Here is a 144,179-nt window from a genome sequence, read left to right as displayed (position 1 = left end):
TTAAATTCTTAAGCATGAAGTTGAGAATATTATAGCCAGATGAACCAGGCAGAAACACACACACACACACACACACACACACACACACACACACACACAAACACACACACACTCTCTCTCTCTCTCTCTCTCACACACACACACACACACACACACACACGTACAGACAGACACACACACACTCACACACAAAGACACACACACACTTACACACACAGAGAGACACACACTCACACACACAGACACACACACTCTCACACTCACACACAGAGAGAGACACACACAGACACACACACACTCACACACACAGAGAGATACACACTCACACACACAGACACACACACACATCACACACAGACACACACTCACATATACCCAGACACAGACAAATACACACACACACACACACACACACACACACACACACACTCACACAGACACACACACAGAGACACACACATAGACACACACTCACATATACCCGGACACAGACAAATAGACACACACACACACACACACACACATAGACACACACAGAGACACACACACACACACACACACACACACACATACACACACATACACACAACAACTCTTCCAACCTCCAAAGCCAAGAGATGCCTAAGGAGCAGCAAGAGGTGGTTGTGCTGGGGTGTGTGTGTGTGGGGGGGGGAACAAACTCACATCTCAACTCTGCAACATCCACCACAATCAACATGCCTGCTGAGACCTTCATACCTGTGGTCTAATCACTGTTTAATACACTCTTCATGAACTTCTGCTGCCTGGGTTTCATAGTGTATGCCTACTCTGTAAAGTTGAGAAACAGGAAGATGGTGTGTGATGTAACTGGGTCCTAGGCCTGTGTCTCCACCACCTCCACTGCCTCCACCGCCTCCACCGCCTCCACCGCCTCTACCACCAAGTACCTGAACATCAGCTCCCTGATCTTCACTATCCTTATGGCCATCATTGTCATCATTGTCTATGGCACTAGAAAATAGCCATCTTGCAACATCTCACAGTAGATAACAAATTCTGGGACCTTCTAGGCTTGCTGTGTGTTCCACTGTCTATAGCTGCCCCAAACTCTAGTCTTGGTCCTGGCCATTACTCCATACATATGCAAATGTTACACTCACATATCTGTCCATAGTGGATTCAATAAAGTACATGTTCTGTGAAAAAAAGAGATAAGAAACACACACACACACACACACACACACACGCATGCACACACAGACACACTGTGAAATTTAGATCAGAGAGAGAGTTAGAGAGGGAGGGAGGTTCCAACCCAGTCTAGGAAATTCAGTGGCTTGAACTTGCCTGACTAGCTCCCTTGGGCTGGATAAATTAGAACTCTCCTCTCCTCCCCATCTCTGGAATAGTCTTCCTCCTTGCTTGGTATAATAGTTGATTTTTCTGGCACTCTAACAGAATATGTAAGATAATGGATAATCAATAAAATAAACTATTTTATTCATGGTTCTTGAAACCAGGGGTCCCAGAATGGCTTCATCTGGTGAGGGTTTCATACTGTGTTAGAACAGCAGAAAAGTAGAATAAATGGGAACGAAGAGGAGACAAGATATGAGGGATGGCCTTACACCACAATGACCTGATCTACATTAGCACATACAGTCCCATGAGAAAGGCATTCTGTGGGGAGCTGACTGAAGGTGGCTATCATCCTTGTAGCCATCTTGAGTCATATACCCTGACAAGAGACTTGTTTACAATAGTCTTCAACAGCTGAGCACACTCTGATAACATCTTGTTTTAGATACCCAGGATTTTCCCTTGGGTGTGTGAGACTTAAAGTTGTGATTTAGAGATAAGACCTAAGGGCATGACTTAAAGGTGTGACTTAAAGGCGTGGCTTAGAAGTGAGACATATAAAAGAAGAGAGGCAGACAGAAGAAATTATTAGACACTCAAGGCTTGGAAAGAGAATTAGGTATTAGACACTTGGAATTAGACACTTGTACTTGGATGAGACTGAGAACTTGGAAGAGGTACTTGAGACTTGAGACTTGAGGCAGATAACTTGGAACTGGAAACTTGGAACTTGGAGTCAGTAGGGACTAGGAACTAGGAACTAGGAACTCAAGACTTGGGACTTAGACTAGGAAGAGAGACTGAAGAATAAACGGGATTGAATCACACTCTGTCTGGTCTCCATTCCTCGTGTCTGTCCTCACTTTCTCTCTTGCTGAACCCCGACCCATGGACCGAACAGCTTGGGGCAGTGCGGGCTCTAACAATTTAGCCCCCTTTGGCAGTGTGGGTTCCAATATTGATAGCACAGTCTGAGACATTTTGGCCCCCAAACGTGGGGCAGTAAGGTTCTCAACATTTTTGGCCCCCAACAATCTCAGCTCACAACAGCATTCATCCCTGGCAACAACCCAATACTCTTAAAAGTTGTGCCAAGGACCAGCCTTGGCTTGGAGAGGGGTTCTGAGAAAGGGGTGTCTGGGAGTGGTGAAAAGAACAACTTGTGTTCACGAGTCTCCACCAGTCAAAGATAGTTGATATATCTAGGCTGGGTATTAGGTTACACTTCTGATTGAGCATTACCAAACTTATAAAGCCTTTGATTAACATTTTTAAAAAGCGTATAAAAGCAAAAAGGAAAAGGGGGCATGGGATAGGGGTTTTCTGGGTGGGGGGAATGGGAAAAAAGGATGGCATCTGAAATGTAAATAAAATATCCAATAAAAAAAGAATTAAATAATAAAAAAAGGAAAAAAACAACTTGAAGTCAATTCATGGGTCTAAGCTGACCACCTGTGTTCTGCTTGATACAGCTTTTCCAGTCTGCTTCTCTCTATGTTCTCCTTTCTCTCTGAATATTTCTCTGTCTATATTCTGCTTGCTTGCTATTCTAAGAGATCTCTGTCCACGTGTTGCTTGCTTGTGTCACATCTCCAAGCAGTTCTCTCTTTTTATTGAAGAAAATTCTTGGAATAGCTCGTCTCCTACAGAGCACAGGCCCAATCTTTTATTTTACATATCAATCCAGTCATTTACAGCCTTTAATTCTTAGGAGACAGCAAGCATACATTTTTCTTAACATTGCAAAAGAATTCAGAGAACTGCTTGCCTTTGTTAAGCACAAACAATAAACTAGTTGGGTGGGACCCTGCCCTGAAACTATTTCTACCCAGCCTGGGCCTAACCTTGCACTATCCTAGGCTGACCCTGAACTCAGGAATTTATCTGCCTTTGTAAACATAAATAAAAACCTTAGCTGGGTGGGATCTACAATCACCATGCCTTAAATTTCTTTGTCTCCGTCCTTAGTGTCTTTCTGACAAGTTGGCTCACAGCTCAGCTGCTTTTCTTCCTTTAGATTCATGAAGCCCTATATAATTCATATTGTATCCTTATTTTTGCATAGTTGAGAAATTCTATATTTTCAAACTCATGTATTTAGAACTCTTTTCCATAGCCTTAAGGGCTGTTCTGAACATCCCCGTGTTTACCATTTTGCTGAGATATAGACACACCCTCAACTCCTGGACTTGTGATGTTTCTAATTATCATGGAATGTGAGGAGCCACATTTGCCATTATAAGATGGCGCCGGCTTCTGCTTCCTGGTTCTTCACGGAAGCTTTACTTGAGAATGTGCCTGCGCATGGCGCGAAAACCGAATATGACAATTGGATGAAAGATTTGAGCCAATGAGGGATCTGCACGTCTCCCAAAGCTCTATTTAAGCAGCTGGCTTTCTGAGCTCGGCGTCCTTCCCCTTTTCTCCATCTTGAAGAGCTGTTCAATAAATGCTGTCAGAAGAATCCTGAGTGTGGCGTTCTCCTTATCGGTGAGGTAGCACCTCACAAGTGGAACTGAAACCCGGGATGAAGCCGAACGTCTCGGAGTTTTGACCAGTCACGAAGGACCCTGTTGGCTCGCAGAGGATTCAGAACCGACGGCGCGGAGAGTCTCACCGTTTGAACTCCAGTAAGCGGGATACAGTGGAAGACACCCTGCGCTGGAGAACCAGTCAACTGACAGAGTCTCAATGTTAGAGCTCCAGTAAGCGGGATACAGTGAAGGACACCACGGGAATTGGAAGTGGTCATCCTCACTCCTGCGCTGGAGAACTAGTCAACTGAAGGAGCTGGCTGAATTCGGAATTGAAACAAAGGTGATTGTATAGTAACAAAAATGGGGCAAGAAATAAGTGGGTAAAAATAGATGAAAAAGGCTTTAAAGACGCGAGGAATAAATAGAAGGCTGCTCTAGACAGAGAACTAAGCAGAATGATAATGTTAATTGATTTAACTTTCAAAATGGGTGTGATTCTGAGTTGTATAATATTTTTCTGGATAAAAACTCAATGTAAAGGTTTTTCTGGTTACTGGCTTAAGGAAAGGCTGATTTGGAAAAAGTTTTTCTCTGTGTTTTCTGATGAGGTCATTAAGGTAGTAGTTATGTCTTCCAGAATTATATGGATCAGACATGACAGAGGTAGGCCTCCAGAACACTAGATTCCAGAGAATCAAAATAATTATCTTGATACTAAACCTTGTTTTGAGATTTGTATATTGAAGAATACACAGCTTTGGAGAATGAATCTTATCACCTGCATGTTCACTGATGCCCTGGACTTCCAGCTGGATGCAGTTAAGACAGACATCAGAGACTTATCAATTTACCCTTCCCCTCATTCCTCTTCTAAAAGTCAATCTCTTCGGTCTTTTCTTACTTTAAGGAATGGGTGGGGGTAGGGTTATTTGGCTGCATGATCTTTGGGGGAGTGCTGCTTACCCTCTGGTTGCTCTGCAAATTCAAACAACAACATCAAAAGGATAAGGTGGTGATCACGAAAGCATTGCTTGCTGTGGAGCAGGGAACATCCCCTCAAGCCTGGTTGAATCTGCTTAAACAATGAGACACCATCACTTAACAGGATATCCTGAGGGCTCGTGTTCCCATTGCACCAGGTATCCTAGTGGTGGTCCTCCACACTTCCCAGGGCTCAGGTTCCCATTGCACGGGATAAAAGGTGTGGAGGGTCTCGTACTGTTTAACTGCCTTGAACGCCTATCGGTAGAACGGTGGGCTAGATCGGCAACCTAACAGTCCTCGATTGTTGTTGCAGTTTAATAAGGAAGGGGGAGATGTGAGGAGCCGCATTCGCCATTATAAGATGGCGCCGGCTTCTGCTTCCTGGTTCTTCACGGAAGCTTTACTTGAGAATGCGTCTGCGCATGGCGCGAAAACCGAGTATGACAATTGGATGAAAGATTTGAGCCAATGAGGGATCTGCACATCTCCCAAAGCTCTATTTAAGCAGGCTTTCTGAGCTCGGCGTCCTTCCCTCCACCTTACCATCATGAGAGCTGTTCAATAAATGCTGTCAGAAGAATCCTGAGTGTGGCGTTCTCCTTATCGGCGAGGCTGTGCGCTACAATGGAATCATTAACATTAACAGGGAGAACTCCTCCACTGCTGGTTCCAGAAAATATGTACATTATCACACAAACAAGCCTTATGAACACAGCAGCCATGAACACTGTGGAGGCTCACACTGGGGCCTTGTTCCAGGGACAGGAACCATGTCACTATGTTGCCACCAAGGCCACACCAGGCTCAGCAAAGTGGCTACTATCTCTTACTATGTTTATACTGGGGACTGAATTCTAGCATAGTCTCTGGAGAGGGTGTTTAATCCGACCATTTTCAGATTTCCCAGATATATGTCAATCTGTATGGTGGATATGATTTCTACCAACAGAATGGACTGGATTGCCAACTTTTGGTCTACAGCTCTTCTAATGTCTAGACCCACAGTAGCCTGTTGACTCCAGGGTAGGTATTTCTGCTGCCTGTGGGTCCATGTCCAGGGCCATTTGCTTGGTTTAGAACTTGTGATATGTTCACCATCCTGTCAATGGCATTAATTGTTAAACTTACAATTCATAATAGTTTCATTTAAAAACAAATTTGTAGGTTAGATTTTTTTCAGTTTCCCAAAAAAAAAGCAAATATCTTTCTAAAACAGACGCATGGTTGCTGAGAAGATATAAACTAAGGAATAGTAAAGGAATCATTCAATGATAAATTTCCAAGAACAAAATTATGAGACCGCATTTTGATATTTTTTCCCAACTCAAAATCTTATTTCATTTGGGGCCATATGAATATTCAGTGTGTTTGATATGATAACCTAGAATTCTAGTTCCTTGGCTTGCTATGTCTTCCCATACAGGTCAAGGAGCCTCTTATTTTGAAAGAATAAATGCAGTTTTGGGCACACAGAATGAGTTCGGGGACTCTACCTGTTAAAGACACAGAACTCTATATTTCTGAGCCCCTTTTTTCCTCAGAGATGCCTATGTTTGAGACAGCAAATAGGTCTGAAAATTGAGATTGGTGGGGACAGTGATGGATTAAAGACCAGAGGTAATATTAGATTGTGGGAACTTTAGACATTAGCCTTAAGCATGGGGATTTCCAGGCTAGCCAGACTTCTGTAAAACTGGGTAATATACAACTGGGGCTTACACCATCCTACCATGTCTTATAATTTTTTGAAGGACTCACAGAACTTAGAAATGTGTTAGCATATTGTGATTTTAGAGAATATAGTTGCAGTCAGTCTATTGATATACACAGGCATGTTCCAGGAGGGGCCTCTTTTAGTTTGGGTTTTTCTTGCTGTAATAAAAGCACCATCACTAAATGCAACTTGGGGAAGAAGAGGTTTATGAAGCTTACATAACTGATCAGAGTCTATCATTGAGAAAAGCCAAAGCAGGAACTCAACTGAGTCAGGAAACTGGAGGCAAGAACTGAAGGAGAGACGGTGGAGAGCCACCAATTACTGGCTTGCTCTTGATGACTCGCTCAGTCTACTTTGTTTTAGCATCCAGGGCCACCAGCCCAGGGATGGCACCACCCACATGATCTGGGCCCTCCCACATCAATCATAATCAAGACAATGTCCTACCAACTTGTTAATAGGCAATCTGATGGAGGTATTTTCTCAGTTGAGTCTGAGTTCCTCATTTCTCTTCTCAGATGACTAGCTTGTGCCAAGAGGACAAACAACTACGGAGGACATGAAATTTTGGTGTACCCAGTGGTCATCCTCCTGATCCACCAGGTGCACTGCCACCCAGGAAACTTACTGGGTCAGATAAGAGTTTCTATTAGGGTTCTGTCACGTAGATGCAGCTGGTCTTTGTGATGGGGCCAGGCCTACTTCTGAGTCATCTTATTGACAAAACCTCAAGTATGGCTGAGAGCCCAGGAGTATCAGACACTCCTACCACTCAAGAAAGTCTAAAGAGTTAGAGGTTACCTCCCAGGAACCAAGGACAATGGCCAGTCTAAGTACATATTACATATAACAAATAAAACTAACTTTGTATATTATGTACATTATGATTATTATATAATATGATGGTAAATGGGTTATATATCATATATAGTAAATAGATGTCCTGCTTTTTTATTTCTGTTATTGATACCAGAAATCATTAGAAGTACCAAAGAGTAAACATTTGTAAAAGATTTCTTACAGTCTTCTGTCTTGAGGAAGTTGAGCTAATTTATTTCAAGCCTGGGTCAAGGAACTTTGGAGAGATGCCATGTAATATCATCATAAAACTTCCTTTCTTTTTAAGGAAAAATTATTAGTGTACATCAGTCACAAAGTAATGTGCTTAATTATGATACTTCTATACAGGGACACAGTGTCCTTTGACTACAGTCATCCTCACACACCCTTCTCTTGTTCTGACCCCCACTATTTCCTGCCTCTTCTCTTACAGTCTCCCCCATACTTTTATCTAGTTTTAAAACAATTTGACTCATGCCATGAGAGAAGACAAGCAATATTTCTCCTTTTTAATTTAACATGATGGCTTCAGGTCCTCCTTTTCCCCCCTCTCAGACAACACGTGATTTCATTCTTCTTCATGCATGGCTTACTAGAACTCCCTTGTTCGGCTCACAGGGAGCTGCTCTCCATTTGAATGTCTGCTGTTTCTGTTAGACACATGTGTTAAAGGCCAAAGCTAAGTTTCTTCACTATTGGGGGGGGGGGGATTTTTTAAGTCTCAAAGAAGATTTCATAAGGAGTCTTCCCTAATTTGCTAGAGCTTCTGGTGCTTGTGGTGAGGTGACCCACCCACCCTAGGCATAACAATCAGGGGTTCACAGGGACCTGAGTCATTGGGCAGGTAAAATCTGGGACTGCCACATGAGCTTTAGAACACATCAAATTCTCACCAGTGTAAATAAGGCTGAAGTAGTCCTGTAGGTTGCTTGAGTAGTGTTGAAGCCAGCTCTGTCTTCAAGGAACGCCATCTTTTTCTTTCCCCCACTATTCACTCCTCTTCCCTTTGTTAATTTCCAAAGAGTATCAAGAACCGCAGAAAATACCAAGAATGAATCTTAGTATAATTTCAATCTTTTAAAAATAATACTCTTATTTAGGTCTTTGCTGAAAACTTCACTAGACAGCATGAGCAAATATAATGGAAGAAAAGTGGTAATGGAAGCTATGAACTAATATTAATTTTATAATCCTATTAATATGGAAGCCCAAGTAGACTAGAAATCAAAAGATTAGAGCAGTGGTTCTCAACCTTCCTGACGTTGTGACCCTTTAATCCCATTCCGCACGTTGTGGTGACCCCCAACCATAAAATTATTTCATTGCTACTTCATAACTACAATTTTGCTACTGTTCTGAACTGTAATGTAAACACCTGATATGTGGGATCTCTCATATGAGACCCCCAGGGGGTATAAATCCAGAGGTTGGAAACCACTGGATTAGAGGGTCATTGGTCATCACTGATCCAGTTGTAAGGTGGGTCATGGTCAAGTCTTTTAGTCCATGAAATTCACAACAGGCAAATGTGTTAAACAATTGGTAGAAAGACAATTTGAAGAGGGACTTTTGTCATTCACAGCATGGAAATGAAACAGTCCTTCTGCTGCTTCTGTGGACATGCCTCAGTTTTAGCTTGCTCATCCGTTGAACAGGAGCACAGAGGCTGGAGGGCATTAGACAGTGGAATTACAAGTCCTGTTTCACTACCATGTAACAGGACTGAGTAAGCTCTGCTGAAAATCTTCCTCCACATTATAAAGTATTGAAAATTGCATACACCTGAGCAAGAACAAAAACAAAAAACCTAGCCATGCTTGGGTTCTTGACTGGTCCAGAGCAAAAGGTACCTTGAGGGTGAACCTCGCTTGCAGTAATGAGCTTTTCCATCTGTGACTTCAGCGTTCAGAATTGAAATCCTGTGGAAAAAGGCAGGATTTTATGGGTCAAGTGAAACTGATTAAAAAGTGGAGGACCACAGACCACAGGTGATATATAGAAAACTCACAGCATGCTCTGCCTTGTAACTCTAAAAAATATTTTACCTCAATAGCCTTTTTTCAGACATCTCTGGGAGACCCTGCAGTGCTGGGCCCCGAATATGGAGCCTGGGCTCCTATACTATTTAATAAAGCCTTTCATGTGTCCTTTAGGAAACTGTTTCAGACTAGAACATTCAGGATAAATTTGAAATCCTACTATGTGTGGTTAAAAAAACAAAAAGAAAGAAAGGAAGGAAAGAAGGGAGGGAGGAAAGAAGGAAGGAAGGAAGGAAGGAAGCACAAACCAGTTAATAAGCAACAAAAATGAAAGAATTTTTTAATTTTGATTTGTTTTACCTCAACTGAGCAAGGTGGCTTTTCTTGGGGTTGAAGGGCATCATCACCACACACCTGGAGGTGCAGGCATCCTGGCCCACCCAGCAGCTGCCCCGCTCATGGGCTGACTGCAGAAAAGATGCTTCTGGTGGATAGGTATGACCGTCACCAATGTGCAGTGTAGCGCCCTGCATTCAGCTCTTGTACTTTGTTGTTTGTTATCTGTTTTGCTCCCAAGTGAGCTTCCATGTCTGCTCTGTGGTCAGTTCTTCATCCAATAGCTATGACCCCACAACCTTAAAACAATACCAACACCAACACCTCCCTCCCCCCAAACCATTACATTTATCATCTTAGACTTGCTGTGGTGATGTGTCCATTGAATCCCAGCAGTCACTCTGAAGGCATAAGCAGGTGGAGCTCTGAGAGTTAGAGCCCAGCCCAGTTTCATGGCAGTTTCCAGGATAGCCAAGGATACATAGTGAGACTGTCTCAAAAACCTTAATAGAGAAATAGATGATAGATAGATAGATAGATAGATAGATAGATAGACAGACAGATAGATGGATGATAGACAGACAGACAGACAGACAGACAGATAACCATCCTGCTGACAATTGTAAGTGTGAAGTTCAACACTACTGAACTGGGCTTTTCATCTTGCAATGGAAATGCCACGAAGCCTGAGTTCTTTCATGCCTGGTTCCATCCTCTTTAGCAGTTGCCTTTTGGTTCTGTTTCTGTGAGTTTGACCTGGTGCTTGCATGAGTGGATCATAAAGTGTTTGCCTTGTCATTGCTTTTTTTTTTTTTTTTTTTTTTTCCACTCAGCATCATTAGGGTTCATCCATGCTGTGACATGTGACACGATTACTTTCTTGGTCTTTATTTTCTTTTTCTGGAGACAAAGTCTTTTTGCATATTCCAGGACTTGAACCTCGCTATCCTCCTGCCTCTGTCTCCCTAATGTTGGAATTACAGGCAGACATTACCATGCCTGGCTAGGATCTCATACTTTTTCAGAGGGATATAATTTTTCAATATATGCATATGTAATCTTTCTTTAATATATAAATACATTATGATTTACATGCATTACATAATATACTTCAATGTATTAAAAATTAACATCTGTTTTTTAAAAATTACTTTGTAATAAAGATTATGTTGCTTTATCTCCTCATAAAAGAAATTAACCTAATGCATGTAAGTTGACAATTTGTCATGCCAGTGGTATCCTAAATTAAAAATTAAATTCTTATTCATTTTTATTTTTGGATATTATAATTACAACATTTCTCTCTTCCCCTTCCTCCCCCAAATCTCCCATATGCCATTCTATCTTCTCCTTCTAGTTTATGGCCTGTTTTTCTACTAATTATTATTAAATGCATAATTTATATGTATACACACATATATTCCTAAATACAACCTATTCAGTCTGTATAATGCCACTGTGTGCATGTTTTCAGGGATGACCATTTGCACTGAACAACCTATTAGTATGCCCTTTCCTGAGGAGAACTTCAGCTCTCACCCTTTCTTGTTTGCCTGTAGTTCTTTGTGGAGGATTGAGGCCTCACAGGCTTTTCTCTGTTTACTTTGGCATGTCCATCAGTGACCCGACCCGCGGGCCTAGTAATTCGTAGACACAAGAAGGACCACAACCTGAAAGAAGAACGGGCGAGACAGGGGAAAGGACTCAAGGAAGCAAATGCTTGTCAAGAGTCATATATTTGGGCACAAAGCGCTTATTTATAATACAGTTTGCAAAGGGAGGGGTAAGAGGGATCCAGGTGATGGGAAAGTACAGAATCTTCTTGGCCTGTGCCCTGAAACAATGACAGTCTAACTGCTATTCTCAAAAGATACGGTACACTGCTTTCAGTCTATAAGTCTATCTGTAACTATCAAGCAGGACCTTGTGGTTGCCAGGGGGATGAAGCTGCAGGGGACATTGTGCAGGTGGGGAAAAGTAGGGGGTGAGGGTAAGAGGCGAGGGTCCTGGCTTCTGACACATCGGTGTCGTCCTTGTTCAGCTCGTGTTTGGGAGACCATATTGGTAAGGTTTTATGGGTGTAGCTTGTGATATTACTAGGAGACACAATCTCACAGTCCCTAATGTTCTGACTCTTACCATCTTTTTGCCTGCCCTTTCATATTGAGCCTTAGGTGAGGGATTATTTTATTGATTTATCTATCGGGGCTGGTCTTCACAGCTCTGCATCTAATTGGTAAATCATGCTAGTCCTCATGGAGGGGTCATTAGGTCTGTTCCAACTTAGGGTTCTCTGAGCCTGTTTCTGAAGTACATGGTATCCACCATAGGGACTTCCCTTCCATCTAGGTGATGACTAAGGGCAGCAACAATAAGCTGTATGTTTTGGGATTCTCTTGGACAGTCGTGACCAACAACTCAAAAAAGGTTTCTTATTTTAAAAAAATTTCAGGATAAAATGTATTTTCATAGTCACTAATAAAAGATTTATTTTTATATTATTCATGTGTATTCAAATGCTTTTATGTAAGTATTTGCCATGTGTGTTCAGGTGTCCCAAAATGCAACAGTGTTCTTGTGGAGGGTAGAGAACAACTTTCAGGACTTGGTTCTCTCCTTCCACCACAGGGATTCCAGGCATCAACTCTGGTCATCAGTCTTGGTAGCAAGTCATTTGCCTAATGTCAAACTTCTTAAAACTTAAAAGTGAAACACTGACTTCTCTTCCAAATGTTGTGTTAAACTTCTTTTGCTAAGATAGCGATGATCTTCAGGTGGGGTGTAGAGTGACCAGGAAGACACATGGTCTCTAAAATTAGGAATTCTAGATGGACCACCCCAGACCCTTATCCTTGCCCGTTTCCAGACAAGTCACATAATGGCTATGAGAGTTTATAGGGCCAAAGCCTGGGCTTGGGAATCCTTAACACACAAGGTAGGTCTGGATACCGATCCCCTGTACTCAAACTAAAGAGACAAGCAGTAAGGAAAAGTGGAGGAAAGGTTTACGTAACGTGGGCATACTGGAAAGAGGAACAAATATAAAGGTCAAGTGCCCTGCCCATGTGTCCTTAGGGACTTGACATGAGCTTTAATGTTAAAAAGAAGGAAAGACATGGGCCTGACTAAGCAACCCTACACAAAGTATAGTGCCACTCACCTAAGCTCCCAATATCTGAGCTCTGGCCTATCCTGAAATATGGTCTATAAGTTGTCAGATCATCACAACTGTCTGTTTTTTTTATCGTATCTCTTCTCCTGCCAGGCAGTTGAAGATGAATACAGTCTCTGCCTAATTTCACTCATTAGGTCCTTTAGAATAAACAATCAAGTGAAGTCATGACATGAGGAGAAAAGTGGCTTCTTGATGATGACAGAGGCGTCTTCACTTCAGGTGACCAGTAGCTTGGGAGCTGGATGCCCTAAAAAATTAGTGGCCACCAAAGCCACCCTGGGCTGGTAGCTTCTGGGTTCTTTGTCACATGTGAACTAAAGAATGAATTTAGACATGTATGAAAAGAAGTTCAAGTCTCTGAAGAAAGAAATTAAAGAAGATACCAGAAGATAGAAAGATCTCCCATGCTCATGAATTCAAAGAATTGACATAGTAAAAATGGCCAGCTTACCAAAAGCAGTCTACAGAATAATGCAATTTCCATCAAAATTCCAACATAATTATTTACAGACCTTGAAAGAATAATACTCAATTTTGTATGGGAAAACAAAAAGCCCAAATATCTAAAACAATCCTGTACAATAAAAGAACTTCCAGAAGTGTCACCATCCCTGATTTCAAACTGTACTACAGAGCAATAGTAACAGAAATCACATGGCATTGGCATAAAAGCAGAGAGGTTGATCAATCAAATCAAATTAAAGACCCACATACCTATAGAAAGCTGACTTTTCATAAAGAGGCCAGAAATATACAATAGAAAAAAAAGAAAGAATCCTCAACATATGGTGCTGGTCTAACTGGATGTCTGCATATAGAAGGAAACAAATGTATCCATATCTATTGCCCTTCACGATATTCAAGTCCAAGTGAATCAAAGACCTCAACATAAAACCAGATACACTGAACCTCATATAAGAGAAAATGGGGAATAGTCTTTAATTCATTGGCACAGGAGACAACTTCCTAAATAGAACACCACTAGTGTAGGCACAAAGATAAACAATGAATAAATGGGACTCCATGAAACCGAAAAGCTTCTGAAACATAAAGGACATCATCAAAGGACAAAATAGCAGCCTACACAATGGGAAAAGATCTTCACCAATCCCATATCTGACAGAGGGGTGATATCCAAAATATATAAAGAACTCAAGAAACTAGACATCAACAAACCAAACAATCCAACTAAAAAAGAGGGTATAGTTCTAAACAGAGAGTTCTTGGCAGAGGAATCTCTAATAGCTGAGAAGCACTTAAAGAAATGTTCAATATCCTTAGTCATCAGGGGAATGCAAATCAAAATGACTCTGAGATTCTATCTTACACCTGCCAGAGTGGCTCAGATAAAAACCACAAGTGACAGCTTATTTGGGAAAGAATGTGGAGCAAGGGGAGCTCCTTCATTGCTGGTAGGAGTGCAAACTTGCACAGACATTTTGGAAATCAATATGGCGAATTCTCAAAAAATTAGAAATAAATTCTCAGAAAATTGGAAATCAAGACCAGCTATATAACTCTTGGGCATATAACAAAGGATGCTCCACCATACCACTGTAGAGTGAAAAATTATAAAGACCATTTTATGAAATATGTGTAGAGTTTTTGTCTTAGACCTGAGCAGGAAAAGTTCAGGTTCCAGAACAAGGAACTGAAAATAAGATTTCAGGCCTTCACTTTCTCCGGGGCACATTCCGGGTGGAGGACATTATTCCCTTAATCAAAGCTCAGGCAGTAGGCCCGCCTATGGGTGGGAGAGGCCCAAGGCAGGAAGACACATTCCTGACTACAGATAAAGATGCTGCCACCTAGGTGGGGCTATAGCCGGAAGAAGTAAAGTTAGTTAATCTGAAATAGTTGGTAAATGACAGGGTGGGACACAGTGACATGGTAAACCATTCAGGGTAGGTTTCTCTGGAATGTTTCACTATTCTTATGTTATGTATCCTTGACAACCCCTCACCCCCCTTCCCACTCCCCTGGTTTGTGGTTTTTCCCTTTAAAACCCTCCACGGACTGGATGTTGGGGTCGAACCCCACTCCTATGCGAGTGCGTGGTGAGACCGCTGGCTGCCAGGTTTCTTCCCTAATAAACCTCTGCTGATTGCATCCAGGTATGGTTTCTTGTGATCTTTGGGTGGCCATGATTTCCTGAGACTTGAGGAAGGGTCTCCCGAGTATGGGGGTCTTCACCATAAGACTATCTGCTGAACTATGTTCATAGCAGCTTTATTCATAATAGCCAGAAATGGGAAACAATCTAGATGCCTCTCAACTGAAGAGTGGATAAAGAGAATGTGGTTCATCTACACAATGGAATATCACACAGCTATTAAAAACAATGGCATCATGAAATCTGCAGGCAAATGGATGGAACTAGAAAAGATCATCCTGAGTGAGGTAACCCAGACCCAGGAAGACAAACATGGCGTATACTCACAAGTGGATATTAACTGTAAAGCAAAGAACAACACTACTAGAATCCACAGACCCAAAGAAGCTAAGTAACAAGAAAGACTCAAGGGTGGATACCTGAATCTCCCTGGAAAGGGGAAATAGAACAGATCTTTCAGGTGGAAGGGAAGAGGGGACTGGGGTGTGGGAGGGGGTAGGTAAAAGTGTAGAAGGGATCAGGTGTAGGGGGGATGGAGGGAAAGAGGACTAGGAGAGAAGACTGGAATCTAAGGGCATCTCTGGGATGAGCTAGAAACCTAGGGTAATAGAAACTCCCCGCAATCTGTGAGGGGACCCAGCTAAGTCTCCTAGTAATGTGAGATACAGTGCTTGAATCAGCCCATCTCCTGTAACCAGGCAAGACTTCCAGTGGAAGGACTGAGTCACCAACTCAGACACCAACCTTTGACCTACAATTTGTCCTGCCTACAAGATGTGTTGTGGTGAAGGTGGCACAGAAATTGTGTGAGTGACTAACTAATGACAAGTTCAGCTTGAGACACATGCCCTGAGAAGGAGCCCACCCCCTGACACTTCCTGGAGGTCCAGGAGCCAGAGGCTGGAGAGCCCAGAGATCTATGACAGAACTACACACAAATGTCAAAAAAAAAAAAAAAAAAAAAAAAAGGAATGAATGATATTTTGCTGTACTCTTAGATTGATGCCTATCCCACTTGTCATCAGAGAGGCTTCACCTAACAACTGATGGAAACAGATGCAGGGGCCTACAGCCAAACCTTAGGAGGAGCTTGGGGAATCTCATGGAGGAGGGGGAGAAAAAGTGTAGGAGCCAGAAATGTAAAGGACAACAGAAGAAAAGCCACAGAATCAAGTAACCTGGACCCACAGGGACTCACAGAGACTGAATGGCCAACCAGGGAGCCTGCATGGGACTGACCTAGGTCCTCTGCACATATGGTACATTTGTGTAGTTTGATCTTCTTATGGGAATCCTAATAGTGGGAGCAGAGGCTGTCTCTGACCCTGTTGCCTGCCTTTGGGACCTTCTCCCCAACCCCCACTGGGTTGTCTCATCTAGCTTTAAATAGAAGAGGAGGTGCCTAGTCTTACTGTAACTTGCTATGTCATAGCTGGTTGATATCCATCAAGGCTGGCCCTTTTCTGAACATAGAAGGAGGAATGGATGGGAGGAGGAGGATAGGTGGGGACTGGAACTAGATGGAGAGGAGGGAGGAGAAACTATGGTTTGGATGTAAGAAAAACAAAAAATAAATTTGATGAACAATACAAGGGTTCTTAGAAAGGAGGATTACAGACTTGTGGATGAGAACCTGAGAGCTGGGGAATAAAAAAAAACTGTTCCAGTGTAGTAAGAGGAGGTCCTGAGAGATGCACTACCGCAGAGTCATTGTCTAGGGGTTAATATGGATTTTCTGGGTTGAGACATGGGGGTGAGCTAGTCAGTCCAGTTGGCTTACTGTGAGGTATCTGTGGTAGTTTGAATAAGAATGCCTTCCTTAGGTGTGTGGATGCTTTGTCACATGGGAGTGGCACTATTTGAGAAGGATTAGGGGCATAACCTGTTTTGGAGGAAGGTGTCATTGGGGGTGGGGCTTTGAAGTTTAAAAAGCCCATGCTAGGCCCCATCTCTCTCAGATCAAGATGTAGCTCTCAACTACTTTGTCATTACCACGTCTGCCTGCCACCACGTTTCATCCCATAATGACAACGGACTAAAACTCTGAAACAGTAAGCCAGCCCCTAATTAACTGCTCTCATTTATAAGAGTTGTTGTGATCACGGTGTTTCTTCATAATAGAACGATGACAAGACAGTGTCCATGTGTTCCTCTATTGCAGCCTACGGACTGGAGTTTAGGTCACACTCTCAAACTTCCAGACAGTTGTGTAAAAACAAAGGAAACATAACAAGAAACCAGACCCGAATTCGAGGCCCCAATCACTTCCTGTTGTTTTTGGTCTACAGCCTGGACAGAAACAAGGACAAATTTTGGGCCAAGAGCAAATATTAAGGTCCCTCTCCCCAAAGTCGCCTTTCAAAGTTCTGTTCTCATCACTAGCCACTGAAGACATCTTGTCAACTGTAAATGTTTGATATCGAACCCCACCTGTGCCTAACAGCTCTCCCTTCACAGTCCTCATAACTGGGTTCCTGTCATCTTGGGCAGAAACCCACTCACCATAGAAAGCCTCTGTTGAAGCTACTGGTCTCCCACCTAGTTCGTGTCCTATCCTCCTTCAAACAGTAAAAAGTACAAATAGGGTACTTTATCAACGTGGGATTATCAACTTTCACGCTGGATAAAATGACATAGAGCAGGTTTTTACAGGAGACTTAAAGGAAACCAACAAGTGGTAGCAGGATGCCAGCTGAGAGACTCTGAGGAACCTCACAGCTCTGGGAGTCATTACAGCTCAGAAGCTCTCAGGGGGCTTTGGCTGCCAGCTGAGAACAGTTCCTCTCAGAGCTGTCTGAAGGTCATCAACAGGAGAAGCAGGAGGAGCAGCTCTGTCTCCAGCAGGTCCTCAAATTTAATTAAGGCTGTGTAATAAAAAAAAAAATGCCAAGCCCAGACATGAGAAGTCCCTTTTGCGTTCTTGGTCACGGTTGTCAGAGACTCTCCAAACATTACAGACTATTGCTGTTGCCCTTGCTTGCCTCTTAGAGCTGAAAGAAAAGTCCCTATTGTTGAAGACACCATGCACTTCAGATACGGGGACAGATGGCCTGAACTGGATCTGACCTGATAGCTGTGCCCCTGAGAACTAGCTTTTATGTTAGCAGGAAATGTCCAAGGGAGGGAAACCATGAATAATCCTACTGAGCTGAACCCCTGTGACCAGCATGGCATGATAACCAAGCATGCAGTAGTGGCATGCATACATTGGTAGTAACCAACAGCTCTCTAATCAGATTTAAGGCATCATCCTTTCAAGGGCAAAGCTCCTCAGTTAGTTACAGAGTGTCAAGTGACCATCCCTGAGACCTTACATGCACAGGAAACATTCAGACAGAGCACACTGTGTTAATATATTTAGGAATATGTATATACTTATATATGTAAATATGTCTACATGGAACAGCAACTACAGAAAAGAGGCCATGAATTTGAGAGCAAGAAGGTATTTGGGAGAGGCTGGGGGGACCAAAAGGAAGGGGAGAAATAATGTAGTTATACTTATAAAAATAAAAATAATTATAATAAAAATTGTTTTGGGGGTGTTTACAGAGCTTCTTACTCCAAAGACATGTATTTGAGATTACGGTGGCCCTCCCTCCCTCCAGTGTTGTCTGAAGCTTGAGTCACAGCTGACATTTGCTTATTTTTATATAGCCCTGCAAACACAAAAGGGCTTTTACCTTTGGAATGAAATTAGTCTTGCCTGTGATCCACAAAATCAGAACATATTTGGCATCCTTCACTAGTCTGAGAAAAATCCAGGGACTGATAAGCCAGGAAAGGATTTTAGACCAAGAAGACTTGTGAGGTTTTGTTATGCATCTGGGCCTTTTGTTTGTTTGCTTGTTTGCTTCTTTTTGTTTTGTTTCCAAGACAGGTAGAGACAGACTCTTCTCGGACTACTCAGCTGAAGTAAAATTACTTCGGGATGTTAAAGTTGTCTTTAGTGTGTGTCTAATTTCTCACCATAGAATCAGGTCTTTCAACCTTCTCTAAGTCTACACCGATTTCTGCCAACTTCTCTGTAGGCAGGAGATATGGTAGGCTAATCAATAATCTTTCTCAAGGATTTTTTTTTCCTTTGCTGTTGTTAACTGCCATTTTTGGTTTTCTGAAAGCCAATCAACTTTGGAAAGATAAAGAATAGTCCAGTCTCCCCAGAAAGACAGAGCTGCTGTTAGCTGCCTCTGTGTCTCAGGCTTCAGATCTCACAAGGAAATATTCGACAGGCTTTGTGTGGTCACTCTCCAAAGTGGCCAAGGCCCAAGAAGGTAGCAGTAGTTTTGCCTGGATTAGTGTTTGCAGCCACTCTTGTCCACAAGTATTGGTCTGAAACCATCTACTCTGGATAGTTTGATGAAACAATCTGGGGAGAAGTTTTCGGTTTTTTTAAGACAAAGGGTGAAGAAATGAATTTCTCCTAGAGAATGAGAAATTATATGCTGTTTACAGGCAACATTTGACAGCATATCACAAAGTGTGATCTTGAAGAGAAGCTTAGGGTGACGCTTTGGAAACTAGGCTTCTTGGTTTTTAGTAAGTCAAGGAAACTGTGGGTTAAATGTGTGTTTCCTGTAGCAAGACCCCGAGATTCTTTCACAAGCTAACATGAGTCCTGAAGTTCCAAGCAGGCTGTAGATCCTTCTGGTGTGAAATCCTTTTAGAACTCAATGCATCTTCTAAAACTGCTTCTGCTGATACTGGGGACCCTGTTGTGCAGTTAATTTGAGCAAGTACAGAGCTGTAGAGTGTGGTAGGTCTCCCTCTTTGTGTTGAATATGTCCTCCTTGGGTTTGATTGTCTTGGTTAGCTGGTGGCCTCTCCATCCTTTTCCTGACCAGTTCTCATACCATCTGCATTTCCTGATCCAAACTTTCAGTGGGAATTTCACAGACGCTTTAGACCAATGGTTCTCAACCTGTGGTTTTCGACCCTTTTGGGGTTCAAACAACCCTTTTACAGGGGTAATGTATCAGATATCCTGTATATCAGATATTTACCTTATGATTCACAATGGTAGCAAAATTATAAAGTAGCAATGGAAATACTTTTATGGTTGGGGGTCACCACAGCATGAGGAAGTGTCTTAGTCACAGCATGGTGACCTCTTTAGGGAAGTTGAGAGCCACTACTTTAGACTCTCAGTCTGCTGTGTTCCAAACCCAGATTTTCAAGTCCAGGGCTACTGCAATCATTTCTAAGGAGATTGTGTGGTTTTCTGCTCTACCCAGCAAATGCTCTATCAATATTCAGTTCTTTATGGCGGGCTCTCTCTGTGTTCCATTTGCTGTGAGTTGATAAAGTGACTTTCAGATGTCCCCCAACTATTGCTGAGTAAACCTCTCGCCTTCACGTAAGACAATAATTTTCTGCTTCAGATGTGAGGTATCAGTCCTAGGATTCTTAGGCACACTTGGCTGCCACTTGTTCCTCATTTGTTAAGGCTTGCATGTTTCTTTTGGCTCCCAGTATGCATTGCTCTTTGGTCAGCACCTCAACATTCTTCAGGCCTCAGGTTTGATCATGACATGGCCTCTCAGCCCTTGCCCAGATGCTCTTCCTAGATTTGTGGTACTGGGGAAGGGTTTATGCAAATTATGCCTTTGTTTTCTGACTGACTTCTGGCTTATAAAGGATGCTAAGAGCCTAGAGGCAAGAGGAGGAAAGGACTTTGTGTTTGCCCATCCCTTGATGTCTGGTCCCATCCTCACTGCTGTTTCCACAGCTGTTAAGCTCAGAGCCTGCACAGCCATGAAGGTGTTAAAATCTCGGTCTTAGTCATCCCTCACCTAGAAATTGTGATGTTTCATCTCAATGATCAACTTGATGAGATTTAGAATCAGCTTGAAGATAGGTCTCTTTGAGTACCTGTGGGAAATTGTCTTGATTAGACTGATCCAGGTTGGGAGTCCCCCTGATATGACTAGCATCATTCCTTGGGCTGGGATCCTGCACTGTATAGAAAGGAGAACATGAACTGAGGGCAAGCATTTTCTCCTTTTGCTGCTTTCTGACTGAATGAAGTGTGATTAGTTTCATATTCTGGCGACTGTGACTTCTCTACTGTTATGTAATGCTGAACTGTGTGAGCCAAAGTAAACCCCCTTTCCTGGAAGATGCTTTGACAGGATGTTTTAATCTTAGCAACAGGAAAAGTAATTAAGAGGTCGAGGGGAATGTGTGGCTAAGTAAGAAGTCATGGTCAAGGTGTGGTCCTGACCATTATCATTGTTTCGGTTTTACTTTTTACTGGGTGGCAGTCTAACAAGTCAGAAATACTCGGAACCTCAATCTCAGAGACCAGCTCCCCCTGTGGCTGGCACTGGATTCCCAGCCTTTTTCTTTTCTCTGAATTAGAGTCTTGAGAAAATTTCAATACCTTGGGATCTGTTGTCTCTATAGCCTGATAACCAAAGGGAGGAATACAAATGTCACTCCAGATTCTTCATTACCGCCGATACAGTTCCAAGAGGCCTGGCAACTGTCCCACTCCCCGGTAGCACAGAGTTAGCGGCCTCTGAAACTACTAGAAATTGCACTCAAAGACTGGACGTTAGGTGTGTAGGCAGCAACTGGCGGAGGCTCACCTCCTCAGCCGTTGTCCAGACTGAAAGGTGCTCCTTTGCTTTAAGCCGGCATCAGCTGGAGTCTGTTCTCTTTGTCCAAGATGATATTTTAGGGGGCAGTGTTCTCCTAGTTTCTAGAAGGTTCTGGCAGGTTTTAAGTAGCCAGTGTTCCATACAGTTATTTCCTGTATATTTCTTTAGTTTGGTATTTGATTTTCTTTCAGTCCCCTAGTGGTCTACAGTAACACTTTCTCTTGTAACTAAGTCTGGGTGCTGCAGGCAGAGGCAGAGCAAACTCCCTGCCCCACACAAGGTCTCCAGATCCACCGTGGCTCACAGTTGAGCCAGCTTAATCTAGCACTCAAACTGGAAGTTTGAATCTGAAGAAGACTGAGATTAGCAAATTAGCAAAGCTGGAACATGCCTGTCACAGCAGAGGTTGTGGAGCTGGTGGTGGTCGAGGTTGAGATGGTGGTGGCGGTGGTGACGGTGGTGGAAATTGTGGTAGAGGTTGTGGTGGTGGTGCTGCTGGAGATAGAGGGGCTGGTGGTGACAGAGGTGGTTGGTGGTAGAGGTGATGACAGTTGTTAGCATTTTGTGTAAGCTCCATCCCACAGTTGCCTGGCAATAGCCAGGCGTACCTAACTCACTATAAAAGGGGCTGCTCGCCCACCTCCTTTTCTCTCTTGCTCTTGCTTTTGCCTTCTTGCTCCCTTGCTCCCTCTGTGTCCTTTTTCCCCCTTCTCCCCTCTCTCCCCATTCCCTTCCCCTCTTCTCTCCACGTGCTTATGGCCAGCCTCTCTGTCTCTCTCTGTCTCTGTCTCTCTCTGTCTCTCTGTCTCCCTGTTTCTCTCTCTCTCTCTCTCTCTCTCTCTCTCTCTCTCTCTCTCTCTCTCTCTCTCTGCTTTTCTCTGCCTCTAAACTCTCCTCCCCATACCCTGAATAAACTGTATTCTATACTATACCATCATGTGGCTGGTCCCTCAGGGGGAAGAGATGCCTCAGCATGGGCCTGCCGAGGCACCTTCTTCTCCCATATTCCACCACAGATCCACTAAAATATATTCCTTCTCCATTTATCTTTTTATACACATCAATAGTATTGGTGGAGGTTGTGTTGGTAGTGGTGGTTGTGATGTATCACTGACTTTATATTCTTTGCGTTTCTTATTGCCCAGCCAGTTTCTCCAGATGGCATTCAAATCTGACTTCCCAAACAGTATCCTCAAAGTGTCTGGTATTATTTATATGCCTGCTGTCTAAGAACCTAAATTCCAAATACATTAAGCTGCAGTGAAAGCTCCAGGGCATGGCGTGACGGGTAAAGGGCTCTGCATAAAAGCCTGAGCAAGGGCTTGAATTTGGACCTGCAGAGTCTATGGAAGAGCCAGGCACAGTGCAGGATGCATCGACTGGCAGGACTGTCAAGCTGAAACAGCAAGTTCCAGATTTAGTGAGAGACCCGTGGTCAACATGTAAGGAGGCACTAGTTAGAGGAAGACATCTGACAACACACACACACACACACACACACACAGAGAGAGAGAAAGAGAGAGAGAGAGAGAGAGAGAGAGAGAGAGAGACCTCAGTTTACATGTAAACTCATGTAAAAGAAATATTTTGTATTTTGTGTTTCTGTCCTATAAATAAAAAGTCGAATGACAAAGAAAAAATAAACAACTTTGTAAAACACTCCCTGCTCCCTTGATTCACAAATCCAGGAATGACAAAGAGCATGTGAGCCTCCAGGAGACAATTGATCATCCCGTATCAGCCTCAAGTCAGCAAAAGTCCTGACAGGATCCTTTGGAGGAAGTTAAAACAAGGGTAAAAGAATGGCTGCTGGGAGCAGAAAGGAATGTGGAAACATGGATGGACCAGGGACATTAAAGAGTGGCTGCCAAGTCTGTGATGCTGCCTCTAACGCCCAGGCACCAAAAGTAACTCAAACTTCAAAAGAGTCCATTTCTTACAGTTCGCCATAATGAACACCGCTGCCCACATCCTTTTAGCACCCTGTATATTTCTCAGTACTTTGTAGATTCAATCAAGAAGCAAACTTGATTGAATACTTGCTCTTTAATTATCCAATTTCCCCATGAAGCATGTCTCAATTAGGGCACTCCCATGGACCTGAGGCACTAGCACTCTTTGGGAAATGCACTTTCTGGGGTGGTTTTGAGTCCCAATAAGCATAAGGATGCCCTGCTAGGGTATTCCTTGGTACTGACCATTCGTATATTTCTGTCTTATGTAGACTCTGAAAACTGTTTCATAGGGCTGAAGATGTGCACCAGTGTTATGGTCCGAAGAGACAAAGTCAGCCGTGTCCTGGAAGGGATGGAAGGCAATGTGGAGAACTTTGAGTTCATTTTTGGTTCAGTGCTTTTCAAATGTTGAAAAAAAAATTGCCTTAGGGTTTGGCTAAGTGCAGACCTATGGGCTTCACAGCAGAGGCCTTCCTTTGGAGAGAAGAGAAGGAAAGCCAGAAACTGACAAACTGGAGAGGCATTCATTGTATCTGGGCCTGGCAATTCACACCTGGAAATCCAGCACTTGGAAGATCAGAAGTTTAAGGCCAGCATCATGCTTTGCCTCAAAAACAAACAAACAAGCAAACAAACAAACAAACAAACAAACAATGTCAGCCACCACCTGCTCCCAGGCTAACCTACCCAACCAAATGATCAACAACAAAAATAATCCAAGCACCCTAGTGGTGTCCCATCCAGTCATTTTGAGCAACAGGTTAAGCCATCTCCAGAAATCAGTTGTGTGGCATGTGAGATGGCCATCAGTGTACACTGGTGGCCATGGGTACTACTATTCTGAACACAGTTGTTGGCCAAGCTTTTGCTTCACCGTTTACGATTATCCATTTTTACTATTTTGTGTGCACAGCTCCTAAAGGTTACTGAGTATGTACGACAATGAAGAGTACCAACGTATCAGGTGAGATCTGGGAGAACAGGTTACAGAATAGGCAGTCGTCAGAGTGAGAGAACAATTTTCTTCCATCCTTTTAAAGTTTTACCTCTGCGTTCATTGTGTAGAGATGCTGTTCAGGGAAGTCCTTTGTAGCTTGTTCCTGCTCATGCATAGGCGAGACACCTCGGGGCGTGGGTTTAAATTCACGGCACTGTGAGTCCTGTATGTCACCTTTAATTCAAAGTTTTTATCATGACCAAAGTGACTGATTTCAAAGTAAGGCTGATTTCATCTAGCCTTACTGTTGGGGTTTTGGACAGCAAACAATTTTTTAAAAAGTAATAGAATCATGAGCCTAGAAAAAAAGTACCATACCGTTATTCTGCCCAATAAATTAATAACTACAGAAGCAGAGATAAAGGACAGCCATGACTACAGGGCATCCTTTTGATCTGTTCTTCATGGTCAACTCCTCCCCCCCAAAAGCCCAAACAAACAAAAAAGGCACTTAATGTGCCGTACTGGACTTGTAGTCACTTTTTACAATGGCTTTGGTCACAGAAACACAAACCACAGAGTAACAAGAGTCAGGCATTCCTTGTCCTGTAGTAGCTGTTTTGTGTCATTTACAAATTCAGACCATTGAACCTGTCAAATTAATTTAGTGAAGTGTCGCCCGTTTCAAATTTCAACCTTTCTCCCTCTTAGGAAGTAGTACTGTAACCTGATAAAAATATGGTTTCAAAAAATGCCCGTGTCATTTGCTACACAACAACCAAACAAGCCTCACTGCGGAGGCTGGTGCTGCTAAGAAGCACTTCAGTTGCCTTCAGAGTATTCAATTATTTTTAATTAAAAATAAATACATGAAGAGAGCTTTAGGGATACACACCTTTAATGCCAGCACCTGGTAGGCAGAGGCAGGAAGATTGCTGTGATGTTAGGCCTAGCCTAGGTTAATATCATCCAAACAAAAAAGTAAGGACTTGTTCAAATGACCCAATCTCTGAGAGTGTTCCTACATAGGCACTTGTGTGTGGAAGCCAAATGACGACTTCAGCATCTATCCTAAGGAGCTTTCAGCTTTAATGATCCTCCCTCCCTCCCTCCCTCCCTCCCTCCCTCCCTCCCTCCCTCCCTCCTTCCCTCTTTCCCTCCCTCCCTCTTTCCTCCCTCCCTCTCTCCTGTACTTTCTTTCCTTCATTCCTCCCTCCCATCATTTCCATCTTTCCTTCCTTCCTTCCTATTCTTTCCTTTCTTCTCTCCTTCTTTTCTTTTATTCCTTCTTTCCCTCCTCCTCCCAATGCAGCTGGAGCATTTTCTCATTAGAATTTTGATGGCCTGCTCAACATGAAAGATCTAAGTGGGGAATGTCTCCTTTGGCACTGAGAGCTTGTATCTGTGTAAAGGTTGTGTAGCGTTTATCCAAAATTCATGGGGCCAGGCATGTTTCATATGTTGGATGTTGTTTTCAGATTTTGAAATAACTACATGCATCTAAATAATGAGATCTTATAGATGAGATCTTATTTATATTTCATGTATACCTTATATACATAAATCAAAGGTCATTTTATGCAATATTTTAAGGTGATTTTGTATACAAAATAAGATTTCACAGTATGTGTGAAATTTTCTTCCTAGATTTTTGAGAGTTTAATATCTCTAGAGTAGGAATATTCAACTTGTGTTATGCTCAGTGCTGTGTACTCAACACTTAACAGTTTTCAAGTTAGTGAACATATTATGTTCAAGTCCTTTATGATGCTTGGAAAGTGTTGCTACATCTTCAGGGAGAAAATTGGTCTTCAGAAACTCCATAAAACTCTTAATGCTTTGACGTTATTGGCAGGATATACTCTAGTAGAAGAGAAATATTCTCATACTGGAAAGCTTCAAAGTCAGAAGCTCATAAAGAGTGAGAAAAGAAGTGTCACACAATTGTGAACAGTTTCTCATCAAGCCCAGTTCTCATCTACATCTAGAGATGGAAAATCTAGGAAGCATCAGAGAAGCAAGAGACGATCCTTGCCTTCTAATTGAAAACAAACATCAAAGCATATGATGGACCTCTGACTAGGGAGAAAAATCAACATGAAAAGGGAAGCCTTATTCTATGAGAGCCAGAGCTTAGTGTCACCACCTGGGAGGGCCTTCCACGGAAGCATCATTCTGCCGTTACTTCTGTGATGTGTTTTCTCTTATAGATGTCAAGATGGCATTGTTATTTATGTCCAGGAAGACTGAATCTTTACCTATAGGAATTTATTCACCTCTCAAAAAAGAAATGCTATTATAACTTTCCAGAGCATTTAATGACTTGACCTAAAATGAGCAGTCTAGGGTAATCAAGAGTATGAAATGGCTATGTTTTTTTTTTTTTTTCTGAAAAAAAGAATCTTCAGATGTCAATAAAGTGACTAAAAAAGAATCTTAAGAAAGAGTTAATGGATGAGAATAGTTTACCCAAACTAGAGAGTTGGAATGTATGAGGAGATCCCAGGCACTCAGGTGTTCAGCAGGTATCTATGTTCAGAGAGATGTTAAGGTGGTGGTGACTGGTGACTGGTGACTGGTGACTGGTGACTGGTGACTATGGTGGTCAAACAGACAATTCTACCTAGACAAAGGAATGAATTTTTCTAGCGGGTTTCCACTTGGAATGTAGGTAATGTATAAAAGTGGAAGAAGTATGATCTTTGAATTCTTTTTAGAGGCCTGAAGGAAATCTTGTTTTATAGCAAGAAAATGTTGTTTAGTTCTCTGTAAACCAAGGACACCAGAGGGAAACTGAAATGTATGAGAAGTAGCTAGTCATTGTTGTGAGCTCTAAAACCTATGAAAAACATTTGCTCCATGTAAACTTTTCTCTGATTTATTGGTAAAGGGGATACCCAGACACTTGGAAGGTCTTTAGGAATCCTGTGTAGACGAATAGACTCACATCAGTGGTGATTGTTTTAGTGATCCAGGGATGCAGGATTCCAAAGTATGGGTAATGGGGTCTATAATGGTAGATTTTTCAATAGGAATGTTCGGTTCTCTCAGACGATGAGTTTTGTAGAACTCAGAGGTTTGCCTAGAGAATCCTTCCAGAATGGCACATCTTGCCTCCTTTTAGCTTCCCATTTCCTAGCAACCAATTCTTTTTATATGTCTGTGATTATAGTTTTCATACTTCTTGGGTCACATCACTCCTATTATATAGGATGGGAACATATACAGTGGAAGAAAGTCACACTGTCCCAGTGGCCCGCTGGCTGAATTTACTGAGATTCAGGGGAGAATTCAAACTATGGATTTTCATACTTACCCGAGATAAAACTTAGATGATTCAAGTAAGACCATTTTAAAAGCTGAAGCAATTTCAGGCAACGACAAGCTCTAGTCTAGTTCCCAAGTCGTACTTCTACTCCCATTCCTCATCTGAGATACAGCTGAGGGAATCTAATTCACTGTGGTAACAGGTCATCCCACGTCCGAGCTGTTTGTCCATAGCTGGTTTGAAGACACTGCATGTCTAGTGATCCCTTACATGAGTCTCTGATACTTGTCATTTGTGTTTCAAATATTTCATTCCCCTAAGCTTTCCTAGAGTTAGGAGGAAGATTTGCTAGGTGGGTCCCTCAAGTTCCCCCGGGAAAGTGGGATCGTTTGGGGTCTTGTCTCTTTCCCATGTCAGCATCCTGGTCAGAGCAGGTCCTTTCCTTTCTTACTGCCTCATGTCTGGGAGCTTTGGCAATGATAGCCAAAGTGAATAGGATTAAGTGACAAGCAGCTGGGAAGCAGTGTCATTGCAAGGCTAAGGGGACTACAAAGTTGGGGGGTGTTTTTAGTGTCTGTACTGTTCCAGGGAGATGGTGAGAAAAAGAAAAAATCAATCAGCGCCTGCCTTGGGCTCCATAATTTGCCTTTTACTTTCTGTATTTTCCTAGCTGAGTCTGAAAAGCGGGACCAAAACAATCAGCAACAGATGTCCTGGTGAATCTGCTCCATCCATGAATTCAGTCAGCATGCAAATTGCCATCCCAGGGTGGTTCCAGAAGGCTGCTGGAAAAACCAAACCAAACCAAACCAAACCAAACCAAACCAAACCAAACCAAACCAAACCCCATCAGGTCCACTCTGCAACAGAGATAGATGGATGATTAGAATGTCTGGACCCAATCATATATTTAATTACAACCCCCTTTTTAAAAATCGCAACGACAATGACTGGTAGCTATTATAACACGGTACTGCAAACTTGTTCTGAGGCATAGTGGCACTTTGGAGGGCTGATAGGTGGTCTGTGTTTGATCAGAATGATCAAAGCTCCTTGCCATAGAGAACCCCCTTTTCCTTCTCCCTTGTCTGATCTACTTAGAGGGGCAAAAATATGATTTATAGGAGACACTTTATATGGCTCTCATCCCCCCGAGGGCAAGGGCATAATTTTTGTACCACCATTTTCCCTGGGAAGCAGGAGTGCCTGACAGTGCTTACGCCCTGACTCCACAGCTGGGGTGACAGACCAGCTGGCTTCTGCCTTCATTTGCACTCATAAGTTCAAATACTTTCCAATCTTATTATTGGTATAACATAAAAAGATGAAACGCTGGTGCAAGCGAGAAAACTTATTCCACTCTGCTCTTCCATCTCATTTATGTTTTTGAGACTTCAAACAAAACCAAACCTGAGCATCTCACATGGTGGAGTGTTGTATTTAACCAGTCAGTTGATGGAGAAACAATGTTAGTGAGGGAAGCCATGAACCTGGGATCTACTAACATGGCCATTGTGTCCACTCTAAGAAAGAATTCATGATTTAGATCAAGTTTTCTTTTTCTTTTTTCCTTTATCTGAATCTCTGTGCATTTTTTCTTCTGACACTGCAGACTGAACCACACTCTTTTCCTATCCTTGGCTGAAACTAGAAAGCTGAGAAATAGGAATAAAATTCATGTTATCAGCCTGTTTCATATTGGGCTTTAAAAATACACAACTTGCAGTACAGACAAAATGTAAAGTTAGTAATGACTAGATCACATAATCAGTTAATGAAATATTTACTGAGTACACCAGATAAGAGTCTCAAAGCTAGGTAGCCACACACACAGACACAGACACAGACACAGACACAGACACACACACACACACACACACACACACACACATACACACACACACACACACACACACACACACACATTTTGAAGGTTTCTGGTAAGAACTTCACAGGAGACGTGGCTTGTGGGTGTACTGTTTGCAGGGAGAGATGTTACACTGCCACACACTCCTTTTGCATCTATTATCTGAAGGAAACACAAACACTCTTAACTAGCAAGCAGACATGGAAGCACTTGTATGAGACTTTCAGGAAAGTTCACATTCTTCAGAGAGTCAGTCACATCTGAGAAACAAAGATAAAAGGACGGATAAAAAAGCATGAGGCAGGCAGGGCTGGAGACAAATGGGGGAAGCATCGCCACAGGAAGGTGGGTAGAGAGAACACTGTGATCAGACATGTCTAGCTGGGATAGGTTGTCAGGAAGGATTGGAGGCGGTATGTGAGGTGAAATGGGGGTGTTCCAGGGAAAAGAACACTAAAGACACTGCTTCTGCCTTAAGAGCTTGGGTCTGAGATCTTGTTAATTCACGCCAGTACCAGCTGAGATAGACTGCAGTCACAAATACTGCACGTGTATGTGTGCTCTCAAGTTTACCATGATAAGAGCCAGAGACCCTCTCAGGCCTTTAGATCATATGCCCACAACTACCTTCCTGGCTCTTCTGTGGGCCAGGCTGTGAACTGAATACTTCCCTCCTTGAATACTGTATTCCCTCCGACTCCCCTTTGAGGTAAGTCCCACTTTCCCAAATTTGAAAAGATCAAAGTGAGGCTTACCGAGCCTATTGAGTGATATTGTCTCTCTTTATAGGGTCTAGAACCTTCTTTGAGATACTTTCCGGGATGTCTAGGAAGATTTTCTAGCTGGGGCTAACTGAAGTGGGTGCTACCATTTTGTGGCTGGAGTCAAGGCTGAGTAAAGGGGGAGAGAACAATCGAGCTCAGATCAGCATTCATCTCTCTCTGTTTCCCGATGACAGACTTAGTTTGACCAGTTGCCACCATGCTTTCTCCAGCCTGATGGGTTACAGCCTCAAACTGAGAACAAAAAGGGCATTGGACTGTTCTGTGTCACAGTAAGGAGAACAGTAACCACTATGCTTGGTTCGGCATCCAGTAGCTAACATGCGGAACCACTGCTTAGATGCATTCTGTTAACAAAAGGTAAACCTAAGGAAATGAGAGAAAAGGATGGTGCACACTCAGTTACTATGATCGTAAAACTGGAACCAGTTGCAAGCTCGGTTTATTCTAACTGTGCTTACTTCGAAGCTCACTCTCCTCTGTGTGCAGGGATGCAGAGCAGGATTGGGGAGGGCGCTCCCTTTCCTAGATGGTGCTAGGATAAGAAGATGAACAAGGGACGTCTGAGTCTTTTCCCATAGAACTTCTGCTGGTCTTTAAAAAAAGAGGAGAAAATGAAAGGACATGGAGGTCAACTGTGTGAAGGAGAAAGCGAGATGGAGGGCGAGGCACCACAGGTTCCTGCGACTCCTCAAAGAGTCAGCATTTCCCCAGCATTAGATCTAAAATGGCTCCTGGAAAATACGTGAGGCAGCCAAGAGGAACTGAGGCTGAGGTGGTGGCTGCTTCCTTCCCAGAAGTCCCAAGGAGTGATAATGCTCCTCCCTTCGAAGTTACCTCATTAGGCAGGGCTTTCATTGGGGTGTGGTGATGGTGTGGCTGGAATTCCTGGGATTTGTCACGTGTCTCTGTCTCTCTCTCTCTCCCCATCCTTGGTTCTGCTCCCACAGTAAGCAGGTTTTTTGTTTGTTTGTTTTGTTTTGTTTTTTAAGACAAGGCCTTGCTATGATGTACCTGGCTCTGTGTCCCGAGTTCGGAGACTACACGCAAGCATTATTATACTCGGTATAATAATGAGATGATCATTAGAGAGATGCTCTTTAGTGGTAATTAGGGACTAAGCCTTAGCCAGTCCTGGTCCTGTGTGCAATCAGACACAGACAGTCCAAACTCTTTCTCCTCTCTGGTACTGGCAGCTTTTCTTCTCAGGATGCCTGAAGAAATGCAGTGAGGAGATGAGAAAGTTGCTGAAGTAATGTTTCTCATCAGTACCTCTTATGTTTTCAACAGGATTTACGTTGAAAGTTGGGTAGACTCTTTCAGGTTGAACACCAGTAAAGAGCTGAAATGGATATTTACACCCCTCAGGAATTTTACCATGACTTCAGTGCACACAGGCATTGATGTGGCCAAAGGTGACCTTCTAGATCTCTTGAGAAAAATTGCCAAATCTGTTATTAAAGCACGTGTGGAGACAATACAGGCTGGTGCTGACAGTGTCTAGATTGAACTCAGTGACAGCTTGTATTCTGACACCCAGTGGCAGGGAGAGTGTTTGCTTCCTCTAGGCATTGTGATGATGATGAACAGATTTCCTATGATTCTTCTGCTGAAGTTCTTCTACTAAATACATTGAAGTCCCTAAGTGACCTTTGACCTTCATGCCGACCAAAGAAGCAGAGCAAAGTGTGAAGAGTTACCTGGAGTTCATCATTTATCCCATTACCATGGGTGGTGGTTTGAATAAGCAATGGACCTCAGGGTCTTAGATACCTGAACGTTGCTTCTCCAGTTAGTGGTGCTGTTTGGGGAGGTGCAGTATTGATGGAGAAAGGGTGTCATTGGGGGAGTAGGCTCTAAGATGAAAAAGCTTCCTTGATTTCCAGCGCTCTCTCTGTGACATGTTTGCAATTTAAGGTATGCGCTTTCAGTTTCCTGCTTCAACCATCAGGCCTGCTTGCTGCCATGTCACTTTGCCATGAACACGATCAACTTTTATAAGGGGTTGGAACCAGAAGCCCAAATAAACCTTTTATAAGGGGACCCTTTTATCACAGAAATATAGAAGTAACTAGTACACCCTGTATTTGGGGAAGGAAGAAATTAGTGGTGGTGACACAAAGGAGAAGGTGAAGGAGAGAAATAAGGAAAACATGACTGAGAAGAACAATTATGTCAACAGGTACGGAAGACAACAGCAATAAAGAGAAATCAAGACGTTTAAGGAGAAATAAATTGAATGGGAAGAAGTAAATTCTATCAATGAAACATGAACTAGAAATTCTGGTGACTTTACCAAGGAGGAATGCAGGGAATTCTTTTACCAAGGATGGCAAGGCCATCCGTGGCCAAACATTGAACTCTAAATGCTGTTTGGAATTAAAGAAATTACCACTCATCCTCAGTAGGACTTCTCTAACCTTTTGAGTTACAACAGAGAAAAGTAATATTACAGTCTATGTTTATGATATTATTTTGTCATGGGCAACAGTGATGAACAAACACCAGAATACCTCAGCAGAAGCTAAGCCTTGAAAGTCACCTGTAAGAACATTGACAAAAAGATAACAGAAGAAAAGAAAAAAAGCAAAACAAAACAAAAGCCAACAAACAAACAAAAGACACTACAGGAAATTCTTCGGAGCATTCTTTAAACATCTAAAGCTTGGCTTGTGTTTTGACTCTGCTAATTGGTTATGACTTGAAGCTGCTATGCTGTCAGACCTCTGGTCTGGAGATGGGATGACTCTTGTATCAGAGAGTGTGTCTCTCATGAAGAAACTTCAGAAGACCTTCTACGATATCATTAGTGAGAGGAAAGGGCAGGTAGCCAGCTCTGCCTTTGTGAAGCCAGAAAGTTGTTGATGAGCACTGTGTACCCAGCTTGAAGAATCTGGTAGAACTATCTGGTCTCAGCTGTTAAGGAAGAATGGAAGACAGATGACAACAAGGTACGTTTTGAAAACATCTACATAAATGGTCATCAGTTGACTTAGTCATGTCCTATCTCAGAGTTCTACTCACTCCACAACTTATAGTGTATCACTCCTCTACAGTAATACTGAGTGCCTTTTTTTCCACTTGTTCTCCTTTGCTGTTATCTATTGCCTTTGATTTGGTTTTGTCCCCCTACCTTCTCCTTATACTTGAGGCTAGAAACATAGGCACCCAAGTCTATCTGTTCTTCATTTGACAAGGTCAGATATTGTATATTGTGGGCTTTATTATTATTTATTTTGTTCTGAAATTAAAGTAATAAAGTAAAGAGATAATTAGGTCATCAGAGCTTCAGTGTTATGAATGAACCAATGCCACAGTGGGTTTGTTATAGAGTTGATTGCTTTGAGTCTTTCTCATTCTTCACTTTGATTTTTCCCTTCCACTGAGAATGATGCAGCAGCTGGCTCTCTCCAGGTGCTAGAAGTCATTTTCTTCTAGTTAATTCTATAGTGTCTTCATCTAATGATAACACTGTGTATCAGCAGAGAAATGAAACTATTAAGGTTAGGTTGACTCAACCTTTCCCTGATGCCCTAAAGCATGGAAAAGGCACATAACTCCTTCTCTAAAACCAGGAACAGGTTTGGTAGAACCAGCAATGACCAGGAGCCAGAACCTTGGGGGAGCCATAGCTTTGGATCCTGAGAACCCAATTCTTCCCACTGTTAGGGGGCTAAGGTTATCAGTCTCAAGACTGAAGTGTGCTTGGTCTGTGATGCTCTTGAGATACTGTGTGCCCTTTGTGCAATATTGCTTGATTAGTTTCTAGCTGACTTTGTATAATTGTACAGTAGCTTTCTACTAACTCTTTTCTCTCAACCCCAACAGTATATAAGCTGTATTTTTTTATTGGATATTTTATTTACATTTCAGATGTTAACCTCTTTCCCCATACCCCCCTGCCCAGGAACCCCTTATCCCATCCCCTCTCCTCCTGCTTCTATGAGGATGTGCCCCCACCTCCCCCCCACTCCCACTTCCCCACCCTCAAATTCCCTTGTGGGGAGCTGACAGAAGGTGGCTATCATCCTTGCAGCCATCTTGAGCCATATACCCTGACAAAAGACTTGATTACAATAGCCTGCAACAGCTGAGCACACTCTGATAACATCTTGTTTTAGATACCCAGGATCTTCCCTTGGGTGTGTGAGACTTAAAGCTGTGATTTAGAGCCAAGACTTAAGGGCGTGACTTAGACATCAGATTTAGAGATAAGACCTAAGGGTGTGACTTAAGGGCGTGACTTAAGAGGCATGGCTTAGAAGTGAGACTTATAAAAGGTGAGAGGCAGACAGAAGAGTTCAGAACAACTTGGAGTTAATTATTAGGCATTAGGTATTAGGTACTTGGAAGAGAGCTTGGAAAGAAGCTTGAAACTTGGAGGCACTAGGGACTAGGAACTAGGGACTAGGAACTCAAGACTTGGGACTTGGAGAGAAGAAGAGAGACTGAAGAATAAACAGGATTGAATCACGCTCTGTCTGGTCTCCATTCTTCAAGTCCATCCTCACTCTCTCTTGCTGAACCCTGACCCGCAGACTGGAGTAGCTCGGGGCAGTGCAGGCTCTAACAGTTTAGTCCCCAAGGCTTTTGGCAGTGCGGGTTCCAACACTGACAGAACGGTCCGAGACATTTTGGCTCCCAAACGTGGGGTAGTGCAGTTCTCAACATTTCTGGCCCCCAAGCGTGGAGCAGCTTGGGCCGCAACATTCCCCCACACTCGGTGTCTAGACTTCATGGGACCAAGAATCTCCTCTCCCACCTATGCCTGCTGAGGTCATCCTCCCTTGCATATACAGCTGGAGCCATGGGTCCCTCCCTATGTTTTCCCAGACTGGTGGTTTAGACTCTGGGAGCTCTGATTGGTTGATATTGTTGCTTTACCCATGGGGCCGCAACCCCCTTCAGCTCCTTCAGTCTTTTCTCTAACTCCTCCATTGGGAACCCCTTGATCAGTTCAATGGTTAGCTGTGAGCATCCACTTCTAAATATGTCAGACTCTGTCAGACATCTAAGGAGACAACTATTTCAGGCTTCTGTCAGCATGTACTTGCTGACAGCCACATCAGCATCTACCTTTGGTGACTGCACATAGGATGGATACTCAGATAGAATGGTCTCCAGACTGCCCCTCCTTCAGTTTCTGTCCTACACTTTGTCTCCATATTTGCTCCCATGAGTATTTCGTTATTCCTTCTAAGAAGGACCAAAGCACTCACACTTGGTTGTCTTTCTTCATGAACTTCATGTGGTCTGTGAGTTGAATCTTGGGTATTTCAAGCTTCTGTGCTAATATCCAGTTATTAGTGAGTGCATACCTTGTGTGTTCTTTTGTGATTGGGTTACCTCACTCAGGATGATATTTTCTAGTTCCATCCATTTACTTAAGAATTTCTCAAATTCATTGTTTTTAATAGCTGAATAATATTCCATTGTGTAAATGTACCACAATTTCTGTATCCATTCCTCTGTTGAAGGACATCTGGGTTCTTTCCAGCTTCTGGCTATTATAAATAAGGCTTCTATTAACACAGTGAAGCATATGTCCTTGTTATATGTTGGAGCATCTTCTGGGTATATGCCCAGGAGTGGTATAGCTGGGTCCTCAGGCAGGAAGATCAATGGAATAGAATTGAAGATCCAGAAATGAACCCACACACCTATGATCACTTGATCTTTGACAAAGGAGCTAAAAACCATCCAGTGGATAAAGGACAGCATTTTTAACAAATGGTGCTGGTTCAACTGGAGGTCAGCATGTAGAAGAATGCAAATTAATCCATTCTTATCCCCTTGTACAAAGCTCAAGTCCAAGTGGATAAAGGACCTCCACATAAAACCAGATACACTGAAACTAATAGAAGAGAAGGTGGGGAAGATCCTCAAATACCTAGGCACAGGGGAAAAGTTCCTGAACAGAACACCAATGGCTTATGCTCTAAGATCAAGAATTGACAAATGGGACCTCATCAAATTGCAAAGCTTCTGTAAGGCAAAGGACACTGTCAACAGGACAAAACAGCAACCAACAGATTGAGAAAAGATCTTTATCAATCCTACATCCGATAGAGGGCTAATATCCAATATATACAAAGAACTCAAGAAACTAGACTCTAGACAACCAAATAACCCTATTAAAAATGGGATACAGAGCTAAACAAAGAATTCTCAACTGAGGAAACTCAAATGGCTGAGAAGCACCTAAAGAAATGTTCAGCATCCTTAGTCATCAGTCAAATGCAAATCAGAACAACCCTGAGATTCCACCTCACACCAGTCAGAATGGCTAAGATCAAAAACTTAGGTGATAGTAGATGCTGGCGAGGATGTGGAGAAAGAGAAACACACTCTTCCATTGTTGGTGGGATTGCAAGCTGGTACAACCACTCTAGAAATTAGTCTGGCTGTTCCTCAGAAAATTGGTCATAAGCTGTACTTCTGAATAAACTTACTTGGCATAAGACATAGCTTGTGAAATATCTTCTGACCACAGCTTTTCTATCTTTATCTTCTCATCTCCAGTCATCCTGCCTAGGGCCCTATCACTGAAGAATGGCCTGGTGGCCTAAGTCAGAAAACAAGATGGAGATGGCCTCCATTTATATATAAAGAGCATGTAAAAGAATGGAGGAGACAGCATGAGTGAGGTTGTATCTTTGAATTTTAAGAAGATAATCCCCACAAGGAGACACCAAGACATTTTGTGGTGCCTAAATTAGGTTCCTTTAATACCCAGGTAACATGTCTCCATTTGTGAGCTGAGCATATTTGAAAGAGTCTAGATATAGAGACATTGTGACATGGGGTTCTCAGCTAATCCTGTAATATAGAAGATATTGAGATTTCCAGGAGACTGAAGGCAACCTTCTATGACCCTACAATTTTGTTTTATGCCTGTTAGTCTATAAAGAAGCTAAAAAGATTCCCGTTAGGTGAGAGTGGGTCATGGGACTGCCTTGTTTACATGAGTATGTTAAAAAAATATCAGCTTTTTTTTTTTTATTCTCTAAAAGCCTGTACTTTGCCATCTGTTGGTAAAACAATGAGAATTGTAACTCAAAATCAGTGCTTCAAGGATTTCAGAGTCCCTTGTACATTCTGAAAGCCATGCTCAAGACTCTTATCTAAGTCACTGTTCTATTGCTGTGAAGAGACACCGTGATCAAGAAGACTCTTATAAAAGAAAGCATGGAAATGGGGGCTTGCTTACAGCTTCAGGGGTTTAGTCCATTTATATTACTGTGGGGAGCATGGTAATATGCCCAGTGCTGGAGCAGCTGAATCCTGATTTGCACAGGCCAAGATGGAGAGCAATGCTGAGCGCGGCATGGACTTTTGAAACCTCAATTCCCATTCTAGTGATACACTTCCTTCAAAAAGCCCACATCTACTCCAACAAGGCCACACCTTCTAATCCGTGTAATCCTTTCAAACAGTTCCACTCCATGGTAACCAAGCATTCAAATATATGAACCTATGGGGATGTGTGGGAAGCCATGGCAAGGCCTTACTCTTGGCAAACACTCACCCTTGGCTCTCCTAGCTACTATTCTTCTTTCTGCTTACCTTCCATGATTCACTTGTCAGTTCTCAGAACTTCATCAAGGCCTTATAGAAACCCACCTTAGTAACCCTTCCTCCTGATCTCTAGATTTAGCCAACATCCTGTTAGATAGATGTTTTTAGAACTCCTGGTAACGGAAAGGCTTTGTGAGAATAACTCAGTTCGACCCCATAGCTGCAGCTACCTTCCTCCACCTGAAAAGCCCTCTTTCCTTTCCTACACCTCCCCATATCCTGTTTTCAGCGTATATAACCTGTGTGAACAATAAAAATTTTGCCAGCTTGATCAGACTTCTTGACTTGCTGTGCCTCCTTATTTTCTCATGCATCTCAGTCCTCTCCACAGGGTCTAAGGTCCCCAATTGATTGTCCAGCTGGCTTGGACAGGGATGATTCTCATTCAAACCACCACATTCCACTTTCTGGTACTTGTAGGCTTGTAGCCATATCATAAGACAAAAGGCATCTAGTCTAACTTCAAGAGTCCTCATAGACTTTCAGTCTCAATACTGACTAAAAGTCCAAAGCCCAATATTTTTTTCTGAGACTCAAGGCAATTGCTTAACTCTAACTAATGAAAAAAAAATCAAAATAAAAAAGCAAAGCACACAACACACACACACACACACACACACACACACACACACACACACACAAATAAAGCACATACTTCCAATATACAATGGTACAGAATATATATTACTATTCCAAAAGGGAAGAAAGGGAACACAGTAGAAAATACTGGACCAGAACAAAACAAAACACCAATGACTGGGCAAACTCCAAACTCTGAATCTCCATGCTGATGTCAAAATGCTCTTAAGATATTCAACTCCTTTAGCTTTATTGACTGGAACTTACTTTTCTATCTTGGGGTGGTTCCATTCCCTGTTATCAGCTCTCATTGGCAGGTAAATCACAGCTCTGGGATCTCTAACATCTTGGAGTTTCCAAGGCAATCAAGGCTTCACTTTTATGGCTTCATGCACTGGCTTCTCTAGGCCTCCATATAGGGACACCCTTGTCATACACCTGGCCCCAGTGGATTTTCTTAGCTATGGAAGGATATTCTACATTTTTTTTATATCCTTGACTCTAAAGTTAGAACTGTAAGACTAAAGTTTCCACATTCTACAGCTTGCTGGAGCTGGAAGCTGGCTTTCTCTTTCAATTACGTTTGCATCAGCTTTCTGTTGTCAATGGTTTCTTTTACTGATAAAGATATTTTTAAAATTCTTTTTCACAAGTTGGAAGTTTAGTTGAGTAGGGTTTTCCCCTGAAGTCATCACTCCCTTTATTTTGTTTATATTAGCATTAGCATTAGGCTTTTCTTAAAGTTTATATTTCTTTGAACACAGGATTTAGTTCCATTATACTTCCTGGTGCTCCTTTTCTCTTCAAACTGCACATTTTGCATTTTTCCTTGTCCAGATTGCTTCTTTTCATCATAGATCTAGATAATGTAAGAGTGATTGCTAAAAATCACACAACAGATTCGATACTAGGCTATCTTGAAATCCCCTCTGCCAATGCCATTAATTAAAAACTCTTCAAGTTAGCCAGCCTCAGGCAGATCTTTGGGACAATGGCAAAAAGCCCCCATAATCTTTGTCAAAATATCACACTAACAGTCTTTAGGCCCCCCTCCTAATATTCTTTCCCTCTGAAATTTCTTGAACTGGACCATCATAATTTATATTGCATTTAGCTCCAAGCTTCTACTGGTTATGGATAGTTAAGCCATGCTTAAAGCATCCAACTGCTTTGCTAGTGAAAAGTTCCAATGTCTTCTGTTGTCTTGTGTCTTCTAACAAACAGAATGGTCAGGCCTATCAGAGCAATATACTATTCTCTGGAACCAACTTCTGTTTTAGTCAGTGTTCTGTTGCTGAGAAAAGATACTATGACCAAAGCAACTCTTATAAAATAAAGGATAATTGGGGGCTTGTTTACAATTTCAGAGATTTAGCCCATTATTCCAGCAGGGAACATGGCGGCAGGGAACATGACGGCAGGGAAATGTAGTGCTAGAAAAGAGCTACATCCTGATCTGTAGGACAAAACAGAGTGTAAGACACTAGGCTTTTGAAACCTCAAAGCCCAGATATAGTGACACATTTTCTCCAACAAGGCCACACATATAATCCTTCTCAAATAGCGCCACTTCCTGGTGACTAAGCATTAAAATATATGAGCCTATGGGATTACCAGACCCAGTGACATGCTTCCTCTAACAAGGCTACACCTACTCAAACAAGACCATATTTCTTAATCCTGCTGATGTGTGTGTGTGTGTGTGTTTTCATTCAAACCACCACAACTTCATAGCATCGTCTGCATCTGTGAAGTGACTTTAATGTGCTGTCTAACCAGAGCCATCTCATGATTAAAGAGATACGACTTAAATAAATTTTATACTTTGTGGAAGCTTAATACCTGCAAGTAGTAAATTGCAAGGTAATTAGCTTGTCACTTGTTGGGAGTGACCTTGCTTATACGTTAATGACCTAAGTCAGCCATAGGCCTACATCAGCCATACATGTCTACTGACACAAAGTCTTGGTCTCTGTGGGAAAGTACTAACCCTAGAACAGTTAGCTATAGATCTTGTAGACAGGTAGCCCTGGTAGGAAAGTACCAGCCTAGATAAGAACAAATGAATAATAGATCTTATGGACAGGTACATAGTGACCTGTTCTGCTTTGCTTCTTCTGTGAACTCTTCACCCAGCCAATATCCTGTTCTGGAGAACATCTATACTCCCCCTGAGATCACCTGCACTCCCCAGAAACAAAGAAGACCCTACGTCAACCCCCTCCTCATATCTTGCTTCTATGTGTATACAACCCTAGTGTGGAAAAATTAAAATTTGACAGGTTGATCAGTCTTCCAGACAGGCTGTCATTCTTTGTGTGCTCTTGTCCCTCATTCTCTCTTTCAGGTGGCCCTCTGGTCCCAGTTCACTGCCCCGCAGCCTGGGGCAGTCACTACTAAGACCCAGTTGTTTATTGGTTCCCAAGGCTGGAGATGGATCTGTATTTCATGCCTGTATACAATCTCTTCCCCAGTAGCAACTTTTTGGGAATGATTTTGGGTTAAAACTCATTCTGTATCTCCATTTGTACCACAATCTAAGTCAAGTATCCAGGGATAATAAGAGAAAAATATGTATATGCATATCTGTATCTATATGTATAATCTTGGGGTCCATCTAGAATGTTTCATAAAGTCTAATGAATTAACTTACAAATAATTTTTTGCCTTTCATTTCATGTGGTCTGACCTATCTGCATTTACCTCTGTATTTCTTGTAAGGATGTGTCCCATTGGATTTCTGCTAAATACCTCCCCTAACCCTGGATGATCTTATCACACTGTCTTTAACTGAATTGTATGTCTCAATAAACATTTTGTAAATTAAGTCACATTTTGAGGTGTTTAGTATGAGGAAATGGGCATATGAGGGACCTCATTAAATATGCTATACTCATACTCCCTAAATAGGGTACATCTAAAAGTGATTACATACTCTTCAACTGTAAGATATATCAAGTGTGAACTCCCCTTCTGCCCCTCTCCCGGATCTGAGGCCTGGACCAGACCTTTTCCTGGTCTGCTGTTGTGTGGACCCCGGATTCCACCTGAGACATACTGGAAGGTCCACTCAACCCAGAGCCACAGAGGAACAACTGAACTCAGATCGTCAGACAACATATCCGGAGATATCCTAGAGGAGACACTGCACCCAGAACAGTAGACACCTAGCTGGACTGCTACCTTGGAGGCACCATATCCTGAGGCATCCTAGAGGTACCACTGTAATCAGTGCAGCTGGAAAAGATCACAGAGACATCTGGACCCCTAGGAGATCAGACACAAGCGAGATAACTGGAAAGGCAGGCTTCAGTCAGAGACAGCAAGTACAGGCAGCACTAGAGTTAACCAGATGTCAAAAGGCAAGTGCAAGAACATATGCAACAGAAACCAAAGTTACATGGCATCATCAGAACCCAGTTCCCCCATCATAGCAAGCCCTGAACACCCCATCACACCAGAAAAGCAGGATTCAGAATTAAAATCACTTCTCATGATGATGATAGAGGACTTTAAGAAAGACATAAATAACACTCTCAAAGAACTTAAGGAGAACACTGGTAGACAGATAGAAACCCTTAAAGAGGAAACACAAAAATCCCTTAAGGAATTGCAAGAAAATGCAACCAAACAGGAGAAGGAATTAAAACCATGCAGGATCTAAAAATGGAAGTAGAGACAATAAAGAAATCACAAAGGGAGACCACCCTGGAGATAGAAAACCTAAAAAAATGATCAGGAGTCATAGACATATGTATCACCAACAGAATACAAGAGATGGAAGAGAGAATCTCATGTGCAGAAGATACCATGGAAAACATTGACACAACTGTCAAAGAAAATGCAAAGCACAAAAAGCTACTAACCCAAAATATACAAGAAATCCAAGACACAATGAGAAGGCCAAACCTAAGGATAATAGGTATAGATGAGGGGGAAGACTCCCAACTTAAAGGACCAGTAAATATCCTCAACAAAATTATAGAGGAAAACTTCCCTAACCTAAAGAAAGAGATGTCCATAAATATACAAGAAGCTTACAGAACTCCAAATAGTTTAGACCAGAAAAGAAATATTTCCCGCCACATAATAGTCAAAACATCAAATGTACAAAAAAAGAAAAAATACTAAAAGCAGTAAGGGAAAAAGGCAAAGTAACATATAAAGGCAGACCTATAAGAATTACATCAGACTTCTCACCAGAGACCATAAAAGCCAGAAGATCCTGGACCGATATCATACAGACCCTAAGAGAACACAAATGCCAGCCCAGACTACTATACCCAGCAAAACTGTCAATCATTATTGATGGAGAAACCAAAATATTCCATGACAAATCCAAATTTACACAGTATCTCAACACAAATCCAGCACTTCAAAGGATAATTGGTGGAAAACTCCAACACAAGGAGGGAAACTACAACCTAGAAAAAGGAAGAAAGTAATCTTCCAAAAACTATAAAAGAATGTAGCTACACAAACATATCTCCACTGCTAATAACAAAAATAACAGGAAACAACACTCATTTTTCCTTAATATCTCTTAATACCAATGGACTCAATTCTCCAATAAAAAGACATAGACTATCAGACTGGATATGTAAACAGGACCCAACATTTTGCTGCATTCAGGAAACACACCTTTGTGGAAAAGACAGACACTACCTCAGAGTAAAAGGTTGGAAAACAATCTTCCAAGCAAATGGTCCCAAGAAACAAGCTGGAGTAGCGATTCTAATATCAAATAAAATCATTTTTCAACCAGAAGTAATCAAAAAAGATAAAGAAGGACACTTCATATTCATCAAAGGAAAAATGTACCAAGAGGAACTTGAAATTCTCAACATCTATGTCCCAAATGCAAGGGCACCCACATACATAAAGGAAACTTTACTAAAGCTTAAAGCATATATTGCACCCTACACAATAATAGTGGGAGATTTCAACACCCCACTCTCAGCTATGGACAGATCATGGAAACAGAAACTAAACTGAGACACAATGAAACTAACACAAGTTATGAACCAAGTGGACTTAACTGACATCTATAGAACATTTCATCCTAAAACAAAAGAATATACCTTCTTCTCAGCACCTCATGGTATCTTCTCCAAAATAGACCATATAATTGGTCACAAAACAGGCCTCAACAGATACAAAAAGATTGAAATAATCCCTAGTACCTTATCAGACCACCATGGACTAAGACTTGTCTTTGACATGGACAAAAACAACAGAAAGCCCACATACACTTGGAAACTGAACAATGCTCTACTCAATGATAACTTGGTCAAGGAAGAAATAAAGAAAGAAATTAAAGACTTTTTAGAATTAAATGAAAATGAGGACACATCATATCAAAACTTGTGGGACTCACTGAAAGCAGTACTAAGAGGAAAAATCATAGCTCTAAGTGCTCACAAAAAGAAATTGGAAAGAGCATACATTAACAACTTGACAGCAAACCTGAAAGCTTTAGAACAAAAAGAAGCTAATATACCCAAGAGGAGTAGACGACAGGAAATAATCAAACTCAGGGCTGAAATCAACAAAGTTGAAACAAAAAGAACTATACAAAATATCAACAAAACCAGGAGCTGGTTCTTTGAGAAAATCAACAAGATAGACAAACCCTTAGCCAGACTAACCAAAGGGCACAGAGACAGTATTCAAATTAATAAAATCAGAACTGAAAAGGGAGACATAACAACAGAAATAGAGGAAATTAAAAAAATCATCAGATCCTACTACAAAGGCCTATACTCAACAAAATTGGAAAATCTTGATGAAATGGACAATTTTCTAGATAGATACCAGGTACCAAAGTTAAACGAGGAGCAGATAAACCATCTAAACAGTCGCATAACTCCTAAAGAAATAGACACAGTCATTAAAAATCTTCCCACCAAAAAATGTCCGGGGCCAGATGGTTTCAGTGCAGAATTCTTTCAGACCTTCAAGGAAGACCTGATACCAATCCTCTTCAAGCTATTCCATCGAATAGAAACAGAAGGAACACTACCCAATTCGTTCTATGAAGCTACCATTATGCTCATACCTAAACCACAGAAAGACCCAACAAAGAAAGAGAACTACAGACCAATCTCTCTTATGAATATTGATGCAAAAATACTCAATAAAATTCTCTCAAACCGAATCCAACAACACATCCAAACAATTATCCATCAAGATCAAGTAGGCTTTATCTCAGGAATGCAGGGATGGTTCAATATTCAGAAATCCATCAATGTAATCCACTACATAAATAAACTCAAAGAAAAAAACCACATGGTCATCTCACTAGACGCTGAGAAAGCATTTGACAAAATTCAACATCCCTTCATGTTAAAAGTCTTGGAAAGATCAGGAATTCAAGGCCCATACCTAAACATAGTAAAAGCAATATACAGCAAGCCAGTAGCCAACATCAAACTAAATGGAGAGAAACTTGAAGCAATCCCACTAAGATCAGGGACTAGGCAAGGCTGCCCACTCTCACCTTACCTATTCAATATAGTACTGGAAGTCCTAGCCAGAGCAATTAGACAACAAAAGGAAGTCAAAGGGATACAGATAGGAAAGGAAGAAGTCAAAATTTCACTATTTGCAGATGATATGATAGTATACTTAAGTGACCCTAAAACTTCCACCAGAGAACTCCTAAACCTGATAAACAACTTTAGCAAAGTGGCTGGATATAAAATCAACTCAAACAAATCAGTAGCCTCCCTCTATTCAAAGGATAAACAGGCTGAGAAAGAAATTAGGGAAATGACACCCTTCACAATAGCCACAAATAAAATAAAATAAAATATCTTGGAGTGTATCTAACCAAGCACGTGAAAGATCTGTATGACAAGAATTTCAAGTCTCTGAAGAAAGAAATTGAAGAAGATCTCAGAAGATGGAAAGATCTCCCATGCTCCTGGATTGGCAGGATTAACTTAGTAAAAATGGCTATCCTGCCAAAAGCAATCTACAGATTCAATGAAATCCCCATCAAAATTCCAAATCAATTCTTCATAGAGATAGAAAGAGCAATCTACAAATTCATTTGGAATAACAAAAAACCTAGGATAGCTAGAACTATACTCAACAATAAAAGAACTTCTGGGGGACTCACCATCCCAGACCTCAAACTGTACTACAGAGCAGTAGTGATAAAAACTGCATGGTATTGGTACAAAGACAGACAGGATGATCAATGGAACAACACTGAGATACCACCTGACACAGAATGACTAAGATCAAAAACTCAGGTGATTGTAGATGCTGGCGAGGATGTGAAGAAAGAGGAACACTCCTTCATTGTTGGTGGGGCTGCAAGCTGGTACAACCACTCTGGAAGTCAGTCTGGCGGTTTCAGAAAATTGGACATAGCACTACCCAAGGACCCAGCTATACCACTCCTGGGCATATACCCAGAAAATGCCCCAACATATAACAAAGACATATGCTCCACTATGTTCATAGCAGCCTTATTTATAATAGCCAAAAGCTGGAAAGAACCCAGATGCCCTTCAACAGAGAAATGGATACAAAAAATGTGGCACATTTACACAATGGTATATTACTCAGCTATTAAAAATAATGAATTCAAGAAATTCTTAGGTAAATGGATGGAACTAGAAAATATCATCCTGAGTGAGGTAACCCAATCACAAAAGAACACACATGGTATTTACTCACTGATAAGTAGAGATTAGCACAAAAGTTTGAAACAACAAAGATTCAACTACCAGACGACATGAAGCTCATGAAGAAAGAACAAGTGAGGATGCCTAGGTCTTTCTTAGAAGGAGTAACTAAATAACCAAGGGAGCAAATATGGAGACAAAGTGTGGGACAGGATCTGAAGGAGAGGTTGTATGGAGACCATTCCACCTGGGTATTCATTCCATGTACAGTCACCAAAAATAGATGCTGATATGGATGTCAGGAAGGGAAAGCTGACAGCAGCCTGATAAGGCTGTCTCCTTAGAGGTCCCCCAGAGTCTGACATACCCAGAGGCAGATACTCGCAGCTAAACATTAACCTGATCAAAGGTTCCCAATGGAGAAGTTAGAGAGTAAACTGAAGGAGCCTAAAGGGTTGGTGGCCCCATGAGGAGAGCAACAATACCAACCAGCCAGAGTTCCCCAGGGTCTAAACTACCAGCCTAGGAGCACATATGGAGAGACACATGACTCCAGCTGTATATGTAGGGGAGGATGGCCTAATTGGGCATAGGTGGGAGACGAGGTCATTGGTACCTTGAAGGCTGAGCACTGAGTGTGTGTGTGGGGAATCTGAGGGTTGGGAGGGGGGTTGGGGGGTAGGTAGGTAAACACCCTCATAGAAGCAGGCAGAGGGGGAATGGGATAAGGGGTTCCTGGGTGGTGGGGGGAATGCAGTAAGGGGATGAAATTTGAAATGTAAATATTATATCCAATAAAAGAGGGAAAAAAAAAGAAAAGCGGTTAGAACCAACATCCTTAATAAAATGTCAGCCATCTTAAAAAAAAACTATCTTGATATTAAAATTTGTTTTGAGAATTGTATATTGTAGAATGATCAGCCTTGGTGTATCTACTCAACAAGCAAGCTGGGCAGACCTGCTCAAACCTCTGAGGTCCGGGAATTCCATCTGGAGGCAGTGAAGACGCAGCATCAGAGGCTTGTCAATTTGCTCTTCCCCCCACTCCTCTTCTTATATCTCAACGCCCATAATCAGCTTGAAGAAGCTAATGAAGAGTCAGCGCCCCTATTCCCTGGGCTTGGGGACTAAGATGGTAAATGTTGGGCTGTCTAGGGAAAAGTAGTGGTTTTGCGGGAATAGAGAGGATTAGCTAGGGTTTATTGCATAACCATAACCTATCAGTAGAAATCTGTACAATTATTATCAAGATGAAGATATAAATTCTTAAATGGCACCAATTTACTTTGATTACAAATTTTAAGGTTTTCATTGATACGAGCTTCTTATTGATATAAAAGTGAGGTGAATATTGTTACTCTCATAGGCATTGTACCAGTATAACACATTTAGGAATACAAGGCTTAGACCCAGTCCTTCTTTAACTTTTTTAACTGATTTGAGATGGACAGCCTGTGAGTTAAGGAACTATAGCAAATTCATGGTTTGGAGTTTATTGTTAGGGTGTTTCCTATGTTTTATTTAGAGATAGCTGAGTAGAGTTAACAGACAACAGTCCAGATTACCTTACATGGATAGTTGGTTTTCAAAACATCAGAAATCCAGAGAATTGACATGACAAAAATTTCTGTATTAATGTTCATTTTGATTAGAGACCTGTCTGCTCCTGACAGCTTCCTATATTGAATTCTAAGAAGAAATTGAGCATCTTTAGAGTTACTCCAGTTGTGGTGAGACAGCCACTAGACAAGAATTGCCTCTTTCCATCTACAGACAAATTACTGTCCAGAAAAGGACACACTTGCAGAATAGTCGACTGATTATATCTGCCTAGACAGAGTAATCAGCCCTTAATAATTCTGCAGCACTAAGGTCTGTCAGATGATCCTGGGCCAGAAGGCGGAAGAACAGATGTTCCAACGTTTTGAAGTAGAGGGAGTGTCCAGGTGTTCAGAAGTCTCTATAAACTGGCTAAGTTTTAGAAGCTATGCTTTGTGCTTCCCGCAATTATAGTTAACTCAGTCATTCTGGATTTCTGATGGGTTTGAAAACTTATAGTCTCATAGCCAATCCTGGCTATTTTCCTTGAGAGAAAAGATTTGAGTGGATGGTCGTCAGCTGACATTCATTCTAAAGCCAGGTTCAGAACTAAATGTTTTAGTTAGGATAGATGACAGAGGTGCTGGTTAGTCAACAAAAGGATGGACTGGGTATTAGGACTATCACTGGTACAAATTGGCATAATTATGCTCTAATTGTATTTTGAGAGAAAAGATTCATTTTAACAGGAAGGGTGATATGTAGGAGGAGCTAAGGTGGGAGGAGTACTGAGAGGAAGAGAAGGAGTAAGAAGAGGAGGAGAAGAAGGAGAGGAGAAGCTAGGTGATGAAAAAGAGAAAGAGGGGGGAGACAGGAAGGCAGATGTTCATGTATCTCCACTAGTCAAAGATAGTTGTTATATCTAGATTGGGTAGTGGGTTACACCTCTGATTGAACAATACCAAACTTATAAAGCCTATGATTAACATTTTTTTTAAAAAAATGTATAAATGCAAAAAGGAAAAGGGGGCATGGGATAGGGGTTTTCTAAGGGGGGGAATGGGGAAAGGGGATGTCATCTGAAGTGTAAATAAAATATCTAATAAAAATGGAAAAAAAAGATATATCAAGTGTTTTAAAGATTCTGTTGTAATTCTTAGCCTTCAGGGAAAGGCAAATCAAAGTGACTCAGAGATTCCATATTACACCTATCAGAAAGGCTAAGATCAATACCACAAGTGACAGCTCATGCTGGCCAGGATGTGGAGCAGGTGGTTGTGCAAATATCTACAGTCACTTTGGAAATAACATGGCAGTTCCTCAGCAAACTGGGAATCAATATACCTCAAAATACAGATACACCACTCCTGGGTATATATCCAGCAGATGTTCCAGCATCCCACAAAGGCCCTTACCATACTATACTCATCGCAGCTTTATTTGGAATAAATTTCCAGCCAGAAACTGGAAATAACTTAATATATTCTTAAAGAAGAAGGGATAAAGAAAATATGGTACCTTTGCACAATGGAGTATTATTCAGCCATTAAAAATAATGACATCATGCAATTATAGGCAAATGGACGGAACTAGAAAAGATCATTCTGAGTGAGGAAACCTGAGCTCAGAAAGACATAGTATGTGCTATGCTTATAGCTGTAAAGAATAACCACACTATAATTGATAGACCCAAAGAAGCTAACTAACAGGGAGATTCAAGGTCAGATAGACGAATCTCATTTTAAAGGGGGAATAGAATAGACATCATGGGTAGATGGGAAAAGGACTGGGTGTGGGAGTAGATGGGGGAAGGGGCTGGGTGAGGGGGTGGGAATGGGAACAAGAGGGATCAGGTGTGGGAAGTATGGAGGGAGAGAGAACTTAGAGAGGAATTACAATGGGGTGGGGCTTCTCAGGGAAGATCTAGAAACCTAGTGGAATGGAAACTTCCAGGAATCTATGAGGGTGACCTCAGCTAAGACTTCTAGTAATGGGGGGTGGGGGTGGGATACAAAGCCTGACCTAGCCATCTACTTTAACTATGTAAGATTTCCCATGGAGGGATTCTACACCAGTCCTGCCACACCTTCAACCTACAATTTGTTCTACCTACAGTATGTGCTGGAGTAAAGGTGACACAGAAATTGTGGGAGTGGCCAACCAATGACTGGTCCAGCTTGAGTCTCATGCCATGAGAGGGAGCCCTCCCCTGACACTGCCAGGACCCAGAAGCTAGATAGCTCAGAGACCTAGGATAGAACCATACACAACTGTCAAAAAGAGGGAGAGAGTAAGTAAGTCAATGAAATGATTTCTAATGATCTGCTATACTCATAGATTGGTGCTTAGTCCAGTTGTCACCAGAGAGGCTTCACCCAGCAACCTGATGGAAACTGATGAACTGATGGTACAGACCTACAGCCAAACATTAGGCAGAGATTGGGGCAATTCCACAGAAGATGGGGAAGAAGGATTATAGGAGCCAGAGGGTAAAGTATACTACAAAAACCACTACAGAATCAACTAACCTGGTCATACACGGGCTTACTGATACTGAACCACCAACCAGGGCACCTACATGGGACTGACCTAGGCCTTTTGCATATATGTTACAGTCGTATAGCTAAGTCTTCTTGTGGGACTCCTAACAGTGGGAGTAGAGGCTGTTTCTGATGCCGTTGCCTGCTTTTAGGACCCTTTCCTCCGCCTGGTTGCCTTGTCCAGCCTTAATAGGAGAGGAAGTGTCTAGTTTTTACTACAACGTGATATACCAAGGCCTGTCCTTTTCTGAAGAGAAATGGAGGATTTGGTAGGGGGTGGAAGTTGGGAAGGGGAGTTCGAGGGGAGTTGGGGGGAGGGACTGACAGGAGAGGAGGGGTGGGAAGCTGCAATCAGAATATACAAATAAATAAACCAAACAACAACAGCCAATGTTATGTTTGTTGTGAACTCTGCCCTCTGAGCACAGCATCTTCATCAGAACAGTGAAAGCTCAAACAACTCTGGATCGGGCCTGTTGACATTCCCTAGAGAAGACAGGGTGGGGGAGGGTCATAGACCTTGTATCTGAGATTCCAGCCACTCCTTATACCTCCTTCTCAGCTCTAGGTCCTTATGCCCAAGTCCTGTGGTCTTGTGAGGTGCTAGAGAGGACACTGAGTGTGAAAGGGAGAGCACTTCATCTACGGAACTCCAAGAGAGCTGTGGAGTGAAGCTGTCTGGTGAGGTGGCTACTTTGGGATCATCCGTGCCCTGTAAGGAAGCTCAGTAAACCCACTGACTCACCAAGCTGGACTTCGGTGGAATCATTGCTAAAGTCTGGCTTTGGTGAGGGGAGCAGACATCTGTTCATTTCTCCTCGGAAAAGAGTTCAATGCCTCACATTCTACCTGCACTTTTTTTTTTTTGAGTTCCATTTTTTTTTTTATTAGATATTTTATTTACACTTCAGATGCCATCTCCATTCCCCCCCCCCTTAGAAAACCCCGATCCCATGCCCCCTTTTTCTTTTTGCACATATACATTTTTTTTTAAATGTTAATCATAGGCTTTATAAGTTTGGTATTGCTCAATCAGAGGTGTAACCCACTACCCAACCTAGATATATCATACTTTCAGGGATCATTTCTATAGTTCGTACCTGCACGTTTTAAGACACAGAATAGCTTAATTCCAACTTCACTACGTTTTAAAATTCTGGGCTTGAGAATTGGGTTTATTGCTTGCCAGCTAACTAAATAATAGTTAATTATTATTATTTGTCCTAAATAATTATTCTTTTCCTTCGGCTCTGATATGGAATTAACCACTTGAGGCAATGGGAAGATGCAATCCCACACAACTACATTAACTAAGGGCTGGTGTGAAAACAAGGCAGAAACATTTAATGTCGTTGGTAGGGATTCTAGGGCTGGGGATGGAGGGCAGCTGGGAGGACTTTTGCTTGTCATCATACGGTCACTTTGGGTTTAATCCCCAGCATGGTATAAACTAAGTGTGGCAGTACACACCTGTAATCTCAGCATTAGGAGCAGGAAGTTCAAGATTAGGAGTTCATTAGATTAGGAGTTCAAGGGCAGCCTCTGATGCTTAGTGAATTCTAGGTCAGCCTTGGATATAAGACACACTAAATAAATAAGTAAGGTCTCTAGAAGGATGTGAGGGTTGCTCAGTGCTGGGCTTTTAGGGACCTCTGCAACAAAGGTGATTTGCATCAATGAAAGAACATGTATCATAGCCTTTTAGTCGGAGATGTTCTGAAGGTAGCTTCTAATTTTGTTTAGCAGGATTCTTTTTCCTAGACATGTGCTCTATCAAAAATCATTTTAAGATAAGACTTTAGGGGACAAAAGAACTATTTCTTTGCAGCCCTTGGCATATTCTTTTGGCCACAGAAAAGCAGCTTTCCATGAAGAAACCGTCTTGGTGTGGTCCTCTGTATGACTGTGGTTTCCATCACTCAACACTTCTCGCCTGCAGCTGCAGCGAGAACTCAACAGACCGAGAAAGCACAACAGACTTTCTGGGTGGGTGTCTAGGTTGGATAAACACATTTAGCTTCAGAGTTTTTATCATTGCAAAATCATTCATCAGAGAAAATTTAAGGCACAGAGATCATCTTTAAATTAAAGTGCTAAGGCTAGACTTTCAAAGCCATTTATTTTAATGGTGCCTCATTAGCTGTTTAAGTTCAGAAAGAAAAGAAAAGAAAACCCTCAAAACCTTTGAGTCACTATTTCATATAACAAATGTAAAGTATTCTTTGTAGACAGGAACGGTCTGTTAAAGTCATATTTGACATCTACTGAATCAAAAGTACTTTACAACAAAAGGCTGACATCTGTTTACTATATCAAAAGGGGTCCTGCGTATTTTTACTGGAAAAATTTTCCTTTAATAAGGCAGCCAAAAGTCATCTACACACACCAAACTGGTTTACAGCCAAAGCCTGGAGAGTACCCATGAGCTATCATGGACAACATCACAGAATCAGCCATGTTTAGTTTAGCAATTGAGTTCTTGATTTTGGTATAAGAAATATATATATATATATATATATATATATATATATATATATATATATATGTTTGGATGTAATAGCAATCAAGCTATGTTAATTTGGCAAGTTTCAATCATTTTAGTGTGCTCTACTTTGATTTAATTATATTGGTGAATGATATTTCTCATTTAAAAAGATCAAACTGCACCTTGGGCTTTTGCGTATCTTTGCAGTCAGTCCAGGCAGTAGCTGATGGAGGCTGTAGTTTGGTCAGTTCCACCTAAGTTCTGTTTAAGCCACCGAATTCAGAGGATATTAGACCAAAGGCCTTCGGCTTGCTGGGGGGTTTTAGATCTGCGTATAATCTTATACAGGTGCTCCTTCCTGCATTCTGGAAAAGTCCTCAGCCTGAAATAGGCCAACTACACACCTGGATTGAAGCAGAACATCTGGACCTACTCTTTCTTACTTGCCCATGTTCTTCAAATCGGCCCTAAACAAACGGTGCTTTTGCACAGGGCTGACACCAGAGATTTGTAAAGCCTCTGTGCACTGCCAAATCCAGTTTGATAGAAAACACAGCTACTCTCCTTGAGTCAAATACATTACAGATATGGTACCCCAGTCACGTATTTCAATTAGTCAGACCTCAAGTGATTTATGGAGGTCATTTCCAACAGTTTTCATAAATTTCTTAATGGCATTAACAATGAAATGGGGGAATTTAAAGGAAGTTGTGGTACGATGTCTATAAAGTTCACTTGCATTCATTGCTCGCGTGCTCTGTGTTCTAGCCATGTAACCATTGGCTTGGAGAGTTGCAAAAGTCAAACACAGGCATGGCCATAATGAGTGTGAAATTCCAGTCCAGAATAACTTCATCCACAAACCTCAGAGCAAACTGTCAGTGTAGCGTGAGCAGTTTCATGTCTGGACTTTGAATCATTGTTGGTGTAGCATTTTGGCATTTTTTTGTGAGGTGAAGGCCAGAGATTGGGAACAATGATGGAGAAGAATGGATATTAGGAGGTAGGCATGCCTTTTCTGGTTCCCGAGTGGTACACAGGACCAGGGAACAGGGTGTAAAAGGGATCATTAACAGATGTGTGTATCACTAAGCAATGATGTAGCTGTATCTCTAACACTACCATTTGCAAATTGCTGACCAGTTCAAAGTAGTCATGACACTTGTAGGGCCATTCTGTCTGATGTTGTAATTCCTGTTGGAATTAGTTGAAGATACCATTTCTGAGGTTTTTGGCCAAGGGAAGTAGGGTGGGATTGGAGTTGGAGAACACAGGGGTGTGGAAGGTGAGGTTGGAGGGTGGGTACTGCAGAAGGCAAACCCAGTTCTAAGAACGTTGCTAATTTAGCAGAAATCTCTGAAACCCTAGGGTGTCTTCAAAAGAACAGGCTTAAGTGATAGTCTCCAGGGAAATTGGGGTTCCCTGTTAGTGAGGGGCCCAGTCAGATGAGTAGGTGTATGTCTTGACTTGGTAGAGATGTTACTTGGAACTGAGTCAAATTCATTGTCTTTTGATCATGGCTTTGGTTATTTCATTACTAGAACCACTGGATTTCCTTTTTTCTTATTTATTTTTTGTTTACTTTTATTATTATTATTATTATTATTATTATTATTATTATTATTATTATTATTATTGAGGCAGAACTTGGATTCCTGATCCACCCATATCAACTTCCCATGTTACAGGCATCCATCACCACAATTGGCTTGATTTGAATTTTAAAAAGTCTCTTTAGTATCTTACTTAGGATTTCTATTGGGGTGATAAAACACCATGACGAAAAGCAACTTGTGGGTTTATTTCATCTCATAACTTGTGGTACATCCTCCAGGGAAGTCAGGGCAAGAACACAGAGACAGGAACTAATGCAGAGGCCATGCAGGAATGTGGTCTCCATGGCTTGCTGAGCTTGTTCTCCTGTAGAACCCAAGACTACCAGCCCAGGGATGACACGACTCATTCTCAGATTACTCTAGCTTGTGTCAGGTTGACATAAGACTATCCATCACATAGAGCATAGCTTGGTTTTGGTTAGGCAAATAGGTTTATAAATTAAAGAGGATTTCAGGCTTGAGAATTCTCACATGTAATTTTTTTGTTTTAAAAATAGAGATTAGAATTCAATTTTGCCCTCTGGTGTGAATGGACAACTTACACATAGCAAACCTAATGTCTTCTTGTCTCACTTCCAGTATCCAGAAAAGAAAGGTTAGGCATTAGAGAAGTTGCAGAGTAGAGTGGAGAAGGGGGAACAAGGACAGAAGCTACAGTGTTTTTGGGAAAAGTGGAAGATGTCCTTTATAAGACTACCAAGAAAGGAAAAGCATTGGGAAAAGGCTCATGCTCAAATCTGAGCACTTATGGAGAAACACCTTCCAAGAAGACAATGTGGAATGATGCAGGCTTAGGATCTTTGCATTATGGATGCAGGTAGAGCTTTTGGCTAGACTTAGTAAGTTCTGAAATAGATGACCAATGGAAAATCTGTGGACTCTCTAGAGACCTAAAGAAAGCTTAGTGGAATAACACCAGTTATAAATAATGAGTGAAACCCAATCGAAGCATAATAGGAAGCAATCCCCATGTTGGCAGTACTGACACATAGGTAGGTTGACTTCCTAGCTCCTGGCATGTAATAGATAGGGACACATGGCAGTTGAAGAATGAGTAATCTATAATGGTTCAACAACATTAGCTTCAACCAGCAAGGATGGGGAAGTATTTGCTAGACCCCAGAAAAGGAACAGGACAAGAGCAGGCTTGCTAGAAAGGTTGGAAAAGACATAAATTAACTTTTATAAAAACACATCTAGGCTGAGAAAATTAACTCTAAAATTCCTTTCTGGAAAATGTCTTCTTTCACTTCAGATAATGTTTTCTATGTAAAACATACCCACTTGAGAATAAAGTGAAGATTTAGGAGCAAAATGGTAGAGATATGGCTGTCATTCAGATCTGCGACTGGTGGTCCCATCCCGCTTGAGGTTCCCCATGGGATTATACAACAAGTGTCCCTAGCATCATCTTTCTAAAGAACAGAATATGATTTTTCTCATATTATCCAAGTGACAAGTTTCCCTTCCTTCTCTTTTTTTCCTCCCATCCTCTTGTCTTCTTCCTCCATTTTCTTCTTTCTTTTGTGTTTTCCTCCAGATATTTATAGATAGAGTCAGTTAAGGGAAGGTTAAGAGACCTGAGGTCTATAGAATTCTAGTGAAACCCTTGGAAACACTTCACCACCAGGACACAAAGGAGCGAGGAGGACTTCAGATGGCATACTAAACAAATCTAGTTCCAATGTTTCCTGGAAGGATTGATCTCTAGGAATTAAAAAGACCAAAATTACCTGCTTTTATACTTGCACAGCCAGAGACCTTTCCTCTCAGTGTGCTAGCACAGGCTTGTACCAGCCAGGCAGAGGAATAGCCCGTCTGCTGGATTCAATAAAGAGATCAACCCCTTTCCTTTCCCTGAGAGTCTTTAGGGAAACACAGGTTGGTCTCAGAGCTATTCTTCCATGTTTATGTTAAATCTCTAAGTTGAGATTGATTAACTTTTAGATTAAGCACACTCTGAAATGAAGTTGAAAATGAGTTAACGTTCAAATAGTAATGGAATTCTCACCAGTCATTATTTGCATTCACTGATGTTACAAATTTGTGGACGGATGTTATCCATTAAGGTGAAAGCAGAAAGAGGCTATAAAGTTGACTCAAAGCCGAGCACTTTACTTTCGGGGAAGCACATATAAAAGTCTGTCTTGAACTGTATATATAGTGACAGTTAAAGCATTGAACACCTGGTTCTTAACTGGCCAGGCAGAGCCATATAAAATACTGACATACCTTCCACTTGCTATTATTTTGATGGCTGGGCAGGCTACTATTTTTATTGAATGTGCTTAGGAATTTAGCATCAGCAGTCAGTCAGCTCTGAGTGCATTTATTTGTTGAATGCCAACCATGTGCTAGAGTAAACTTAGAGTCTGAACTAGAGTTCTTTTTTACGCTGGTTGGATCCTTGGAGTGATCAAATGATAACTCCATTTAGTAGTTATTGTCAATCTTGCCCAGAGAGTTGAGAAACAGATGAATTTTCCAGACTTCAAAAATCAAAATGTAGCTTTCCATTTTAAGTTCGGTGACCTGGCTGGGAGCGTGCTCTGCAAAGCCAAGGCTCAATTCCTAGATAGCAAAAGTCACGGGATTTTTTTTTTTCACTATAAGATATATCTCTCACAGTGCCCTGTTTTTGAACTTGCCAGCCATGTTACTAAAGGAAGACCATTCTGGCTCATTCTTGTAATCCCAGTGCTGAAGATCCCTGGGTGTGCTGGTCAACCAGTCTATCCAAATTTGTGAATTCCAGGTCAATGAGAGACCTTGTTTCCAAAGGGGGGGAAAAAAAGACAGGAGGTACCTACAGATGATGCCAAGGTTGACCTCTGTTCTTCATGCACCCACAAGCATGTGCACCTGTACACATTTAACCCCGCCATACCACATGCAGTTCACATACATGAACACGTACACACAATTTAGAGTCATTACACTGTGTGATAATTCTATAACATCATTATTTTCAGTTCAATGGTTATTAAATATTGTTTTCTGACTGTGAGTTATTTTGGCTATGAGATCTGCTACCTCAGATATCAGCTTGATTGGGCTGATATGACTGACTAGGCAGTGGCCCCTTCCTCCCTCACTGTTCTGTGTGCACCCCTCCCGGAGATGAATGCTGTTTTGAAGAGGGTGACCTTTCTCTCATAGAGGAGGACCAGTCTGCTGGTCTGCTGTCAAGGGTATATAAGCAGTTGATTTCCTTGCATGAACCTCCAAACAAGCTCTCGAAATGCCTGGAACTATAGTCCCACCTTTTTTGAAACCTTTCATCCAAAATTATGGAGCATCTTTCATGCATCAAACATCAGCCTAGGGACACAGTGATAAATTAGGTTTCTTTGCTTTTTCAGGGGTTTTCAATTCAAGAAAGAGGCAATAGGAAAGAAATCGCTAGTGTGACCAGTGTCAAAAAGTATGCATGGTACATCCTGGGGGTACAGAAATACGAGCATAATGTACTGCTGGCACGATAATAAACCTGCGTAGCCAAATACTTCGGAGGGGTTTTCTCACACACAACAAATTTGCCATTTTCTGGAAACCAATAAACAAGTATCTGAGCAATATCCCAATCAACATGCTTCATTAGGAGTTGAAGTTTAAAGGAAATTATATTTATTTATTCCAAGTTTGATCTGCCTCTCCTCTTGGCAGTGCTAATTTAATCATTATAAAACTGCTTCTTCCATACTATGTTGCTACATAAAATTTGGAGGCACTCTGTGATTTTATACCACTAAAAGGAAAACATAAAAAAAATTAACATAGAAGAACCACTCAAAACTGTGAGTTTAGATCTTGCTAGAACAAGTTCTTACTAGAGTAACAACAGAATATTTAAGAGCAATGCCTTGCTTTTTAATGGGGCTGTTTAGTTCTTTAAATTTTAATTTGCTCCTTGGCAGAAATATTCTTTATTGTCTTAAGATAATCCAAATAATCTTATATTCAGGGCTTAAGGGTATTACATTATTATTATATGTCAGATTTTGCTAAAACTACAAAAAAACCCTAATAACTATTTTTAAACAATAGATCCAGTAGAATTGAGAGCATATTATTTTTTTAAGGTAATCAAGGAGGGCTATAGCTATGGCTCATCTGTCAGCATTTTCTACATTTATTTGTTTTATTTTTCTACTTCAATACAGATTCTTGAATGATTGATATTTTACTTATTCCAAAAGATTTTCTCAAGTTAGGTTGGCTGGCCCACACTTATAATCCCAGCACTCAGGGGTTTGAGGCAGAGGAATGCTACAGTTGAGTCTAAGGCCAGCCTGAGAGACAAATAGTGAGGTTGTTTCGCAACAAAAGACAACTAACCAGTAAACAACTAAGCAAATAAAAGATTTCCTCTAAAGCACCATTCGGAGGCTAGTGCCTGAGATGTTCTTGGATGGAGAACTTTCTCAGACAGCTTTGGGTTTCAGACTTCAGAAGAACCAGTTCTGCAGTTTTAAAGACTTATCTAAGGGAGTGTTATGTCCCCAGCTTTGAGTCACACCAGTTTAATAATTGTGTCCTCCTTTTCCTCCCTCCCTCCCTCCCTCCCTCCCTCCTTCTCTTTTTTCTCAGTCTGTCTCTCCTCACCCCGTGTTTGTGTATTTGAGTGTATGTGAAATGAATTTGTAATTTTAATAGAGATTGCATTGAATAAGTTTCAAATGTGTTTGTATAGCATGGATAATTTTCAACATTAATTCTACTCGTCCATAAACATAGGATAGCTTACAATTTGAGTTTTTCTCCCCTGTATCAGCATTTTTCTATGGTTTAGAGATCTCTTACTTCTTTGGTTAAAATTATACCTTAGTATTTTACTTATTTATATATTTTATTTAAGATTTGTCTCACTTATTTTGGTTGTTATTATAAATGAAGTTCTCTTGTTAATTTCTTCTTTGAATAGAGTCTTATTCATATGTACATGTATGATCTAATTGACAAGTCAAATATGAAAAATCTAAGCACTTAGGACAGAAAGTAGAGGTGAAGGAGTGGGGAAGAGACAAGCTGTTGCTGGCCGAAATCTTGGAAGTTTCAATGAGACGGGGACAGGGGGAGGGGAAACAGTTTGAGATTCATTGTATAGCAGGGTGACAAAGCTAACAACAGTGTATTATATACACAAGCAACCAAGAGTAAAGTTCAAGCATCTCATTGTGAAAAATATTTTTTTTAAAGGTGATGAGTATGTTAGGTGACTTGATTTAATCATTTTACGTTGTATATTTAGTTGAAGATAGCACTTCATACCCTGTGCATCTATGTAGCTATAATTTATTAATTGACATAATACAAATAAAAAAGAAGACATCTAAGAAATGTGGCTGTTGATGTAGCCAACACTATACAGCTACATATTCATGGAGTGGAGAGGAGAGCTCTTCTGGTTTGCAGGAGAAGGGCATGCTCTGTAGATGCAGGAGGAGGGGAGGGGGACAGAGAGAAGAATTTGAAGGATTATGGTAGCTTTGAAGAGCCAGCCTATTTCTGGGCATGCATGGCCCTGGTGGTTTTCATTAGCCCATATTCCTCTGGCCACACAGACAAGGCCTCTTGTGTAATCCTTCCCTCCAGGTCTGTTCTCTTCCCGTTGGTCTCCGGGATCTCAGACAGCTTTCCTGTGGCAGGAGAGATGGGCACTTACCATTCCAGGAGCTGTGATGAGGGACTTGGTCTTTGGTTCCAAGAACTGGGAAATATAAAAGTGTTCCTTAAAAAAAAGTCTTGCTCCTAATTTACAATATTCTGTTACTTTGGCATATTTACTATTCCTTGTAATCATGAAGTGTTGGATAAAAGATTAAAAGGAACAAATATTTCAGCTATTTTTATGTAGATGGATCCTTAAAAGCCCTTTGAAGGGAGTAGGTTTGTGGGGAATTTTCAGTTTGTCGACTGCACTCAGGAAGGATCTTTATTATTAATATAACAAAACTCAGTTTTTCTTCTTGATTTTCTAGGTAGTATATTTATTTATTTATTTATTTTTAAAAATCTAATACTGTGTCTCAGACCCTCTCTGGAATCTAAATGGTATTTTAGCATTGTCTTAATTAATCATAGAGAACTATTTTGAAAATATAATGTTACTAATAGAACAAAGGTAATGTGTCTTCAAGCTTTATTTAAAAAACTCCAACAATTGAATATCAATTTTGTAAAATATTAAAAGACATATCGAGGTGAAAAACGAGGCTTTGATGGAACCCAGTTGTCTGGCAAGGTACTCTTAGCTCTCCTTGAACATCTAAAAGTCTGTCATATTGTGCTCTGGACAAGCTTTTAGAGTTAAAACAATGTTAGCTAATTGACCTATTTTAAATTCTTCTCACTCTGTCCTCGCTCTGAGAGGTAGAGTGCTCCTCTAAAGACCTGGGCTTTTTATGAGGTGTTAAATCAACATTGCCAAATGGGACTTTGTGAAACTCTCTCCAGCCCCATTGCAGAGTGATGGAGACTACCAGGTTTCTCTGTCTCTTTAATAGCCTACGATTAACCCTCTTATAAGGAAATGAATGGGATCCTTGGGATATGCATAAATCATCATGAATAGAGCTCATTTTTACTTATATAGGACTCGGGCCTGGAATCCCTCCAGGACTCCATTTGTACCCTTTCTTTAGACTTGAAAGTGCTGGCAGGCAGACTGCATGCATGTCATCCCCAGGACTGGTGCATTCTTGATACATTCCTCATACGAATGTTCCCTTCATTTTCCCCTTGTTCTAGACAACCAAGGGAAAAAAACTGAGCCATGTATGGCAAGAAACACCTTGTAACTCACAGTCAAAGGAAGAAGTGCCTAAGAGAAGTTGCTTGGAAGTGTAGACGTGGCCTTGAGGTCCACTATTGCATCCACAATGTGAAAAATACAAAATTTAAAAACATTTCAATCTGAAGCATAAGGCAAATGAAGCCCGACAGTAAGCCTGTGCTTCATGTTCTTGCAGGTGAGACTTTAATGATGGAGTTGTCAGTCTCCTGGAACACCTAGGCCAGGAGCAGTATAGAGACGCACAAGGAGACACATACCTCCTGCCATTAGAAGTGGAGAAGACAGGAATAAAACTGAACACTTTGATGATTCCCAAGTGCTAAATTTTAAAGAATTTAATTCCTAGATATATTAATATGTACTAGAATGTTGTCTTTTATCAACTGACAGGTGAATCTTGACTCTCTTTGGAATTCCTATAATTTAATGACTATTATATAATACTGATGATGGCCAATTATTACGACTTTGCCTTCTTTTTTTATGAAACAGTAATTGTTGGTATCAGGCTCTGAACCCAGTGACATCACATCTAGGTGACCCCCACATCATTGCCAAGGCAACTGTTATACATTTCCAGAATCCACCTGGCTACCTCCCACCTTCACCTGGGAGAGGCTACTCACTGCCCATACAAATAGGCAGAGCCCCCTGAACTCTCCCTCCTCTCTCTTCTCTCCTCTTCTTCCTTTTCTTCTTCCCCCATCTTCTTGCCCTCACCTTTGCCCTATCTCCTAAATAAACCCCACTTGGAACCATTTGGTCTAGTGTGGTCTGTTTTAAGCTGCACGTGGAGGAACATCGATAATTTCTTCTTATTAACACAGTTGGCTAAATAAAAAAAAAAGAGCAGAGCAAGCTGGGCAGTGGTGGCATATGCTTTTAATTCTAGCCCTCAGGAGGCAGAGGCAGGTGAATCTCTGAATTCGAGGCCAGCCTTCTCTACAGAGTGAGCTCCAGGACAGCCAGAGCTGCATAGAGAAACCCTGTCTGGAAGATACAAAAATCAAAAACAAGATCCCCCCCCCAAACCAAAACCAAAACTGAAACGGAAACCAAAACCAAAACCAAGCCATACCAAAACAAAACAAAACAAAACAAAACAACAACAACAATAACAAACCAGAGCGTGTTGGCATATCTTTAATTCCAGCACTCAGGAGACAGAGGCAGGTGGATCTTTGTGAGTTCCAGGCCAGACAGAGCTCCAGAGTGAGATGCTGGGGGAGGAGAAAGACATACCTTCTTTTTGTCATATAGATACTTCTGTGTTCTGGCCCTCACAAACTGAGCAGTAAATCCTAAAAGTGGGGATGAAATACTACCCACGGTAGCTCTATAAAAACTATTAGTTGAATTAGATTCTATGTAGAGAATTTGTCAAGTGCCTTTCAGACAAAAGCTTACATGTGTTCCATGTTCTGAGTAATTGATCTTTTACAAAATTAAAACACATTTTAATAGCTTTCCCTCTTTCTTCCACATATAAAGATATCATAGGCTGATGTAAAATAGGGTTTGACTTGAAATTTCATGGCTGGAGTCTGGTGTGATGGCTTAGTGTGTAAAGTTTCCTGTAACCAAACTGGATGTCCTCCAGGCTGTCCTCTGACTTTCACATACGTGCAGTGGCACCCTCCAAATGCCCAGCACATAAGATATATAAAAATATATATACATATATATATATAATATATACATATATATATCTTATGCATATATATAAATAAAATTATATATGTATATATATATAATTTTATGGTTAAAAATATTAAAGTATGGTTATATGAAGCATTACTGAATGTCTTTATTAGTATAAAGGCTATTTAAATGCCATTTGTTTATTTATTTATGATGTTATTCCAACTCTGAAACATCGTAGCTATGAAAACCGAGGCAAAGGATGACAGTGTCTTAAATCCTTGTGTTTAGAACAGAGAAGACAATGACGTAGTGCAGGGTGCTTGGCCACAGCAAAGTCTCACGGATTAAGTATTTCTAAAGTTATTCTAAATTGATAGTTAGTGGTGTATATCCTCAAATGTGCTTCAAAGAAGATAATTTTAAGGTAAAACTGGCAGAATTTTTTTCTTTTTCCTTTAAAAAATTTTTGTGATTATAATATAGTTACATCATGTCTCCCTTCCCTTTCTGTCCCCCAAACCCTTCTCTTTTTTTGAAATTCATGGCCTCTTTTATTTCATTAATTGTTATTTGCATATTTGTGTATTCCAATATAACCAGTTCAGATTATATAATGTTATTTTTATATATTTGTTCAGGCCTGATTATTGGTTTTGGATAACCAGCTGGAGTGCTCTTCCCTAAGGAAGACTATTTCTCCCATTAGCAATTCTTAGATGTCTGTAATTATAATTTTCTTCTCCAATCTGAGTAAAAAATGTAATAATTTTATATTCCAACATAAAGATAGACATTATAAAAAGAAGACATTTAGAAGATGAAATTATACAACCACTTCATATTTCAAATCAACTTTTGCTTATAATTTAGATATTAAATCTCATTTATAGAACTAGAGAGAGGAAATTGTTTGGCTCGTTACCATCTTATATTTGCTATTTGAGTCCTAGTCTTGCTGAACATTGCAGCCCATTAGATTTTCTAAAGATGATACTGTTTATCCCCTTATATCTATCTGACCACACCACAGATGTTTTTGTAACTCTATTGTGATAACTTGTGTCTTGGGTTCCCAACAATCCTTTAGCTCCCAGTATCTCCTAACCTTAAGAAGTACTTCCTTATTACTCAGAATCATTAGTTATACATCTGACTGCTTTCTGACAGCTATGGCAAGAAAAGGGAGAAGGACAGACAGACAGATCTGAGAGAGCACAGACAGCCGTACCAAGTAGTGAATATTGCTACCTTTATTTTATTACTGGCTTGATTCAGAGTCTGGATTTTCCAAGCCTTTTCTTGGAAGTTTCTGAGTTAACAAACATGTTTGGACACAGTTAGTTTGGAGAGCACTGTGCACAGTCATCTGCAAGAAAAAGTGCAGTCTGCTGCAATTGTTTTTCTGTTTTCCCATTGAATACCAATAAGCAAAGATATGCTGGGCGGTGGTGGCGCATGCCTTTAATCCCAGTACTTCGGAGGCAGAGGCAGGCGGATTTCTGAGTTTGAGGCCAGCCTGGTCTACAGAGTGAATTCCAGGACAGCCAGGGCTACACAGAGAAACCCTGTCTCGAAAAACAAAACAAAAAAATGAAAACAAACAAACAAACAGCGAAGATATATGACAGGGCGGGGTGACTTGTGACAGATCATATCCCCCAGAGATAACAACCTCTCACCCTCAGCTTCTAAACAGTTCCTTGCTGCTTTCCAGGGAGCTCAAGAGGAGAGGGTTGAGTTTCTCACTCTTTGAGTTTGGACATGTAGGCTTAGAACACTTTAGCTCACCAAGTGTGATTTAATGCTGTCTTCTGAACCCAAGTCATTAAAAAGGGAAGCTGTTTCTCATATTGAAGGGCACTTGTGGCTACTGTCCTCCTGAAGCTGAGTAAGAATTTAAGGACTCCATGGCTGCAGTGCTGGAGGAAGCCAAGCCCACCATGTCATGTGCCCTCAGAAAAGTCAGAAAAAGCATAGCTACTTGTAATATTCTGGAGAGCAGTCCCTAGCTGTTAAGTCCGAAGCTGGTTTATAAGGGAAGGCTTCCAGGGCCTAAAATCTCCAGCTGTGATGTCTTCCCAGCAGAGAACCCAGGTATCGGTAAGAAGGGACAGTCTTGCTATGCACAGATTCCTCACAGTCCTTAAGCACATGAAATGATTGCCTTTTTAAGCAGTGTGGGAGATAGTTGGTTACGCAGTGGTAATCATCAGGCTATACTGACTTCTAACTCCGTGAACATGGCTGGCACTTCTGTCCTATTCAGCACCGAGTCTTGTCTAACTGGCACCTACTAGCACCTAAACAGTATCATGTAGTATATTTTAAACAACTAGCTTTCTGTAATCTTCAATGATTTCATTTGTCCCATAAATACATGAAGGTAGAATCACTTAGAGTATTGTAAATGACTTGGATAGAAACATTGAAACGTACAGTTTTTATTTTGTGCCAAGAATCATCTAGAGTGAACCTGTCAAAGCTGAACCATCAGTGTGGACTTTGAAAAAACTAACATATTCTAATTAAGTGCACAGGATTAATTTATAAACCATGGCCACACCTTTTGAAGATGATATCACTGAACTTTGAAATAGGAGACTCAGTAGGCTCGTGATCTCTACTGACTTCTACAGGTGTCTCTGTGCTTCTATGCTTTCTTGAAGTCACCTTAAAAGTGTCAGCTTTGTCTCTTCCCAGCAAGGCAGTCTCAGAGAACTTGTATTCTTAGCGAGCAGTGGCTCTCAACCGGTGGGTCTCGATCCCTTTGAGTTGATGACTTTTTCACAAGGGTCGCCTAAGACTATCAGAAGGCATGGATATTTATATTTTGATTCATAACAGTAGCAAAAATTACAATTATGAAGTAGCAACAAAAATAATTTTATGGTTGGGGGTCATCACAGCATGAGGAACTGTATTAAAGGGCCGCAGTGTTAGGAAGGTTGAGAATCACTGTTTTAGGAGAACTCAGGGAGCTGAAGCTGTGCAGAAGCTAGGTGCAGACCTAAATCACACACTTGTGTTCCATAGTAGATACCAGCAAGCATAGCAAGTTTCTGTTTCCTTGACTAAATTTGTAAATTATCTTGTATTGTTTTGATATTTTGATATTGAAACATTATGAATTTGGAGGCATAACTGTTGTAGCTTCTATTATGAACAAAGCAATGCATTCAATAATTTCTGAATCTTATCCATCCTGATCATCCATTATTTGACAAGCCGGTGAGCAAACTAAGTCAAAGGTAAGAAGAGAGAGTTAAGTTTTTCAGCCCTTGCATCTGAGTATGTAGGCCTAGAAGGATTTGACCAACGTAGTGTCATGTCATTTCTGAAGTCAAGAAAAGAGAAGTCACTTTTCTCTTGTTTGATGTAACACAAAATGTTGTGGCCCGTTCAAATGTTGAGAACCACTCTAGTCCACGTTTGGGGGCCAAAATGTTGCAGCCCGAGCTGCCCTACGTTAGGCGCCAAAAATGTTGTGGCCCGAACTGCCCCACTTTGGGCGCCAAGATAACGAGGACCACTCTATTAATGTTGGAACCTGCACTACCAAAAGCCTTGGGGGCTAAATTGTTAGAGCCCGCACTGCCCCAAGCTGCTTCAGTCCGCGGGTCGGGATTCAGCAAGAGAGAGTGAGGATGGACGTGAAGAATCGAGACCAGACAGAATGTGATTCAATCCTGTTTATTCTTCAGTCTCTCTTCTTCTCTTTAAGTTCCAAGTCTTGAGTTCCTAGTCCCTAGTTCCTAGTCCCTAGTGCCTCCAAGTTCCAAGTTACTTCTTCCAAGTGCTAAGTGCCTCATACCTAATAATAATTCTTCTGAGTTCTCTAGTCCAAGTGTCTTCTTCCTCAATGTCTAATTCCTACTCTAAGTTGTACTGAACTCTTCTGCCTGCCTCTTGCCTTTTATATGTCTCACTTCTAAGCCATGCCTTTGAGTCATGCCCTTAGGTCTTGTCTCTAAATCTGATCTCTAAGTCACACCCTTAAGTCACATACCTTTAAGTCTCACACACCCAAGGGAAAATCCTGGGTATCTAAAACAAGATGTTATCAGAGTGTGCTTAGCTGTTGTAGGTTATTGTAATCAAATCTCTTGTCAGGGTATATGGCTCAAGATGGCTGCAAGGATGATAGCTGCCTTCTGTCAGCTCCCCACAACAAGTCCCCCTGGCTTGCCATAGAAGAATACTGAGTCTCTGAGGCTGCCACATAGAGAGGAAGCCAAGTGCAGACACATAATCTAATCTCAGGAAAGCACAGGTCACTTGTAAACAAAGCTCAGGTCTGAATATTTAAATCAATTGCTTATGAGGATTAGCTGGCTTTAGGCTCTCCTGCTCCAAAGCACAACAACTTGGCATTTAGGGAACAGAAAAGCATGCTTTCCTTAAGTGGACCAGGAAAGAGTCCTGTACCCTTCCTGTAGCATCCATCCTAAACCTCCTTCTAGAGGGATATTTCCTCTTCATGGAGACCAAGAATACACTTATCTTTGAACATGGATCAGACAGCTTATGTCAGTCACTCCTGGCTTCTTACTACTAGATCCTTCCCAGTCACATTCAGTGTGAAACTGTCTACATATGTGTGTATACATTTAGGTATGTATGTATTTATGGATAAGTGTATACCTGTGTGCTAGTATGTATATGTGTGTGTATGTATGTGTACAGGTGTGTATTTGTGTGTTGTACTTGTGTGTGTATATTTATATGCATATGAATATGTATGTTCATGGTTGTATGTTTGTTCCTACATGCAGTGTGTGTATGTATGTATGTACAATTTCAATTATAATTGACCCGACAGTGAAAGACAAATTTTTTATGAGCACAAACTAATGACATTTGGAAATGGATTACTTTTGTTAAATGTAGGGTAATTAATTTTTTTTATTTCTTTACTGATAAGTGCCCATTAAAAGATCCCCCCCCAAAATAATAGTTGGGGTTCTAGTGGGTGATCCTATATATCTCCTGGATATCTGTGAGCTTCATTTGGATTAATACGTTTTATAGAGAGTTTTGAGGAAGTAAATGGGTTAACATGAAAGATGATCACAGTGGGTGGTGCACAGGTGTTCAATAAACAGTAATGCAATCCAAATTTATCTTTCTTGATATCTGTCACAAGTGGTCAAAATTGGGATTTTAGTTTCTCTGGACAGTACTATAAATATATAACGTTTTTTACTACCTATCAGAGAGCTCAATTTTCTGATTTATAATTTTCTCATGCTGCTAGGTAGGAATCCATCCCCCCCCCCCTTTTTTTTTCTGGTAATGAAGGACCACAGCTGTGAAAACTGCCTCATGCACTGAGTTCTGGGAGGACCATGAAACTCATCTGGTTTATCCTTTTTGTGAGTGTCAATTTCAGAGTGTCGTTTCCAAAATTTATTCTCAGATCTGATATTATTATTATAGCTTAGAATTTTAAATTTTCTATGCATTGATAATACCCAGAAAATGAGAATATAATTACTATAACATTTGTCAAAAGTCAACTTAAAATTTGTTTGGTTTTGTTTATAGTTGTAGTCATGGTGTCTCTTCACAGCGGTAAAACCCTAACTAAAACAATGATTTTTTTTTTTTTTAATGACAAGGCTTCAGGCAATGGTGATACTTTCATTTTCATTTGTGTTCTTTCCATTGTGTCTTGAACCACAATCTGAGCAATACCATTGGGAATAACGGAAAAAAAGTAAATTCATGGGGATATTTGAAACAAACATTGACTAGTTTGTTTCTGCCCATAGATAACTGACATTAAAGCATCCATCAGTCTTAAAATGTTGATAAAAATTAAATATATTTTTATGCGCTAAACTTTATATTGTTTTTTAAAAAAAGATACTAAAGCAGGTATGTGTTTAGGACACGGTTATTTTTACCCCTTTCTAGATATAAACAGTTAAACTTTGTTTTTAGTTCCACCCACCAACAAAATGTTATTAGACAGAAATGATTTACAAATAAGCTTTGCTAATGAAGTCATGAGCAGAACAGAATGTACCATGGGCTTATTGCTGAGGGCCCTTGACCTGCAGTAAAAGCAGCCCATCTCTTTAATGTTTCATATGTGGTCCTCATCTATTGGTTGTAGAAATAGATCACAAAACTAAAGAAAATCTCTTCTGTCTTACTCCAGTAATCCTCATTGGAAACTATACTTGTTTATGTTCTCATTGAAAAAGCAAATGATGGGGCCAGTCAGGTGGCTCAATGGTCAAGTCCCTTTGCTATTCAAGGGAACCTGAGTTCACTGCCAGCTCATAATTGTGGAACAACAACACTGGGAATCCAATGCCCTCTCTTGGCCTCAATCCAGCACTACCGTGAAAACACACACACACACACACACACACACACACACACACACACACAAATAAAAATAAATATTTGAGAAAAAGAAAAGTGAATGAGCTATGTTCTGACCTTATAGAACATCTTCTTAATTGATGATCCCTCCTCTCAGATGATTCTAACTGCATTAAGTTGCCATAAAAACCAGCCAGGACAATCCCTTTGGATCCTAATTTTAAGAACCCACTTAAGACTAACTATGTTCTGAAATTCTGAAAGTGCCGAGGCATCACACAAAAGTTGATTTAGACACTGTGATGCATTTATTTTATCTATGGTATAGTTAAAGATTTAGCTTAAGGGTATTATTTATTTAAAGGTATCATTTGAAAATATATTTATATAGGTAACTTAAAGATAGTGCTTTAAAATGTATAAATTACCTTTGTAACATAGGTGATTAAACATGGTAGCATATGCTCATTGAAGTAGAGAAAGAAAATGAAGAGAAGATTCCTGGGTTAGTTTTGAGCCAATAGTCACCAACAGACCTTGCTAGAGAGGGACATGTAGTTTTGGCAATATTACCCTACAGTTTTGTGTCTGTTCCTGAGCTTGGAGGCTGATTCTTACTCTTGCCTGCTTCCCAAGGTTACCTATGATGCTAAGCTGCCTAGGGAGAGGGAAAGTGAACACAATGAAGAACAGAAATCAAAAATAAAACCCAGAAGCACCCAGGCAGGGATTTTCATTCAATATTCTACTCTGCACTTCTGAAGGAAGGTAAGTTGCGAGAGCATGAGGTACTGTCTCAGGTTATTGAAAGGGAATCTTGATCATTTCTGATAGAAAAATCCTTCTCAATCTTTAAATCTCCCAGTTGTTTCCTTACTTGGTGTCAGGTGTAGTAAAGCAGATTCCTCAAGTCTCACCCCAAGATGACATTAGTGACATATAAAGAAGGGGTGAACCCCAAGTGTCCTTGCACAAGCCCTATGGGATGCCTATATGATGACAGCAAAGTATGTGTGTGGAGGAGGAGTAAGTTGTGGGTCTTATTTTTATTTTATCACCTTAGAAATACGGTGTCAAGCATCTAGCTGGATTTTCATCAGGTTGTTTATTTAGTCACTAGAAGAAAGAGGAGAGAGAAAATGAGTGGAAGAAGGGGTGGCTGTAGGAAGCACCCAGTGGGTCTTCAGGAAGCACCTAGTGGGTCTTTTTATCCTGATCTTGTGTGACATATAGAGTTGAGTCTCCTTGACTCCATTTGAAGCATATGAAATTGCTGTTTTTCTGGTCAGAATGGTAAAATACAGGCAATTTCATATGCTCCAATGTGTAGGCCAATGAGGAACAGGCGTTCCCATTCTAAACAAGCATTTACTGTTGCTGTCTAGTACAAGAGAGTGTGAGAAACCAAAGGCCCAGCTCGAATCCCTTGGCCTGGGCCTAGATTATTTTATTTTCCTCCTTGTTGGTTGAATTCTACAACTCTTTTAAGACCAAAGTCTTTTCTCTGTGAGTTTTCATGCTTTCTTCTGTTTTTTCCCCTTTTTCTCAAAAGTTCCTTATTTTTCTTCAAAAATGACTTACTTGCACCCATAATTTTTGTTTGCACTTTCTATCCAACATGAGGAAAATATTTCATGACCTAAAATTTTCATAACTACACTTCAAGGGCTATAAACTACTCCTTTAAGTGATAGTTTATTAACCATTCTGGAATTTGGGCACAGTTGGGTGGTTGGGTCACTGTCTGTGCTTAAAGCCCTTTCTGTTATTTCAAGTTCTTTTTCTAGGAAAGGTTCCCCAAAGTGAGATTACTTGGTCAAACGGTATGAACACACACACACACACAAATCTCTTGATACATGCCAAGTACAAATAGCTTTATTTTCAATATTCCTTGGTATATGAAGTTTGACTCCTCGTCAGTCACAGGATATGCTACAAAACCAAACAAAACCAACCAACCAAACAAACAAACAAAGAAACAAAACATTTTGCTTTATCAAAAGGAGTGCCTTTGAATAAGCTGATACAAAAAAAGACTAAACTGTCCAGGCACACAGGATTTGTCTCAGTCCTATTTATAATTATTTTTTCCTTGAAGAAATGAAGAAAAAGAAGGCCAAGTGTTAGCCTGTGTTTAGGGAATTTTCTAGAGAATTAGTTTTAATTCTCACCTTTTAGGGAAGAATAACAAGCAGGTTATGTTTTTGTTTAGATCAGTGGTTCTCTGCCTTCCCAATACTTCAGCTTGTTAACACAGTTCCTCATGTTGTAGTGACCCCCAACAATAATATTATTATTGTTGCTACTTCATAACTGTCATTTTTCTATTGTTAAGAATTAACATATCTGATATGCAAGATATCTGATATTTGACTCCTGTGAAAGATTCTTTGCCCAAACTCAAAGGGTTTGTACCTCACGGTTTGAGAATTGCTGGTTTAGACAGCGTTTAGGCTTAAAATGTATGACTTATCAGAGGTGACTCAGTGCTGGTAAGTGATCCTTTCCATAGACATACTCAGAGATCCCTCTGTGCTTACTATAAGGCATATGAATAATATAAGGCTACCTGAATGTAATGAAGCAGAGACCAAGGTTGATGTCATTCTACCGGTTCTGTGCATAAGAAAACAAGATGATGACAGATGAATGTGTGGCTCTGATGCCATCATCCTGGGAGCAGTGAACAGCAGGAGCAGAGCATAGAGAAAGAACAGATCACAGAAGTGGGGCACAGTTGCCTGGTGTGTTGGGCATTCTGCCTCAAATGATGCTTTGACTTCAGCAGATCTGTGATCAATGGGGTCACTGGCACCACACAGACACTAGCCAGCACCATCGAGGGATGTAAGTGTAGATACAAAAGAGTTTCCTTGGAGCTTGGGAAAAGCATATGGGAGGGTACTTGTCATGGCTGCTAGGAGGTACTTCCACAAAGCAGTCAAACACAGATCCTGCGGCTCTGGTTATAACCTGGGTGCCATCCCTTGCTGACTTCACATTCAAGACCCTTCTTGTGTAATCATTTTCCTTTGCTTCTCTGTCCGGGCATCTCGAAAGGAAGCATCTCATGATGAGGTGTCAAAAGTCTCTCTGATTTCTCATTTTCCTTTAATATTTACTGATGTATAAAAATTAAAGCATAAAGTTTATACATGACAATGATTTTGACATTTGCTGTCAAAATGTTACCTTTTGAAGACTTTTGAGGACTAAGAAGATATAATTACTTCAAAAATAACTTGAGGTTAAACAAGACTTTAATTATCAGATTTCATGAGTATTACTGTAAGAAGAAAAATGGCAAAATTCTAGTTGAAAAGATTCATCAGAATTCATGGATTCATTGAAAAACTCATTGGGAGTGAGTAGAAAGGATTTTTGGAGAGGTGGCGGAGTGTGCTTATGCCTGCAGGGGTTATTTATTTGAATTTTGTTATGCATGTGCCATATGCATAGGTCTTTGAATCTGTCCTATGCGTGCTGAGGCTGACACAAAGCATATTAAATCTACTCAAAAGAGCTCCTTCTCTCTAAAGTGATTTCTAAACTGACCTTGGCCAGATTGTTCTGTGGCTGTTGCGATCACTCAGTTGGCAGCAGCTGTTTGTCCAGGAGAAGTGACCCCTGTGATGAGAACAAGTCTGAGAAGCTGTAGTAGGTGCTGGGTGAGACTAGTGACAACTGGAGAATGCACTGGAGTACCATGAAAAACAAATTACCCAAAAGAGGAAGGGTGTGAGTCACTCCTTCTAGAAACCAACTAAATTGTTAAAAGAACCCTCTTGTGTTCTTCTAGGTGTTTTCTTTTGATTTGTGGGTGTAGCTCAACATAGTATAATTGTTTATGCTTTAAAAGGCTAAATTTGAAGAAAACAATTTAATAAGACATTCTAGAACATACTAGCATGCACTCCCACTACTGCAAGGGTCTGACATTATTGCCTTTTGTGTCTTCCTATGAATAAAAACTTCACGACATGAATTATCCTTGATGTTAACAGTTAAAATAAGTTGGCATCGATTTCAGTAACTTTTCTCCACAAGTTGCATTTTATCAACTGATGAAAGAAAGCTCTGCTTGTAGAGAGCCAATTAAAAAAATTTGTAGGCTGAAAACTTGTAGATTGAATATGTTTATAGGGTATGGAATATCAATCAAGTCAAATCAAACTTTTTAGTTTGGGTAAGAATGACAAGAATAAAAATGGGTTATACACTAGAGGGGAGAAGAAGGAACAAATGGAACTTTTAGGAAGCAAAGTACTCTTCTATTTCTAAACACTGTATTAAAGTAATTTATGAAGAAACTATGAGTTATACATTTTTATCTCTCCACATGAACTCACATTATATACGCTCTGAGATTTGAGCGTATCTGAAAAGCATTCTGATGCACATGTGTAGGAGGTATTTGAAAGAAGTTCAGGAAGCCTCCTGAGAAGGGGTGACTCATTCTGAGGCATGGAAAGGGAGGAGAACAAAGGCCTGACTGGAGGAGGCAGAGCTAGTCTCTGTGTGTACATTGTTCTTTTTTGTTTTCTGTAAGCCTATCTAATCACTCTCCTATTGCTCTGACAAAGTACTTGAGAAAAACAGCTTAAAGGAGGAAATATTTATTGTAGCTCATGGTTTCTGTTCCTGGTTGGCTGGCTTCGTTGCTATGGGCCTGTAGTAAAGTAGAATGTCTTGTCAGGGAAAGCGAGGGAGAATCAGATGGCTCACATGGGACAAGGTTAGCTCATCATGGGCTCACCTCTGGACCTGCTTCTTCCTCTAGGCTTCTCCAGCTTTAGCTTCTACAGTTTGCTAATCAACAATTCAGCTATGTTCTTTTATGTTTCTGGTTCTGGTGATCCAACCAAGGGTCCCACGCTTGCTATATAAGCACTATATTTCTGAGCTACGCCAACCAAAGCCCATCAAGTTATGAACCTATATTTAAAAAAGGTCAGAACCATCATGAACCAGTCTCTTCCTGAAAGGCCTGCCTTTGAGCATTGCTAGATTGAGGCCCAAACTGTTTCTGCACCAAACTTTGGGAGAGGTTTCAGTCCAAATCCTAGCTGTACATGTGCTGGCCAGTCTTATTGTCAACTGGACACAATATAGGATCACCTGGGAAGAATCTTGATGAGAGATCGTAGCAGGGCAGTCTGTGGGAACATCTGTGGGGGATTACCTTAATTGTGTTAGTAAAGGTGGAAAAGACCCTTTGTGAGTAGCACCGTTTCCCAAGTTGGGTCCTGGCCTATGTAAGCGTACTGAAGCAGCTGACCACAACCAGGCAGTGTTCATTCATTTTCTCTGTGCTCTTGAATGTGGATGTGACTGACCACATCAAGCTCTTCCCTTGACTTCCCATGATAATGGGCTGGCTCTTTGAACTGGAAGAAAGATAAACCTTTTCTCCCTTAAGTTGCTTTTTTTGTCAGACTAGTTTATCACAGCAACAGGAATAAAACAAGGGCAGTGAGCTTCTTCTTTTTCTTAGAGACTGAGCTATAGACTCTAGTGGAACCATCCCAAACAAATGAGAATGCTGTGTTAGAGTCCTCTAAGCTGACCGAGACAGATGCAGATACTCACAGCCAAGCATTGGATGGAGGTCTGAGACCTCTATGAAGAGTTAGGGAGAGAACTGAAGGAACTGAAGGGGGTGGCAACCCCATAGGAAAACTAAGTGTTTTACCTGGACCCCTGGGAGCTCCCAGAGACTGAGCCACCAACCAAAGAGCATACACATGTGCTGGTTCGAGGTCCCAACCACATATTCTACCTCATGATTGATTTTCAAATAAAGACAATAAAGAAGTCAAAATTATTCCCGATATAAGACTATCACAGACACAAATAAAAATACATCAGTGTTCTCCCCCAAACAGGTAGTGAAGTCTCTGCTTGTTTTTTTAGAGGTCATATAAGTATGATCATGTAAATTTAACAAAACTTAAATTTTCTTCCTGATAGTAATTCAATTCATATTATATAGTATATGTCAAAGGAATAGGAAAAGAATGAATATATACTTATTTTATGTGTATATGCAAGCATATTTTTTTACAAATCAGGAAGGAAATACTCTTGGTTCTCATCCTTGCTTGCATAATTTATATACCTGGTCTCATGGCCATAACTAGTATTTGCAACTATTTTCTTCCACCTACTCTGTACCTACTCTGTATTCAGGAAACACTTAAGCATGTCTTCCTTCGTTCCAGAAAGGTATGGGTTGTTTCTGCTGCCATGAACAGCCTGACCAATGGTTCCAAGGCCTTTAGAACTGGTTGGCAGGGAGAAATTGAGGGTTTGGAACTGCAGGTTAAGAGAGTCCCTAGAGTGTCAGGCAGGTCATAGTGCTGATAGAAATGTGGGCAGTGACATCTGGGCTCATATGGATGCAGAGATGAACAAAGACTTCATCAGAATGGGTGGAGGTCAGTCAGGCTACGTTCTGGCAAAGGGTAAGGCTGCCTGATTTAAAGGAGGCTGAATTCAGAAGTGATGACCTCATTTGTTAGGGAGAGGAAAGTTTCAGCAATGTTTTTCAGGCAAGGTTATTGTTGATTGAATTTATCCAGATTTACAGTAAGAAAGAATTGGAGAATGATGCATCTTGGTAAGGAAAGGAGCATGAACCTGGTTAAAATGGCACTTAAAGTTTCAAGCAGGGCAGACAGAGCCTCTCTAAAGAGAGTACCACTATTCAGGATGAGCCTCTGATCTTGTATAAGGGTAATACAATTTGTCTTGAGGACAAGAACCCACATATTGGATTGGTTATTTTTCTCATCGTTGTGATCAAACAGTTAATAAGAACTTCGGGGAAGAAGGTTTTTATTTTGGCTCATGCTTTGAGGGCACTTCATGGTTGGAAAGGTACATTTGTGGGAGTGGCTTGCAGCTGGACTATGTGCTGATGCTCTCATATCTGGGAAGGCAAGAAAGCAAAGAGAGTAAGGTTAGAACCAGGGTCAGATTATAGCACTGTAACTCTGTACCATGGAAGCTCCAGTTTGTAAGGTTCCCATAAAAACCTCAGACACTGTCCAGCTAGAGACCAAGCATTCTTATACATGGGCTTATGGGGAATTTTACATCCAAACCCTATCAGAGTTTTTTTTTGTTGTTTTTTTTTTTTTTGATGAAAATATGTAAGATGGTATGGACCATACCGAACTGGTAAAAAAGGGTAACAGAGATCTGGGCCCCTGTATACAGTGGAGCAAGGTGCATGGTGTGAATAGCTTCAGGGAACATCGGAACCCATGCTAACTCTAACTACAGCCTCTCAGGAAAAGTGGCCTCATGGCTTCAGCAGAGGCCACTTTGTGCTTTGTGGTATAGTAGTGACATATGGACATATGCAACCACTATTGCTTTGGAAAGATGCAGCTTTGGCATAATGTGTGCATCTTGGTGTTCTACTGCTGTAAACAGACACCATGACCAAGGTAGCTCTTATAAAGGAAAACAATTACTTGGGGGTTACTTCTAAAGTGCCAACCATCAGTATCAAATACTGGCCTTTAACCTGCCTGTGGTACCAGCCAAGAACATGATCTTGTCTCCATGTCTTCCACCCTGAAATGATGCCTTAGAGCCTCAGATGTGCTGTGATGGGAGAGATAGAAAGAGAAAAGCCAGTTATCCATCAGTGACCTGATAGAGAATCAGGTCAAGATTTATTTGATTAATCTATGGCTGCTACGTAAGGAACCTGTTACCATTTATCTTTCTTTGCTATACTTAGCTTAAGAAATAAAACTGTATGCATTTCCATGGGAAGAAAAAATAGAAGAGATATCACAGATGGAACAGGGGTGGGTGGGAACAGGATCACATGGATCATATCTGGGAAGGATGGAGGGAGAAAGGACAAGGAGAGAAAACTGGAGTTTTCTCCAGTTTTGGATGGAGGGCATTTGGTGGGTGAGTGGAAACTCTCAGGAAACTATGAGGGTGTCCTAGCTAAGACTCCTAGTGATGGGAGATACAGAGATGACCATCTCTTGTAACCAGGTAAGACATACAGTGGAGGGGTTGGGATGCTCACCCAGCCACAAAACCTTTGACCTACAATTTTTCAGGCCTATGAGATGTTCTGGGGGTAAAGGTGGCACAGAAATTGTGTTAGTAGTCAACCAATGATTGCTCCAGCTTGAGACCCATGCCATGGGAGGGAGCCCACTCCTGACACTTCCCAGAGGGCCAGGAGCCAGAGACAAGAGCCCAGAGACCAAGGATTAACCAAATATGACTGGAGAGAGAAAGAGAAAGAGAGAGAGAGAAGAAAAGAGTCAATGAAATGATTCCTAATGATCTTTCTGATATACTCTTAGATTGGTGTCTAGCTGAATTGTCATCAGAGAGGCTTTACCCAGCAACTGATGGAAACAGATGCAGAGACCCACAGCCAAACACTAGGTGGGACTTGGGGAATCCTGTAGAGGGGGTGGGAATTGAAGGAGTCAGAGGGGTCAAGGGCAAGAAACCCACAGAATCAACTAGCCTGGGCTCATAGGACTCACAGAGACTGGACTACCAGTTAGGGAGCCTGTGTAGGTCTGACGCAGATCTTCTATGTGTATGCTATGGGACTTCTAACAGTGAGAGCAGAGCTGTCTCTGACTCTTTTGTCTGCTTTTGAGACCCTTTCCTCCCGCTGGGTTGCCTTGTCCAGCCTTAAATAAGAGGAGAGGTGCCTAGTCTTGTTGCAACCTGCTATGTCCTGTTTGGTTGATATCGCTGGGAGGCCTGCCCTTCCTGAAAGGAATGGAGGAGGAAGGAGGGAGGAAAACTGCAGTTGGGATATAATATATGAGACAATAAATAAATAAATAAATAAATAAATAAGAAAAGTGCTTGAAAACTGTATTCCTTCTCTCTATCCTTCCTGTCCCCCTGCCTTGTTTCCAAGATCATGGTCTTCCAATTCATTGTAATGTTATATTGTTGGGCTGAGCGTCCCACAGTACTTGAAATGTGCTTTCTTTTTAAAATGTTTAAAAATAATGTTTTCATTTTTGAAATTATAATCTGATTATCTATTTCCTCCATTCAAACCTCCCATGTAACCTCACTTTACTCTCTTTTAAATCCATGGCACTCCTTTTCTCCCTCTCTCAGGATTCCTTGAGGTACCTGCAGTTCTGTGTTTAGGGCTAAGGCCTCAGGAGCTCCCCCAGGTTAGCATGCTTAGCAACGTTGTCTTTGTTTAGGTCATATGTAGGTGTTTAGGTCACATTGGTGAGAGATTTCATGTGTGTAGCTTCTCTGATATTTCTAGCAACTTTCAGTTCCACTGGGTCTTACAGTCTTTCCCCACTGCCTCTGACGATCCCTGAGCCCTATCTGCAGGAGTTGTGTTGCAGATGCATCAGTTTGGACTGGGCTTCACAACTCTGCATTTTATCAGTTGCAGTTTTCTGGAATGGTCTCTGGCTGTAGGAAAGAGACATCCAGTGATGCAGGGAAAGATCTACACTTATCTCTGAAGATTTGGAGCTAGGAACCACAGATGAGAGGGATCATGAGGTTTCCATCTTTCTGGATTTGGATTGTGTCTCTCAGTACGATCTTTTCTAGTTCCATCCACTTACCTGAAAATTCCACAATCTCATTTCTCTGTACAGTTTTGAATAGTATTTCATACTATAGTATATATGTAGCAGAAGTGTGGTTTCTTATCTATCCTTTTCCTATTTTAAGATCATAGTCAGGCAAGAAGATGCTCAATTAGTTAAAGTGTTGGCTGAAGGACCTAAATTCAGATCCCTGCTACCATTCTAAAAGCTGAATAAAGCAACATGTATCTGTGACTCTAGTATTGGGAGGCAGAAATAGACAGACACCCCAAGCTCACTGATTAGCCAGCCTAGTGGTATCAGTGAGCTTCAGGTCCAATGATAAATTCTATCTAAAAAAAGCAAGATAAAGAGAGATAGAGTAAAACACATGACTTTGACATTTAGCCTCCACATACACAAGAACATATGTGTATGTGTACCTACACACAAATATACACACTCACTCACACACACACATTTTTATATAAAAATGTATAATATATATATATATATATATATATTATACATTTTTAAAATTAAAAATATATTTGTTAATAGTAGTTCTTTTTCTTAGTAGAAACAATAAGACAGACTTAGTTCTGTATAAAACTAATTTCCAACAGTTCATTGTTCATTTCAGCAGTTTGGAGACATTTGATAACTATATATTCTGCCTCTGTTCTGAAGTTCCACTTTCATCTCTGAGTTATCAAAATGTTTTCCAGCATCTGTTCATAGCTTTGGCCTTTGGCTTCAGAGTCATATTACCACCACACAATCCTGAGTTTACCGTTAGGAAAAGGCCTATTTCTAACTGCACACTCTGTGTAGCAAGACAAGCTCATCGGAATTGTCTGAACTCTGGAAGCCCAGCAGTGGGACGCATGCTCCAGAGCCATGTCGGTGGAGCTCTCTGAAGCTGAGTTTATGAGTTATAACCCTTAATCCAAATGAAATATAATTTTATTTGAGGTAGATCTGCAAGTGGGAGAATGACTATTAATTCTACAGTTCCAAAATAACTAATGTGCTTGGTTTGAAGCCAGGTACACTGTGAGCCCTGGATTTAAGTGCTCATATGGGAAAAGCAGAGGGAGACTTTAACATATGGATTCTTAGAAGAAAATGCAACCATTCCATACAAGAAATATTGAGTTATTCTTAGTACTTTTTAATGTGTGGTTGACTGTATATTTTTGAGTGGTGCCATTTTTAACACTTGGCAATTCAGGCCACAGATCTTCATTTCCTGAGGTAATTTTAATAACTCACCCATTCACACAGCAAACATTTTCTGGGGGGGGGGGATTGATTGTATAATATTGTATTGTACTTGGTTTGATGAAAAACGCAAGGAAAGGAGAAAAGAGATCTGTTTTGCCGAATTACAATATTGACTAAAAATAAACCTAGCAGAATAAGCCAGCAAGTAAGAAGCAAAACAGAACTACACAATAACTAACTGTATGTTGATGTATTAAAATTTTCTGTTAATGGTATGAACCCATAGTTGGTATTACTTAGGAGGCTGAGGCAGGAAGATGTCTTGAAGCTAAATGTTCAAGACCAGTCCAGGCAGCATTGAGAGACTATCTTTGAATAAATGCATGGATAGATGAAAGAAAATATCTTGTGGCAGTGCCGTTTGCATTTGCTGTTTTGTCCCTGTAAGAAAACATTATGCTCAATGTACCTTGAAGAAGAAAGGGTTTATTTGGCTGAGAGGTTACATCCATCTACAAAGGAAGTTAAGACAGGAGCTGAGGCAGACCTGGAGGAACACTACTTACTGGCTGGTTCCCATGGCTTGCTCAGCTTAATGTCACATTCAAACACAGGACTATCTGACCAGGAGTGGCACCACCCATGGAGGGGTGGGCCCTTCCCTTATGGTTCATTAATCAAGACAATAGACATGTCCATAGGCCAATTCTTTTTATTGAGATTTCCCTCTTCTCAGATGACTCTAGTTTGGGTCAAAGTGACAAAAACCAACCAGCACACATTGTCTACCACACTATAATGCTGGGAAAAGTTTTGAAGAGTCTGGCTTTGAGGAACTGATAATCTGATGGGTACGGGGAGAGGCAAGTTTGTGAGGTGGGGTGTGATAATCATCCATTATCAAGCCACCTCAGTCACCATGAGAGCACGGTGGGTGCAGCCTCAAGTTCCACCTGTGAGAAACAGCTTGAGGAAAAAAAATAGAAGTTTGAGGAGCTTTGGGGAGGAAAGCACAGTCAATTGCCTTGTGTCTTCACATATACTGAGAGGGCAAAGAAGGACGGGACTGCTGTGAGCTGGAAACAAGCTTTCCTCAAGGAACTGTGTCACCGGCTGCAAGAGATTTGCCTGTTATATTGTTAAATGTTATGATTTATGTGTCTTGATCTATGAGCATCAAAGATAAGGAAACGTGAAAGCAGGCCAGACGAGAAAAGCATCCCAAGCAATGGGGCTAGAGACATAGAAAAGCAGTCTGCATTCTATGCAAGAAGAAGGATTCTTATACTGAAATGTGAGAAAATAAAATTAATTTAGGAATCATCAGCATCTGACTGAAGGTTTGGGCCAAATCAGATATAAATTTAAAATATTTAAAAACATAAAATATCATATGGGTGCTACTTATTCTAGGTTGTGGCTTCATGTTATAAGGCTTGAACAAAAGCTGGGTTGAAATCACTGCTTCATCATTCTCTGTCTGGATGAACAGATGTTTTAACTTCTCTGTGCTTTATCTATGAAAGGGGGAAGTGAGAGCTACTGTCCCATGGAACTATTATGGAGATTCAATAAACTGGTATTTTTAAATGTCAGAATAAGAGTAGGCTCCTACACATCCATCTGTCAGTCTATCGTTTATCTAGTATCTGACCCATCTAGTCCTAAATAAAAGGTTATTCGTAAGGTAGTAACAACTACTAGGGATTTTTAAGCAGATGGAGAGCAGGAGGAGATTTTCATGGACAGTTCTGAGGCTAGAAAGCTGAGGTAGACCAGATTTCATGAAGATATATATAAATGCACTGCATCTTGGACTAGGACAGAGAAATGCCTCACAATTCGAAGGGGAGACATATTTCAAAGAAGCCAGGGTGTAAAGTTGGACACGCAAGCACTAGCAGTCAAACACGACTTTGAGATGAAGGTACCTAGAGACTGCAAAGAGTCTGGGACCATCGACAACAAATGGGGAGGTTATGCATAAATGAACCCCAAAGCTTCATAAATGAAGTCAACTGCACTCAGCCAGCATTTGCTCAAAGAATAACAATCATTAGCTAGAATTTCATCTTTCTTTGTGCTTTTGTGCAATTCTTTCGCCATCTGTTCTAGGAATAAGTCAGGATGTCAGTGTTGTATAAGTGGAAAGTGAATTCTAAAGGCGCTCTCTTATTTGAAACCGTGTCCTGAAGCATTTCATTAAATTACAAAGAAGACAGAGAAAGGGACGAGCTGAACTTTCCAGACATTTAGATTTATCTGAATGATGTCAAAAAATCATTTCAGTTGGGAGTTTTTTTTTAAAAAAAAAATGATGAAAGAAAGCAAAACAAAAAGTAGGTCATGAAATGACCCCAAGGCAAAGTCTTAAATCTTAAAGGTCAGCAGGGCAGTGTGCTTTAAAAACTTTAATTATGGTGCTTAATTCTTAAGTGGGCTTACTGTGTCCTGTTAAGGCTATTCACTCCCATACACGACAGCCCATAATGTCATTCGAGGTTTCCTTCCAGCCTCTCCAGGTATTAAAGCAGCTTGATGTGTTTTTGTTACATTAATCTTACTCTGAGGGTAGTGATGATCCAACTCTTTTTCATCCTGTTGAAAAGTCTTTTCAATTAAAAACCCATCTCCACACATGGTATTAGCATAAAGACAGACATACTCTGTCTAAAACAACACTGAGATATCTCAGGAATTGTTTTTTATAAATCATTGCAAGTAGAATTGACTTCAGGTTCCTCCTTCTTCCTTTTCTCCTCCTCTTCCTCCTCCTCCTCCTCTTCCTCCTCCTCCTCCTCCTCCTCCTCCTCCTCCTCCTCCTCCTCCTCCTCAGTGAGCAGGAGCTGAGCCGACGAGTCTTTGGCCCATGTGCCTTATTCCTGTTGCAATGGATCAGTTCCATCTCATTGCCTCAGTAGTTTTACTGTACATTGATGTGAAATATTGCAAACATACTTTAACACAGCTATCAACTTTGAAATACTTTATACAAGACGTTATGATTACAAGGCAATAAAAGAAACGGTTAAAAGCGGGAGAAACTGCTCAGTGAGAGAGGATTAGGGGGACTATTGATGAAATCGTGTGGATTTTTTTTCAGGCCCTGGTGTGCAGAAAGCATGCAATGCGTGAATAATTCATGTAGAAATTCTATCGTAAAGTTGTATCAGTTTCCGCAGTAAAACCCGGCTGTGGAGGGGGAAAATACATCAACATCTGTGACAAGCTCTATGAAGAGACAGTGGCAGAGCCTCGCAGCCATCAGGAGCAAAGCAAAATATAATAAATTCCCTTAAGTGTCAAATTTGTGTCGGCTGAATAATGACACCATATGTCTGGGTTGCCGTGTCACCATAGGCTACTCTGAAAAAAAAAAAAAAAAAAAAAAAAAAAAAACCATGGCTTTGTAGAAATGGCCAGCAGCCGAGGAAGAAACTTTGCTGCCTGCTGTCTGACAGTCCCCGGAAACAGTTTGCTCAGTAAAGCCAGCTTCTGGGAAGCAAGAAGGATTGTTATTATTTTGTTGTTGTTGTTGATGTGTGTACTCTGTTGTCATAAAGTTACAGCATCCAAAGTGGACCAATGTTTAGAGTTGATATGTGTCAGTGTCATTTAAAATGTTACTTTTGATGTCTTATCCCTCAAATGAGTGGGGGCAAGGTTTTATAGTCTACCTCTTAACCTGGGGAAGGCATTTGTGATACCCTCTATCTTTATATAGCTCTCAGACATAATCTTCAGAACCCTCAGGTCCTATCTTACTCATTCTCATACTTAGGACTCAGATAGTATTTTGTATCAGGGGAAACTGAGGCACTGAAAGATAGTATTCACATTAGTTCTCAGGAAGCACACTTCTGTTGACAGCCCAGTATCCTCACTCAACCTGGCTCTCCTTCCCTCAGGCCAGACATTTGTGAGATGGGATTTGCTTCTCTTGAGCTCTCCTTTTCTGCTGGCCTGCTGCCTGCCCACTGGCTTTTACATTCTCCCTGGGTACCTGGATTTGGCAGCACTATAAGCCAGGAGTCTGCATACTGAGCATAGAAAGACTGTCAGTGGAGAGTTCGTGCCTGCGCATGGTTCCTATGGCTTGGCAGTTAGGTCTTGCACAACTGTTCTGGACAGCCCAGACTCTGGAGAGAACTCAGCAGCCCTGGCCTAGGCTAGGCTTGCACAACAGCTGGTGCTGTCTGTGCCTTCCTTTCCCTCACTACCTAAGGGAGATTCTAGCAATAACATTTGGAATGGGTTATACTTACCTGTTGGGAGCCGACTCATAGCAGAAAGCGGCTATCATCCTGGCAGCCACCTCGAGAGCCATATACCCTGACGTGAGACTTGTTTTTCAACAGCCTACAACAGCTGAAGCACACTCTGATATCCCACATATCTTGTTTTGCTGTTTAGTGCCCCCAGCTGCAAGGCGCACGTGGTATCCACGCTATACACGCCCGTAAGGCTTATGTCATATCCATACCTGCAAGGCACGTGGTATCCACATGCCTAGAAGGCACGTGACAAAGTGTATAAATACCCCAGACTTCCCAGAGGAGAGAGCCAATAAATAAGAGAGACAATAAGAGAAAAAGAGAGACAATAAACGAGAAACGGGACTTGAATCACACCCTGTCTTGTCTCCATTCTTCACATCTCTTGCTAGACCCTGACCTGCAGATCAGAGCAACAGCGCAGGCCGAAACATTTTGGCCCCCAAAGCATGGGGCAGACAACACAGTAGCTCCAAGTGTGGGTCAGAGAGCAGGCCGCAACACAGTGGCCGCCAAGCCGGGCAGTACGGGTCTCAACATTTACCTTTAGTCTCAAGGCCATAGGTAGGTAACCTGGAAAATACGGTGACCCAATCTGTTATTAGTTTTCTATGTGAGGAAATAGTATGTTAACGTTCAAACAATAACCAAGTGCAAAGTGAAACAGATAAAGAGAATAGTAGTTTTCTGTGATGAAGTCTGTGTATCCCACTCAGCATGGCAATGGAAAGACACTGGGGAGGGGCTTGTGAGATGCCTGTGAAAGAAAGTGCACTTTGCTCAAGCCTGATGACCCGAGTGCCACTGCTGGAATCCACATGTGCTATGTTGCTTGCACACACACGCACATACACATGCACACACACACACATGCACACATGCACACATGCATATACATGCATTATGTGAATACACACATGCATGCAGGTGCATGTGAATGCATCCATGCATGTACACAGACACATACACATGAATACACACATGTGTATACACATGCATGCATACACACACACATATATATATATTATATACATTTATTCACATACACATATCTATGTACACAAACATGTACACATGTGCCCTCACACATATCCACACACAAATTTATTGGTTGTTTGCTTAAAGAAACAGAAGCTATTGTACATATATATGCTGTACAGAGGCTCAAAGTGAGTCTGAAAAGTATAGCTGTGGCCCAAAGGAGCCTGAGGCACAGCTACAGCTAGATGTGTTTTACCCACCCGATCTCTGCAGACCTGTTTCACCCTGTCACATCCTATCCTGGCCCAACTAACCCAGTTGCTTGTACTAAGTTTGTCCTGTTTTGGCTGTTTTATGTCTTCCTGAAGACAGTCTAAATGTTCTACGGGTTACAGATGGCCACACACATGATTTCTCCATCCTTCTGCCTCCTGTTTTACTCAGCCATGACCTTCAACTGAACCTGTGACTCCTTTAACTAAAAGAATGCAGGAAAAAGCAGCCTTGTGTCCATTCTTAGGTTCCGACTGAGCTGAGCTAAGGGAGGCTATGTTCTGACATTAGATCTAAGGGCTTAGACGTGAGGTGAACTGTCTTGGGCATTTTGCTGACAGAAGCCCCATTCTGAAGTGGAGCAGAAGTCAATGGGAGACAGTCCAGAGGGAAACGTCTTACCCAGCATGCAGAGGCCTTAGATTTGATCCCAGCACTGAGGCGGGGGAAGTAAACATGGAGTAGAAATACCACCCATTTTGTATCTGGAGACATCTCTGCCACTGAAGAGGCTGCTGGTCCCCCTGTAGCAGATGCTCTCGCTGTCAGTTCCCATGGAGATCGTAGACAATGGTCATCACTATAGTAAGAACATGCATGCCTGTGGATTTATACTCACTTGGGTTACAGACTTAAGCCACATTATTGAGATTCTTTTTTTGAACTCTGTTCATCTTTGATTTGTTCATCTTGAAACACTTGTGTCCTATGAGCCTGGGAACCTTATCACATAATGGGGTGTGGTTGGATGTGCTGTCCTTAGCATGTGGTTGTGATAGACTTTGTCAGGCTAAAGTACAAGTAGAAGACACATAGGAAATGTTTAATAATATTAGAAATATGGAAGAAATGCCCTACAGTGGGAAGTGGGAACTTGTAGAGCCCACCTTCAGCAGAAAGACAGGGCATCAAGTGAGGGAGGGGGTTGCCATCCCACAGCCAAAACTCTGACCCATAACTGTTCCTGTCTGAAAGAACTGCAAGGTTGGAAATGGAGAGGAGCCTAAGGAAAGAAGGTCCAGCAACAGGCCCGAAGTGGGATCCAGCTAAAGGGGAGGCCCCAAGGCCTGAGACTACTACCAAGGCTATGGAGCCCTTACAAAGAGGGACCTATCATGATTGCCCTCCAAATGACCCAACAAACAGCTGAGAGAGTCACATGCAGATATTTGCAGCCAACCAATGGACAGATACTGCTGACACCTGTGGTTGAATTAGGAAAAAGCTGAAAGAAGCTGAGGAGGAGGGCGACCCTGTAGGAGGACCAGCAGTCTCAACTAACCTGGACCCCTGAGATCTCTCAGACACTGGACCACCAACCAGACAGCATACACCAGCTGATATGAAGCCCCCAATACATGTACAGCAGAGGACTGCCGGGTCTGGATGCAGAGAAGATGTACCTAACCCTCAAGAGACTGGAGGCCCCAGGAAGTTTAGAGGTCTGGTGGGGGTGGGGTAGGGGAATAGCCTCATGGAGACGAAGGGGAAGAGGGAGGTATGGGATGTGGAACAGTCAGAGGGTGGACTGGGAGGGGGATAAAATCTGGAGTGAAAAAAATCCAGATTAAATAATAATAATAAAAAAATACGGAAGAAAACAGATTTTAAATTGCAATGTACCGGTTAGGTAGGCATCAGACTTGGTTTGTCTTTGTTATTTTAGTGTCTTGAGATTATTTCTGAAGAGTAGCATCCACATCAACTTTCTTTTTATCTGTTTTTCGAAAAGGACAGTGTGTCTTCACAATGAATGTGGGGACTGTTTGCTGTGTATATGAGGATATGTGTGTGTGTGTGTGTACATATGTATACATGCATTCAGTGAGAGGAGGAAGCAAATAGTCCATGAATGGCTATCAAATGGAATTATCTACCAAGGCTATTGGCAGGGCAGCATGCTTCTCCTATACATGGTTTTGGAAGACTGAACAGAGGCAGTTCATCCACGTTCCCGCACATCCAGACACTGACGGATTAATGAGAAAATGAAGAGCTCTTTACGCCTGAAACAGAACCCTCTTTGATGTTATCCTTTGGGATAGAAAAGTAAAAGCAGAAAGCATCCTTCTAATTGATTACTATTTCTTATGGTATCACAGTGATCGATCATTGATTAATCCTCCTAGACACTGGCTTGTTTTGAGTCTCTCTTTGAGAAATAGAAACATTGGGGTGAAAAATCACTCTTTCCATTTTAACCAAAAATAAAATTTGAAGTTTCATATACACAAACTTAAGTGCTAGTGTTAAAGAATTATGCTAAATGTTTCTGAAGGCACAGATTCGGGCTCCTCTGAATTATGTCGAAGTTGGTAATTTCATAGAGGAATATAAACAGACCCTTCTTCGTTGGCCCCTTCTCTTTACAGTGACCATCTGGTTAAATTCTTAAATACAGATGTGACGGAATTATATGTTTTGGAGGTGCACTGTAGGGGCTCGTTTGACACTTGGAGTTCTTTCTAGCCAGCCGAAAGATGCTCTGATAACATTCAGATTTTGAGACTCTGTCTGACACACTGGCAAGAGGCCTACAACCGAGGAATGGATCTTATGAGTCCGACCTCTTAGCCAATTTGGAAGAATCTGAATTTTTTTTGGAACAATGAAGCCGAGTTCTAAACCCTTTCACCACATGTTATAAATATTAACAATGAAGGTAATGTGGGTGGTGGGGACATTTTTTTTGAAACGGGGATTTCAATCTTGGCTGACATGATAATAAAGTCATTCACTGAGAAACAGGGCAAGAGGCTGTTCTAATTTTACATTTTCCCTCTTTTTCTCAAAAGAAAGATGAATAAGAAATGTTGGCACAGTGGTCCAGTTTATGGAGGCAATATTAATGGATATAACGGGTCCGGCCAAATTACACAAGTATTTATAGTGTGAAGTTTTGAGGAGCATAGTGGTGAGCAGTTAAGCAGGCCAGCGGTGGGGCCAGATTTCCTGGGCTTAAGCAATAGCTAGCTCTTGCACTTCCAAGCTGTGTAAACTCAAGGCATACAGAAGTGAAGTACTGTGCTCAGCTTCTCCACTCTGTCTGCTAGTCATAGGACTTAACTCAAGAAATGGCTTCAAGGCTCCCTCTTAGATCTTGATATCATATGTGCAGTGAAACCTCAAGGGCTATTATTAATATAAGTATTAATAACTGTTCTCATTATCACTGAGCAAAAATCCACACGATTAAGTTTATTTACTCCAAGGGAAAAAAAAAGAAAAATTATTTAATTTTTGATAATTATCTCATAGTACTCTTTGATATCTTTTAGGTACTAAGAAAGTTGATGGAAAAGTTTAATTCCCCCAAATTATGCATTTGACTTTTAAGAATTATCCCTGCCATGAAACCTCACTTATTGTTCTGGCTGTGTTGGCGCATGGTCTCAGGTCCTTTTATACCAGTCGCTGATTCGGGCTTGGGTCACCTCTTGTATCTTTCTGGATGGAAGAGATGCTCTAGACTCTTCTTCTTTTTGTTACCTGTTTCCTTAGTGACGGAGCTTCATAGACACAGGAAGCACTAGTGACGGAGCCTCATAGACACAGGAAGCACTAGTGACGGAGCTTGATAGACACAGGAAGCACTAGTGACGAAAGTACACACCGCTTCTGCCCCTGACTGGCAGCAAAGCAGTTTCCGGAGGCAATGTTAATGGATACGGACACAGTGCACGTGGTATTCACGCTCACAAAACCCGGGCTGGGCTGGAAAACACCGGCTTTCTAAAACTGAGTGGGAGAGTCACGCCGCTGCTTTGTGTGTTGATTTAGAAATTAGTGAGATGAAGATGAAGCTGGACAACAGGCACTGCGGACAGGCTGATCATCAGCACAGCCAGGTCTTCTGTGTGGAAGCTAATTTGCATATTGCCAGGGAAACTCCCCTGTGGCCCAGAGGAAGTGGAGGATGCCTCCTACTCCCTTAGGATGGTCAGGACCATCGGATTGCTTTGTGGCATTTTTCTTTGCAGGAAAAGCATGCTGGATTCTAGTCAACGAGTGCTTACAATGCTTAAGAAGATTATTTTGTTATTATTAAAGGGTAGTGGTGATTTTTCTATAGGGGGAAGATGGTCTAGTGCTGGGGTTCTCAACCTGTGGTTCCTGACCCCTTTGGGTGACATATCAACTCTCCTGCACATCAGGTGTTTACATAATGATTCATAACAGCAGCAAAACTACAGTTATGCAATGGCAGTGAACTCATTTTATGGTTTGTGGTCACCACAACATGAGGAACTGTATTAAAGGCTTGCAGCATTAGGGAGATTGAGAACCACTAATCTAGTATGTAAGATTGCCTACCTGGAGAACAAACGTACTTGAGTTCAGATCTCAGCACCTACTTAAAAGCTAGGCCTAAGCATGTGTGTCAAGTTGTCCAGCACTGACAGGGGCTCACTGGCCAGCAATCTAAATGAAAAACTGAGCTTCTGGGCCAGCAAGAGAGTCTCTCTCAAAATATGAGATAGAGAGTGGTAAAGGAAGACATCTCTCTCTCTCTCTCTCTCTCTCTCACACACACACACACACACACACACACACACACACACACAGAGAGAGAGAGAGAGAGAGACAGACAGAGAGAGAGAGAGAGAGAGAGAGAGAGAGAGAGAGAGAGAGAATGCATAACACCACAGATTTAAAAAGAAAAGTAGAAAAAGACTATCAGTTTAATTTAAGAAGTTTCCTCCTCTGGGATTTTGATTTTTTCTCTTGTTCTCTTTGAGAACCAATCCTAGAAACATCCATTTGTCACCTTTTGATTATGCTTCAAATTAGAATCATGTGACGTATCACTCACTGCACCAGTCTTAAGACAATTCCTGGCCACCCTTTCTTCCAGAGAAAAGAATCATCTGCTAGGCACGAGAATCTCGGGAGTTATAATAATATAAGAAAAATTAGAAAATTACTAACAAATCCTAATAAAGTGCACTTCATAAATAGGTCTCGTGGGGTATTTGATTCAGTACAGTCTCTAGAAGCTGATGACTCTAGGCCAATTAAGGGAATGCGCTTTTTGTTGAGTGTGTGGGGGTGGGCCAGGCTTGGGCTATGGTGCGTCACTTCAAGGCATGCATCCAAGCAAGGTCAGCCTGTGCTAGGCCACACCTCTATTTGACCCTGTGCAGCTGCAGCATGGGAACAGAGATCAGGGACAGTCCTTTTTCCCACCTTCCTCCTATGGGGGAACAGTTGCCACGCATTCCCATAAGGCTGGGCAATGCCCCATTTCTTCACAAACTGACAGAGAGTGGGAAGAAAACAATTAAGTTGACAGGAGTCAGTGAGAACAGTCACTGAGCTCCTGTGAGGTTTCTCAACTCAGCTCCAGTGATGATGTCACTGGAGCACCAGCAGGGTTGCCTGTGACTTACGCTGTTGTTTTCTTGGCGTCAGCTCTATTCCAGCAAAAACAGAAGAAGAGTTGTATTTCTTACATCTCAAATTCTTGGTAAATATCCAGAAACATACGCCTCCAAAAGTAGTTCCTCTGCTTGAAATTTTTCATATTCAGATGGGAAGACAAGGCTGGCTGCCTGGAAATGTCACCTTGCTTCAGAAAAGTGACAAAAGACACCAGAGACACGCTAACACCTAAACTCATCCTCATCACGTACCACTTGTTCCTTAACATTTGAATCTCAATTATGAAAACTGTAGCCCTTGAAGGATTAACCCCATTACCAAGGTAGTTAGGATCTAGTGAGCGAAAGATTTCATCTAGATGCATCCCTTTGTTCCAATAAAATCTAAAGAAAACCATCAATTATTTTGTTTTGTTTTTTTCTGTCTGACTACATTCATTGAGAGATATCCTTACAGAAAGCCCAAATGCCTTAGAAGAACCGATCTGAGCCGATTAATGCTGTTCCAAAGTGGGGTGAGGCTGCCAAACTAAGCAAATCCTGGCTTGTCAACTTTTGACAGCAGGAGCTGCCCTCCGCTTTACCTGCAAAGAGTAGCTGCGAAGGCTCGATAGTCTGCCCAGCATATGCCCACAGGCCTCAAACCTGCTGTCTTAGAAGCCGCTGACAAGGTGAATTTGGCCCACAGTGGTGGCCTGCCCCTTGGTAGAAGAAGCAGAGATGAGCTACCTACCTCATGAATTCCTGGATACTGTTTCTCCCCCTGGAGTTACAAGTTCTTTGTTTTATCTTTCCCTTTTTGAACCCTGGGAAAAATAAATCAAAGTGATTTGCTCTGCCACTTAGAAACTGGCCCTGGGTCAAAATGCCTACAGAGGAGACAGGGAGAAAGGCTTCTGAGGTTCTTAGTCTCATTGTCTCCCCTGAGATGGTTCCAGTGGCTTGAAAGGAGGGTTGTGCCCAGGAGCTGATGAAGCTACATTAAAACTGAAAATCAGTGTGAAGCACCCACTCTATCTCCCATTAACAAATAGTGCAGTATCCCTGGTAACGGGGATTACTTAGCATAGAAAGTAGACCTGGAAATAACCAGTTCAGCCTCCACACCCTTTTACCTGGCAAGGAGAGAGTTGGTCCTGTGTCACCATTGTTTAGTCTGCTTGATTTTTAAAGCACAATTCGGGGAGGGCATGTCTCAATTTTTTTGTGGTGACGTCTCTCCATTGACAAAATCTTGAGAACCTGGCTCTGCTAATAACTTGGGGGCTTCGTTGTGTTAGGCTCACCTCATTATTTTGGCACAGTCCTGGTCACCCCTGTGCATTGTGCTCTTAGGACGTCATCTAGTTTTTCAGTTTCTCTACATCTGGAGGGGGAATTGTATCATTTTTAAAATGTTGTTTACGAAAGACTAGAATCTCTAGGGTCATATGGAGAGTCTTAAGCCATCTCCTTTGTGACTGGTCTTGCTACTGAAAAGGCTAGTTTTTCCAAAACTAAAAGAAGGCATTTGTGGACACTGAAGTTGGCTAGCTCTGCTGTGGATGTACTGTGCCCAGAATCTAGAGACAAACAGAGGCTCCATAATCTCCACTGGGTGCTGAGCTAAATGGCAGAGGCTGGAAGCCCTTGACTAATTTGAAAGAACCAGCTTCAGGCTCAGGGAGAGACCACATCACGTCCACTGCCAATGCAATGATATCAGTGAGCCTTGAGACATCTGTTGAAGGCTCTCTTCTTTAGTGCCCTCCTCTTCCCTCACAGCCTCAATCGAGAGAGTATTTATGTTCAACAATGAATACTGCCTTTAAGCCAAGGGGCTGGTCTTCTGACTATTGAATTCCAGTTGTCTGCAGTGGGAAGGACAACTGGGGAATAGTTTCTTTTTCTCTGAGAAGGAACTGGGAGAGTTCAATTGGGAACTGTTCAAACACCATACAAGTAAAATAATGACATCTTGCAGCCAAGATATACACTTATTCATTCTTTTGTCCTTTTGTAGATAAACCAAGGCCTGGTAAATATAACTAGCTTGGTTGGCTACGACCACATTGGAAGGAAGAGGGAATAAGAGCTGAGAATACGATTATATGTGTATGGAATTGTCATGATGAGATCCATTATTTTTATACTAATAAAGAATTTAATCTCCTCCTTCTGGTCTTGGCCCGGAACAGAACAGACCCCAGGTGGCAGCTCTGCCCCCAATCTCACAAAACCCAGAGGAAGCGGGCCTCCCAGGAGCTCTAACCCAGGCAGTATCTTAGGTAAGGAGACAGCAACACCTGCCCCAAACAGGGAGAAACTGGGACCCACTAGGATCCAGGAATTCACTCCTGACCCAGAGCACTGGTTCCTTCCGGTCTGTGCCTGAGCAAGAGCAGATCTTCAGGCCCAGCTCTAACCTCAGTAGTAACACCCACCCCACACAGTTCTGACTCAACCAAGATAATAGGAAAGACAGGCTCCAGTCAGAGACAGGGCAGGTAGCACTAAGAAGATCCAGATGGTGAAAGGCAAGCACAAGAACATGAGCATCAGCAACCCAGGGTACTTGGCATCATTAGAACCTAATTTTTCCACATTAGAAAGTCCTGAATTCCCCATATCACCAGGGAAGCAAGATTCAGATTTAAAATCCCTTCTCATGATGATGATAGAGGACTTTAAGAAGGACATAAATAACACTCTCAAAGAATTTGAGAATACAGGTAAACAGGTAGAAGCCCTTAAAGAGGAAACACAAAAATCCCTTAAAGAATTACAAGAGAATACAACCAAACAGGGGAAGGAATTGATCAAAACCATCCAGGACATAAAAATGGAAGTAGAAACAATAAAGAAATCTCAAAGGGAGACTACTCTGGAGATAGAAAACCTAGGAAAGAAATCAGGAGTCACAGACACAAGCATCACCAACAGAATACAAGAGATAGAAGAGAGAATCTCACGTGCAGAAGATACCATAGGAAATATTGACACAACTGTCAAAGAAAACGCAAAATGCAAAAAGTTCTTAACACAAAACATCCAGGAAATCCAGGACACAATGAGAAGACCAAACCTAAGGATAATAGGTATAGAAGAGAGTGAGGATTCCCAATTTAAAGGGCCAATAAATATCTTCAAAAAAATTATAGAAGAAAACTTCCCTAATCTAAAGAATGAGATGCCCATAAACATACAAGAAGCCTATAGAACGCCAAATAGACTAGACCAGAAAAGAAATACCTCCCGTCACATAAAAATCAAAACACCAAGTGCACAAAACAAAGAAAGAATATTAAATGCAGTAAGGGGAAAAGGCCAAGTAACATATAAAGGCAGACATATCAGAATTACACCAGACTTCTCACCAGATACTCTAAGAGCGAGAAGATGCTGGACAGATGTCATACAGACCCTAAGAGAATACAAATGCCAGCCCAGGCTATTATACCCAGCAAAAGTCTCAATTACCATAGATGGAGAAATCAAGATATTCCATGACAAAACCAAATTTACACATCTTTCCACAAACCCAGCATTACAAAGGATAATAGCAGGAAAGCTCCAATACAAGGAGGGAAATTATACCCTAGAAAGAGCAAGAAAGTAACCCTCTTCCAACAAATCCAAAAGAAGATAGCCACACAAAGAGAATTCCACCTCTAATTACAAAAATACAGGAAGCAGCAATCACTGTTCCTTAATATCTCTTAACATCGATGGACTCAATTCCCCAATTAAAAGACATAGGCTAATGGACTGGATACATAAACAGGACCCAACATTTTGCTGCATACAGGAAACCCACCTCAGGGACAAAGACAGACTCTACCTTAGAGTACAAGGCTGAAAAACAATTTTTCAAGCAAATGGTCCTAAGAAACAAGCTGGAGTAGCCACTCTAAAATCTCCAGCCCGAGAACATAAAGGGAGGGACACATGGCTCCACCTGTATAGGTAATTGAGGGTGCCCTTGCCAGGCATCAGTGGAAGTGGAGGGTCTTGGTGCCTGAAAGTTTGGATTCCCTAGTGTTGGGGAATTTGAGAGCAGGAAGGCAAGAATAGGAGGACGGTGGGAGCACATCCACATAGTAATAGGAGGAGGGGGATGGGGTAAGGTATTTGGGAGTGGGGAGAATGGGAGAGGAGATAACATTGAAGGGTCAATAAATAAAATATCCATTTTTTAAAAAAACAGATAATGGGTCTTGCAATTGTAGTTGAGCAGTCGAGACTTTTTGTCAACAATTTATCACAGGGATTTTGTATAATCCTCAAGGACAAGATATTGTGGAAGAGGCCCATGGAACTTTAAAAAAACTGGTGAGACATACTGTTGCTGAGACCAAGAATGATGACGACCTGTGAGCTTGCTGAGTGCCCTGACAAGGGTGACTAGGGAGCTGTATTGGACATGTGTTCTTGACCCACCTTTGCTTGACTATATCCCAGATGGAGCAAGCTGCCTTGCCTTGAGTTTTTAGACCATGTGGGATAGAGAATTGAAAAGAGAAACTATGTCTCTTGTATTCTTCTTAAAGGTGCCCAGCTATTAGGACTCAATCATGTACTGGTCTAGAAATCAATTCAATATGGAAAGTAACAGTCTATTTTTAGAAGACTGGATCTGGAACTTTGTCAGGAACATATTTGGAAGCTGGCTGTAGCTCGTTATGATGTTAGGATAGCAAGAGATAATGTTGGGACAAGATCTTGATTTCAAACAAGGGTTAATGCCTGTTTTAAGGTTCTTTTTAATTGTCAAACCAAAATTGGTTTTGTCTCTTCTACAGCATTTACTGTAAATTGCATTGACTGTATAATTTCCAATTATGTTAGTGTGCTGAAACCTGGCATGTCTGCTATGAGGTCTATCAACCAGCTTTTGTCTCACTGCTCTGAGTATTAGAAAACCTTGATTCTCTGAAAAAAGCTTGAAAGTGCTGGAAGAAGTGAGTTAGGCTTTAAGCAGAAGCAAGAGAGTAGCAGGTTTGATTATGCTGGTATAACAGCTTTAATTCCATTAATTGCTAGCACCACTGCTTCTGCAATAGCGTTGACACAAGGAGTTAAGACAACTATTTTTGTTAGCCATCTAGAAATAAAATGTTACTAATATATTGACTATATAAAAGGATTTATATAGGTATCTGGAACAATGAATGATGCTCTATAACCCATTCAAATTATCTGAAGGAGGTTCAGGGTTCAAGACTTAGGAGCCATCCCAAGTGTCATGACAAATATTATTGGAGTTGTGTTACTTTTGAAATTCACAATGATTGTCATTATAATTAGAAAAAAAATTACTGGCCTGCCCCAGGGACAGCCAGGGCTGCAGCCACCTACCATGCCGGGTTAGCGAGGTGTCCACTCCACTCCAGCCTTGCAGAACATGAATCCTATGCAGGCAGGTGTCCAGAGAGCTGCCCTACCCCAGCAGCAGCCTCAGCAGCAACTCCAGCCACCCATGGGAGGAATGAGTCCGCAAGCTCAGCAGATGAACATGAATCACAATACCATGCCTTCCTTGTTCTGAGACATCTTAAGATGGCAGATGATGCAACAGCAGGAAGCAGGGCCAGGAATTGGCCCTGGAATGGCCAACTACGACCAGTTCCAGCAGCCCCAAGGACTTGGCTATCCACCCCAACAGCAGCAGCAGCAACAGCAGCAGCGGATGCAACATCACATGCAGCAAATGCAGCAAGGAAATATGGGACAAATGGGTCAGTTTCCCCAGGCTCTGGGGGCTGAGGCAGGAACCAGTCTACAGGCTTATCAGCAGCGACTTCTTCAGCAACAGATGGGGTCCTCCTGCTCAGCCCAACCCTGTGAGCCCATAGTAGCATATGCTCCCAAATCAAGCACAGTCCCCACACCTACAAGGTCAGCAAATCTCTAATTCTCTCTCCAATCAAGTGTGCTCTCCCCAACCTGTCCCTTCTCCTCAACCATGGTTGCAGCCTCCCCCCACCCCCATTCCAGCCCATCTCCAAGGATGCAGCCTCAGCCTTCTCCACACCATGTTTCTCCACAGACCAGTTCCCCACATCCTGGACTGGTGGCTGCCCAGGCTGCCAACCCCATGGAACAAGGGCATTTTGCCAGCCCAGACCAGAATTCAATGCTCTCGCAGCTCACTAGCAATCCAGCCATGGTGAACCTCCACAGTGCAAGTGCCAGGAACCTGGGACTGAGCACTGACAATGCAGACTTGAATTCTAACCTCTCACAGAGTACACTAGACATACACTAGAGATGCCTTGTAGTATTTTGGGAGCAAAAGATTATTTTCTCTTAATAAAACTTTTTGTACTGAAAACATCTTTTTGAATCTTTCTTAGTCTAAAAGACCCATTTTCCTTGGAACATGTAAGAACTGTGCAGTAGCTATTTATGGTTTCAAACAAACATGCCGGATGAACCTAAGGGATAATAGATTACAAAGAATATATTTTTGTTATGGCTGGTTACCCCAGCCCTTTTTTCCCCTTGTGTGTGTGGTTCAAGTGTGCACTGGGAGGCAACTGAGGTCTGAAGCCAACCATATGCTCCGGCCTTGCACCTCTAATAGGTTTTATTTTTTTTTTATTAATGAAAATATGTAATATTAATAGTTATTATTTACTGGTGCAGATGGTTGACATTTTTCCCTATTTTACTCACTTTATGAAGAATTAAAAAAAAAAGAAGATTTCTAAAACCAGAGGACATAATGTTATGTAAAATTATATATATATGTATATATATAATATATATACATATATACATATATATATGTGTGTGTATACATATATATGTATACACACACACACACACACACACACACACACCAATTGTTTCCTCTGGGTGCAAAGATGTTCATTCTTTTAAAAACATTTAAAACAAAATTAAAAAGCCCCCTCTTTTCACCCCTCAAGTCAACTTTTGTGCTCCAGAAAATTTTCTATTCCATGAGTCTAAGTATAAAACTTCAAGTATTAAGATAATTTGTACATGTAGAGGAAAAAAATGACTTTTTCATAATATACAGAGGCAGCTGCCAAATTGATGTATTATAATATTGTGGTTTCTGTTTCTTGAGAGATTTTTTTTGTTATTTTTACATCTAACAAAGGAAAAAACTTTAAAAAGAGGGTAAGAAATGACTTCAGTGGGGTGATTTTAACATGCAAATGTCTGAGGTTTCTTTGCTTGCTTTCTTCCTTACTCTGCCCCCATACATGTACACTTTCTGTAAAACTTGAAAATAGAAAGCAAATACCCTCAACTGTTGTAAATCATGCAATTAAGGCTGATTACTTATAAATATGAACTTTGGGTCACTGTATAGACTGTTAAATTTGATTTTTTATTACCTATTGTTAAATAAACTGTGTGAGACAGATAAAAAAAGAAAAAAGTTTAAAGACACTTATAGGATATTTGGCATAATTCTAACATCTCTCTGGGTGTGGTACCTTTGCATAATGAGATTATGAATTTAAAGAATGTTGTTCTGTTGACCTTTGATTCTGCAGATAATGCTGATAAAATTATCCATGGCCTGAGCTCAGTATCTCCATTTTGGACAAACCTCAGGAATGGCATATATAGGTTGATCAGGCTAGCCCTTCTTGTCCTGGGAATACTTTTATTCCTGCCCATCATGTTAAAGCTTATTTTTTAACAACATCAACATGTTGGAAGCCAAAGTACATGGCTTACACCTGAAAATGGACCCCCAGACAGAGTTATTAAATTAACAGGCTGGCAAGCCAAGGATGGGAAAGATTCTTCACAGAGCCTTATCAACCTAAGACAGAAGTGCATTGCCTTTGACAATGCATATTCCATGACAGGTAAGGAAGGCATTCTTGTCAGAATGACCTAAGACAGGATCAGTCTTGTTAACAAAATAAAAAAGGGGAAGAGGTGGAGAGTTTTGGGGCTGTTTGGCAAGAAGCTGACATGGGCCAAGGACAAGGAAAGGGGCTGCTTGACAGGAATGTTACATTGGCCAAGGACAAGGAAGTAGGCTTCAAGCAGGAATCTGACATTAGACTAGAACAAAGAAGTAATTTCAGGTAAAAATCTAAAGCGTAGAATACAACAAATAAAGTAATCTCAGGCAGGAATCTAAATATTAGGCCAGAACAAAGAAGTAATTTCAGACAGGATTCTAAATTTTAGGCTAGAACAAGAAAGTAGGCTTCAGACATGAAAATGACCTTGGCCTAGGATAGGGAAGTAGGCTCAGATACTTTGGTCATTCTGATAAGCCCTTAGAAACAGTGATCATTGGGAGTGTTCCCTTGGTTTAATGCCTTGCTTTTTCTTTGATGATTTGTGTTTATTGTATTGCTTGTTCCTTGACTATTTGCATCCATTGTATTGCTAGACCCTCATCCTAGAACTAACTTTATTACATGCATGTAATCAAAATGGTATAAAAACATAAAGGAAGAGGGGATATAGGGTAGGGGATTTTAGGGAGGGGAGATGGGGAAAGGGGATGACATCTGTACTGTAAATAAATAAAATATCCAAAAAAAGGTCAAAAAAGAATTTAATGAAAATATTAAACTGGTGGTTTGTCTTCCAGATCTAGCAACAGAATTATTCATCTTACATATCATTAATCTATAATAGATCCTTTGATTTTGTTACCAGAAATGACAAGATGCATGGCTTGTAAGGGGGAAGAATTGTTTTTACATTTATGTAATTGGGGCTCCAGTGAACATGAATTTAGTATTGGTGATTCTGGTTAGGTCAACAATCATTCTTTGAGTGCTCAAATGACAGATAGTGGGAATAGTCAAGTGTTTGGTGAACTCACAGCCAACCCCAGTGACATTATTCCTTTGCAAAGCTATACTTCCTAACTCTCTCCAAACAGCCACCAACTGGAAACGAAATATCCAAATGTCCAAAACTTATGAGGACCACCTCTTCTAAGCCACCACACTTACTTTTAGAGATAAAAGAAACATTTTCCACTTCCTAGGCATCTTGCATTCCAGACTTCTTTATCTTTCCTAGCCAAACTAGTGCGTTTGAAGATGACCACATGAGCCACCTGGAACCAGTCCCCCTTCCTGTGTAAATGTAGCTGATGAGGTTTCTTTCCTTGGAGATTTAAGTCTGAGAGAATATAGCAATTCTTGCTATTGTGGCTCACCATATCTCTGTGTCTATCTACCTGACCACCAGGGGAGCCATTATGAAGGCAGGGTATGTGGAACAGTGTTTTAGATGGTTGTGATGGCTATGGCAGATCCTTGGGAGCAACAGAAACTTGTTTTTCATACATCTGGATGTTAGAACGTCCAATATCCCTGGGTCTGGGGTGGGTCTGCTTCCCATGTGGCCATTTTCTCACGATTCCTTGGCTTGTTGGAAAGGACCAGTGATCTCACCGGGTGCTTTACAGTGGTGCTAATCTCCTTCTCCCCCACATTCTAATCACCATCTAAAGGTGTCACCTTCTAATCTCTCAGAAGTGGGATTTCAGTACTTCAGCCTGCTGGTGGGAAAGCAGGGTGGCAAACATCCCAGACACTGCCTCTGAACCAGGATCCTTTCTTGCTTAAGTTTATTCAAATTGGGCTTTCTGACCCTTTCCACCCTAAATTTCTACAGTGGAGTTGGTGGTAACAGATTTGGTTTTTGTAGAGTAATATTTATTGGGGAAAATATATCTGAGTATCCAGAAAGTCATGAAGCCAGGTGATAATAGTGAGCTGTTTCCAGGGCAGGGCAATTCCTTTGTTTTTTTTTTTTTTTTTTTTTTTTTTTTTTTTTTTTTTTTTTTGGGTTGTTGTTGTTTTGTGTTTTGTTTTGTTTTGTTTTTTTTTTTTTTTGTAATACATTTAGAAAAAAAGAAACACTTATTTCCTTATTAACAGGAAAATATTATATCTGCAATGTCACAGTTTCCTAAAATTGTGGTGCTGGCCACTGACTACACTGCCCTTTGGTCTCTGGCCCCTCCATATTCCAGGTAGAAACCACATATTTTCTCCTCTGGACTCCCAGGATAATTGTATGAGCATGTGAGCACTCACAGATGTGCCCTCCACTTACATGTGCCTCATTTGTCTTCGTCCTGTAAGGTGAGGCTCAGTCATCTTTTTCTGTCATAAGGGTTAGCATCTTTTCTAACCCCACATGTTTTTAAATTCTCTAATCTCGAAAGGTCAATTGCAGACTTATTTGTCAAATAAAATAATAAATTTATTGTGATAACTGCAAACTGGAAGATGACGACTAATAGCTTCCAGAGGCAAGATGGTGTCCCAGGAGTCTGGGGAGGCTACTGGTGTGTGACAGATTTGCTTTCCTGGTGTTGGGCTCCTCACACACTTACACCATTCACAAGAGTAGTAAAACAGGAAGCTTTATTTGAATAAGAGCCCCCCAGGAAGGCTAAACCCACCACTTAAACCCAAGGTCACTTTTGTCTTCTAGCTGGCTGCCCTTACCCTGGATGGGGGGGGGGGGGAAGAACTGCGCAGAGTGGGTAAGGGAGGGAGTGTGGGCCTCTTTAAATGACTGAATTTACTAGCTGCTCTGAATTGGCTTCCTGTATTTTATCTTGGGGGAAAGAGTAGAACGAAGTGACAAAAAAGTAAAAAAAAAAAAAAGAAAAGGAAAAGAAAGGAAAGAAAAAGAAAAGAAACAAACCAACTAAGCAACCAGCCAAGGAAGCAGCCAACCAATCAACAAAACACCACAACAAACTACTCTGGCTTTATGATCATGGTCCCAGGCATGGCGAGAACGGTCTTATCTTTGGGCAAGTCCTTTATGTTGATGTCTGCACAAAATGTATATGTATGCTTGCTGCTGTTCCCACCGAATCCTGCTTTTAACGTTGGTGACCTTTGGACCCAGTTCCCCTGAAGGTACACCCTGACCTTTACCCTGGATCAGAAGATGAATAATGCTAGCTATTGAAATCTAACTGACCCATCCTATTCTAATATTTTTTCTCATTTCTGAAGCTAGAGAGAATTCATGCTGTTCTGATTATTCCTTTAGTTAAAGTGCATTTGCAGCAGCCGTGAATCATTAATTCTAGATATTGTAAGGAGTTCCAAAGGACCAATTATAGATTGATGATATCTGCGATGACTAAGTTTGTTGATAGATCTGGAGGATAAACCATTAGTTTAACATTTTTCATTAAAGTTTTTGGTTAGTACACAAAATAACAGGTTCATTATGACAGAAGAGTTCATTATAACTCACTTCAGTTTCTGAAGTATTTAAGAGGTGACAGCAGGCTTTTGTGTATTTACCACTATATCTCTGCTATAATTCTCCCATAATATTGGTACTTCATGTTTGCTATTGTGCCTGGCTTTTTATGGGGCATCGAGAATCTAAACTCAGGTCCTCTCGTTTGCATGTCAAGCACTTCACAGACTGAGTCATCTCCCTAGTCTCTCATTGTACTTTTTATATTTGCTGAAATCTTGATACCTCAAATGGAAAGACGCAGTTTTTATATTTTACACTGGATGTTTTGATGAGAAGCTTATTGTGTGAATCTGCACTCATCCCCACCTACCCTACCCATCATTTACTTGTTCATAAATGTACATGCCGTTGGCACCATGAATAAGCATGTATTCCTTAATGACTCTGGTTTAGCACTAGACGGCTATCTATGAGAACAGCTGATTCTCCTCCTCCCCAGTCAGTGCATGTGAGAACAGATGCCATGCTAAACTGCTTTCCTTCCTCAGGCTTCAAGTAACTAATGTGCAGATAGCTGAGCATCTGAATCACAACATTGGGCCTTGTTAGAAGCCATGTGTTTCTGCGTCGTCTGTAGATGCTTTATGAAGACGCTATGCGAAGCCAAGAAGTACAAAAGTCATCCCGGATGCTGGGGGAGGAGTTCTGAGAGACAAGGAAGGTGGACACACTTGAGGGGGGCTTTATGGAAGAGCACACTTTTAAATTGCCCTGAGCCTCCACTGTCTGAAATAGTTCATGCTGTTTACCTAGAAGGCAGGCTGCTAATTTTTCTCTGGCATTCTCAGAAACCACCAGGTTTTCCAAGAGTTTTTGTTCGTTTGTTTGTTTTTTGTTTTTTGTTTTGTTTTGTTTTGTGTGTGTGTGTGCGTGTGTGTGTAATTGGCTGATAGCTAAAGCTGATTTATTCTTAACTTCAATAGACATGATCAATAATAAAATTATCAATTCAAGATATCCATCCTTCCTACCTTTAGAAGATACTTTGGTCTTTTTCAACCTGGCTTGGCTGCAGTGACTTTGAATGTCAGTATGTGCAAAATACTGGTGCTTGAGAGAATGATTTTAACTAGAAGATAGTCTCTCAGATGCAAGTGAGGGCCTTGAAAGACATAGTTCTGCTGGTCATAAACCAACAACTCTTGCTTTATAAGAGGCAGGAAAAAAGGCCCAGAAGGTCAGAACCCTCCATGAAAACAGGCAGACATTGCAGTGGTGTACCTAGAAGCCAAACATATCGGAAGCACTCAGTCAGAGAAATCCTCATGCCGCTTGTAGAGCCAAACATAAGTATGATACTGTTGTTCAAATTATTTTTCTCACAAATCTAAGATTTGTTCCCCTGACTTGAAAACAGAACTCTGTTTTTTTTTTTTTTTTTTTTTAAATCTGTCTTCAGCAAAGTGCTTACTACCTATTTGGAACTTGTGGTCATCCCCACGGGACCCTGAGTCACAGAGCGGAGGGCCCCTCTGTTTGCTTACGCACACTGTTGCCTAATGCACTCCATAAGTCATGCATAATTATAGTGTGTCCAGCGTTCAAAAGATATACTTGTGGTAAGCTTGGATCCTCTGCTTCTTGAAAAATGTCACATGCAGGAAAAAAAAAAAAAAAAAAAAAAAAAAAAAAAAAAAAAAAAAAAAAAAAAAAAACCTTCCTTGGGAAACACTGACATTCTTTCTTGACGAGGGAAATATTTATTTGGAAGTTTATGTTTGAAAAGACTCAGGGCGAAAGTTGGTAATGGCCATTTCCTGTCTGGAAACAGGGCAGACCTGGCCACTTGTTGAGGTCCCGTTTAAAGGATGCCTCTTATATAGGGACCCTGAGAGTAACTGTGGATTCGAATCAAGGGTTTTGTGGGGAGAAACTCAGTGACCCCCCCCCCCCCCCATGGAGCAAAAGCACTCTTAAAAATGAATTTTTAAAATCAAATCTTAGGGATCACAGTGTTTCAGAGATTGTCCACAGATGTGAAAATATTCCTTAGGTTATAGTTGATATAAAGGTAAATCATCATATGGTTATAAAAAGATAATACAGGGCCTGGGGATGGCTGAATGATTTCCTTTAAATATGGTGATTATTTCTCTTTTGAGAGAAAAATCATTTTGCAGTTAGAGAATTCTTTTTCTGCTAATAGCACATTCTCATTTTCAGACTTAGTAGCAAAGCACTGTGGTGGCAGGCATCCCACGGGACCACGGCCCAGTTTGGAGCCATCTCCCACATGTGGGTAATTTGAGAAAGAATTCCATTCCCTGGAATAATTTGCAAGTGGTCCAATTCTGTCCACGGAATGCACTAACAGACTTTTGAAGGAAAGACACCTGCTCTTGGCTGTCTGCCTGAGGCAACATGGCGCAGCGCGTTCAGTGGCAAGCTGACGCCGCTATGCGGATGCTGATCTCATGAGCTGGGCTTTTCCACCGTTAGTGGAATGAGACTGCATTCCTTACAACCCTCACTTTTGCTTGTACAAATGCTGGGGTTTGCCCACATGAGTGACTCCAAACCCAAAATGCAAGTCTTACTTGTGGTTACTAGAATGGATCCTGATGGAAATTTCTACAATAAATATAAAAATGTCATGTGGAAAAAAAAATCTTTTGGTACAGAAATGGGGGGGGGAGTACATTGTGTAAGGGACATTTTCTTCCCTAACTGCCACAGAAGTCTATCAGGGTGCAGAGACGAGGCAAAGGTGACCTCTTTGTCCTGTCTATCCATCTTCAGTGTCAATCTACAAATCGAGCAGATGGCTCATCTCCTGATCCTATCCTCCAGCCCAGGGTCTGCAGTAATTCTCCTTGAAGGGTTTCCTGAGGTCAAGTGAGAACATACTGGTCACAGAATGTCACCTCAGTGGCCTGTGTCTCTCATTCCTGGAAGGCCCTACAAGCAGGGCCTTGTAAGACTGCTGAAGCAGGATGGCCAAGTTCTTTCCCAAGGGAGACACCAGAATGTGCTCCAGTGTCATCCTTACCATGTGGGCTATAAGATAGTAGTCATTGTAAAAAAAATATGCAGATCGATAGCAACACAGATGTAGGCAGACCCATGTAGATGATACGTAGACACACAGAACACACATCATCTTAGACATGGTCAACTGATGTTTTTCCATCTTAACTGCATGGAATCATCTTTAGAAAACAGGGTGTTTAAACAAAAATTGGTCTAATGCAAAGTGTGTTTGGAATACAAAGGCTGCATACCCCACTCCCATTCGGCTGGTTTTGCCTTTCAGCTTTTTGCAAGCTCTTCTCTAAGGGCATGTATGACGGCTCTTTTGAGACCACAGAACAGTGAGTTTCCCGAAAAAACTTCCACTCATAGTTAATTGTAGGAATAGAATTCTATCCCAGGCTGTCATGTCAGAATCCATGTCACACTTGTTTTCTGAGCCCAGATCTGTCCGACCTGGTGCCTATGTGCTTGCTTGCTATGTGCATACCTGGTGTATGGTGTGTTACTTCTCCCCATGCTGAAGGGAAAGTCTAGCTGCTGTTCCGGCTGCTTGGTTACTTTAATTCTTTTCCTCCACAGTTGTAAATACTGTCCAGAAGACACACCTGGGGATTCCAAGAGGTGATGTGGCTGTGGGGTGGCTTAGTCAATAAAATGCTTGCTGTGTGCAGGGGGATGACTTAGTCAATAAAATGCTTGCTGTGTGCAAAAATGAAGACCCAAGTCGAGATCCCTACCAAACACATAACAAAGCTGGGTGTATACATGTCTGCAACCCACTGCTGGGGAAGCATATCACGGATGTCTGCTATCCATACACCCTAGATGAATTGGTGAGCCTCTGGCTCATTTAGATTCTCTGTCTCAAAAAGTAAAGATGGTAGTGCACCGCTATAGTCCTAGCTACTCGGGAGGCTGAGGCAGGAGGATTGCTCCAGTCCAGAAGTTCTAGGCTTGTAATGCACTATGCAGATCAGATGTCCACACTAAGTTTGGCGTGAGTATGGATGGCAATCTCCAGGGAACAGGGAACCACCACTTTCTCTAAGGAAGATGAACTGCTGGGTCAGAAATGGAGCAGATCAAAATTCTCATGCTGATCAGTAGTTGAATGATGCCTGTCAATAACCACTGTTCTCCAGGCAAAGTGAGACTCCTGCTCTTAAAATATAATAATCCTATTTTGATTTGCTTGGTTTTGTTTTATCTTATTTCATTTTATCTTTTAAAATTATTCTTTAAATGTCCAGCCTGTTTGTTTTCTAGAGACAGAAAGGGTCTGAATTTGAATGGGAGGGAAGGTGGGGAGGACCACGGAGAAGCGGGGTGGTAGAAAATGGTCTCAGAATATATTACATGAAAAATAACTATTTTCAATAAAAAAGTATAAAATGATTAAGGAAGATATCCTACATCAGTCTCTAAGTTTCACCGCATGTGTTTGCACAGCAGCACACATGAGAACATGCATGCACTTATACCACATGGTAACACAAAAAAGTAACACACACAAACACGGTGGGGTAAAGTGGGAGGCAGAGGCGCGGAGGGGCGGAGGGGCGGAGGGGCGGAGGGGCAGAGAGGCAGACAGATCTTCAAGTTCAAAGACAACCTGATCTACAGAACAAGTTCCAGGACAGCCAGGGGTACACAGAGAAACCCTGGCTGGAAATACTAAATCTAAACAATATCATCAACAGCAACAAGAAAAGCCACTAGCTTTCTATTCTATTTCATAACTTACTTCCACTGTCTACACACACACATACGCCACACTGCTGAGTTTGTTTCGTGTTGCTTGTGCATGTATGTTTCTAGGGAAGACTTCGGTATTAGATAACCAATCAGGTGGCTCATCCCTGGAGAAGACTGTCTTTTTCTCATTTGTTGTTCTTTGTATCAACCCAGTTGACTTGGGGCTTTGTGAGTGAGATTTCCCTTATCTACACAGTGAAGCCAACCGGTGTTGCGATTGTTTTGGCAGCAGTGTTGCTGAGACTGCATAGCTGTAGCCTCCATTTCATAGCTAGAAGACATAGCCGCCCAGGAGACTCCCTGGATCTTACATCTTTCCTTCCACACTTTGATGACAGTCCCTGAGCCTTAGATGGAGGAATTCTTCTGTACAAGTAGATATCAACTGAGGCATGGCACCCTGAGGCTAGTTCGCTATCTCTTAATCAGATGTGGCTTTCTGTAATGCTCTCAGTCTGCAGGCTGGTCCTGAGCACAGGGAGTCTCATTTCAATTCTTTTGAATGAATACCTATTAGCGGAATTGCTTGATTATATGGCCAATGGATATTTAGCTTTTGGAAGAATCCATTCCCAACATTGTATATAGGTTTTCTTCTCCTTTCACACTCTTTCCAACGCTGGCCTTTTGTCAGGACAGTTAACTATTCTGACAGGTGTGAGGTCATAGTTCACATTGGCTTTAATTGTATTTCCCCAGTGATTAGTGATGTTGGAGATGCCTTGACACCACTTTGATGTCTTTGGAAAGATGTTTATTTAAGGCCATAGTTTCCTTCTCCACTGTAAGTTAGTGTTCTGTAAAGAGATTTGAGGTGGGTTCAATTATTCGATAGATTTCTTAGGAACTGAATTTTTCTTTACCTTAACCTTAACACTATCAGCTTTGCAGAATTGAATTGATGTTTGGTGTCAACATAGATAAAGGACTTTATTTAAAGTAGCTGATGTGGAGTGAAGGGCGAGGCAGTGAGGACATCTCTCGGGATACCTCTGAACTTTTTTTCTCTTTTGGATTTTTCTTAAAGTAATGTCTCCATAAACCTGTCCCCTAATAGTGCTTGTAGTATCTGCACAGAGAAAACTCAGTTAGGAAAGAGTAACATTTAACTTATATTTTGAACTCGTAGACCCACAGAATAGTTCAGAAAAGTGACTTTGAAGTTACTTCCAAGTTTCTTTCTAATCTCCATAAACACGCAATCTTACAATACAAACTTGTAAAGCAGAAATTTACACCTTACAGCAATGTCTCCCTTTTTAGTTTCTCTTCTTGTTTGCACAACGCCTTGGTAAAAAAATGATTCATTTTAAAAATAGTCCTCAAATATCTGGAATAATTTTGTTCCTTTTTTTCCCCTTAATCTTTTTCATTGAAAAATACCTAAAATCTTTGTGTGTTTAACCATAACTATTTTTAAGTAGCATTTTAACTTTTCTGAGTGTGATTATTAGAAAGATTTAGAATCTTAAGTAGTTGGTTTTTCTGAAACACTGAGCAAACTGTTTTTTCAGCTGTAATTATAAAGATGAGAAATGATTCACAGTGGTGGTGTGCCACTTGCAAGCCCCAGCATGGTTCTGCACCTGTCCCTGGCCTCCTTGGGGAGTGGACTGAAGCAGTTTTGCTGGGGAGATGACCTAAGCAGTGCTCTGTTAATTTAATATTCTTGTTCTTTCCTTTAGATACATAGTTACCTTGGAGAGAACAAGATCAGGTACTTCCAGACATTTTAATATGATCCTGCTTGGAATTTTTACGTTTTGAATATTTGAGCCTTATTAAACCATACGGATTAATGTTGCAGCCAGGGTACAGGAAATGTCAAATGTGTACCTTATACTCTAGCAAGCGCAGAATTGCACGACTGTGAAGAATAGAGACCCCACACCCTAGTTTCTTCCTTTCAGCAATGCCTGACTTGTGTAATGAGATAATTCTTACCTTAGGAAAAGGCAGAGTAGAGGAAAGTGGTCCAGGGTTATCATAGTAACTTCATGAGAAACAGGAGACTTGGGCTTCCTCTTCTCTATTCTTAGAGCATACCTATTGATCTCACCCTCCTAAGATGGCATCTGGAGCCTAACCTGTGTCTAAAGGGCAAGGGGAAGGGCAAGACACCCATGTCCTAATTGTAGTCTTCCTAGGGTTTCTGAAATTTTGACCAGTCCATTCTGCTCATCTGTCAAGTCTCTGAACTATTTCATGGGATTTCTCCCTGATGTAATACAAGGGTGGGAAATGTGTTTGCCTATTATTGTTTTTGGAAACCAAACACGTTGAAACCACCCTGAAGAAAATGGGGCTCTACTGAAAGGGAAATAGGGAGACTGAAATGGACTTTGGAGAATAATTGTCAACCCTATTTCCCATCTATACTAGTGACAAAACATGGAATGAATTCAACTATCTCTAGCTGTCCTTTGTCCCCCATTCATCCAATTACAAAACAAGATTCTGTGCAATTTGGAAGACACAATGAGCTCTTGGATTCTGTTCAGCTGGTTTTGAAGAATTTTCTATCACTGTGATCATTTATATCACTATTAAAATACACCATCTACCGACCTGGAGCTTTAAACACCTCCTTAAATCTACTCACATGGTTTACTCATACAACATGGTTTACATCATCCTCCCAAGGAGGCAGGCAAGTTGATAGCCATGATCTGTTCCCCTCCACCACCCCTGCTGTAGAAAACCAACAGCATCTGCCCCTTTTCAACTTACTAAGCCATCCTAGTTGAATCAGTAGCTCCTAAGTTTGGCTTTTAAGCTGAAATGTTTGCCTATGCTTTTCTGAGTAGATGCATTTGACAGTAACTTGAGGTTTTGATCTTGATTTTTGTTTCTCATTTGTGTTCTTTCCCCCTGTTCTCTACCCTAGCTTTTCAGTATAAAGAGGGCTACCTTTCCATTATGAGTTTGGGCGATTGTCTTTAATATCCCATTGCCTGCAAGAAAATACTGTAAAGTGATTTTCCTGTCATATCGGTTGTAAGGTAAGTCCCTGTTTATTCTTACTAAGTCATCTGACTTATTCTTTCTAAGTCATCTGACTTTGGCAAGAGATCAGACAAACTGCAAGCTATAATCATACAGCCCGAAGCCCCACAGCTCTAGCAAGAACTGTGTTCTCTTCCAGACCCCTCTCTTCTTTCACACAATTCTACGATCCCAGAGATTCTCACCCTTACCCTTTGCCTCAGGAATTTCCCCCTTCTCTTCCCATTAGCAGCTCAACCCCCTTCACACATTTCAAGTTGTTAAACACCATAAATGATGACATCAAAGAGAAGTTATGAGCAAAATGCTATAATGGTTTTTATAAAAAGAATGATTTAACCTGTTGAAGTAATTCAGTAATTTTTTTTTTCAGATCTTACATCTATGAATTTGTGAGTTTTCCACAATTGCATCTTTTATTCCAAATACATTTTAACTTTACACAATTGGCTCAGATTTGTTGTGTGAATGGAGTCTGAGATGTGCTTGTTAGTATGAGCCATAGATCAGCACGATGCCATCCCTTCGTCTATGCATGGAAGGTATTATGCCACATTTTGTAAGTGTCTCCTGCGATTCCTAACTGTAGTTAAATCATGTTAGTATTTTCCTTGGGGTAGAGGCAGAGTGCTTAAGCCTGCTGAATGATTTGATATAGGTGAAACCTTGGCAGGGAGCCTTGTAACCTCAGGCTGATTCTGAGCTCAGCCTCTTTCCTACGCATCCCCCAACTCCCCTTAGCATCCGTATGAGTGTTTAAAAGGTGGTCCAACTGCTCCTGTGTGCTCGAGAGATGAAGAAGCTGTTGGAAGGAAATCTCAGTCTTCTGCAAGATGGTAGTGATAGGAGATTCATGTGCCAAGAGGGCAGCCTAGGGTGTGAAGAGCCATACTGGGTGTTTCCACTTCCTTACATCATTAAAGTTAGCTCAAAATGCTGAGGCTGACTTTTCCTGCTGTTCCGTCTGGCTCATCATCTATCAACACTGTGGCTTGCATTATTTCTTGACCTGCCGGCGTGATGTTACCGCACTCAAGCTGATTTCGAGCCGCAACAGCTGATGAGTCTGGAGGGTGGTGGTCTGTTCTCAAACCTGCTTTCCTTGATGGTACAGTTCAAACAAACAAACAAACAAGCAAGCAAACTGGTTTTGATTCTTCCATGACCCCAGAATAGTTACATGTTTGGTTGAATCTCAGTTTTCCTGCCTGGAAAAAAAATCATGTCTGAATTGCAGGGTAGTTGAAGTCTTCATACTAAACTGTTAGCAGGGCACTTGACAATAATACTGGGATTCAGCAGTGTTAGCTGCTCTCCTCCTCCATCATTCACTAGTGCTATTGTATTGTTTTCTCAATAAAACCACTATATTCACTACATTAATTGTGTACAATCATCATTACATACAATGTAATTCATTACATCCCTGTACAATCACTAAAAAAAAAAAACCTGAAAGCAAATAATACATTACTTTAACATGATTATTTGAAGTTTGGTCTTGTTCTCTCTGCTCATGTGTCACTCTCTGAACTATTTCATATAATTACTCTATAACATAAGGGGGGCTGGAAGATGTATTTGCTTATTAATTTTTGGTAACTGAACACATCGGAACCTCCCTGAAAAACAAGGGCTCAGAAAGGGAAGTGAGGACCACGGAGTGGCTGTGGAGGAGGGAATGGCAGCTCTTTAGTCCTCCTGTCTATAGTAAAGTTTTACTATCTGAGAACAAAACTCAAATACATTACATGTCTACAACGACAAGTTCCACAGCAGAGAGTTTGATTTTACTATGCAAAATACTAGCAACTACTGGTGGACAGAATCTTCAGAATTTGTTTTCAACAACTATCAAGATTTTTTTTTAAGTATAGATTTCTTATAACATTCCTCTAGAGAAGGACAGGACCAGTTGATTTAAAAAATATTTAGCTATTTTATGTGTATGACTGTTTTGCTTTGGATGTATGTGTACCACATGCAGGCCTGGAGCCTGAGAAGGTTGGAAGTGGGGCATTGGATCCCTGGAACTGGAATTGTGAGCCACTATGTGGCTACTGGGAATGGAACACGGCCTCAGCAAGAGTAACAAGTACTCTTGAAGGCTGAGCCATCTCTCCAGCCCTAGGATGAACTAATGTTTGACTTAGAGTACAAGAACATCTAGTTGCATGTTCTGATTTTGGGTGGATATTTCCAGAATTTGAATTGGGAAGCTTCTAGGAGAAATACAGTCTCTACTGTATCATACTGCCAAAGTAATATATCATGTATCTGTAGATAGGCAGTAACTGTGGATATGCATGAGGTTTAGAAAGGAGAGCAAAGGTGATAAGAAAAGACAGGGTAGACCAAAGGACACAGTGGTCACCAAAGTGGTCACAAAGGTTTTGTTCTGTTTTGTTTTGTCGTCATTTCAAGTACTTTATAGTCTTTTCTTTTTTCATGCTAGATAAATAAATTCAACTTTTTTAGGTATTGAAGTAGCAAAAACCACAAAAACATTAAGTAATTGGTAGTGAGATTATAAAATTCTTATTGAAGTTCTGTTGCTTCAGAATGGCCATTGTAACTAAGTGAAAGCTCACGGGATGGATAGAGGTTTAGACTGTGGGCACTTGAGTGGCTTCTTTAAACCAGCTGTGGTGATTAGAATAAAGTGATTTTATTAAAGAAAACACACACACAAACAATCAGTGGTTATTCCCAACCATAAAATGATTTCATTGCTACCCGATAACTGTAATTTTGCCACTGCTATGAATCATAAAATGAATATCCGATATGCAGGATATCTGATATCTAATCCCCCAAAGAGGTCACAACCCACAGGTTAAAAACCACTGCCCTATATCCTCACCACTCTAGCTTCTTGCTTCCTCCAAGGTCCGGTTTCTTAGTCCACTGTAACACAAGCAAGGATGAACACCCCCCCTCCCGTCAACCCCCAATGCTTCTTGCTGCTAGAGAAGTTACTATAGTCTCATCTATAATCAATAGAGATCAGTGATAGTCGAACTCAAGTGTGAAAACTAGAGACTTATGAATTCTTCTCAATTGACTCTCTAATCCTATAGATCTGGGAGGAGACCTAAACATTTGTAATTCAAAATCAAGTTAAGGTGCCAGAAAGACTAACCACTACGTTTGGATTTGGAAAGAAATAGCTTGTGCTCGTGAAACCTGTGGACACCCTCTTTGATATTCCAAGGAGTGTCTCAGAATTTCTAAAGTGTCCAGTAATTGCCCCAAGCAACTCAACATGTACATTAGAAACCCTGAATTTGCTTGACAGGGCTGTTATTGCTATGGAGCAGGGAGCGAAGAACAAATAGGATGAGGTTTGCATGCTCAATAGCCTCTAACCGGGAGACTGTGAGCTCTGAATCACAATGCTGGTCAAGATGGTCTCATAGAGCATCACTTCTCACAGGGACACCCTAGGGTCTGCATGGTGCACTGCAGGAGGGAAAGAACACCGGCTTTGATGTGGTGACCAAAGAATTCAATTTCATTTTACAACTGCCCTAAAATTTTCATATCTAATATAACCAACCAGCCCAGGACTGGTCTGGCTGTGTGCTCTTTACTGCTCCCCCGCCTCTCTTTTACATGCAGCACAACTGTGGGCTCCTTCATGTGGCCACCCAGCCTGACATTTCTTATTTTCACGTTTTCCTTACACTATCCCTACCATCTTCTGGCAGTTAAGCCGACTCAGAGGAGAGCTCTCTACTTCTAGAGATTTGAAACTAACCTCCGCATTCTCCACCACCACCCCCTGCCACCCCCCTCCCCCAGAACTTTGAGTATAAAAACAGGCGAGGTTGTTTCTCCAAACAGTCTCTGAGTGGCGATTTGTATTCCGCTAGCTACTGCTCTAACTTATTTACAGCAGAAATGTCTAAATCACACGAGGGTGGTGGAGTAGGGAAGCTGAGGTGCTGGAATCAACATTCCAAACAGGTTGTTCAGATGTTAATATTTCCAGTTTACGGAGGGAACATAAATTGGCCTATACAGAAGACCCGCAGTGAAGGAGAGCTTAGACCGACAGTGACTTATTTTGGAAGGAGGGGTGGTTCTGAACTTCCACTCATAACTAATCCCCAAACAGCTGTTCTGGAACATTTGTAAATGTTATGACTTTTGAATAAATTGCTCTGTTCCCTCCTGTGTGGAGCAGAGATGAAAATGCTTGCCTTGTAGGGAATATGACAAGGATTAGCACAAAATATAGCACTGGGTCTGCCCAGGAGCAGGCGCTGGCTACTTGGTATTATTATTCATTTTCTTAAATCTTGCCAGCAGGCTTTGGTATAATCCTATGTAGTCATGGTCAGGGCTCAGCTGCACAAACTGTTACACATGTGGAAAAAAGACCTTCCGATCACTCTCATGAATTCCCAAGTGAACCTCCTTTTCCTGTATCATGGGCAGAATTTCAAAGGTGACTTTTTTTCCCCATTTATCCAGTTATAGCTATTGAAAATACCCAATCTGATTTTTTCTAAACTCAACACATAAAAACCTTGTGTGCCATTGTAGAACACCCTAAGCAGGCTAGCATCAGTTGACTTCACCAGATTGAATGTCTGTCACAGAGTCTGGTTCTGCTTGTGAAATGTCAGCGTGTAAAGTGTGACTAACGACAGTGATGTCACTTTTAATGATTCGGTGAGTTGCTCGGATGCCTCAGCATCAGATGAAGAGGAGTTAGATGGAACCACAAAAACAGAGAATTGGGGCTTTCTACTTAATTTTTGGCCAAAATGGTGAGAAGATTTTTGAGATGTTGTTTATAGATACTGTATAATCCACACTGCTGATACGCCTGAGATGTCATTTTGTGTACAGAATGGCCTGGTTCCAGAGGCAAGGGCATATCTGATTACAACCAAGCCTCGCCTGGCTGTTTCATCCTGTCAGGTTGACTGCCAGAGGGCCTGCTGCATCACAACGGAAAGGTGACTAAGGGCTCCCCATCTCTGTATTCTGATCATGGAAGTTGATACAGAGAGACAGATATACTCTAAGTGTAAAAATCTATACAAAGTATTAGATGAGAAGTGTCTTGAGGGGTACAGTGGTTAAGGGCTCTAGCATTCCAAGGAAGACATTGGTGAATCCACGTGGGATGAGTGAGGAGAGTTCCTCTCGTGCACAGGAAGTGTGCGGTTCCCGTGGGAGCACGTGTAGGCAAGCTGTGAAATAAGTAAAGGCAAGAAGGTCTAATATAAAACCACCCTCTGATATTGCAAAACAACTGTAACTAGCCCATCTCCAAATCACGTCAGCCTGTACGTGTATGAAAGAGGACAGGGATAGGTGTGCCTCAGTTAGACAAGGAATGCAGGCTCTCCTCCAGGAGGCAAAATGGGATTCTTAATGCAGCAAACTCTAGTTGCACACATTTAAGTGTCCTGGGGCATGCTGCGTTTTGAAAATCAACACATCCTTATAAAAGGCAAATGGGTGCTTTTCTTAATGTCACCAGTGTTAATGACTCTGCACTCTTAACCCCTAACATCTTCCATGACAAAATGAAGCCAGGCAGCTTGGAAGCCATGGTGATGTGATGGCTGTACTTCAATGTTTTTCTTAAGTCTGGCTTTTCCTTTCTCAGGTTGGTTGTCACAGAAAGACAGGCACCCATGCGAATGAAGCTAGAAGTCATATCCCAGTTCATCCAAATTTTACTCTGGGCCAATACTGGCCTTCATGATTCTCCTTGGGGCTTTGGCTTTCCTGGCTTGGCTGAAATTTTATTATTCAATTTTTTTTCCCATTTGACATTGACCGTTCAACTAAATTCTGTATAGGCCTTTCATTTTAGATCACGCTGAGATGGAAAAGAGGCAGAGCAGACACACAGTTCCCATTGCAGCCAAGAGCCTTGCCCCAGAAAGCTCAGCTGCAGCTGTTCTTCATCTACTGCAAGGACCTAGATAAAAAGTGACTTTGTGGCTGCCCCCTGAGGTGCTGTCCAGATTACGCACGCCCACCAGGACCATCTAGAAGCAAGAGTTTCCTGAGAGGATCAGGTTTGCATTGCTCCCAGCACAGAGGAGGTGGGCTTCCCGGCCACCTCTCCTGTGATGGGATGAGCCATCTTCTTCTATTTTCAAACATGAGGTCTTCAGCACACAGGGACCTGTCTGTTGTCTTGGAGCCAATGTCCTCATGGGCTGCAGCCCTACTTCTGAAATCTCTTCCCTGCTTTTCTCAAGTCCCCCCGAACCTATACTCTCTGTTTCATGTGCAACGTTTCCTTCTGTTCTGTTTACAGACATCTTCTGATCGCCTCCCCAGGTAATCATATCGCTTCTGTCCAATAAGTGTTAATTCTGGACCAACCCTCGCTTTGCTTCTGATTGTTAAAGCCTATTGACAAAAAGACAAAAAAAAAAAACAAAAACAAAACAAAACAAAAAAAAAAAACCCAAACAAAAACCAAAAACAAAACACCTAAAGAAGGTGCCATACTCGACAGAAGCTGTGTCATCTATCTTCTCTGTGGACACTTGTATCTTCTTATCACCACCTTATTTAAGTGGTCCACCCCAAAGTTGACCTTTGGCCCCTTTGACTTTTCTTCAGCTTCGCCTTCCTCTTCTCATCAGTTCAAAACGACTGTTTCTTGAATCATGCCATCTCTGTTGTAGAAAAAAAAAAAAAGCAGAAAGTCTTCTTAGTCTAATGAAGGGTTAGATGGTTTTATTGGTCTCCTCGATTTTAATCTTGGATCTCCATCCTTCCTGCTGATACCAAAGTTATCCTTTTAAAGGCTTGGTGCATCTCAGCACCTCCCTTTGCTTTTGACTTCTCCTTCGTGTCTAAATGACTGAACCATAGCTTTGGTACACAGCACTCACAGTCTTCCATATTACTATATATCCTGTAGGCGTCTCAGCCACAGAGCACATACAGGTGCAGATGATGATACAGCAGATAAGCATCAGCTGTCCCAGGTCTGTCCTTTTTCCTCATGCCACTGTTCACACCACACAGGCACTATGATCTCTCTCCCTCAGCTATAAACCATCCAGGCTTTCTCTGCCTCCTCTCCTTCCCCAAATCAGGGATTGTAGAGTCTAGGCAGGTGCTTATATATATATATATGTGTGTGTGTGTGTGATATGTGTATATGTATATATGTGTGTATATATGATATATTTGTGTGATATGGATATATGTATAAATATGTATATATGTGTGATATGTATATATGTATAAATATGTATTTATATGTGTGCTATATGTTTATATTTATAAATATGTATTTATGTGTGTGATATGCACATATGTACAAATGTGTATATATGTGTGTGCAATATATGTGTGGGATGTGTGTATATGTATAAATACATATATATACATATACATATGCATATATATGTATATAGTATAGTGTATATATACTATATATATATATAATATATATACATGCGTGTGTGTGTGTGTGTGTAATAATGTAATCTCTATAGTAGCTTGACTAGTTTACATCTACCCAATTCATCAGTATATTGTGCTGGCTCTGCTTTTAAAAGGATCCAGAATCTGACCATTTCTTCTAGTCACTATCATTGCCACCTTATCTCTGCTCTCTGTCCCCTCATCTAGGTTTTTGCAGGAACCTCTTCCGTTTAATTCAGCTTGGGCTCTGGAGTGATACTATTAAATTTTGGAGGCCATTGTTACTCCTCTGCGCACAGCTCCTGTATGATTTTTCTGACTCAGTCATAGGTTTACGAAAGCTGCTGAAGTTACCTACAGGGCCTATAGCCTGCCTCCTTGAACTCTTATTTCTCTCCTCTTACCTCCAAACTCCCGGGGACTTTGAACTTATACCTGTTTTTCCTTAGAATGCTCTTTCCCATAGATAGTCACTCTCCTCAGAAAAATGCTCCAAGGCCAAAAAATTTCATAAAAATTCATTGGTAATAAATACAACAGCCTTCTGGCTTCTAGATAAATATTTATTCCACAAGCAAACAGATGTAGCAGTTAACTCACATCTGCAGGTCTTGAAACAGGTATTGTGTTAGAATGGTTGTCTTCTCAAAGTAACCTCAAATGCTCTTCTCCCAGGAAAAGAAATCAAAGCTCGGAGATATCAAGTCATTTACCATTGGCAATGAAGAGCTGAGGGCTGAAACAGAGTCTAACTTCAGAGCCTGCATATTACTCCTTTCTTTATATTTCATTATAATTATTAGACCTCTAGTCACTAGCTACTGTGCAGGGTGCTCCAGATCCATTGGTTAATGGGAAGTGTTTGTGAGCAGTCATCTACCTAGTAGGAAAGCCGTCCTCACAAGACTGAATGGCAGGCCACCATACTACAGAGAAAGGCAAGTCCATCAGGGGCAGATTGTGTAGAACTAACCAACAGTCCTTCCTATGAGAAAGGATATCAGAAATATGAACAGCCTATCCTTAGAGAAAACTCACTGAGAGGCAAAGGAAGCTTTCTGTGTAAAAAGAAATATGGCAACTGAAGTCAACACAAAGAATGGCTGGCTTCTGTGGAGCCCATTAAACCCTCTTGTTTAGGAAATAGATCCTGCAAATTGTTGTGTGTGTCCTATGTCAGAAACAACTTCAGACAAGTTGTTGTCTTTCCACAATGTCAGAATGTACTGAAGAACAGTGAACTCAAGAGCTATACTGGCTTTATTACAGCAATTTGCCAGGTATTCCTTTGACAGCTAGCAGAGGCAAATGAAGGTTCCATTACTCCAATCCTAAATACTAATAGGAAAAAGGAAGAGGAGGAAGAGGAGGAGGAGAATGAGGAGGAGGAGGAGGAGGAGAAAGAGGAAAAGGATGATGATGAGGAGGAGGAGGAGGAAGAGGGGGAGGAGGAGGAAGAGGGGGAGGAGGAGGAAGAGGGGGAGGAGGAAGAAGAGGGGGAGGAGGAGGAGGAAGAGGGGGAGGAGGAAGAAGAGGGGGAGGAGGAGGAGAAAGAGGGGGAGGAGGAAGAAGAGGGGGAGGAGGAGGAGGAAGAGGGGGAGGAGGAAGAAGAGGGGGAGGAGAAGGAAGAAGAGGGGGAGGAGGAGGAAGAGGGGAAGGAGGAGGAGGAAGAGGGGGAGGAGGAGGAGGAAGAGGGGGAGGAGGAGGAAGAGGGGGAGGAGGAGGAAGAGGGGGAGGAGGAGGAGGAAGAGGGGGAGGAGGAAAAAGAGGGGGAGGAGGAGGAGGAAGAGGGGGAGGAGGAGGAAGAGGGGGAGGAGGAGGAGGAAGAGGGGGAGGAGGAAGAAGAGGAGGAAGAGGAGGAAGAGGAGGAAGAGGAGGAGGAGGAAGAGGAGGAGGAACAGTAGCAGCAGCAGCAGCAACACAGTTCAAGGATTCTTTCCAATGAGCCTCTACCTCTCAGTGGAGCTAGTGACAGGAAGCTGAAGAGGATGTAAAGGGAACAACCTTGGAGGTCAGATAACAAATGATGTCGAACGAACGTGCTACAGTCTACTGCAGAGGTAAGCCACAGGGTCAGAGGTGAGAAGTCAAAAGTGAGAGGAGCCTCAGGGTCAAATCAAACTGCAGAAGTAAAGTATTGGGATACGGGAGAGGTGTAGCAGTGAAGGGCAGGCTCCAAAAGGGTCGTCTTTCCCCAATTCAGCATTAGCCCTGGTAGAGGTACTGATGGAAGCCCTGTCCACTCTCATAGATTCTTATTTCCTGTCCCCACTACTGCCCACACAAGCTGCTGTCTTCAGTCTCTTCTGGACTTTGTGTCAAGCTACACCAAGCCTTCAGAGATACCCAGTCTGCATTCCAGGTAAAGGCTGCAAGGGGGTTCCTGTGCCATTAAAGGAACTTGAGAGGTGAAGGATATATTTTAGATATCTCATATTCTGCAGAGAAACATGCAACAGGGCAGAGATTGCATACATTGAGGTTAGAAAGATATGGCCATGAGAAACAATTCCAGTGAAAATTGAATTTAAATTTTACTTTTTAGGTAATGAATAAAACTGACAACAAGAGACCATATCCAGAGGTTAGGCACACACTCCATTTGAGGGATGGGACCACCCACCCTTCTCAAAATTTTAACCCAGAATTACTCCTGTCTAGAGGAAATACAGGAACAAAGAGTGGAGCAGAGACTGAAGGAAAGACTATCCAGTGACTGCCCCACCTGGGGATTCATCCCATATGCAGACACCAAACCCAGACACTATTGCTATTGCCAAGAAGTGCTTGATGACAGGAGCCTGAGATGTCTCCTGAGAGGCTCTGCCAGAGCCTTACCAGTACAGATGCGGATGCTTGCAGCTAACCATCTGACTGAGCTAGCCGACCCCAATGAAGGAGTTAGGGGAAGGGGTTTGCAACCCCATAGGAAGAACAATAATATCACCCAACCAGATTCTCCAGAGCTCCCAGGGACTAAACTATCAACCAAAGAATACACATGGAGAGACCCATGGCTCCTGATGCATATGTAGCAGAGGATGGCTTTGTCTGGCATCAAAGGGAGGGGAGGCTCTTGGTCCTGTGGAGACTCGATGCTCCAGTGTAGTGGAATGCTAGGGTGGTGAGTGGGTGAGAAGGGGAACACTGTCGTGGAGGCAGGGTGGGATGGGAGGTTTTGTGGAGAGGAAACCAGGAAGGGGGATAACATTTGAAATGTAAATAAACAAAATAATCAATAAAACATAAAAATATGAGCCAGAATTATGTATAGAGTTGTGCATACAGATCCAAATTTAAGAATAAGTGCAGCACCCTTATCATACATAGAATCTAGCCTTGTAAATGGCAAACCTTTTCTTTATAAAGAGCTGATGAAGACTTTATATCTATGGTGGCATATGCCTAGAACCTCCAGCTACAGACTCCAACTACAGCAATTCAAACCCCGAGTCCAACGCTTGTTAGTCGCAGTCCCTCAACCTCTCATAGTTGTCTTTATCCAGTCTGATAAAGACCTCTTTAAGGTGTTGGTAATCATATGGTTACCATTCTTGAAGATGCAGCATACTCCAGCACTCTTCTAGATAGGTTAGGTACAGTAGCGATCGCTTCTCTCTAATCTTTCTCTTCTGTTGATAAGAATACCCCCCCCCAAAAAAAACACACAGAAAAGTTTCAGAGCTTATCTAAACACATCCAGCTCTCTAGTACTGTAATGAATACTAGCTTAACCTGACTCTAGCACCCATGATCTTAACTGGTTAACCACCAAGTTGAAACCTTTCAGGGAACAGATGTTCTAGGGCATCTGCCTGGTAAGTTTGTTACAATAACTAGATACAAAATCCACACAAGTAATAAATAACATGATCTGCTTAAAGCCACTTGGCCCTATAAATGCTACCACTTGTTCATTGTTGTCCTGTTCCTCATTATTGCACTGGGTGCTCTGGTACATTGACAAATGGGTTTTCTGTGTGTCTTTCATTTCATTCTCATAAGACATCCATTCACAAGTATGCACTTGTTTCTAGTTTAAACATTTCTTTCTGGCATTTTCCAACTGCAGAAAGAGGTTATCTGGTGTGTGCAGTTTCTAATTTTAATAGCAAAAATCCACTGTAGTTTTTATTTTTGATCTAATGACTAGTATGATTTATTTTTTTCATCTTACAGATTATTAACACATAGGATACATGAACAGATCTTAAGGACCCATGAGTTCTGTTTTTAAAGATTAATGTGAAGTAATATTGTTAATAAGAATGTACATAAATATGATATAAAAAAAGGACTTGGGTGAACTATAAATACTGACACACTTTAAAATTTATCTTAAATACTCTTCAGCACTGGGACCTGGCCCTTTAACATGGTAGTCACATGGGATGCTAGAAGGTGAGGGGTGGGATGGGTGTGTTGTCTCCTAAGTATGTCTTCTTTAAGTTCCCTCTGTACTGGGGTAGCAGCTCCCTAATCAGCCTGTCTTTGGGGCTTCTATTGCTTAACTCAGCATCTCAGATGCCATAAATGAAATTCTATGTTACCCGTCCTGTTAAGATGCTTGCCTATGAGACTTTTTGGTTGCCTAAGTTTCCCTCTAATATGAAAAACATCTTTCATACTTGGCTATTTTCCTGCTTCCAAATCCAGAACTCCATTCTGAAATCTGAGTTTCTTCCCAAGAAAGCCTTTATTTTTCTTCTTTATGGCTGGCCGTCTCCTTTCTAACATCACCACACCTGTGTCATATTATCCTGTAAATGCATATTGAGTGCAAATGTACTTTGTCTTTGAGGGATATAAGGTAACATGTATTCTGAAATATGAATCCATTTCTGCTGTGTATATGCAATCAATCATGTGGTGAATGAATGAAACTTTGGTACTACTCTGGAATTTTCAAACAGCTTCTTCATAATACTTCTAGATATTGATAAATTAGTATGCTACCGACCTATATGGATACGGTTCCCTTAGGTGACAAAGATATGGTCTATATTTTCCTCCAAAATATTTTAAATGCCATTAGAAAAAAATGGTATATGCAGGTAAGTATATAGAAGACAGATAGCCACTATGAACAAAAAAAATCAGAAATAAATTCTTCAGGTATAAAATGTGGTTCCTGAAAGCTATTGATTTGAGAGAATTAAGGTTTTGTGAACCAGCTGTTTCTCACCTCTGTGAGTGACTGGAGCATATGGTGAAACTCAATGATTTTATAGCACCGTTCATTCTGGCACCACTGGAGACCTAGTAGGTTTTATGTTCCTGTTAGAAACTAGCTCAGTGGCACTTTTCACAAAACAAACCGCACTCAACCCTCTAACCCTGAGGTAAAATTTTGGTGGTGATAGGTCAGCCAAATGATTTTGGTAACCTGTCTTCTCATTAGTTGTTTTCCAGGGTGGGGAGCAGACTGGGTATAATTTAAACTGTGTTTTTATGATTATACAATATTATACACTGGCAAGGCCATGTGTATAAAATATTCATGTTAGTACTACAAACCCTGAAGCCTCTGTACACACTGAGGGAAGGAATTCTTAACTCACACAAAAATTCAACTGTCTATTTAGGCACAATTATAGCTGTTCTTGTCTTGTTCGGAAGCTGCTAAACACTGCTGCGCTCGCACTGAAGTCCCCGTCTCTCTCTCCACTTCTGCCTTTATGCTGTTTCCCTGTGCTCATGCACTGTTGTGTTGGGAAGACCACACTGTCCCATCCTTTTGCCCATTTTCTGTTATTCACCCATACAAAGCACTAGGTAGCGATCACTGCTCTGTGGCTTCAGCACTCTCAGTCATCCGGCCTGTGTTTCTTGTCAGACTACGAAGACGATGAGCTAGCACAGGTGTGCTGATAACACCTCCCATTGTGGCCGAGCTGGATGCCTGGCTTACCCTTCATCTTTATCTGCATCCCTTCTGAAATGTCAGAGCATGATTTTCACATGATCACCCTACCTATGTATAGAAGTTCCATGGTTATAAAAACTATTTAAGTTAGAAATGTTGACAGTGGCAGGTCTTCACCCTTTATGAGAATCCTCTGGGTATTTGGAGCCTGTAACAAAGAAACATGTTGACAGTTTCATTCTACTTTCTGAAATCTGTGTTTGGTCATAGATTATCATTGGCTTGGCCAGTCTAAACATTTTCAGGACTGCATTTCAGGATAATATTGTTAATTACGTTTTAACTACAATATTTTCAACAAGGTATAGTAAGAATTGGTGAACTAGTAAGATCTACCATAACTGCAAATTGCCAGATGGCAGATAGTTGATATTATGCAGAAAACATTGAGAACTATGGCAGAAAATATGAGGCTATGGGAGAGAATATATGCAGAGCCCAGGAGCTGGATATACACAGGAGAATACATGCAGAGCCCACTAGTTTTATATATATATATATATATATATATATATATATATATATATATATATATATAACTATATATGTGTATATATGTATATATATACATATATACACATGCAGAGCCCATGAGCTGTATATGCAGTGCTGGCTTTAGAGGTTAGGCCTCTGCCTCTGTAGGAGAGAGGCTGCTATGGTAATTACATGGCCCTCAGCAGTGGGTCAGAGATGAGCAAGAATGATTCAGTCAGAGGGAGCGCCACAAATCAGGGAACTCCAAGTTTCTTCAACAAAGCTAGTTAGACGTGAATGGAAGCATCAAGAGGTGTATGTCACCGCACACCTGGAGAGAGGTTGAGAGTTGACTGGTTCAGATCTTTCTTGTAGCCCAGTAGGGATTTGGGCAATATCACATTAGGCCATTATTTTCCAGGCCTTTACCAATGCTGCCATCATTATTAAGACCCTTGCCAATTGGTCTTCATGCTTCTCAGGATTCCATAGCTTCACTCAAGACTTCTTACAGTTGTTGAGGACGTAAAAGACGGCATTTGATCACAGGCCCATAGCTCAGCAGAGAGCACTAGAAGGAGGAAGACCAAATCTTAGTTTCATTTCTGTTTCTGTGTTAAAATAATATCCTGACCAAAAATCAACTTAGGGAGAAAGAGTTTAATTTTGCTCACAATTCCAGGTTAAAAGCTGGAAATAATATATCTATAGTCAAGAGGAGAGACAGTATGGTCCTTCATGAGACTCTCCTCAGTTGATTCTAGGTTATATCAAGTTGATAACTACAACCAGATATAACAGAGGGGTTCTCAGAAGTGATACTGGACCACCAGCACTTATTCAGGGGAAAAGACATCTATCTGTAGGAAGCTCTGCCAAGGTATCGCTTTGAATGGTTTAATGTGGGTCCCATATGGGATAAAGTTCCCCTCTTAGAAAGATAGAACTGAGATGTTGGTGATGTTGAGAATTGTGGTGGTTTGAATATGCTTTACTCGTAGGGAGTGGTGCTGTTAGGAGGTATGGCCTTGTTGGAGGAATTATGTCACTCTAGGGGTGGGATAAGAAGCTCCACCCAGTGCAGAAGAGTCAGTCTTCTCCTGTTTGACTTCTGAACAAGATGTAGTACTCTCAGCTTCTCTCTTTTTTTTTTTCCTTCTTTTTTGGTTTTTTGAGACAGGGTTTCTCTGTATAGTCCTGGCTGTCCTGGAACTCACTCTGTAGACCAGGCTGGCCTCGAACTCAGAAATCTGCTTGCCTCTGCCTCCCAAGTGCTGGGATTAAAGGCGTGCGCCACCACTGCCCGGCTGTCCTTTTTTTTTTTCTTTACTCTCAGCTTCTCAAGTGCCATGACTGCCTGGATGCTGTCATGCTTCCTGTCTTGATGATAATAGACTGAACCTTTGATCCTGTAAGCTAGCCCCAATTAAATGTTGTCCTTTAGAAGAGTTGCCTTGGTCATGGTGTCTGTTCACAGCAGGAAAACCCTAACTAAGACAGAATGCATTGAGGCAGGAATGCTGAACTCACTTGAGGCAAGGTCTCAACAGCTCCAATCAGATGTAATGGAGACCTGTCCTCACGGATGGAGTTGTCAAAAGATACATCCATGGAGAAGGCTTTCTAGGATTTGGAGATAAAGGAAAGACAAAGGTAACTTGTATGCATGCTCTCTTGTCTGAATGTCTGAATAACATCTGTGTTCAATGGGGTAATGATAGCATAAGCATGTTTGGGTTGTGAATGAGTTGGGGAAACAAAGGAAGGTTTGGGTACCTTGGGACAAGTGTATTCAAAACCCAGGATTAATAGGAAACCCTGCTGTAGTTAACACCCACCCACATTTCTTTCAGAAACAACTTATCATCAGGGCATTTCATCCTTGTCAAGGCCTTCAGCTATAGAGAGACTTCTAGATTTGCATGCTTAGTGTTTGTCTCTCTTAAGCATCCAGTGTGCTTCTACTACAGTGCTCTGGGGGAACCTCAGGTTAAACATGTTGAATGGAGTGCATTGTTCCTTCCAAATCTACTTCAAAACCTCCTATATCTCAGTTGAGGTAGCTCTAGCCTGGGACTCAAAATCAAGACATTGTTTATACCTTCAGGTGTGAACCATTGACCAGGTGGATGACGTTTCCTTTTGCCCCCTTTCTTCTCCTCTTCTGCTGCTGTCACCCAGGCTGTCCGTTCATTTGCCACTGCTGTCCTCTGTACCATCAGCACTCATCGGCCTCGCTCCCGGCTTCATTTCACCTCACTGTACACATGGACACCAGTCCACAGCCACAGTCCCCAATGCCAAAAGGCCAGTTAAGCTTGGAAGTAGAAAGCAATTCAAACATCAACGTATTTCTTCTAAATGAACAGCAAGAAAGAAAATAATGACCACGAGCCAATCAAACAGCAGATAGAATACACACAACACATACACAACATATACATACAGACATGTACATACAGGCACACACACAAACACAGACACGCACCTAGACAACACAAACACATAGACATACACACATACTCATACTCACACACAGACACACATACTCACACTCACACATACAGACACACACACAGACATATACAGAAACACACACATACTCACACTCGCACACACACAGACACACAAATACACAGAGACATACACACACACATACACACACACACACATCCTGATTCTTTTTTGTTGAATGAAACTTCCAATTTCTTCTCACAAAATATGTGTTCTTTTGTACTTTGGCTTCAACCTGCTTTCCTGTGTCTTCCATCATCCTACTTCCCGGGTTCAGTGCTCCACTTGACAAAATCCACCCTCTGTTTCTCTTCCTTTCCAACAAGAAATCCTGATCACTTCTTTTGCCTGCCTGGTCCTTAGAATGCTGCTCGGAGCACACACTGAGCCAGGCTCAATAATTGCGTTTGTATTTTGAACTGAAGAAGGCTGCCAGGCTAGAGTGGAGGGAGAACATCCGGGTTTACTTTTCTAAGGGATTGTCACAAAGTAGCAATGAAGAAAAGATAAGACTCTTCTCATATCTTATGCTCATGCATGGCCTTACAGGTTTGAACACAACTTTTCATAAGAAAACTGTTAGGGAACGTATTCTGGAATTTATTTGATATTTTCCTTTCTTCCCTCCTTCCCTCTGTCCTTCCCTCCCTCCCTCCTTCTCTCTCCTTTCTTCCCTTCATCCGTCCCTCTTGTCCTCTCTCCTTCCCTCTCTCCTTCTCTTCCTCCCTCCTGCCCTCTTTCCCTCCGTTTTTTCCTCTTTCCCTCTCTCTTTGTCTCTTCCCCCCTTTCTCTATCCCCTTCTCTTCTTTCTCCTCTTTCATGCTCTCTCTGCATTTCCCCCATTTCCCCCTATTTTTCTATAACACAGGATTCTAGCATACTGTAAATAATGAAATATATTTCACATGTTAAAGAAGTTGTCCCTTAATCGTAAGGAAATACATAACATTTCTTTGAAAAGTTGGATATGCCAATAATGCCTGAATTAACTATAAATCATTTTACTCATTTTGCTAATTTATCCTGAGCAAATAGTTTTTCACTGTGCATTTCTGTTAGGGATCCTCACTTTCTGGCTATGGAAAGTATTTGTATGCTAGCCAGGGCTTTCTGTCAGCATGCTGAAGCACCATGGGTAGGGTACATACCTCAGAGTAGGAGCTGAAATGTAAATAAAATATCCAATAAAAAAGTTTCATATTCAAATGGCTGTCAATTTTAAAAATATATAAAATAGAGACTTGGAAACTTTAAAAAAAGGAGCTTCTAATTTAGGGTTTTTGTGGCCACTGAGGGGATGTTTTCTTAGCATGGAATATGCTTCTGAGGTTCAGAATGCTTCTCGAGGAGCCTATATGCATAATAACCCAATCATCTTTAGGTCATCCCAAATGCCAGCTCTGGGTCTGTGGAACATTTGGTGATAAAGGTCAGGATGATAATAATTGCTGCATGAACCAATTCACTCTCTCCCTGAAACTTCAGAAAACTGCCTTTTAAAATATATTTTATATTTGTATTATAACCATATGTAATGTTATATATGCCAGATCATATTTAAATCATGATTGGCTAAACAAACAAATAGGAACCCAGCAATTGGTTACTTTTTTCTATGTCCCAATGATGGTCAGTTTATCTCATTGTTCTCATGAAATTAAAATTTTCATTTGCTTTCCTTTTAAAGCATCAGTGTAAGGACCACGGTGAACTCACGTGGCCAAAGCTACTAGATCTGCTTAATAAGATACTCTTCACAGGAAAAAGTCCTTAAAAATGCCAGTTTGTTTAGGAAAATAAATTAATCATGTATTCCTGCTACTTAATATTTTAATTCATTTGTATAGAAATACCTCATTGGTCTCACACTTACACATCTCGGTAATGAATACATCATTAATGACCATGGACACTATGAGGATCTCCTTTCATTCTTATTATTAATACTTTACTGTGGAAGACCATTAGGGGTGTGTGTGTGTGTGTGTGTGTGTGTGTGTGTGCGCACGCACGTGCATATATTTTAAGACAAATTAAATGTTTCTACATTTTCTTTCTCAGCTGTTTTCTCAGCATCCAGTGATGCTCTTTGTCAGTTTATACAGCACACAGGATAGCACTGGGGAAGAAAAGCACAGCAGAAAGGAGACAGGGTCACGTGGGGGGAACAGGCACGGAACAGGGAGGGGGCAGTCAGTGGATATGAGTAGGGGTGACTCAAGGGCACCCAGAGGGCACATGAGGCCATTACTGTGACAGCTACCTCTCATCACTCCTTCACTGCCATGACACAGGATCCAAAATTAAGTAGCACCTGAGGTCAAACAGGAACTGAGCAGGGTTCTGCCTTCTTCTATGACAGCCAGGTCCCCTCTTACTCACCAAGCTCCTGATCACTTTCTTGTTGCTTCCCTGCAGTGCTCTCTGCACTGTCTTCCCGTTCCATCATGGAAGACAGTTGTTCGTGTCATCTGTAGAGCAGAAATGAGAACTCTGATTTTATCACCAATGACTTGGCAATAATGGGATGAATGCAAATGTGGCCATAGAGTTTTAAGGCAATCAATCAGGCTAACATTCATAGAAAACCTCTAAAACAGAAAGAATACAAACGAAGCCCAAAAATAGAACAGCATACTTAATAAACTATACACCAACGCATTCTCTAATTGCAGATGCATTTTGTGAAATTGACAAAAAACCCTTTCAAATCAGATGATAAAATAAAAATCCCATTTTATCCTTAGTTTGAGGTCTAAAGCATTGTTTTTCAGGGCCCTTCCTCAGACAGCATGTGGAGTTGCTGTGATCCATTGTAATTGGAGGTGGGGCAACAGGGCCTGAATCTCCTGGTTTGCTACGCTGTTTAGTTTTAATGCCAAATAGTTTATGAAAATCACGTTGTCCTGAGCCATGAATGCAGTATCTATTTGCTTCTGGGTCATGTTGGCTTAATATTATTTTCATTTTTGAACAAATCAAAGTCCTGTAGCTGGTTTAGTAGGCTATCTTATGAAAACATTGTTCCAAATATACCTTAAAGCCTCGCCAGGGTATTATTTTTCATGTGTGAGATATTTATTTGCACTGGTTTGCATGAAGGTAGCAGGTATTTGCCTGAGAAAAGAGGGGGATTTGTTGAAGCCACCATCACGGGTGAGCATGATAATGAATTTTATTTTCTCCTTTTCCTCCATAGAAAATGTAGATTCCAGTGAAGAAATCTGGTATAAAGCATATATGGTGTAAAAATAATCTTAAATTTTGTGTGTGGTCTTTTTGTTGTTGTATTTCCACAGAGTGTGCTCCAGTTTCTAAATTCTCTTCTTTTCAAAGTATTCTTAATGGTACAACCTTCCTCAGCCAACAAAGGCAAGTATGCCTTTTCCTTAAAGCACAAAGACAAAGTGTTTTAAATGAGGGACCCGAAAGCACAGACAGTGAGCTCCAAGATCAATCCAAGACAGGAGATGGATCAAATGTTTCCAATTTATCTTGGAATTTGACATAAGGCCCACTTACAATAAGAGATAATTGGGGTCAACCCCAATGGCCCAGTGGATTCTCCTGGCCACCCACCTTGTGTCCTGGAGACTTTATTTGCAGGGTCACAGCACAGGTGCTGGGTATGGGCAACAGGCATCAGATTTGTGGGGTTTAATGACTTTTTTTCTAGGAATATCTTTTTTTTTTTTTAAAGTTTGTTTCTTAACCAAAACACTATAAGGTTTTATCATAGCCCTAGTTAAAAATATCAAACCTGATTGCTTTGACGTACTAGTTCAGATCCATGCATCATCAATCAGCCCCTTTGGCATAGCTTTTATGTCAAGCGCTGGCTTTGGTGAGTGCACTGAGGCAGACTGAAGTGTATACATAGGGTGATGATTTTTTTTATCCCATAGATGTCATTGGATAAATAAATACTTATTTTTGCTAGCTTACTTTTAGTGCATTATCACCTGGGGTATCAAGTCCTTCATATTCTTCTCTATAATACAAGAACATTATAATAATATAATATCATATAATATAATATACTAAAACAACAGTAGCAACAAACTCTGACCTACCTTCTTATTGGAGGGTGACTTACAATGGAACATCTTCCTCTGAAATGTGTACAAAGAAGAGAGACAAGTGCATTCATACAGAGGTCACGATAGTGAGGTACAAGTCAGGAGTGCTGTGTGTGCATGGGGTCGGGGGAATAGATGTAATTATGTCTCTTTTCTTCCTTATTAGAACTACTTGTGGGTGGTGTCAGAAAGAAGCCCATGGTTCCATGGGGCTAACAAGCATTCATGTCATCAGAAATGCTGACTTCAGAGGAACTGAGGAAGCCTATTTAGCTGGGTGAAGCTCCCCGATGCATTCAGACTCGAGCCACTTGCAGTGAGTACTTTTGGGTGCATATACACAGACTCTAAGAACCCCGCAACCTGCCATCTTTCAGATAGAGTGGTAAAGATTTCAAACAAATTAGTTTTGAATGAAGAATCATAAGGAATAGGACCAAAATGAGCATAAAATATCCTTACTAAATTGATTGGCTTTGCTCTGCCTTTCAACCCCGTTGATTGAGTCTATGATTAATAAAGAATTAATGCAGTATAATTTTATGTGAATGTGAATGAAAGTTAAACTTAGTGGTAGAACTGAATTATATTCACCTCTCTGCCTGGCTTTCCCGTTTTATTCAATTAACTAATATTACATGAAGGCATGAGTGAGGTGGAAATCCAGACAGCATCTACACTGCTCATGTTTGTTTGTGCATGCTCCTCTCATGAACAAGAACATGACAGCTATTGCTCTGTAACTTCTGCCATTCTTTCAAGAGTCTAGTCATTAGTCCCATGTCTTTCTGGATATATTATTCCTGAAGTATCTGCAGTAAATAGAGATGAAGGATGAGATTTATTTGTTAGTTTTAATCTATTGTTTAGCAAGTACTGCATTAGGCTCTGTAGCAGGGCAGAGATAGGAAATATAATAATTTCTTAAACAGTTTATAGTCTACTAAAGTGAAAACAGAAAAATAGACAATCTTAAAAGACTCGAAAATTAAATTTAAAATAAACTGTAATCTGGCCCAGAAGTGTGAGTGAGGCACAAGGCGGTTGCTTACATGGGGAAGGCCAGGTTTGCTCCACAGGGTTGGAGAAGAAATGTAAGGGCCTGGCATAGTCAATTAGAACTACTACTGCCTTTATTTATAAATTATCGCTTTTATCTGTTTGCTTCTTTAGGTTAACAATACACTTCTATAGTACTTAGAGAATGTTGCTGGACTCTTGAACATGTTGTTTTATGTATTTTAAAGGTGTTAAATGTTAAAGGTGTTTAAATGTTAGCAGTGCATGAACTTCCTTGCAGTCATAATTTTCTGCATCCCAGAGAGTTGTCACAACAATACATAGTGTTACAGATTTTCTTTAAAAGCGGGACAAGAAATGTGGACAGCAGATGGGTTTGAGTTTGAGGCCAGTTTAAACCACACCATGAGAGACCCTGTCTCAAAAAAAAACTAAGAAAGAAACAACAAAAAGAGAAATAGAAAACGCTTCTATATTAGCTCATGGTCTTTTGTTGTAAGAAAAAAATCAACAGATAAAAATCTATTTCTCTCTCTTCTCTCTCTCCCTTCCTCCCCTCCCCCATTTCTGTCATCTTTGTGATCTAGGGCTGTTGCTGTGGGAAATCCTCCACAGAGCTCATTGTCCTGTGCCAGGTGTAGGTGATCAGTCAGCTCTTCTAGGATGTCTGGGTGCGCATGTCACACCAAAGACCACTCTGTGTGGAAAATGGATTCACTCTGAGAAGAGGAAGTTTTGTGAGCACAGCTGAGAAATATCAACTCCATTCTACCACCACCACTCATATATACGTGGCATGGCAGTTTTTGGAAATTAAACTGACCAATTCTGATTTCCCTAGCAAATTTTAAAGCAAGGCCAAGCAGAATCAATGCGATCAAAGGAAGAATAATTTGGGTGCGGACTGAAGTCATGCATTGGTACTGAGTATTCATCTCTTTCATAAAAGCTTCAATAAATCATTCAAAAATTTGGTTCAGGGATCAGTAACTTTGTAAGTGAATCACTAATTATGTTTATGAGACATGCATCTCCCCAGAATAATTTTTAGATGCTTTAGGTTCTAACTGCTAGAGAATTGGTAACAGTTAAGCTTCAGGACTAGAATATCTGTTACACCGTCAAGCTGCCTTCCCAGCCACACCAGGCTCCATCACTAAGTCAAATGCCAACACTACTTTTAAAACAAACCCATCTTCTGGATGACAGTGTAAATGACAAGGTCGTGCACACCATGGAGACCATGCTACTTCCATACTGCATAAGACATCAAGAGAGTGGAAGATGGCGTCAGTAAATCAAGGAGGAGAGTAATGGAAATAAAGTGATTATGATGCTTAAGATAAGACACTGATCAAAACAGGGGAATAGCTCAGAGAATCAACTCACCAAATCATCTCCATTTTCCCCTTATTTGCAAAATGACTATTATGTAATGTGTATATATATAAAGCTATAAGTCAATGAGTATTAATCTAGTATTTCTTATTTTATTCATAACTTTAGCACTAAACTATTGATTCCCAAAACTGTGATGTAATTCTTCTAGGAGACAAAATTGTGACCTGCCACCACTGGTAGCAGACCCTAAAATGACTAGTGGTTAGACCTCAAAATACTGGTTCTCTTTAGGTTCATCCATGGAATCAAGAAGTAGAAACAAGTCATCCAATATAAAATTGTGTCTCAAGGGACATGTTCATATTATTAATACTTAGGAATCTATAACCTAGCTTAGTGAACATTTAAAGTCAGACAGATAAATCCTGAATATTAAATCCTGAATATTACTGCCTGAATTTTAACTCTGCTTCCTGGCTGTGGATGCGATATGACTGGCTGTTACAAGTTCTTAACATCTTGATGTCCTTGCCGTGACAGACTGTATGCCATTGAACCATGAGCCAGAACAACACTTTCCTTTAAGTTGCTTTGTCTGGGTAATTTATTACAGTAACAGGAAAAGCAACTAAGACAAGGCCCTGCTTTGAGAGTTTGCTATTAGAAACAAATGAAAAAGTGACTGCAAGCTTGAACATGCTTCGTCATCCTTTCCAGGGTGGAATTCTAATGGTGTAAGTAAGGGCTCTATTTATGTGATACACTGTGGCAGATGTTAGCTATGTGCATTTATTAAAACAACTGATATCATATTAGTGTATCTGAGCAACTGGATTTTAACTTAATTTTAAGTACTAGTTTTTCAACCAAATGCTAATAAATCTCCATTTATGTAATCTTTGTATCTTATTTTTACTTATCAATATAATATTCTAAATGTCTTGAAGTTAACTTAAAGAAGAAATTGCCGGGCAGTGGTGACACATACCTTTAATCCCAGCACTTGGGAGGCAGAGGCAGGTGGATTTCTTAGTTCGAGGCCAGCCTGGTCTACAGAATAAGTTTCAGGACAGCCAGGGCTACACAGAGAAACCCTGTCTTGAAAAACCTTTTTAAAAAATTAAAGAAGAAATCAAATAAAACTCACAGTGTGTATGTTTGTGTTTTGTTTTGTTTTTTTTTTTCATCAGATCTTCTTCCTACTCCAAAGGATGGGGGCCCAAATGAATGGATTCCCTGGAAGGTCTGATTGGTAAAGGGGGGTCCAGAATAGAGAATGAATGGACCTTGGGCAGATCATGGAAGCATATTAAGGCAGGTAATAGTGAGAGTCTAAGAATGAGCTAGAGGATCAAGTCAGGGGCATCAGGGTGGACAGGCAAGAATTCCCCCAACCACAAGGCTGTAAGCAAGAAGCCAGAGTGAGAAGTTCTCCACAATCTAACAGTCGCTTATCTGGGTGTTCCATGTCAGACACCAACCATAACCTAGAGTCAAACTATACTCTGAATGGCAAGAGCCTAGAAAATTGAAATTATTGATCCAAAGTGACCCAATCCATTACTGGCACATTGAGAGTTAGTATCTTTCCCAAAATGTGAGTCACTGCAATGAACATAAAATAGTCATTTGGCTTTTACTGATAACAAATGTTCAGAAAGGAAGTTCCTTCTAAGGAGCAATGTAAGAGCAATGATATCAGCACAGGACAAAATGAAGTGCTGCCTAGGATCATTAGTTACAGAAATAGTAACCTTGCAATGGTTCCAACATTGCAGATCCAAAGATCTATTTCTCATAATTCAATCAGTGGTATCACTTTACATTTCTAGTGAACAACTTAATAGCAAGGACTGATAGTTATAAAATTATCAAGACTTCATTGCCTTTACAAAAAAACATTAGAAAGCATTTACTGGCATGTTATGATAGATCATAAATAATTAAAATGCATCTACTTATTAAAATATCAGAATAGAAGGTGATGTCATAGCCTAGTTGTTACTTCCTTACATTCATGTGTGAAATTTCAATAAAGTTCAGATGTTAATTGTAATTAGTGTGAAATGGACAAAAGGCTATGGGATGAATGGGTGGAAGAAAGAGAAAATTAGGCATCGACTGTATATTTTTTTTAAAGATGGGAATATTATTTATTGCCTTCATTAGGGAAGAAACACCTCAGGGACAAATCAAATTTTACTGATTTTGGAAATAACCTGCTACCTTTGGAGATGATTACATATGGGCTCTATTTATGAATAAATTAAAGTTATATTCTACTTTGAAATATGGAATTCACACAGAAGAATTCAAATACCCTTATATTTGTTTTACTAGTGGGAACTTCCATAAACATAGCACATGCCATTCAACATTCACAAGTCATAATGGATTCACAAATTATTTTCCCAGCTATAGATAATATACATCATTTGATTTTAAGTATACACAATATGTTAATCACCTTTCTATTTGAGTTAACATGTACACATATGTAAAATTTGAGAAATAATATAGTCACAGCTATTTTCCTGATTTTACTAATGAGGCCTAAAGACATGCCTCTTAAAAATAAAAATCATTCTGAGCTCTAAGTAGCCCTTTTCAGACTTCCTCTGTAGATGGAGTTTTTATGCAAAAGAAACTTAACTGTATGTAAACTAGAGATAGCTAAGCTGTCAATCAGTTTAAAATGACAGATCTATCACTGCTAGCAGTAAACCTAAAAGCAAAATATACTATGACTAAGCCAAAGCAAAGAAAGATTACTTGGTCACTAAGATTTTAGAGAATTGGGTCCTTTTTTTCTTCTTCCCTCCCCTTTCTCCTTCATTCTTTCTTTCTTCTTATCTTTCTGTTTAATAAAGAACTTGGATTCTGCTGAGGAACATAGGAGGGTACCATATTGGTTTTCATTGTTTCTTGATGGAAGAGTCTTTTCTTCCATCCAATGATACAATTGCACTTGTTTTGTTTCCCAGGGCTCCTAATGTGGCTTTATCTGTGCCTTTAATTGTTCCTGCCATTGGCACCATATGTGCCAGCCCACAACGGACAACGGCTCTATCAGGATGATGCAAGACGATCCTCCCTCCAGGTGGCTTCACAGCAAATGAACAAAGGTGAATGGGAAAATAATTTATCCATAATAAACCACAATGGCCCTTTACTAATGGACGATTAGAACTGACTGTAGTAAACACCAGCAAGGCTTGAGACAGAAGACTTGGTCCCATACATGCCCCCTTTTGTTGTACTTTATAAATTAGAGTTCATTCAAGTGCAAGTGTGCATTTGGTGTACAAAGAAAGGCAATTGTTATCCAGAGAATGCTCATTGAATAAAGATGGAAATAAGGAAATGTTTATAATTTGAATATTAATAATACGGGCTAATAAAGCATACTGCAGCCATCTCTACACGAGACGAGTTTATTGTGAGTTTAGTGTGCGGTCATGCACAGTGTGTTTGCCAGCATTTGTTGGGGTGGCAAAATATCTGACATAAATTAGAAAGAGGACAGGCTTGTTTTGGATGGCAATTTGGGGGGGGGGGTTCACTGTACCAGTCTTTGCTCTGTGGTTCCTGAACCCCAGGAAGGCAGAGTTTCATAGTGGGGAACAGAGGAGAGCGCAGAGTTGGTCATCTCATCCAGCTGAGTAGAAAGAACAAGAAAGATCCAAGGACAAACGAACCTCTAAGAGGCGAATTGCTAATGACCCTTTCCCTCCCTTAAACCCCTGCCTTCTGTTGTCCACTCAATTGGAAACTCATCAATGGATCAATTGATTGAAGCCGTCCTGACCCAATTACTCCTCAATAGCACTAGTTGGGAGATCAAACTTACATGAGCCTTCTGGGAGATCCCTTAATATTCAATGTGGAATGTACCTAAATAGTAAGGGAATGGCATTTAATCATGTTGTCAAAAAATAATCTGAAGCATCCACATGGAAATATACCTGTTCAGTATGTAGCACCTGAAGCACAGAACGCCTAAAAATGGATACCTTGTGACTCATTATTGAGGCAGCCTAGTTGGTGAACATGATAATCAGTCTACACTCAAATTTGATACTATATTTGCAGAAAAATGTCTAAGAGGATATACTAAGACTTTTGCTTGCCTATGTTAGTGTATGCATTGTGACTTTATAGTTTTAATTAGTTCAACAGATTTGTATTTAGCAAATAGCACAATTCAGGCTCTATACAAATAGTATTTATTAAAATTGACTTGGTATTTACACCAACTAACATTTTATTATGCACCTGAGAGACCACATGCAAACATACGTTAGTAATTTGAATCCATTTGTGTAAATTATAGGGATTTGACTGTATTTAAATAGTCAGCATTGCATTTGTGATATTGCCAATGTCTTATTTCCCTATGCTTGTATGATATTCATAAGTGCTGAGAAGTTAGAAACTGAGTTATTTAACATGAATGTGAATCTTGGGGGGAAGGTGATGGGAAGCATTATAGCTTTCTCATAAAACACACATACACACACACACAAACACACACGACAAATTTATAGAGTGTTTCAAAAGTACAAAGAAAACATTGACGTGGGATCAAGATGCTAAACTGTTTTTTTGAGTGACACCATGACACAACTCACTGAAGTTGTGTAAAGATATCATCAACATGTAAGACAAGTAAGGCAGGTGTGTCTAGCTTACCTTTCAGAACCCATTTATTTATTGATGCTTCACCAGCAACATTCAGGTCAGTGTCGATAAATGGAAGCTGATCTCTGCCTTTGACAAGGACCTGTCAAAAAGCAAGGCTATAATCCTGTCTGCCAATCATGTTTTCTTAAGACACCAGTCATATTCCTTCTATACTACCATGAAGTTACATTCTTTACCCATTCAACTGAGTTGGCTGCTTCTCATTGCTCTGACTGTTCAGTTTTGTTTGTTTTAATGGTTCCCATTCTTTCACTTCTTATTGAATTGCTCTGGACACATTTCCTGATGGGAAATTCTCTTTTAAGTTTACCCATTTATGTTTCATAATGGTGTGTGTGTGTGTGTGTGTGTGTGTGTGTGTGTGTGTGTGTGTTACAAGAATGCCAATTTCCTAGTTACCAGTTCTTTCCACCAACTTCTTCTAGTGGGCCTGGCCAAATTTTACTGGCATGTACCCTTTCATGGAGTCTACAAAATGTTGAATGAGGCCTGGGATCCTGGTTAGGAGGGTGACCATTGTTACTGTAACCACTGCACTGCTATAGGTTTTCCAAAAGGGATAAAGTTTCAGAAGTCATGATCTGTCCATATTAACACAATAAAAATGTGTTAAAGGAGGAGTAGCCATGAGAGAGTAGTGGTAGTGTCAACACCTAGGTGATGAGTGTTGGGTCAGCAGGCACTGATGCTATTTCCTTGCTGCAGTGAGTTGAGAGTAAGCCTGAAGAAGCAGGTACGGTAGCAGTCCCTTCCTTAGCATCAGTGGGTTCAACTGATCATATGCTGTTTTTGGATGCTAACTCTTTAGCTCACATGCTAGCATTAGCAAGGACAAACCAATGCCAAGCTCGGCAGACTTAGGCTGAGCAGTCTGTGGAAGCAAGAGAATGCGAGTCACATGCTGCTGGCAGACACAGGCTTATGAAAATGGGACTGTCATGAAGAGAGGTTGGGCCCCTGTAAACTTTCAGTTCTAGTGACCACATATGAAACATCCATGATTCTCAACAGAGACATTGACAGTGATCAGTAATTTCTCATCTTGCTTAAGTGCTAAGCAGCACTTTCTATTCTCCAAGAAAGCTGTCTTCTGCCTTGAAAGTGATGGAGTTTTCCTTTTAGTAGACTGTCATTTGCACGAAACTCCAGGAAATGTGGACTGACACACACCTTGCATGTGTTGCAAGTAAGTCATTAAAGATCTTGCACCATCCACCTTAGAGAGGTTAACTGGCCTTCTCAATGAAGGGCTCTTTGGAAAGACAAGTTCAAGCTGGGGACAGTGATACGTCAACTCATGTTCAATAACACCTAGCACAGGTAGAGGCTTATTTCTGCTGAGTACTCTTCTTCACAGTTTTATGGGCTCAATAAATGCACATTTTTAAGGTAAATAGTGTTACTGTGGAGAGATGATTACTGAAACAGTTCGTAGTATGGCTTCGCCTCCTCACCCCCCTCTGAGGGGAAAATGGCTACCCAGCACCATTTTTTTTTTTTTTTTCATTTCATTAAACAGCTCCAGGAGGAGCTGAGGAATGAATGCAGGCGAGCCTTTTAAAGCAATGATGCTGGTTTGCCATCCTAGAGTCAGGCTTGAAGAGTTTGTTTAGATTCTCTTTTTCATCCAGTATCACAGATCCTTAGAAAAGGTTAAAATATACTGGGCCTTTGGAAAAAAAAAGTACAGAAAATGGACCAGGTGTAGTGGTTCTCATCTTTAATCCCAGAGTTCCAGAGGTAGGCAGATCTTGAGACCTTGTTTGAAGATGGTCTGGTCTGTGTGACAAGTTAAAGACCAGCTGGGACTGCATAGTAAAATCTTCTCTCTCACACACAGACAAGGTAATTGGTGTGCCATGATGTTTGGAACCAAGGCTTCAGAGAGGAGGGAGCTTCCTCTTGGTGTTTCTTATTTCTAAAGACAGTTAATGAGAGCACAGAGGCAATGCTTCTGTTGAAATCTACAAACAAATGGGCGTCACAGTAAGAGATTGGTTCATTTGTGGTTGTTTGCAGATGTGAGGTGGCCAATCATACAAATTTCAAAGATTTTGTTTCGAAGCTAAATAATTTTTATGACTTTACTTATTTATATCAGATATTCCATCATAAAATTGAGTCCCCTCCACCATAGGGCAGGCTTCAGGAAGGAATGAGTCTCCCAGGAACGAGTAAGATATCTCTGACTAAGATCAGAGGGGGTTTTGCCATCTGATTTCAAAATAGCATCAAATTAATCTTCCATTTGTACTTTGAAAATCCCATTTTATCTTCTCATTTAAATGGGCAACATGACTTCCCATGCCACTGAGCCCATTTAAGATTGGCTTGCTAGCCTCTGAGCCTCAACTGGGAAGCCTTCTACACACCTTGATGGCCAAAGATAGCTGCACAGTGCCAGCCTTTCCCCAGCATTAGGCAACCTTGGTCCAGGGGACCTGATTCTTTCTTAAGTTTCCTCACCTATCACCTTCCAGTTGCTCCCAGCTTTCCCTGATTGAAGTATAAAAATTTTATTTTGTGAAACCAACTGCAGGATGAATTTCAGATTAAAAATGCACTTCATGAACACCCAAGTGAAGAAGTTCAAGGGGAGAAAACTTGGCTGGCTCTCTGACTTTCCTGCAGCCCCTGATATGGCTTTTGAAAACACTGTGCCCTCTGCAAACTATGCCCTCTGCAAACTATGCCCTCTGCACACACTGCTCTCTGTGAAGCACTACCCTGATTCCATCTTAAGATTAGAAGCCATTTTGTCAAAACGGGGTCAAAATAAGTTTTTTTCCTGTTTTCTGTAAAACTTGGGTTTGACCATGTCTTGACCCATTTTTTCTGAAATTTGACATGTTCCACACCCTATCCCCTGGCCTCCACCCTAATAAGATAAGATGTTCTAACAAAAAAAAAAAAAAAAAAAAAAAAAAAAAAAAAATGTGAGATATTCTGCCAAGCTCCTGTGTAACCAAAATTCCTCTGGAAATTTCCCAACCCTTGAAAACCCTCTAGTCTTACAGTCCTTGAGCTATACAAATCCCATTTTCTCCTGTGTTTAATGTTGTTTCAAACCCCACTTCAGGGGTAATGATTTTTACTCTCATTTGGAGGGATTAACACTTGCACATTGTTCTCTGCACACCCAGTCTTCTGCCCTGATCAACCAGGCTAGCAGGCAAATAGCCAACAGGCAGAGGGTCTGCCAGTCAAGGGGCTCCATCTGGAGCTGAGGGTGCTGCCTGAGAACGCCACTGTGTGGGCTGCTAGCAAGCATGGCCCTCGTGGTCATAGGCCTCACTGGAGCCTGCTCTCTCAGTTGAGAACTTCAACTCCACAGAGTTGTAAGGTGGGAAGCCTGCTCACCTGCCTATGGTTGTGCACACATGTGAGTGAGGTGCAACTGTTCTTACATGTAACTCAGTTTTCCTTAGTTGAGATGGGGGCCCTGCTCGACCAGCTATGAGCTGTAGAGAATACAGAACTGCTTCCAGGGATGTCACAGAAATTGTGAGGAGTCCTCACCAGAATAACTTGAAGCTTATTTTTTAAGTGCCAAAGCACAGGCTTTCAGTTAGCAAATAACACTCTCTAAGTGACTTGTGTGGACACTAGAGTAGGGAAGAGGTGGAGGAGAGAAGCAGAAGCCATTTAGAAAGAGAAGACCTTCAGCCTTAGGATCTCAAGTATCCTAAAGATGGAGTTGTTTTCTGGATGGTGACGGGAATTTTAAGGGGCCAGAGGATGGCTAACAGTTGTGGCAATAACTGAAGTGAACTTTATAACAACAATCCTTTCTGAGAGCTACTACAAGCCTAATTTTACATTCACCATGAAATCCTTATATGTCTGTAGGTTGTCTACGAGGGATGCCTATGACTGGAAATACAGCCTCTGATTTGAATGGAGGACAGCCTTGTGGCTGAGCTCAAATGGGTTCAGTGGTACAGAGACGGTCAATAGGCTGTGGTGTGGCCCCATCTTTCAGTTCTGTTGAATGAGTTCTGTTGAATGTTGAATGACTGGTGAAATCAATGGGATTTACTATTTTCAGAGTGAGGAATTTGTTCTCTTGTCAACCTTACCTTTTAGTGTAGGTTTACATTTTTTTTAAAGCCCACTCTAATAACAGCTCTTAAATGCTTTGAGCACCCCTTCTAGCCTGCCGTCCAAAGGTAAGGGGAAAAGATGGTAAACAGGACAAAGTAGTTCTTTGGGGCAATTCCGATCTCCGTTATCAGGATACCAGCAGTCAGGTTCAGTAGTGTCAGACTACCAAACATGAATCAGCAGTGCTGGTGCGATTCAGCAGAAACTGACAGGCATCTGCAGAACCTCCATGCGTCAGCTGGGGTGACCAGGTCCAGCTGGAATGCCTTGAGAAGCAGTCTGCATTGCCTCTTAATGAAATGAACATCAGTGAACACTTGAGACCGACAAAGCGTCACACAGCTAACTATGTAAGTGCCCCGTGGCTGTCCACGGAGCCTATTTATACTTTCTCCATGCATCAAGTATCCTCTCAGGGTCTTGCCTCAGCGAAACATCACATAAGTCTGCACTATATGATACAACTGGAAACTTCTACTTCCCTTTAGTGATGCCATGGATATTAACCACCTGCTAAGCAGGCTATGGTTAAGAAGTCGAGGGAGAAGCACTACAGGCCCTAGTCTTGAGGTGCCCAATATTGAGGTAGTAGAAAGGGGAACCATGGGTGTATTAGCAATGCAAGAGAACCACCCAATGGAACTTAGCTTGGAAAAGGCTGGGAGCGCTCAAGCTCCAGTGGCTTGGATCTTGTCAGGAAAGCTCTTTGCTGAGACTTCCCCGAAATGGTTGACTAAGTATTCCACTTGGCTGTCAAGCTACTTTGAGTTGTTAGAAATTGAGACGTAGTCAGCACAGGCAAAACCCTTCCTCTCCCCATTTCAAAATAAAGAAAAGAAAAGAAATAATTAAACTTCACAATGAGAAATTTGTCTATTGAAGGTGTTGCCATGACTGGAAAAGAAGAACTAGTCAAACACTGGGACACTTTGATTTTATAATAAGGAAATATTTATTCACCACTGCTCATCTTCCCATAATTTGTCTCCAGCCGCTGGGAAGCTCCAGCACCACTGCTGTTTGTAGATCAGAATGTCATATGATCTCCAGCCATTTGAGTCTTGTTTCATATAAAGATTTATTTATTTATTTATTTATTTATTTAATTCATTCATTTATTTATTCATTTATTTATCTAATGGATATGAGTACACTGTCACTCTCTTCAGACACACCAGAAAAGGGCAGCAGACCCCATTACAGATGGTTGTGAGCCACCATATGGTTGCTGGGAATTGAACTCAGGACCTCGGGAAAGCAGCCAGTGCTCTTAACCATTGAGCCATCTCTCCAGTCTCAATTCTTATATTTTTGTGTTAGTCTGTGCATGTGTCTGTATTCAAAGTGCATTTTTTTTCTCTTGTCTTTCTTAGATCAATTTAAAGGTGTTAGTTTTGAACCCCAGAAGGGATGGAAGCCATATTACTTTTCCCTGTGGGGTGCAGATTTGCTTTATGAATGTGGATACTTAGTAGTTTCTACATTTTTTGTTAAGGTACAAGTGTCTTATCAGGACAGTTTGGAAATGTCTTCTTACATTCTGCAGCTTGTTTTGAGACATTCAGTAAGGCACAAATGTTAAGCATTTATACTTCATCAAATTTATCTAGTTTCCTCATCCACTTTCCATAGTGATGCTGTACCTACAGAACCATCCGGACCCCAAAGCCATGAATATTTAATACTGTTGTATTTGCCTCCTCCCATTTTATAGTTGGTATTCTTATTTAGCTCTGTGATTCATTTTGAGTTATTTTTACATTTTTATAAAGTGTGAGGTAAGGGTCCAGCTTCTTTGGCATGGAGATATCCAGTTGTCTGGGCACAGTTTATCTTGGCATCTAATCAAGAACAACGTATATACAAAGAAACACAAGCAAGCAAAAGACCCCAAATTTTCTCTAACGTTCAGGGAGCTATTCCTGAGCTCACTTTTATTCCATTGATCCGTAGAACTGAATCACACTGTATAGCGTAGTTCTGTAGTGAGCTTTGAAATCAGGAAACTTTCTGAAGATCGTTCTGACTGTTCTCTTGTTTCGCAGTCTCCACAGATGATAGGACCACTTGACTCTTTTCTGGGGATTTGACAAGGTGTTTGTTGGGTCTTTAGAGCAGATTGAGCATGCTGCCACGTGTTCTGGCTCCTGTTTTATGAACATGAGAAATCTTTCCATTCATTTACATCTTTGAAAACTAAAACGAAATGAAATAAAAACTCCAATGTTGGTAAAATAGTCTTGAGTTTTATACATTGTGTCAGGATTCTGCAGACAAACAGAACATGTTCTAGCAATTAGCACCATAATTATAAACAGCATGCGGTACCGCAAAAGAAGGAGGAGTCACGGGTGCTTTAAAAAAGTGGAATGTGAAGACTGGAGGACCACGGGGCTGATGGGAGGGAGGGATGGGAGATAAGGAGCATCAGCATCCAAGAGCAACTCACGTCCCAGCTCACAGTTCAGATACCGTCTACAGCTCACATAACCTTGGGAAACATTCTAAGTAGTCCCATGTTGTGTAATTTAAGTAAAAAAAAAAAAAAATCCAGAATTGACAAATCCTGAAAGGAGATGAACAGTTGTCTAGAGCTACAGGAGTGGGTGGGGCTTAGGACATAGGTGAGGGTTGGGTTGTGGAGAAATGAAAGTGACTGCCATTGAACACTGGTTTCTTTTTGTTGGACATGCTGAAAGAGAGCTCAGTACCAACGGGACAAGATGACAGTGAGGACAGAGAAGAAGAGAAAGCCCAGGGGCTGTGATCAACTAGGAACTTAAATGCAAAATTGGGGAGAC

The 144,179-nt window shown here is 41.1% G+C and overlaps 1 pseudogene; it reads left to right on the top strand.

Moving 5' to 3' along the window:
• The first annotated feature begins 617 nt into the window (after positions 1-617).
• On the top strand, positions 618-1,004 carry LOC143438408 (interferon-induced transmembrane protein 1 pseudogene; annotated as a pseudogene).
• The last annotated feature ends 143,175 nt before the right edge of the window (positions 1,005-144,179 follow it).

This window comes from Arvicanthis niloticus, chromosome 25 (assembly GCF_011762505.2).
Source record: "Arvicanthis niloticus isolate mArvNil1 chromosome 25, mArvNil1.pat.X, whole genome shotgun sequence".
NCBI lineage: Eukaryota > Metazoa > Chordata > Mammalia > Rodentia > Muridae > Arvicanthis > Arvicanthis niloticus.
The sequence above is the reverse complement of the archived record's forward strand: the minus strand, read 5'-3'. Positions and strand labels throughout refer to the sequence as shown.